This window comes from Lutra lutra, chromosome 10 (genome assembly GCF_902655055.1).
Source record: "Lutra lutra chromosome 10, mLutLut1.2, whole genome shotgun sequence".
NCBI lineage: Eukaryota > Metazoa > Chordata > Mammalia > Carnivora > Mustelidae > Lutra > Lutra lutra.
The window spans coordinates 77,130,555-77,274,733 of NC_062287.1; the positions used below are offsets into that span (position 1 = coordinate 77,130,555).

At 36.5% G+C, this 144,179-nt stretch overlaps 1 pseudogene; it reads left to right on the top strand.

The window, feature by feature from the left end:
• The first annotated feature begins 17,755 nt into the window (after positions 1–17,755).
• LOC125079793 (ribosome biogenesis protein NSA2 homolog) lies at positions 17,756–100,565 on the top strand (annotated as a pseudogene).
• The last annotated feature ends 43,614 nt before the right edge of the window (positions 100,566–144,179 follow it).

The following is a 144,179-nucleotide window of genomic DNA, read 5'->3' on the forward strand; positions in this document are numbered from 1 at the left end:
AACCTTAATATGTACAGTAAGCATACACGTCTTAGAGAGAGTCCCTCTCTACTTATCCTTTTTTCCATCAACCCTGAAGGAATCAGAACTGGTACATAAAACCTCATTAGCCTGGCCCCTCAACCTTGTGTAATGAAATGGCTCATTAATTCTAGGAGACAGTCCTATGGAGTGATTGGAGCCAAGGACCCTGGAACCTGGGTTCAGATTCTGACTGCCACTTGTGAGGTGGGTGGCCATGGACTTGTTACATTTCTGAACTTCAGATTCCTGATGTATAAAATGTGAATTAACAGCACGAGCTTCCTAATGATGCTGACTGGATAAATACATCTGGCTTTAAGAGCTTCACCCGGAAGAGCTCAATGCCTGTTGCTTCCACCTGTTTATGTTCACTGAGGTCCCAGTAACTATGCTGAGCACAAGCACAGTATATACTCCCCTGCCCAGGAAAATAAAGTGATTCTTTGATATTTGATTAACAACGAGATCATCTAATAGTTCTAGCAATTAAGAACATGGGTGACTAATTGGAAGCCATATATTGCTTTCTCACATCACCAGGCTTGGGGAGATATGCTGTTAACTTGTGTAGGTTTAGTTGCACAGTGGTGTTATTTGAGAACCTGGCTGTAGCCTAATGACTGCAATCATTCACACGTGTTCCTAATAACAGATGGATACACAGAGAAAGTCTTCAAGGGAGAAGGGGTATGGGAGTAGAGGCCATCGTTTCTGTTCCTTGCTCTTTTATCAGGAAATTAAGATTTTTACAACCTCCCATTAGAACTTTGCTGATGACTTACTGTTATTGTCTGTGTCATATGGTTTATTCCCTGTGGCAAGAAGTACTGAAATAGCAAGCTGGGACCTTGCAATCTCCAAGAAACTTAAGGTTTTATTAATAGGAATGAAGGTGAGAAATACATGTTGGGTAATATTTTAGTGTCTGCCATAATGTCCATCCAGGGAAACATCAGAATTGGGTTAGACTTGCATATACGTATTTTATGGTTTAGTATTTATTGCTTTAATATCCAGTTGCCTATGGGAAAGGATACTATGAACTTTTCATTGGTTAATTCCTCTGAAATTTTAACTTAGCACTCGTATGAGATTTTATTTTGTAACTGAAATGTTTTCATTGCTTTGTTTGTAGGTTGTTTTCTTGGAAAACAATCAGCCATTGGGCAAAGTGTACTAGAGTTCATTCCATTTACTTATCACACTTTGGCTACATTGGCTTTTTTTTTATTCCTTAAATATGCCAAGGTCAGCCCTACCTCATGGCTTTTGCACTCATTCTTTCTTCAGTTTTGTAATATTCCAGCCCACACCTGCACTTACCACTACCATCTTCCCCATGTGGTTCCTCCTGTAGGTTTGGTTCAAATTTCCCTCCCCAGAGACTCCTCCAATCAGATGTCCCTTCTAATCAGCCCTCTATCTCATTAATCCTATCTTATTTTATTCATTTTCCAGCTTTAATTTTCTTCCTTTAAAGCTGTCTTACTTTTAATGCACCTACATGTTAATCCGATGCTTCCAAATTACTGTAAGTTCCTCTAGCTGAGGAACATCATCACTGGCATTTTCTCAATCTAAAATAGCGCTAACACATAGTAGCCACTTAATAAATACTTGTAAAACAAATGAAAGCATTCTTAACGTAGGGTTCTTGATTAAAACAAGAGGAGTAATTTAAATATTAAACACTTAAATATTTGATAGCAACAGGAGGAAATGGATAAGCTCTCCAATCCAACAACTGGAATATACTTGAGAATAAGTCTTCTTACACATACTAAGAGAACCTGAATGGACATGGTAACAGCTCTCACTCATATTACACCATGGCTGAAAAACTTCCCTTTTTTGACACAGACTTTCATTATTCAGTCATCTACTCCTGGTCAAATCTTACTGACTTGATCATCATTGTCTTTGCCTGTGTCTATCCTGAGGCACTGAATATTAACTTAAAAATGCAATTCTCTCCAATTAAAAGATGGGCAAAATATCTGAACAGAAGTCTCAAGAGAAGATAAAACAGATGATAAATAGATGTATGAAAAGATGCTCAACTTTATATGTCACTAGGAAATTGCAAATCGAAACAACAGTAAGATACCACTGCTTACATGTTAGAATGGTGAAAATCTAAAACACTAACAACACCAAATGCTGGTAAGGATGTGGAACCACAGGAACCGTCATATGAGACTGATGGAAATGCAAAATGGTACGCCCACTTTGGAAGACGGGTTAGCAGTTTCTGACAAAACAAAATAATTTTACCATATGATCCAGCAATCAAGTTCCATGGTATTTAACCATATGAGTTGAGAACTTATGTCTCCTCAAAAATCTGTGTGTAAGTATTTATAGCAGCCTCATTCATAACTGCCCAAACATGGAGGCAACCAAGATGCTCTTCAGTAAATTAATGGAGAAAGAAACACCGGTACATCCATACAATGGAATATTATGCAGCAATAAAAAGGTGAGCTCGCAAGCCCTAAAAGACATAAAGAACCTTACATGCATATTGTTAAATGAAAGGAGCCGGCGTGATAAGGCTATGTATTGTGTGTGATTCCAACTATTTGACATTCTGGAAAAGGCAAAACTATGGAGACAGTAAAAAGATAAATAGATGCCCAGAATTTGAAGGGAAGAGAGTATAAAAACTATATAATGTTCAACATAAAGAGTAAACCTTATTTTACTTTATTTTTATACCTTATTTTATTTTATTTTATTTATTTTAAGCTATGGATTTTAGTTAATAACAATGTATCCATACTCATCAATATTAACAAATATACTACTCTAATGCAAGATATTAATAATAGCAGAAACTGGGTGGCTCAGTTTGTTAAGCATCTTCCTTTGGCTCATGTCATGTTCTCAGGGTCTTAGAATGGAGTCCTGCTTTGGGCTCCCTCCTCTGCAGGGAGTCTGCTTCTCCCTCTCCCCACTGCTTGAGCTCTTTCTCTCTCTCTGTCTCTCTCTCTTTCAGATAAATAAATAAAATCTGACTAAAAATATAATAGAAGAAACTTAAAGAAGGGTGTTGCAGTCCATGGGAACACTTCGTATATTCTAAATTTTTCTATATACCTGAAATTACTAAAATACAAAAAAAACCCCAAAAGTAAAGTTTATTTTTTAAGTAATTCTCACAGAGTAATATTAAATACAGAGTACTTGTCTGTAGTGTTTTTGTATTAACAACCTGTAATAAGGAAATTTGAAAGAGTAATTGTCTTGGTCATTATTATCCACAACAGAATTGATTTGTTCCCTTTTTCCCTTAAGTTTGTTAAATAACTAAAGGCCAAAAACATTACCAAATCCCATTTAATTCTGGGCTCTTAGATTCTGTGTTTTTCAAAGTTCTGTCTGGAATAGCTTTTATAAGTATTAACTAAACAAAATGTCAGCCTTTTCAGAGATCAGTATGTCTCAGGAAATGTAATAAAAAAATTATAATAATAATTGACTGCATTTTAACCAACAAGTAGATATTTGGTTTTCTTCCTCAAAAAAGAAAAATTTTGGCCTTAAGGAAAAATAAAACTCTCATGTACATTAAAAATGTGTACAAATTGAAGTATCCTTTTGTTAGCAAACAAACTTCAGGCTTACCAGAGCACTAAAATTAAGATACTTTATTATCTCTTAATGTTTCTGTATTATATTGAACAATATAGCTTATGCTATTCATATATACATGAGAATATTTCTTGTGGGCTTTTGTTTTTTGGCCACAATCAAGGCTGAATCAAGACTTGAAAATCCAAAAACATTAAAGAGGATCAGAAATTATTAGTAATCATCATATTACGTAGTTTATCACTGTTACCCAGTAGAGTAGTTTCACAATGGTTTTACTTTCTTTTATTTATTTTTCCTAACAAATATCTATAGTGCAGTAAAGGTTAGAGATCACGAAATTGTCCTGTCATTTACAAAGCCTGAGAGATTCATTGATTTCTGGTCTCTTGACTCACCCTTATAACTAGCTAAAAGGTTATCTTCTCGTTGATGAAAGTCTTTCAGCAGGCAAGACAATAGAATGTATTGATGAAATGTCTAATGGCAAAAAAAAATATGTAATTGCAATTCTAATTCAAAATCTGCTTTAAGACTTCATAGTTGAGAGATAGTTCCATTTGTTTTCTCCTACTCGTAAATCAGTGTTTTAAAGAGAGCTGATTGTTAAAGGAAGTTGTAATGACTTACCCTAAATTTCTTTTCTAGTGATCTAATGGCATGATCCAGAAACTAAAAGGTTCTTTCCTGATGATCGTAACTGAAATGTGACTTTTCCCAGGACCACTTGCCTTTCCAACTTTTTTTTTTTTTTTAAGATAATGAAAAGTGCTACATATATGAGGACTGCTACTGAGGCTTTAATATAATTTATCTCATGCAACAAGACAGTAACCCTTTGAAATAGACATTACTACCTTGTTAAAAAACCTGAGACCCAGGAATTTAAATATCTGTTCAAGGTTTTGGAGTGCCTGTGTGGCTTAGTTGTATAAGACACCACTCTCAATTTTGGCTCAGGTCAGGATCTCAGGGTCCTGGGACTGAGCCTGTGTGGGGCTCCATGCTCAGTGCAGTTTGCCTGATGATTTCTCTCTTTTTTCCCTCTACCCCTCTGTCTGTGCTCTCTAATTAAATAAATAAATCTTTTTTTAAAAATCTGTTAAAGTTTTTAAAACTAGACAACAGCAGCATTTGATTTCTACATCCCTGATTTTATTCTAATGATTTTCCCACTCCCTGTGTGCTGCTCCCTTCAGCAGAGGGGAACATCAAAATTCTCTAAGTCACTGTTGCCATTCCCGTTGTCTGTTGCCATATCCTGCTATTTTCATATAGATATGCAGTCTTCAAATTCCATACAATTTTGTTATTCTGCATATCTATTTTTCATTTTTTTAAAGATTTTAGTTATTGAGAGAGAGAGTGAGCTGGGGGAAGAGCAGAGGGGGAGGGACAGACAGACTCTGCACTGAGCCTGGAACCTGACCCAGGGCTCCATCTCACAACCCTGAGATCATGACCTGAGTTAAAACCAAGAGCTGGTCACTCAACTGACAGAGCCCCCGAGGGAACCCTGCATACCTCTTTATTGATATCATTTGCTTATCTACTGGCTACTTACACCTACTGTGACTTTGATCCTAGACTTGGATGTTTTCAGTATTCTTGTTGTCAACATGTTTTATATTGTGCTCTCAACATTTCTCAACGACTTGCCCAAGGTCCTTCACATACTCTCCAGCAAATCATACTTACGGAGGCATCTGGTTTTTGTTATTGCCCCCAAGTGCTTCATACATGGAACATTAAACTCTGATATCTCTCTTTCACTACTGGTACATGTTCTTACATCTCTCTAAGTCTTAACTATTCTTGCTCACTACCTCATCAATTCTCCCTTATGCCGACCTCTCAGTCTATTAGCTCCCTTGGGTTATCAATTACTTGTCACTGATGATCCAGTAATTGTAGGAGTAAAAGCAACACCATCGATACCGTTTATCACTGTTTAGCAATTATTTGCCACACATCGCAGATAGCACTTTATAGGTTTTGTAAATAGAGTCTCAGAGAAGTAAAGCAGACGACTCAATGAAATAAAGTTAGTAAGTGACATAACTAAGAAAACAGTCTTGCCAGTCTCATTCCAAAGCCCCTGTTCTTTTTATTAGATGGTGCTGCCTTATTAGCATAGACTCCCCTGACATGCGTCTGTGAGATCACTGTCAGCTCTCTTGTGTGCAAAGCTCTACCTCTGGGTCATCCCTGTGCAATCCTGGTGGGTCTCCAAAGCTGCATAACTATCTTCCTGATGGTAGTCAGCTTCCATTCCTAGCTGCCTCAACTGTGACTGACTGCAAACTTCACTTTGCCTTAACTCCTCAAATCCTCTGCTAAACATAAAAGGCTTTATAGAGAAAAAAATCAGGTTTTCAGGCAAAAGATTTCTCAGCATGTTGTCTCCCCCAAACACTGTTTTTGAACCTATCTTCTTCCTGACACCCATCCTTTCTGTCCTAGCAGAAAAGTCATCCTCAATCTTCTGTCCCAAAGCTAATCTCTACCTGGGCTCTAGGAGTCCAACCCCTCAGCTCCTTGTCTCATCAACATTTTTCTCTTTCATAACTTCATATACATGTATCTTTTCTAGCTTCTACTGAATTGTATGTGTAATTTTTAGGGATGATTTTGGCCTCCAAATAACAGAAACACTTCTACAGATGGCCTAAGAAAGTAGAGGTTACTTCTTTTTCACAGAGTAGAAAATCTGGAACTAGAATGTTGCTGTCACTGGTTTCATAGCTTAGCAACAGCAGGACAGTGTGTTCTTAATTCTCTCAGCTATATCCTTTCCTGTCAATATGCTGCTGTAGTTCCATGCATCCACCCTTTTAGAAAGCTCCCCAGAAGGCTCCCACTCTGATTGTATTGGCTGGAATTTATTGGTCAGGTTGATTTTACAAAGCTACCCCAAATGCTGTAGAGAATAGGAGGGTAGAGGTGTGTGTGTGTGTGTGTGTGTGTGTGTGTGTGTGTGTGTGTGTGTGTTTTAAGGCTAAATAGTGAAGGCAGGGATGCCTGGGCAGCTCAGTCAGTTGAGCATCTGCCTTCAACTCAGGTCATAATCCCAGAGTCCTGGAATGCAGTCCTACATTGGGCTCCCTGCTCAGCGGAAGGCCTATTTCTCCCTTTGCCTGCAGCTCCCTTGCTTGTGTGTTCACTCTCTCTCTCAAATAAATAAATAAAATCCTTAAAAATAAATAGTGAAGGTAGGAAAGGAAGAAAGGAGTTGGGGAAACGTACTATTTAGGGAACATACAGTGTCTGTCAAAGCCCGCGTGCATACTTCAATGTCTTCTGTCTTTGAAAGAGGAGGGTTACGCAAAAGATAACTGGACAGATCCGGATTTTTCATCTGCATCCCTGTGTTCACCTTGTCTTGACCCTCCTCTGCAGTTCCTGGACTGCTTCAGCCCTAAGCCTCTGCAGGAACTTGTTGACAACCAGTTCTCTAATTTCTAGATCCATCTTTATGAACACTTGGAGCTGGGACCACCTCTGCCCCATAGGAGAATCACATTCCTCATCCACTTCTAGTTGAAAACACACAGTGGAGCAATCTTTTATGCTCAGTCCTCTTTGAGTTTGCTCTGCAGTTACTAGTTTTTCCTATTTTATTTCTGTAGTATCATTTTAGGACTGCATTTGGAGAGAAATTGAAAAATGTGTTGAATCTGCCTCCTTTAACTGTGAGCTTTATTTTACTACGCTGAGTGATTATTTGTATGTCTATATTGCTACCAGGTTCTGAATTACAGAGGCAGAACCATTTGTTTACTGTGTTTCAGTTCCTAGTACCCTGCCTAGTTCTTAAGTACTCGATTATGGATGAATATGACTAGATAAATTAATTAATTAATCACTAGATGTTCACAAGGATTTGAAAGTCAAATACCAGACTTGGAGGACAGGATTGCCCCTTTACCACCTGCCTGAAGCAGCAAAATTTCGTTTATATCTCAGATCTTCAGTTTCTCAACATTCATATTAAAAGTTAGTCTCTACATTTTGTGTACTTCCTTCATATTCTACCCTCAAATAAAATCAAGTAGATATAAACATGCTTTGTGAATTATAAAATGTAAGAAGTTATTAGTTGACATGTTTCTTTGAGTTATATAGAATCTGACAAAAGGATTAATCCAAAATTATTAATTAATGTTCATCAATAATTTATTGAATATTTACTGTGTACCAGTCACTGCTCTTGATACAAGAAATATAGCGACCATAAGATCAATTCCTGCTCATGTGAAGCATGCTTCCTAGTGGGTGGTGCAAGGTAAGTAGATTAGTTTTCCACTTGCTGCTGTAATAACTCTCCACAGCCTTACTGTTGAAAGCAACAAAACTTGATTTTCTTACATGGCCAAAAGTCTGACAGGTTTCACAGGTTAAAATCCAGATTAGGGGCGCCTGGGTGGCTCAATTGATTAAGTTTTGGCTCAGGTCAGGATCCCGGAGTCCCAGAATCAAGCCCCACATCGGGCTCCCAGCTCCACAGGGAGTCTGCTTCTCCCTCTGATCTTCTCCTCTCTCATGCCCTCTCTCACTCTCTCTCTCTCCTCAAATAAATAAATAAAATCTTAAAAAAAAAATCCAGATGGAGGCAGGGCTGTTCTCCTTTCTGAAGGCTGGAGAAGAGAATTTGCTTCTTTGTTGCTAACAAACCCCCACTTTTTAACACATTGATAGTGAGAAGCCTGGGTATTCTTTCCCATAAACCATTATGATGGAATGGAAACTGATAAAGAAAAATATATTATATTCACATTGGAGTTTTTTTCAAAAAAACATTTATATTCTCCTTTTTTAAGTTTTTAAAATGAAATCTCTTTGTTTTAAAGGAATTTTATATAAAAATCAGGAGCATCTTGGCGGTTCAGTTGGTTAAGTATCTGCCTTCAGCTCAGGTCATGATCCCAGGATCCCAAGATCATGCCCTGTTTGGAGCTCCCCGATCAGTGAGGAGTCTACTTCTCCCTCTGCCCCACCCCCTGCTCATGTTCTCTCTCTCTCTCTCTCAAATAAATAAATAAAATATTTTTTTAAAAAAGAATTATATCTAAAAATTTGTTTACTAAAGTTCCTCTGAGACTAAGTCAAGTAAGGTACATTTATTTCTTCTACAAACCCAAGAAGGTAGGTATAATTATTGTTTCCTCTTAATATATGAGTAAATTAGTAAATGCTCAAAAAATTGTAACTTACCCAAGATACGCTACTGGTTAGGGGTTGGCCAGGATCTGGATGGAGGACTTTGGTACCAGCAGACTTTAGTACCAGTCCTTTGGTACATATTATGCAGGCACACCCACCTGCCCAAAGTGTGTGGGCCTTTTTCATGGCATGGAAGAAAATGACACATGTTTAGAAAGAGTAGAAGAAATACCAATTAACACAGAGAATTTACAAACCACACCAGATTCAAGTTCCTTTTTTCTAAATTTTCTTTTTCAGAATTTGATAAGATTAAGACCAGATATGGGGAAGCGCTGGGAAGGCAGATACCATACCATTCTCTTGTGCAAAACATCTGTGCAAACAATGGGAATTGCAAAATGTTTCAAAGAGTAAAACCTTAAAAAATGTCACAGACTCAAAAAAGAACAAAAGAAAGAGAATACTGGAGCTTAAAGCATTCAAGCGTAAGAGTCTTTTTTAACAAATGGCCTGGAGAATCCCAAACCTCAGTGGATTCTGAATTTGATTGCTGGATACAGAACAGAATCTGTGTTGCAAAGATTCGTATGAGATAAACTTCAGAAATGGTTTAAAAAATTCTATCTCAGTGGAGAAAACCAAGTCAGAGAATAATGGGGCCACTCAGTGAACCACAAATGCCCATGGGCTATGAGGCTCAGTGGGAATGGAAAGATTTATTCATCACTTCAAATGCAGTGTGAGGTCGTTGCAAGGATATATATTTTGGAATCAGACAAACTCCACTCAAATCCAGACAGGTGTTCTGTGTAAATGTTCGACAGATCAATGTCTTTCTCTCTCTGAATATCATTGTTCGTGTGCCCAAAATAGGAATTAACCAAGATCAAATGCATTTAACGTTCACACATGGTATCATAGATTAAATCTCAACACATTAAGCCTATTTATTCATTCATTTGTGGATCATCCATGATCACCGGAGAACTCTGCTAAGGAACGATCAGTCCTGGGGCTAAAAAACAAGTAATATGGCAATGTGTTATGGTACACAGTGATGAATGCCTGGGGTGTACATAGAGGCATCTAGGAAGGGCAACATCTCATCTTAGATCCCAAGGATGCATAATTGCAGTTCATTCAAGGAGCCTGGAATGTATTACAAGACTAGAGAGGAAATTAAGGTCCTGCAACAGCTCAGGAAGGACAGACATGACCAGGTCCAGAGATGGGAGCTGGAGAATAAGAAATGTAGAGACCAGAAAGAAAAGACCTGATTAAGTAGTTCATTTTTTTCCCCTCCTCTATAAAGATCAATCCAGATTAGGAACAATGAACATCTCATTTTTTTTTCCCTCTCTCTCTCTTTTTAAAGATTTTATTTATTTACTTAGAGAGAGGACATGAGAGTGGGAGATGGGGTAGAGGGAGAGTGAGAACCTTCAGCAGACCCCTTGCTGAGCATGGAGCCCAAAATGAGGCTCTGCCTCTCAACTCTGAGATCCTAACCTGAGCCGAAATCAAGACTCAGACTTAACTGACTGAGCCACCCAGGAGCCCTTCATTTTCTCTTTCACCCTTTTTCTACTTACACAGGAGAGATAAAAGTTAAAGATAAAGTTAAACTTAAAGACATCAGCCTGTTGGAGCAGCAGTTGTCTTGGCAATGGGGCAGGGTTCTCCAGGAAAAGAGTAAGAGGAAACAGTGACTATTTTTAACTCAAACAGAAGCATAATATCTAATAGCTGGCATGTCCATGCTATGTGTACCATCTGAACTTGAGCTGTGGATCAGGTTAAAAACTGATAAAATTATCATTTACAGGTTTGTTTGTTTGTTTGTTTTTTAATTAATTTTTTATTTTTTCAGCATAACAGTATTCATTATTTTTGCACCACACCCAGTGCTCCATGCAATCCGTGCCCTCTACCATACCCACCACCTGGTGCCCCCAACCTCCCACCCCCGACCCCTTCAAAATTCTCAGATCGTTTTTCAGAGTCCATAGTCTCTCATGGTTCACCTCTCCTTCCAATTTCCCTCAACTCCCTTCTCCTCTCCATCTCCCCTTGTCCTCCATGCTATTTGTTATGCTCCACAAATAAGTGAAACCATATGATAATTGAGGGTATCATGCTTAGCGAAATAAGTCAATCAGAGAAAGACAACTATCATATGATCTCCCTGATATGAGGGAGAGGAGATGCAACATGGGGGGTTGAGGGGGTAGGAGAAGAGTAAATGAAACAAGATGGGATTGGGAGGGAGACAAACCATAAGTGACTCTTAATCTCACAAAACAAACTGAGGGTTGATGGGGGGAGGGGGCTGGGAGAGGGGGGTGGGGTTATGGATATTGGGGAGGGTATGTGCTATGGTGAGTGCTGTGAAGTGTGTAAACCTGGCGATTCACAGACCTGTACCCCTGGGGATAAAAATATATGTTTATAAAGCTGTAAAAAAAAAAAAAGAAAAAGAAAAAAGAAAGGATGAATACCCAAGTTTTGTAGCAACATGGACGGGACTGGAAGAGATGATGCTGAGTGAAATAAGTCAAGCAGAGAGAGTCAATTATCATATGTTTGTTTGTTTTTTAATGTGAAACTTACTTTGTAATAGGTTAACATCCTCCTCTAACCCATGTGTGCCCATGCACACATGCAGACACTCTCCAGAACCCCCTCTATCCCAGCCGTGAACAGTTGGGTCAAATGTGGAAACAAAGCACATTATTTAATTTCATGGAATTAACTGATAAAAAGATCGGTGATTCTGGCACCATTAAGACGGTGTCATCAATCTAAAATAACCCACAATTCAGAGATGATAGCATTAGTATAAGACTTCTCCAGTTTCAAAGCACTTTGACAGTATCAAAGGTAATCCTCACAACAACACAGTGAGGTAGATGGAGCAGGAACTAAATCATCTGCAAATGTTCAAGTCAATTTCCACCAGCTGCAATATGGCCTGGAACCAAAGAAGCAGGTAGTATCATGATCCATACCTGGAAAATGAGGAAACTGAGACCTCGCGAGATAAAACGGATCGGCTTAAAATAATCTGAGCTACTCCTCAAATTAAAAAAGACAAATGTAGGCAAACATAGAATTTTATTTTTAAGGACATTTCACAAGTTTAATTAAAAAGGATTAAGAATGTTAGAATTCGAGGGGCACCTGGGTGGCTCAGTCGGTTGAGCCTCTGCCTTCGACTCAGGTCATGATCTCGGGGTCTTGGGATCGAGTCCCACATCGGGCTCTCTGCTCTGCAGGGAGCCTGCTTCCTCCTCTCTCTCTCTGCTTGCCTCTCTGCCCACTTGTGATCTCTGTCAAATAAATAAAATCTTAAAAAAAAAAAAAAAAGAATGTTAGAATTCGAATGATAGGACCAGTTTCTTTTCCTAAAAGCTTTTGTATGTAAGCTGTCTGCAATTGCTTAAGATTAAAACTTGGTTTTGGACTCGCTAATTGATGTGTGTCTAGTTAAATCTTTTTTTTCTTAAGATTTATTTAGTTAAATCTTTTTTTAAAAGATTTATTTAGTTAAATCTCTAAATAGAATTTATGAAGTATTTTGACTGGATAGGAGGCAATGACACATTTTTTCCAAATAAGAAAAAAATACTGGAAAATCTGTTGCTTTCTTACCCATAATTGCTTCAAAATATAGTCCAGTTTTTTTTTATAGTCCAGTTTTTGAAAGAGTTACCAGTGATGTAATAGGCTCATCTACACAATTGTGATGTTTTTATATAGTGTAGTCCACAGAATTCCAAGGTAAAGACAGCATTTCTGAGGGATCAAGGCAAATTTCCTTGGAGGAGCTGGTACCTTGAAGAATCGGCTAAATGAATCCAAGCTCGATTAGGGTAGAAAGCTCTGCTTCCATCTTCTAACACACCCCCTTCAGTTTCAGCAACCCATTTGCCACAATGAGCCTTAACTTTTCTTTTCTTTTTTTTTTTTTTAAAGATTTTATTTATTTATTTGACAGACAGAGATCACAAGTAGGCAGAGAGGCAGGCAGAGAGAGAGGAGGAAGCAGGCTCGCTGCAAGCAGAGAGCCAGATGCAGGGCTCGATCCCAGGACCCTGGGATCATGACCTGAGCCAAAGGCAGAGGCTTTAACCCACTGAGCCACCCAGGCACCCCATGAACCTCAACTTTTTTACAGGACATTTTCTCTCTTGCCTTTTGCCTAGACTACAGTGCAACCTTATGATTTTCAGCCAGAAAAATGAAGATGTTTGTGAACAAATCAAGTATAAAATTGTACTGATGAAGGGAGAATGAATGAAATCAGAATAAAGATATTGCTTTTGGTATCTATTTAAGTTATCTAATACACACTAAACACAATGCATTCTGGGAGGGGTATGTATAGAGGAGACAAAAACATAAATTACATCTAGACCTTAAGGAAATATAACAGAATTAGTCTATTATCTTGAATGATATATTATACAATGTATGTTTGTTATATTATACAGTATATTATAATGCCTGGTATGGTAGAGAATTGATGAAATGATTTAGGAAGGATCTAAATACATTGCTATAGGATTTCTGACCAGATTAGCCATTCATTTTGGCTTAAGTGCCAGAGGTGGGGTAAGTGGCACTAAAAATAGGCAGAGATGGGGAGAAGAAGGCAAAGGATTACAGGGACAATTCACAGTAAAAGCAATGGGGCAGATGTGGGGAAATGAGGGGCAAAGGTAGGCAATCATTTGGCAGGAAGGTTAGGTGGTTGACTTGACAGCAGTGAACTCTGTTGTATTGTGGAGACTGTGAAGTACTGTGAGGACTGGATCAAGGAAGGCCTCGAGCATCCTTATTTGGAAAATAACTGGGAGTCAGACAAGTTTTTGGAGGATAACCTTGAAGGATGGATGGGCTGCATGAGAGAAGCCAAAAGTCTCACTGGGAAAGCAACACCACTGCCACCCCCACCCCCCCAAAGGCTCATTGAGAGTGAGATACCTGTTAAAACTCTGAATATGTCAAACCTCATAAATGGAATTCTGCTTTTTATTATCACATTTCATTAATTTTCCTCAATAAGAAAACCAGACTCTAAAGTCAAAATGTAGGATTTGAAATAAGTGTCAGATCTGACTGGGGTTGGGGGGAGAATAAAGGCCAGCCGGGGCCAGAAGGCATTGAACAATGGCGGCGTTTGACTTGGATGGATTACTGATGCATGTTTTTAAAAGATGTTATTCTGAAAGGAACAAAGCATTCTGCTGAAAGACTGGCCTCTTTTCTCTCTAATTTTAGTCCCCCTTTTCTATTCTGTTATTGTATTGCTCCAATTTTTAAAAGGAATATTTTACTACCTCTCCTCACACCAGGTAATTCTTTTGCTGCCAGCATATTGAGAAGGTCATTTCTATTGTGCTCTTTTTCAGTCACAGAGTGACATCCAGACAAAAGTCTTCCCCCAGCACACTCCCATTGCTCAGTGGCATTGCCCAGGCTGTGCTCAGATGTGTCTCCTACAACAGTTTACCATTTACAAGAACCTGTCAGGGGTGCTAAGCGAGACCAGGAGCAAGGCTTCCTGATATATTCATGGTCATTTATAACATCGGCAGCCATGTCAAGCAATGAGAGCTGAGGTATTTCTAAAACTAAAGAAATCTAAAAACTGTTGCGCTTAATCAGCATGGCTCATGCTTTTGCATGCCTTGTTTTAAGCAAACAATTTCATTCAAGCACATTCTATTTCTGACGGTACTCCTCCGGGAGAGTGTTGAAAAATCTAAATCTCAAATCAAGTGTGAAATGTTGCACAATTTCTAATTACCGAGCCCCGTGAAAAGAATAGATCTGATTGAATGTAACACCGGGGGACTTATGGTACGGTATTTTAAGAATACCTGTTGTCAGGCAGAGTGACATCATAAGCTGCTGGCACCATCTCCCAATTAAGGTGGTTAATGCCTGCTTAAGGTAAAGCCAGTAAAACGCACAGTAAAACATGCTGTCAGCTGAAAGATAACTGCAGAGAATGGGCCTTGCGGGACGAGGGGAGGGTTTGCTGGTTTGTTTTGCTTTTTTTCATTTCCTGCCAGCACAGGACCACACAGTATATTTTCCCAGTGGCTCCTTGTTCATCAGGTATATTAAAATACGGGCCTATTAAAACACAGTCATTCTTTGCTGACCTGGTCTTGAATGAATGCCAGCAGGTGTTTGTTTTTCACTAAAGGACAGTCTGTCTTGAACAACAGGTTTCCGAATCTCTTTAGTGAATGTCTTGGAAATAAAGGTTTTAAAAGCTGGTATTGTCATTACTTTCTATGGCACTCAGCTCCCGTCTTCTCCAGAGCGCAGACCAATTGTAGATGCTATCGCCTTAGTCTTCACAGTATGGTGCGCAGTCATCAACGATTCTTCCGGCTTTACAGATGTCAAAACAGACCCGCTGGCAGGTGGTGACTTCGTCAACATCACAGCACAGAACTGAAGCTGCTCTTCTTCCGTGGACCAGCTGGTGCACCCATACATTTAAGGAGAAAGAGGACCGACTGGTGCACCCATACATTTAAGGAGAAAGAGGAGAGGGCGTGAGGCAGTTAGTGAAGAGTCAGAAAAAGAAGTTGGGTATAGCTTTTATGACCAACCATAATCTCTATTTTTACAGGCTCATTTAACCTCATTTGTCAGGTCTGCATATGAGAGGACCCAGGCCTTTGGGCTTCCATGCCTTCTGCATCATCACGAAGCAAATTAAGAGGCAGAGCCAGTGTTTGAACCATGCAGACAGACTCCTAAGATGATTCCTATTGTATTTTGAAGGTAAGTTTGTGATTCCTCACCATAGTTTATCTTTCTTTTTCTGTCAGAGGAGCTGCACAGAAACAACAGTGAGTGCTTAGATAGCTGGGCTTTCTATGTGTGTAGAGGTAGGGATGAATCCTGGAAAGGCGACAGTGAGCAGGTCTGGAAAAAGCATGAGGTTTGGGTTTGGACTAATGCGGGCGTCAAGTGTCCCTCTGCCCCTCACTCGGTGATAAAACCTTTATCAAGTACATGAAGTTTATCCTTCTGTTTTTCCACCTGAAAAGAGGTACAAGCCTTCCTATTTTGAAAAATTGATATAATAAAAGGTAATGTGCTTTTCTAGTACATTTACAAGTTCAAGGAATATCATGATCTCCTGTGTTTCAGATATGTTCATGGATCAAAGAGGGAATGTCACAATTGAGGCTTACAACTATAGTGCATGTGAGATCAGGTAATAGATACACTAACATAGTCTTGGGAAAATATGATTCATGTGATTTATTTTAGAAAACATCAATATTGTCATGCATTTCCTGTTCCTAATTTTCTCTTTGCAGTCTTACCTTAGTAAGTCCTACATTTTGAATTAAATGATATGTATAAGATTCAATTATGGAATTAAATATCCTTTAAGTAGTAATTTATTATGAGAACCAAAGCCAGTGAGAACCCTTGTAAATATGAAGCAGTCAGTGACCACTAAATTTTATCTATCATGAGGTAAAGGTGACAATGAAGCCATTAGAAATTAAAGTTACCTTAAAAAGTTCAATAACTACGAATTACCTCTTTCTCAATTGAAAGCGAGCCATGAAACAATAATATTTGGTGAAGAGATGTATACACATATAATATATGTATATGTACATATATATATAATTTTTTTTTAAGATTTTATTTATTTATTTGAGAAGGAGAGAGAGAGAACGCATATGCGCCATGAGCCGGGTAGAGAGAGAAGCAGATTTCCTCACTGAGCAGGGAGTCTCCACGTGGGGCTCAATCCAGGAAACTTGTGAAAATGACCTGAAGTGAATGCAGACTTTAACTGACTGAGCACCAGGCAACCCAAGATGTATATATTTTTATATATAACAGCTTTATTTGTAGGAAGATCATCACCTCCACAGCTAAGAAATGGTGAGGCAGAGTGTACAAAGTCCATGACTTCCAAGAATCTTACATGTTGCTAGCTTTTTACGCCTTATTTATTTGAAAGAAGTGGTAAAGTGATGCTACCATAAAAATTGTCCATAAAAATGTAATATTTGGTAATGGAATATGAATGTCAGAGACACGGAATTGAGGGTAATTTTTTTTTTTTTTTTTACTTGTAAATCAAAGAAAAAGACAGTACATTTTTGTTTGCACATAAACCAAATGATAATATCCTACAGATTGAAAGCATGGCCAAAACACCAAAATGTTGGAAGGTACCCAGTGTTATTTAAGCCTAATTAGTTCACCTTTGATCACTATAGCTGTCATTTAAAGCCCCAAATTTGTGTTTGAATTAAAAATGTTCAATTTGGGATCAGATGAACTAAAAAGGTCTTTTTTACAATATCCGTCATAAGCCAATTTGAAATTTTTTAAGGCAATGGGTACAGTTCAGACCAAGCAAGTAAGAGAAATTTTCTATCATTTAGTACTTCTTAGTGGCATAATATCCTTAAAAGTGAACTACAATTGTCTACTTAGACTGACTTAGGAAAATCAAACATTTTAGGAAAATCAAACATAAGGTAACCTAAGTAGGAGTTTAAGAAATTAACCTTCTGAGGGCTTTTAAATTCATTCTATCTACGCACTCATTAATGATGGAATGCTTACTAGAATCTGCCTCAGCATAAATTGAGGGTGTTTTGAGTCCAAATCAGGAATTGGATAGGAAGCTCCTAATTACAGATCATAGAATCATTGATCCACAGGAACTTTTAGAGATTATCTTGGTCTAATCCTCTTCAACTGAAAAAGGAGAACATTAAAGAGGTGAAAAACTTCCAAGAGCTCGTGCGTACATCACCTCATTTGGCCTCACAGCAGATTGCGACGGGGGGATAGCTAGTGCTCATGTCATTTACAATAAGGGAAACAACCCACAGAGACTATCTCCTGGTCGGATCCCTGAGGCCACAGTGACCCCAGGGACTAAGGATGCTGCGACTTTGAAGGCATGCCCGAACATTCAGGAGTGTCTGTAGACATGAATGGTGATCGGGAAATACCAAACCACCACGGGACCATTTCCAAGGTAGACTCAGGTGGGTTGTCCATTGCCTATAGCACTGTGAGCCCCAGGTTTTGGCAGGGACCGTTTAGGTGACCTCATAATGAAATGTGGGTGGAGGACCAAGTTGATCATGAGTGTCCAGGTAAATTTTAAGCACAGAGAGAGCTGAGCAATCCTCTTCGCCACTAGCCGAAAGGAAGAACCCAAATGATGGGACTTCTTGTTACTGTGGTCCAGCAGAAGCCCAGGGAGGGTGGAAAATGCTGTTATTACAAGGAGCTGGGAGCACTATAAACACAGAAGTGAAGTCAGGCTCTGCCTCTTCTTTTGACTTTGGACTTGGAGAAAACCACTTCTTCTTTGAGCGTGAGATTTCTGACAATTTATCTCCAGAGAGTTTGCAGTTTCAATGATATAATTCATGTTCAATGCCGTATTGCAGAGGTGCTTAGAACATAAAAGCGTGAAAATAACAAGCTGTTTATTATCATTATTGTTGTTGTTTAGATATACCCTCTAGTCAAGAAGGGTTTGTTTTGCTTTGGTTTTGCTTGAATCCCCAGGACTACAAGCAACATGATGGCATCTCACCGTGGAGTTAGTGGATGGCAAAGGGGTGGAAGAAATCCCTCAAAATGTAAGTGTCTACTCCAAATTATTGGAGAAAGAACAGAAAGCAAGTTTCCTTCCTTCTAAGTCATGCATTTCCCTTTAAACAAGCCATTACAGTTTCACAAACTCTTTTTTGCATTAAAAACGAAAATGGCAGTCCCCTTGTTACTCTCAAAGCTCTATTTAAAATAACCCACAGACATGTATTAGAACACTCCTCTCTGTTGTTTTTAATTTTATGGAAACCTTACCACTGCTTATGGTGAAGTTGCTAATTCCATTAAAAAAAAGTTGGGAGGCCCTCACATCCTATTTAATGCTCTGCCATGTGAGGTCTGTAAAACATTCATGCAGAAGAGCCACTCATACTCAGTGTTGTTACCTTATGAGAAAATGCCTGAGTCTTCAATTAGGGAAGGTCCCCCGCACCCCCATACCCCTGAGCAAGCAGTACATTTGACTAAAGCATGAAAGAAAAATCAAGGTTATAAACGATTTACCAAAGGAAATTTTAAAACAAAGAACCCTTTAACAACAAAAACAAAGGTTATATGGTAATTATTATGCATAAAGTATTATTCTAAGTGCAATACATTTTATATTATTTACAATGTGGGGTACCTATCACTATGCCTAGTTGAAGAGGGAGAAAACCATGGCATGAAATAGGTGAATTAACTTACTTGGTAATCATTTCACGAATATATACATATGTCAAATGATTATGTTGTACACCTTAAACGTACATGGTGTTATTTCTAATTATATTCAATAAAGATGAACAAAAATATAAAATTAAAAAGAATACACCTGTTTATAAACAGTATAAGAAGAACAAAGCCTATAGTAGAGTGAAGAATGAGAGGATAGATGAAAACCGCTCTTGCTTGTTGGCTAAAAAAAAAAAAGTCACATTTTCAGTTGATTATTTAACTGTGAAACACCTTAATACTAGACTTGTGCTGGTAGGTATAATCTAGGCACAGTTAGCAAATTCTTAATGATGCCAGTTTCAAAGTTTGTCTTTATTATGCAGATGAAAAGGAAGGCCAGTAATCAAGAAAGGAGAATAGCCAAGATTCAGCTGCATAAGATTCCAAAAAGCATAATTAGTGCTCTCCTTCATACTATTATTTTCTCTTTCCCCACTAGGTCAGACCTAGAGACTTGTCCACATATGGTTATCCTGCGCAGATGTTTGCTCCTTCTAACTCCTCCCCCCAAATAATTCTGTGAGTGAATCCAGCCCAGGTTTGTACATCCTATCATTCCTTTGGGGTTGAGAATGATTTGCCCAATTTGACCATTGTCTAAACAAACACATTCATAAGATATAAGGAAAATAGTAGAACTTTTTTATATCTGTAATGGAGTGGTCATGCTGGTATGCTTATTGTCAGAACTCAGCATTTTGCTAACAAGAACTTTTCAATAAAATATAGAACAAAATAATGTAATTTGGCATGAAAGTCAATTAGGGAAGCTTATTAAATTCTGTAGATTCGCCAGGAATGCCAAGTATTGAATAATTCATCAGCTGTTTATCACATTTAACCCTCCTCCAATTACTGGAATTTTTTCTTTTCTTTTCCATTTTAATTTTGTAGAAGGATTACATTTTTTTCAACTGGGAGATGCCAGAAGTTTAATTGCAATTTTATTAACATGAAGCTTTTGTTACCAGAAAGAGCTTTAACTAACATTATGCTCTGTGCCCAAATTAAGGGACCTCACTACAGCATTAAATAAAGAGTATTTACCAAAAACTCTCAGTCTATTTACTTATAGGACAAACAATAGAGAAGAAAATGACTCTTAGACAGCTATCTTGCTTCCAATTGTCTGATCGGCAAATTCTGAAACAAATAAAAAAGAGTTAAATAGTGTCCTTAAGCTGAACCAGAAAAATAAAATCTAAAGTAATTTCATTTTATGTAAGTGGACTGGTCTCCCAGAGATGTAAAAAAAAGGAGAAGGATTAGCAACATAAATACATAAACATATATAGATTATGTTAAAACATAATTAAACGTTAGGTGACTCAGGAGAGCTTATATTGTACTAAGTACAAATAGTGTTATATTAACTAGCTATCCTGTGCTTCTGTTAAATATTATATATTTTGACAATTTAAATCCTCTGTCCATCAATTGCTTTAAAATGCAAATAATTAACTTATTAATATTTTATATTAATCTAATGAATTCCTATTATATGGCAGCAAAAACACTAAATGTTGCACATAACTTGATAAAACATGGGCTGTCTCTGGCATCAAGTGTCTTGCAATCTATTTATAAGCAAAACAGAATTTCATATATGACTAAAGCAACAGCTTATAACTAGAACTTAGACTCTGTCTGTAAGGATGATACTCTTACCTGGACCAGAATACAAACTCTCTTGATATTTGTGGTGTAAATTAATAAGTGGAATGGACTATTCATTGTTTTTTAAAGATTTACTTATTTATTTAAAAGAGAGAGAGAGAATGAGGGCACGGGGTGGGAAGCTGTGGCAGAGGGAGAGGGAGAGGAAAACTGCAACAAACTCCACACTGAGCACAAAGCCTGACATGGGGCTTGATCCCATGACCCTGAGATCACAACCTGACCTGAAACCAAGAGTTGGACACTTAACCGACTGCACCACCTAGGTGTCCCAGACTATTATTTTTAACATGTGTTTGAGATTAATTAAAACAAAATAAAACAAAAACCTCAAAGCGAGGTTTTAAATTGGTCACATTCACCAAAATTTTTCTTTATTTATTTTGTAAGATGAATGTGTCTCAATAGATTTTCTACACTGTCAACTTCCTAAAGATACAACTGAGTTTTTTCTTCTTCAAAAAAGATTTATTTATCTATACTAGTGAGAAAGAGAGAACGCGCTCATGTGAGTACACCCATGGGAGGAGTAGCAGAGCAAGAGAATCTTAAGCTTGCTCCCCACTGAAGACCAAGCCCAGTGCAGGGCTTGTTCCCACAATCCTGAGATCATGACCTGAGCTGAAACCGAGAGTCAGACGTCCAACCAACTAAGCCATGCAGGTGCCCCTCAACTGATTTTCTTCTTAATATGTATGAGTTCATAGGTTAAAAAAAAAAAAAAAGATAAATTAGAATAAATTTAGCATTTGAAACTACCTTCCTCCTTGTAATTCTGCACAGAAAGACTTGCATCTCTACAAAAATGGGAGAATGAAGATCATAATAAATTAATTTATCTGTTGTGGTCTTGAACATCAATCGAGCACACAAAGGCAATTTTCTCTTAAACCTACAGACTATATTTCTCACATCCTTAAAGTTCCAACATGGTGTTTTCAGTAGGGCTATATGTGCTACATTATAAATGTTTTACAAGTTTACAATTATAATAAAGAAAAAAAGACACCTTTTAGATCCATTGTGTCCCACCATGTTTTTGTAACATTCACCTAATAGAACATTTAGTGTTTATTGAGGCCTACTACAAGCTATTCAAGTTTTTCCACTTGTCTGAATCTCAGGAAATCCAGATCATGCTCCATAATATAGCAATAAATCTCTCTAGATTAGGCTTAGACAAATTTGGCTCCAAGTAATTGTTCAGTCACTCAGTAACTGAGGACTCCAATTTCTGGCTTCCTAAGGGGAAAAAAACTCCCCTTTCTTCTTTACTTTATGTTCTCCCTTTAAATCTTCTATACTACACCTCCGTATTTTAATGATAGCAAAGGTCTTATATAAAAATCAGCATTTCCCAACTTTCTTTTCATGTAATGGTGAACATATGATGTAGTATTTTTGGCCAATGAGATGTGAGTGTTGTTTGATGAGTCTTCCAGAAGCTTCTCTTAAACTGGATAAAGGGACTCATCTACCTAGAATATTTCAACTTTTGTTCTTTCCATTTTCCTCTCTACAAAGAAAACTAAATTCTAGAATTGAACATCTGTCTTTCCATTATGAACCGAGCATACAGGCTAAAGATAACTGAACTCATAAAAGCATAAAAGTCCAGAACCTTGATAGTCTCATGGAATCACCACCTTAGTCTGAAATGCTAACTTCCAAACTTCTCTTTCTCTGTCTCTCTCTCTTTTTTTTTTTAAGATTTCTTTCTTTCTTTATTTGACAGAGGGAGAGAGAGGGGGAACACACAAGCAGGGTGAGCAGCAAGCAGAAGGAAAGGGAGAAGCAGGCTCTGATCCCAGGACACTGGGATCATGACCTGAGCCAAAGACAGACCCTTAAGGGACTGTGCCACCTAGGGACCCTTAATTCCAAACTTCTATGTAAGAAAAATAAAATTTCTGGGGTGCCTGGGAGGCTCAGTGGGTTAAGCCTCTGCCTTTGGTTCAGGTCATCGTCTCAGGGTCCTGGGATTGAGCCCCGAATCTAGCTCTCTCCTCGGCAGGGAACCTGCTTCCCCTTCTTTCTCTGCCTGCCTCTCTGATGACTTTTGATCTCTCTCTCTCTCTGTCAAATAAATAAATAAATAAAAATCTTTAATAAATAAATAGAAAGAAAAATAAAAGTTCTGTTTTGTTTAAGCCAGTGTTTTCCAGATTTGTTATCTGCAGTTAAACATAATTTTAGCAAATATGCAAATTATGTCATTATTGTTAGACACTAATTTCACTCTGAAGGTTCTTTTTATTCATTCATAAGGTAAGTGTAATAAATAATGAAAGAAATAATCTTATTGAGTGTGCTGGAAGAATTAAGTGAGAACACACATACAAAGTGATTAACCCAATTTTTGGCAGAAAATTTGCACTCAATAGATTGCAAATATTAAAGTTACCTACTGTTCGAGAGGCAATGCTTCCTTTCCTTGTCCTCATCTATTTTCAATATTATTTTTGAAAGTACATATCAGCAACCAAACACTTTAAGATAGAAGTAATCCTGTGTCTTCACATCTCTCCATATTTATAACTTTAACAGTACAAGCACTCAGGAATCAGAGAATTCATAAGAGCCCAGTTTTCCAAAATTGCTATGAATCTATGCCCTTGCAAAGTGTCCTGAGCAACATTGCTACTCATGTCAAAATACAGAGAGGAATGTATGCTTTAGAGCTGGATGTAGTAAAACTTTAATGAGAGCAAAATGTGAAAAAATAAAGTACAATCCAATATTCCATGCCTTATAAATGAATTAAAGTTAGATGATTTATTTTTACAAGACTAAAAAGGCAGAAGTAATGTTAATTTAGACAGCTGAATTGTTTCAGATAAACAATGACTTAAAGCAATTACCATAGCAAATGGTTTTGAAGACTACTTTAAGTAAAATCCATTTAACTGAGGAAATAAAAATACAAAGCACTAAATCTTGATATCAGTCCTCAATAAGTCTTAGATCCTCTTTAAAGTGATGCATTACTTATTTATTACTTTGAGGAGACTTTTCCTCAACAAAGCTATTAATTTATCCTAATTTAATATATAATTAATTTTTTGCATAATTATATTCCTTTCATTTACAATTTTAAGAAATTACAGAATTTCAAAATTAAAAGTTCATTACAATGCTAATATTTAACACTTCAAAAAAATCCCTCTGTGCAAATAACTAAATTAATTGCTTGGTTAACTTTATTTACCACATTCTTTTTCTATTTCAACCATGCCATTTTTTTTTTCCAGATTCACTCAACAAGTTAATTCTCTATGATTTATTGGAAAAGAAAACATTTTTCTTGGTTTATTTGGTTGACTTGTTCTCATGTGTGAACTTTGCATTTTTTATTTTCCTGCTGTCAATTGCTTCCAAAGAGCAATTTTTAAAGTTGTCCGTCAGGCATAAACTGTGCAAATGTATATTCTTCCCATCAAATCCTTCTGAAAATCCTGCATTTATCACCCATTATTTAAAGTTTAAAATGTATTCCTATAATCTTTATAATATAAAATAAAGGTATCAGATTATAGAATAAAGTTCCAAATGAGAACTGATTTGTTAGAATTCTAAAATATCTAAAATAAAAGATTAGAGAATATTTTTGTATTATATTTTTATAATTATATTTATAAGAGAACAATGGGATGGGGGAAACCGATCCTTTCTTTAGGTTAGGTGGGGGTTCTTATATTTTATTTGTTGCCTTATTAAAAACATTTAACAAATGTTAAATGCATACATAGTACTGTGATTAAATGAAGGAAGAGCTCATGAAGTAATCGAAAGCAAGTTCTCTGCCCAATTCCTTGTTGTCTCCCCCAATCTCCAACATAATAAAGAAAGAGAGAGGAAACACGCCAGGTAGTAAAAAATAGATGGGAATAAAGGAAAAAAGGAAGGAAAGAAGAAAGACAGCATCCTAAGTTGATTAGAACCATGGCCTGTGGTAGAAAATAAGTCTATCTCCGAGGCCGGCTCTTGTACTTTAGATAAGTGTGTTGCTGGGTCTCATTTTTCCAATCTGAATAATGGGAATAATAGTGTCCACTTCATAGTGTTCTGGAGAGAATTAAATGAGATCATCTCTACAAAGTATCTGTCACAGAGATCTGCCACCTAATATTTGCCCTATCTGCCAGAATGTTTCATAGAAGTCATTAATTTGAGTAGATTTTTTTCTCATATCCTTGTTAAAACTTGAATAAAGGAATGAAGATCAAGCTTATCTCACAATGGGATGCATTAGGTGAGCTCACCTTTTGGTGACTTAAAATCACCTCACCTTTTGGATTTAAAATCCAAAAGAATTCACTGATATTACAGAGCCAAACAATGAACTCCAATAGAGCAAGTAAAAATTCAAATATAGAATAAGGAAGAACTGACTACAGGAATTAAAAAACAAAAACCAAAAAACTAATGTATGAGGTAATGGAAGGAAAAAGTAAGTATAATTAGAAAGGAATACTAGATTTGAATACTTAATGATTCAGATGTCAGTCTTTCTGTTCTGTAGTGAGCAGTTCTTCCTTAGAACCCTGAGTCTTGCCTCAGCCACCTGGATTTAGAAAGGATACGTTAAAACTGGAGAATGTCTGAGGATGAATGATAGAGATGGAATCAAATCCTTAGGAGCGAAATGGAATGTAGAAGAGTGAGTTATCTGAACATAACATTGTATATAAAAATAACCATGAACCACTAAAGAATTGTGCCATTTATTCTGTGGGCCTTAGTTTTCTAATCATGGAACTTAAATGAATGTATTAGACCAGGTATAAGTGACTTATAAGTCTCCCTAAGATTAGGGGGAAAAAAGGTAAATGACCACAACCCCCTTTGAAAATCAGATGAAATGGCTCATGTAAGCATAGATAATAATTATAATATTTTTCAAAATCAGATATAATATTTTTTCAAAATCAGATTAATATCGAATAAGAGTGAGAAACAGATCCATTTAGCAGTCAATAAAAAACAGAAAATCTTGCAGACCTCATTATCTCCTGAACTATATACAGTTAAATTTGTTAATTTAAATTAGTCATTTAGTACCATTTTTACATAAAATTAATCCTTTTTGTCTGAATTCTATACCTAAAATTTATGTCTGGGTTCTACATCTAAACATTCATTCTGTACAAAATATTTTGTGTTAGACCCTGAAGTATTATAAAACATAATTTGGCAAATATTTATTAGGGTTCTATATATGCATAGTGATAGTATTGCTGCTTTAGATACAATGATGATGGGGACAGATAGTCCTGTTCTCAAATCAGGTAAAGACCAACATTAAATAAATTGATACACAGGAATGTCCCAAATACTAATAAATACTATAAATACTATAAAGAAGATGAGTCATGTGGAAAAGAGACTGGTAGGGCCTCTCTTGAGGCAAACTTTTTTTTTTTTTTCAGTAGTTTCAAGGTTTTGTTTAAATTCTACTTAGTTAACATGAAGTGTAATATTAGTTTCAGATGTACAATTTAGTGATTTGTCACTTACACACAACACCCAGAGCTCATCACAACCAGAGCCCTCCTTAACCCATCACCCACTTAACCTATACCCTACCCACCTCACTTCTGCAATCCTCAGTTTGTTTCCTAGAATTTAGTATTTCTTATGTTTGCCTCCCTCTCTGTTTTTATCTTATTTTATTTTTCCTTCCCTTCTGCTATGTTCATCTGTTTTGTTTCTTACCCTCCACATATGAGTGAAATCATATGGTATTTGTCTTCCTCTGCCTGACATATTTTGCTTAGCATATAAATCTCTATCTCCAACCATGTTGTTGTAAATGGCAAGATTTCATTCTTTTTAATGGCTGAGTAATATTCCATAATATATATATTATATATTATATGAGATAGATATATATACATATATGTGCATATATATATATATAAAACATCTTCTTTATCCATTCATCAGCTGATAGACACTTTGGCTCTTTTCATAATTTGGCTGTTGTTGATAAAGCTGCTATAAACATCGGGATGCATGCACCCCTTCAAGTTAGTAGTTTTGTATCCTTTGGATAAATACCTAGTAGGGGAATTGCTGGACTATAGGGTAGTGTTATTTTTTAGCTTTTTTTTTTTAATTAAAAAAAATTAGAGAGGGAGAAAGAGACCACCTCCTGCATGTGAATGGGGGAGAAGAGCAGGGGCATAGGGAGAGGGAATCTTAAGCAGACTCCATGCCCAATGGGGAGCCCCGTGGGGTCTGATCCCAGGACCATGAGATCACAACCTGAGCTGAAATCAAGACAAGTGTTCAAGCAACTGAGCCACCCATGTGTCTTCCAATTTTAACTTCTTGAGGAGCCTCCATACTGTTTTCCAGAGTGACTGCACTAGTCTGCATCCCCACCAACAGTGTGAGAGAGTTCCCCTTTCTCTGCATCTTTGCCTACATCAGCAATGTACAAAAGAGTGAAACTGGACCACCGTCTTATACCATACACAAAAAATAAATTCAAAATGGATGAAAGACCTAAATGTGAGACAGGAAACCATCAAATTCCTAGAGAAGAACACAGGTAACAACCTCTTTGACATCAACCATAGCAACTTCTTGTTAGATACATTTCTGGAGGCAAGGGAAACAAAAATGAACTCTTGGGACTTCAAGATAAAAAGCTGCTCCACAGTGAGGGGAACAATCAACAAAACTAAAAGGCAACCTTCAGAATGGAAGGAGATATTTGCAAATGACATATCACAAATGACATATCACAATAAATGACGTATCACAACAGAAGCAACACTGCCACAGGAAACAACAGATGTTGGAAGTAACTTTTGAGTTGAGAACTGATGAGAAGGAGACATCTCTCGGATGATCTGGGGGAAGCACTTTAGTGTGCAAGTTTTATCAAGTATAGGTATGCTGAAAAATTGGAAATATGTGTGGCTCATGGAAGTGAAAGGAAAAAAAGTCTAGGATGGCAGGGGGCAGTGAAAGAAATGAAAGAAAAGGGATAGGGAGAAGCAGTCAGAGAGAAAATCAGGGACCAAATAATGTAGGACCATGTAACTGAGAAAGGAAAAAAAAAAGAGAGAGAGAAGGAATTCTTAACAGGTGGAAGCTGGCTTGGCATTCACAGCTGTCAGTGAGTTTCCCCGCTGAACACAATGTCACAGAATATCGGTATCAAACAAGACAACTCTGTGATCACAGGGAATCAAGAAATAAATAGCCCCCTCTGAATGCAGACAAAAAGTGTGCAATATTGTGCAAACTCCAAAAATTGTCAAACCTTTTATCTGGGCTAACGTGAGTGACTTCTGCTTTTTTCCCAATGCCAGGTTCGGCCTCATTCTGTTCCTCTTGCAGTCTAGATAAGAATTTTCAAGATACATAAGAATGCCAAACAGCATTCAATCTACATCAATGCTCCACTTCCTTCAACCCTTCTCTAAAGCAATGAACACATGCTGAAATTCCTTGTAAGTCATTTCTAATACCCTCTTCTTGAGATGGCTCATCGTTCTCCGATGAGTTACTATCTCTGCCATTGAAGTGAGTCAATAAAGAAAATGTAGTTTAAGCAAGTAGATGCCTAGTGGTCTTTCACTGAAGGGAACTGACAAGACCATAATAAGGAGCATGGCATAGTATTTATCCTGCTTACAAGGAGAAATTTGCAGCACCAAACATTTATATTAGAAAAGTAGGAAAGGTTGCAAAACAGTGACATCGACATTTACTTTAAGAGCTGGAAAAAGAATAGCAAATTAAATCCAGAACAAGAAAAAAAATGCATATAAATGCAAAAAGGCACTTGACAAAATTTAATATCCGTTCTTGATTAAAAAAGCAACTCTCAGGTAACTAGAAAACATGTATTTATAAAAAAAGCCTACAGCTATTATCATGCGAATCGTAGAAGACTGAGTATTTCATCTGTGAGATCAGAAACAAGAGAGATATGCCCAAGTTGATTCAACATTATTGAATTGAAACCTTTTTCAATCTATTAAGATGAACATATAATTTTTAGTTTTTAACCTATGAAAATATGAAATGTATTTAATTGATTTTTATATGTTAAACCAAATTTGGATTCATAAGATACCAAAGTGAAGGTCCTAGACAGTACTGTAAAACAAGGAAATAAATAACAGTATGTAGGATAGGAAGAAATAAATCTGTCTTTATTTGTAAACAGCACATGGCCTAAACAGAAAACACTACCATCTACAAAAAGCTACTAGAACTAATACATATGTTTTCATGGTTTCAGGTCTTATTGTGAACAATCACAAATCAGTTATGTCTATACACTAACAACAAACTATATGGAACTGAATTTTTAAAGAATCAACAGAATTTAATAGCATCAGAAAATATGAAATACTTTGAGATAAATATGACCAAAAATGTACTAGGTCTGTAAATAGAAAAGTACAAAGCATTGTTTGAAGAATGAAAAAGAACTAAATATACAAGAGAGACACTATGTTCATTGACTGAAATACTCAATATTGTTTGCATGTCAGTTCTCTCCTAATTGATCTATGGATTCAATAAAACCCTCCATCAAATCCTTACCTGAGTATTTTAGTAGAAGTTGGTAAATTAATTATAAAATACATATGAGGGGCACCTGGGTGGCTCAGTGCATTAAAGCCTCTGCCATCGGCTCAGGTCATGACCCCAGGGTCCTGGGATGGAGCCCCGAGTTGGGCTCTCTGCCCCGCAGGGAGCCTGCTTCCCCCCTCCCCCTGCCGCCTGCCTCTCTGCCTACTTGTGATTTCTCTCTCTCTCTTTAAAATAAAATAAAATAAAATAATAAAATAAAATAAAATACATATGAAATTGCAGAGAATCCAGAATAGCTGAAATTACCTTGAACAAAAGCAAGAATTTTGAAGGATTTATACCACTTAAGTACAAGCCTTATTATAAAGCCCCAATAATTGTGACAGAGTGACAGCTGTATAAAGATAGACAAAAAGGTCAACAAAACAAAATGAGTTTAGCATAACCACAGGCATAAGTTAAGTTGATTTTCAACAAAAGTGCAAAGCCACCGAATGAATAAAAGATAATCTTCAACAATTGATGACTAAACAATTTGGCATCTGTATTCAAGAAATTGAAACTTTACATTTTGTACAGCATATAATAGTAACTCAAAGTGGATCATAAGTTAAAAATAAACTATGTGCTATGGTGAGTGCTGTGCAATGTGTAAGCCTGATGATTCACAGACCTGTACCCCTGGGGCAAATAATACATTACATGTTAATAAAAATAATTTTTTAAAAAATGAAAAAAAAATATAAAATTCCTAGAATAAAGCACAGGGGAAAATCTTCCTAATTTTTGGCTAGGGAAATATTTCGGAGATGTACCACCAAAAGTACTACTCATCAAGGAAATCTCATCAAAATAAATATCTGTTCATTAAAAATATCTGTTCTTCATAAGACACCACTAAGTAAATTCAAAGACAAGCCACAGACTGAGAGGAAATATTTGAATAGTATATATCTGAATAGAAATTATGCATAGAATATATAAAGAATGATTTAAAAATTTAATAAGAAGAAAATAAGCAAAATAGTTTTATCTACACTTTACCAATTACTGCTGGATTGGCAAATGGATGGAAAAAAGCTTGTACACTGATTTCAACATGAAAGGTTTGTACAAGAATATTCATAGCAACTTAATTTATTATAGCTATAAACTAGAAACAACACAGATGTCCGGCAACAGGTCAACAGATAATTAAATTATGATATACCACTAAAGGAATACTACTTAGCAGTAGAAAAAATGATGAATTGTTAGTACATACAATGGCTGAATATCAAAATAAGTTGGCTGAGTGAAAGAGACCAGATTAAAAAAATACATTGTGAGTCTAATACATACCTTATTATAAAATGTAAACTAACTATTTTGACAGAAAGCAGCCTGGGAAGGGGAGGGGATAGCTTAAGTTCCATTTATTAAGGCCTATAAGTAATTCTAGAATCTATTCCAGAAGGGAAAGAAAAAAAAAAAAAAACTCAGATGAATACAAAATTGCTGCAACAGAGACACTTGGAAATTTCAGACAAATTAATTAGAGGCTTCTTATTTCTAGTCTTTGGTCAGAAATCTTATTGCCAGAGAATTTATAATAGCTATAACTTCTCAGCAAAGACCTAAACAGTCCTAATAAGCAATACCATTACTCCCTCCTCTCTAAGACACCTGTCTCAAAGTCATTGTTGGATACTGCCTTCATAGTCTGCCCCAAAATTTAACCCTTTCCTCCTAATGTTTGGTTTTATGACTGGCTCTACTGGAGTAGGTCACTTAAGCAATACTGCTGGTACAATATCCAGCAGTTTGACTTTCTCTGATACTCATAGGTGAACATTCTTTCCAGGAATGCCCTGATGGGTTTTTTTCATGGAACATGGATGGATTTGCATAACCTCCACTCATAACCCTTGAGAAATTATGAAAATTAAGACTAAATATTTAACACAAAGCTATATTAATAAGTTTATGTAATATAAGACAGTTTGGTTCAGTTTGTATAATCTATCCTCATGGTTTCCAGTACTTTGCTTCTAAGAGCACTCTTGAAGAGATTAAAACATTTCCAAAGCAACAGCAAACAAGTCAGACATAATTGCAATTCAATCATTTCCTAATGGTAACGATGTCTCACAGCATCCATGAAAACAACTGTTTGTACACTATTTGTACACTGTTTGTACACTATTCATTTGATTGACTTTCAGCGCCTGTTTGACTAGGACTGTTTACTCTAAATTCCACAATCCACCTTATATTCATTTTAAAGTTCTTAATGTTTAAGTAAACATGCTCTTATTTCGATTCAGATTTGAGCCATTGCTATAGTCTTCCTTTTATTTAGCAGCAAAATACACCCCGTTCTCTGACCTAATACAACTAGCCTGTTCACTGACTTCCTTCCTTTGTTCTTTCCTTCCTCCCACCCTTCCTTCCTTCCTTCACATATTTTGCAAAAGTATACGGCAAAATTATTTTTTACATAAGTCAGAAATTCATAACACTGTTATAAAGAATTCATGACACAGAATTCAGAACCAATTCATGCTGGATATTGTGCATTGTACCCCAAACTAGTTTACTGTAAGAAGTACTATCCTTACACCCATGAATGCTTGCCCTGGTCCAAGCTTCAAGGAGGCCAGTGTTTTGAAATGACTTTTTCAAAATTGTCTATGCCATCCCCTGGTGCCTGGTACCAACAGGAAGGTCATTCCCCCACCAGGTGACACATCCCAGACCTAGATTAGGACCCATATGAGATTGAGTCACCATTTCCCCATTTTGAGGTACAGTTTGACGCAAATTTTTCAGGGCTTAGCTTAGAAACCTTCCTAATGAGAAAGGTCTTATCCTATTTTCAAATTTTCAACAATGCCTAGATCCAGCTCAGTTCCAAATCAGATTACTTTAGTGCCCTCTCCAGTGCCCTGATGGAATAAGGAACATGTCCTTTTAGGTTATCTAAAATTTTTTTACTTCAGAATCTCTTATTCTATTATACCAATGTTCTTCACAGACTCAAAAAATTACAAGACAAAGTAGTTGCATAATGTTGGAGAGATAAAATAGTCAATAAAAGCAAACTCAGACCCCAAAATTTAGGATAATAAGATATAGATAGTATAACATTTTTGAAGAATCCACTGGAAAATTATTTAACAAATATGAAGAGGTAGGATCAGCAGAGGGGTGGCAATAAAATAAAAAGTGACATGAAATGAAAAATAAAATGTATGACATTTGAATAAAAATAAAATTATTAGATCCACTTAGTAGCTAATTGGACACAATAAGGGAAAAAAAAGGAACTTAAAAACAAATAACGGGGACAGTAAAATATATACTAACTAAAACACATGGAGGTGGGAGGAATGATAATTTTGGAAAAAGCATTTGTGATCACTAAGTAAATAGCATGTAATTGGAGACCCAAATGGATGAGAGAGATAGCATGGGGTAGAAAAAGTTTGAAAAGCTACTTGCCAAAACTGATAAAAGACATTGACTTACAGATCTAAGAAGTTCAGCAAACTCCAAACCAAATAAATAAAATAATAATATACCTAGATGTAGAACTACTGAGGGAAGGGAATGAAGAGAGAAAGAGAGGGAAGGAAGGAAGGAAGGAAGGAAGGAAGGAAGGAAGGAAGGAGAAAGGGAAAGAAAACAGAAAAGAAAAGGAAGAAAGGAAAAGGAAGAAAATAAATGAAAGAAGGAGGGAGATGGGAGGAAGGAAGGAAAGAAAGAGGAAATTAAAAAAAAAAGAAAGACTAAGAAAGGAGAGAGGAAGGAAAGATTTAAAAGAAGAAAAAGAAAGAAGAAAGCAGCCTAAGAATATAGCACTTACAGAACAGACACAAATGATGTTTTGCAAGTAATGTCATTTTAAAATGCTGAAGGCAAAATAAGGAAGGAAGGTAAAAAAGGAAGAAAGGTAGGATGATGGAAAAGCAGGAAGAATCAAGGAAAGGAAGAAAGGAAGAGAAGGAGGGAGGAAGGAAGGAAGGAAAGAGAAGAATGACAGAAGTCAATGAGGAAGTACACTATGCAATTACTACTGACCCTAGGTCTCTGCACCAGCGTTCAGAGACTGTCTTCTGTTAATTGCCTTGTGTAGTTGTTTTTTTGTTGTTGTTTTGTTTTGTTTTAAAGATTTTATTTATTTATTTGATAGAGAGAAAGAGAGAGCTCACAACTAGGCAGAGAAGCAGACAGAGGGGGAGGGAGGGAAAGCTCAGCAGAAAGCCCCATGAGGGGCTCCATCACAGGATCTGGGATCATGACCTGAGCTGAAGGCAGAGGCTCAACCCACTGAGCCACCCATGCGCCCGCCTTTTGTGGTTGTTACATTAGCTCAGTTCTTAGGTCTCCCACATGAAAGTGTGGAGTATTCCCTCACCAATGAATGTAACCAAGATGTTAAAACACATCATTTGGGGGTTCAAGAACTTTTATTATTTGCTTCCACATTTCCAATGGCCAATCTGCTCTCTCTGGAACCTAATATCAGACACTTGTCAGAGGGCAAGGCACACTAAGAATGAGACTGCTCTAGTGTAAGAACATCACTTGATGACAATTTCTTGTTTATCTCTGGATTCTCTTTCATCATTTTTGGTATCTCTGCTCCCTGAATTTTACCTGTCCACTACCCTAGGGCTGGAGGGAAACATGTCCTTGGAAGGAAAGCCATGGTTCCCCAAGTTGGGAGCCCTCAGGTCACTTTCTCCAGATGGGACTACGCTTTTCGCAAAGTATTTTAAATTCTGAATAGTGGAGACATATTTTGAACTGAGGGGGGTACTAAAAAGTTGCAGTACCCAGGCCCCCCCTGGTGACGTAGAGCACCCCTTGGCTCCGGTCACTCGCACTCCGGGACTCACCTGGTGCTGTCACCTGCCGGGGTCCTCCTTCCCTCTCCTCCTTCTCTCTCCCTCCTCCTCCAGGTCCTGTCTTTCCACGGTGCCAGGCTCTATCACCTGCCACTGCCAGCCCTCTCCTGCGGTGGGCGGACAGATGGACAGAGGGACAGGCCCCGCTGGAGAGGCTGTCCCGGAAGGCAAGCCCTGCAGGATGCTGGGACTATCCCGGGCCACTGCCTGGAGAGTGATTTGTCACCAGCACAGGAGGGAGCACGGGGAGAGGGAGGGGCGTGTGGCGATGGCCCCGCGCGCGGGGGGTCTAAGAGCAGTGCACCCAGCCCCGGGGGCACCATTGATTCTGGCTTTTTCTGCCCAGAATGGGGAGGAGAAGGGAGGGGATGGGGTGGAAATCTAAGCAGGAAAGGGGGCCAAATTCACCCAAATTCATGGGGAAAGACTGTCAGATGTTTAGTCACAAGCAGGGGTCCCTCACCAGATTACACAGTTTAGGGCTGTAGAGAGGGCATTTACGCATATTTTTCTAATTAGAAATGCATAACTTTCCCCCTATTTCAGGTCAGTGGGTAGCAGGAGTGAGCAGTGTCCAGAAATGCACCCTGGCCCCATAATGCCACTGCAGGATTCTTAATGGGTAAACGCGGATTATAGAAAGAATACAGGACAATGAGGACAATTACGCTTGTTGCGTCTATGTTTTGAAGATTTCTAATCTTCCTCTGGCTTTAACTCCTCTATTCGCACCAGCGGCTGACAGTGGTCTGGAACTGGTGACCAGAGTCCACTCACCTCAGGCGATGTTCATGAGAGAGACATAATCTTTAGTGAAATCAAGCAAAATGTTAACAATAATTAACAAGGTTTGGTTGAGCTAAGAAACTGAAGCTTATCAATGTAGCTTATTTATTTTCCTCTGAAAATCGAGTTATTGGGTTTTCCTGCACCTAAACAAGACTTACTCTTGGGAAAAACACAGCTAACCTAGTTCTTGACTCAAAGTTGGGGTTCAGTAAAGATTGCTTTCAAGGGTACACAAGATAAATTCGTCAGTAAGAATTCTTGTCCAAAGGGTTCAGCCCAAGTTTTCCATCTTAGAGGTATATTATTGACATAAGAATTTAGATACCATGGTTCTTTTATCTCATCCTTCTGTTAGGTATATATGTAAACTCCTTCCTTCCTTTTCCAAGCCCTATTATGAAGAGAAAGCACATGAGCTAACCTCTTACTTCCTTCTTTTAATGGAATTGAAGTAATAAGCATCCTCTCGGAACAGAAATAATATACTTAAACCTCCACCTCACTAAGATAACTGAGAAGCAACATATGCAAACTGGAAACACGTCATTGGCTAATAGTAAGAGTGACATAAATTTAAGTAGGCAAAATCAACTCATATTTGAATTGTATATCATTTGGCAAGTGAAAATGACAGCCCCCTTTATTAATACAGGACTTTGACTTTAAGGTTACAAAATACAATTTTATTTTCCCCTAGCTAGAGTTTGCTAACAATAGCTTTTCTGTTCAGTTTGGAAATTAATCATCTGAAATGCATTCTTCTCCAATGACATGTGGCCACTTTCCATTAAAAACATGTTAAGATGGGGCGCCTGGGTGTCTCAGTGGGTTAAGCCTCTGCTTTCAGCTCAGGTCACGATCTCAGGGTCCTGGGATTGAGCCCCACATCGGGCTCTCTGCACAGCGGGGAGCCTGCTTCCTCCTCTCTCTCTGCCTGCCTCTCTGCCTACTTGTGATCTCTCTCTGTTGAATAAATAAATAATATCTTAAAAAAAAAAACATGTAAAGATATGAAAGACCATTCTTTCTTTCTTTTTTTTTTTTTTTAAGATTTTATTTATTTGTCAGAGAGAGAGGGAGAGAGAGCAAGCACAGGCAGACAGAATGGCAGGCAGAGGCAGAGGGAGAAGCAGGCTCCTGCTGAGCAAGGAGCCCGATGCGGGACTCGATCCCAGGACGCTGGAATCATGACCTGAGCCGAAGGCAGCTGCTTAACCAACTGAGCCACCCAGGCGTCCCTGAAAGACCATTCTTATTTGAAGCTATCATTATATTTGCATGGCAAGTTTCCATTTATTATCTCATGTGCTCACCACAGAAGTCAAGAGGATCCAGCATTTTTATAATTCCTCTCTTTTTTGAGGAGTAGGTGGTCACAGAGAGATCAGGTAATTTCACAGTCACTTAGTTAAAAAAAAAGAGACAGACTGTATTCCTACTCTGTATCATTTTACAACCTGTTGTGATAAAGATTCCTCTGAAACCACAGAAAGGGAAAAAACTCTTGCCTCTACTCAAATTTTATTACTTTCTTTTAGACATATTAGCATAAAGCAGCAATCCTCAACATCTTTATCAATTTAGGAAAAAAAGATCAAAATAAACTTTGTGTAGACATATTCACACAAAGTCAGTCCTGCATTGTCTTTGAAATTTATATCCAAAAGTAATCTCCAAGTTTAACTGACCTGCTGTTCATGTTCTGAAGGGGGGAAAAACTATCTAGCTTAGATGTGTGTCAGCAAGCTTTATCTTGGGAATGAACCTGTATAAGATTTTGGAAACCCTTACGGAGTTTAAGAATTATATCTTGAATTGTCATTGTTCGATCACACATAGGAAGTCTTTTCTTCTTGTGGAGATTACAGAACGTGGCCCTTCATTGCCCAAGACACTCTCTCTCCTCTGTCACAGAGTAACTACAAATTCAGAAATTGCTTTTATGGTTTCAGAGGGCTGATGCATGAATTTTAAAGATCTAGCAGTGCAGACATAAGAACTCTTAGCATAGAACAATCCACAGTGAATTGCAACAGTTAGTGTTGCTACTGATGAAGATATCTATGTATCTGTGCATCCACTTAGATGCATATCTAAGAGCAATCTTACATATGAATAAACAATCTAACATATGAATAAAAAATTTCACTACAATATCTCACAGTCCATCTTTGCTTTTCTCTCTGGATTTCTTTTTCTCTCTCTCTCTCTTTTTTTAATCTTATTTTTAAATCATATACTGTTGTATAGATAAAGAAATTGAGCCTCATGAATATAGTTTATTTTCCTTTGAAAACCAAATTTTGTTTTGTTTTGTTTTACATCTAAGCAAGCCTTACTCTCCAGGAAAACACAATCCTTGGCGTTCAGTTCTTGACGAATTTCCATGTTTTTAATCTAAGTGAGCTTATCATCTTTCTCATATTTGACTTCTGCCAATATTAGATAATTCCCCAATACATATAAATCTGAGCATCATCCATTATTCCTATTTCTTCTTTTCCTTCTAGATCATCAAGACCTGAAGGCTTTATCTCCTAAATATTTATTTCATTCAACCTACCACCCCATCTTCATCCTCAAACCAGAGCCCTCATTTTAGTATTCATGACTACCTGTCTCTAAACTGAACTCCTTCCTCCGGGGAGTGATTTATATAGACTGCAAATCTCCTCCTTGGTTTAAACATTCTTGGTAATAGCTTCTACTTTTCTTGAGATTATGTACCTTCCATGTTACATTGGAACATATTCATTCCTTTACTGAAAGTATATACTCTAAATAACATTAAAGCGATGTAAAGATGAAGAAATATAACTTGAGTGACCTTAATTCCGTCCTTCTATCTAACATATGGAGCTTTTACTACCCAGACATGTTATACCTCATATTTTTTCTTTGGGATCTATTTGAACAGATTTCAAATGTGTATTTTCTATCTGCCCTGCTAAGGGTAAGCAGAAGATGATATGGGAATACTCAGAGCCTTCAAACAGTCTTGAAGCCAAAGAATGCTTTTCAGAGAATGCAATACCCAATTATATTCTTTAATAAGATAAATGGATTTCCATATAATATTTTATCAGTTACATAATATTTTTCATATATGGGGTATATATTATTCAATCTTCACCAAAATATTATAGAGTAGGAACATTTATCCTAATTTTACTGATGGAAAAAATACAGGCTCAGGAATATTACATAAGTTGCCTGAAATCATACAGCCAGAAGGTAGTTGAATAGATCTTGATATCAGATCAACTTTAAAAAAGAAAAAAAAAATGAGAAAATAGCAAGTCAGTAATTAGCTCAAAGTCAATAATGTCTAGGGAAGATTCAATTTGATCTTCTGATTTCTTGTTCAATCCCTTCTAACTCTCCTTCTCCCACTCCCATATTTTTCATTTCCTCCAGCAACAAATGCCACCTTACATTTATTCTGTATACTTGATTTAAGATACAGCACTACCTAATCCATGTAAACATTTGGAGATCAAAACTAATCTTCTGAAACTTTTCAAATAGATTAATGTTTATCAAGCACTGTAAGTGCCAAGTGTTGGACCAGTAATATCTGCTCTAAACAACCAGGCTACACAATCGAGGCATTCTCTAACCTACTTAACTTTTCCAATCTAAATTTTTGCAATGAAATATGTTGAAACACAATTTTACCGGTTTCCTAGTGGTTAAACTGCCTATTTTCACTTCAATTTTAATGGACTATCCTTTTTTTTTCATTTTAATCCAGTTTATCATAGAAAAATCTACTGTATTGGATGAACATGATAGAGAATATTGATACATGCTATCATTTTTTTTTTCATTGCTGGGGACATTCATACACTTTTCTTGGGATTTCTGTTATTCTTCTGTAACCTCTTGAAATAAAACTATGCCTAAGGTTGTTGATTGTGAATTTTACCCCACAAGGTCAGATTTTTAAAAATGTAAAAAAAATCACAATCACAATGGCAGAGCTGTATGTCTCATCAAATTGGAACACTCACACTTGCCTTACAGGTACTGACTTCAAAGCTGAAACCTTAAGTAAAACCAAACCAATAATCATTCACCAAATATTTACTAAATGAGTATTTTTATGTGAGTGAGAAGTGTGAGTTAAAGCTACACCTACACACACGTACACACAAAATTTTGCAAATATATGTACATATAAAACACTATTACACATGAATAAGATATATATATATGATCAAAGTAATAGATATAAATGCATAATCAAGATACATATATACAATCAAGATATAGAAATAGATACATGATTCACTGGGTAGCTATGTGCTGCAAATTTGACCAGTTAGTGATTCCATCTCTTGACAAAAAGACTGGTGTGAATACTGAGAGAAATCATGCATGTGAACACATAGCACAGAAGATCACATCAAATATGCTATTTGGAGATTTTCTGATAACATTTGAAGCCCCAATTCACACCATTTCTGTGGCTTCTGTGGACTTTAAAAGTAATGGTAGCTGTCAGTCATTTCACTTCCCATGTAGTAGGGACCAGGTGGGATTTTGCACCAAGACAGACCTTAATTTCATTCACTTTAAACAGATCCCAAAGTTTAGTTCCCACTGTCTGTGCTGGCTTGAAGTTGAGCTGCTACTCTTTGGATCTGCTCTTTAGACTACAAATACTGAGATTTCTAGGAATTGAATGATATGTTTGAATGGTGATATAATCTTTTTTATATCTATTGATGCACAGGTTGAAAAGATTTTGTTCATATCACTAGGTAGATGGAGATAAAAAGATGAAAAGGATGTGTTAGCAATGGTATTTAATGGTTTAAACCCTTTTGAAGTTGTATGCTGAGAATCACAGAGTAATCTATCATCAGAATTTTTTAAGTTATTTATCAGTTGATGACTCAACTTGACATCCCTTCTAATTTTGCTAAAAGAACATTATATTTTCCTGGTCAAAGCCTTAAAGTGCTTCCCATGTTCTTACAGTATTTGAAATAACCACACAAGCCCAGGCTGTCCCTGGTCTCCTTCACCTCACCTCCTACTATCCCCCCTCACTCACTACACTTTAGTCATAATAAATTGCTTAAACACAGTAGGCACTGCTGCCACTTTAATTGATTTTATTTTTAAAAGATTTTATGTATTTATTTGTTTGTTTATTTTCTGAGAGAGAGAGAGAGAGCACAAGCAGGAGTGGGGGTGGGGAGGGGCAGAGGGAGAAGCAGACTCCCTCCTGACCAGAGAGCCCGATGTGAGGCTGGACTCCATCCCGGGACCCTGTGATCATGACCTGAGCTGAAGGCAGACTCGGAACTGACTGAGCCACCCAGGCATCCTTAATTGTTTTTATATTCCCTGTTTCTTGTCTCTGAAGTGCTAAAGTATAAATGTTACCTTTTCAGTAAGTACCCTTTCAATGGCTAACAATTGTCCTCTTACTGTTGAAAACCAGCCTCCCTACCTTGACACAATCCACCTTCTCAATGCTGTTCTTCACTTATTCTACTGTTCTGCTTTATTATTCTACTGGATATTTACCAAAAGAATGCAAAAACACTGATTTGAAAAGATATATGCACCCTACATTTATTGCAACATTATCTACAAGAGCCAGATTATGGAAGCAGTCCAAGTGTCCATCCACAGATGAATGGATAAAAACAATGTGGTACACATACAAGGGAATATCACTCAGCTATAAAAAAAGAATGAAATCTTGCCATTTACAACAACACTGATGGAGCTAGAGACTATAATGCTAAGTGAAGGAAATCAGTCAGAGAAAGACAAATACCATATGATTTCACTCATATATGGAATTTAAGAAACAGAACAAATGAATATCTGAAAAGAAACAAACAAAAAACCAGACTCTTAACTATGGAAAACAAGCTTTTGTTTGTTTTGATGGTTGCCAGAGAGGAGGTAAGTGAGGGAATGGGTAAAATAGGTGAATGAGGTTAAGAGTACAATTGTCATGGTGAGCACTGAGTATCGTACGGAATTGTCGAATCACTATATTGTACTCCTAAAACTAATATAATTCCAGGATATTAACTATACTGGAACTAAAATTTTAAAAATCCTTATTATTTATTTATTAATGCATTATATGCTTTGGTCTATTTCCTTACTAAAATATAAGTTCCATGAAAGCATGTAACTAACTGAAGGTCTTGCAGATGGCAGGAGAGAAGAGGATTTCAAATCAGGCCCCCCAGCCCCGTTCTGGGATCAGTACTCTTAAATACCATGTTCTAAGCCAAACTCAAAGGTGCCACTTCCCAACATGCCCATTCCCTTCCCAATAAAAACATTTATTTCTCTCATACCTCGTTAGCGTCCTTGCCTGTCAATTAAGATTGTTTTTTCCTCTCTCTCTTCCTCTACTAAAGGGAAGAGGTCCTTAAGTGCATCTTCCATCCTAATACCATGTCTGCCAGTTGACATTGCAATGCAGTGTCACTTTTTAGAATTTTTAATTTTTTTTTTTAAAACTCACCAAGAGTGAAAATGTATCATCTAAAGAGGATCATCCATACTGGTCAGAACAAGGGAGGAGGGTATTACAAAAGGAGACTTTTCATCTCTTTAAAAAAGAGCTGTGGTTTTGCAACACTCTGCATGACTTTGGGAAGCCACCTTATTTTCTCCAATCCAGTCCAGTTAGGAAAAGAAATTAATCTAGCACAGCTGGATGGGAATTTGTGTGTTGAGAAGATTGAACATTTATCCGAGGAAATAAGATTGGAGACAAGAAAGGACTGAGCAAGCTGCTCCAGTTCTGTATCTGGGGGAAATTTATCTAAAAGGGTACAATAATAGTTCTGGTTGTGTTTTGGAGTTCAAACTTTTATTTACTTTTTGGAAATGTTCTAGCTTCCTTTGTGGGAGGAGTAAATTTGGTAAATGCTGTTTCCTGGGGCTAACTTGTACTGGGGGAATTAAAGCAACTCAAGTTTTGATCACTTTCCAATGGCCCATGGGTGTACACACACACACACACTTTTCTCAAATATATAGGGAATGAACTGAAAACTAGGAGGAAAGCTTTATTCCAATTTCTGTTCTTCAGGGAGCTCCCATCTAACATACAGTTAACTTGCCTGGCAAATGGTGTTCTGGTTTTTTAAAGGTACAGGAACAAAGGTGGCATTTTGCCAGGCACTTCCTAGTCATAGAGGAAACAGAAACTTGTGAATAATACATCTGTAGGGTTTGTCAGTTTGTTTGTATTCTGACTTGAGGCCGGCGTGGTCTAGAGAAAGTGAATTTGCCTTTTACTAGCATAATCAGAGAAAGGCAGTTTTGATGTTGATCTGTGAGACTGTTTTGTTCTGAGGAGGAACACTATGGTCTAGCTTTAGTGTCAGTTCAACTCTGATAGAAAGCAGTCAGAGGATGCTTTTTTTTTTTTCTCCTTTCTCAGCCTCAAAATCCAGACATAGTTTCAGCAGTAACATACTCACAAATATATGATATGGATGTAAGCATATGATATGAATATATGGATATAAGCATAACTCATCTATTTTTAATAATGTAAGAGAATCAGCTTTTCTTATCTTTTGTCTCTATTTTTTTTAAAAAACACCCTTAAATGCTTGTGTATAGCATTGACAGAGAATACTTCATTTAGCCAACTGACTTCAAATAAAACATTAACATGCCTTAATTATATTAGATCAAAACTTCTTGTTGAAAACTGACCAGGAGCAAAGGTTATCTAATAATACCTTATTAGAGTGTGTAATTTCAAGAATTCAGAAATGAGGGGAAAGGAAATTGAGGCAGGAAATGAAGGAGAGAGAATGTGAGAAAGCCTAGATACCACTTGAATCAAGCATTAGTGGTGGTTCAATCTCATGGAATTGTCTTCAGATAAACCAGACTACGCACTCACTATTACATAATGGCTATTCAGTAAATGTTCAGTTACTGTTCCGCATAACAGATCTTGAAGAGTATACCACTATTTGGATGATTTTTTTTTCCAATTTAACAACTTCTTCACACACAACCTAGTAAACAAATGCTGTAAGAATTAAGAATTTGACATTATAGTTTCAGATGGTAAAATACACTCACAAATATAGTGGGTATAGCAGTTTCTAGTCTTGAATATCAACAGGTAATAAATTTTAATTATGTACCATATTTGAGTAAGATAAAAATATTTTATTTCACATGCATATGCCAACTGAGTAAGGAAAAGACGTTGCTTTTTCTAGATCTGTGCATTCCTTTATACATATGCCTTATTTCCACATGTTTTGAAATACCCTGTGTTTAGTCTTTCTTGTGCTCTAAAAACATTCCTTCATAGCTTTATTTTTTAGGTGCAGTTTGAGTGCAGAACATGAGTTCTAATGAAGTTGAAATTTGGTGAAGTTAGTAATGCAGAGGGGAAAATGTGTTATCCAAAGAATGACTCCCAAAAGTCCATCTTCCCCTAACAGTCAGCCACCATCAAGTCTTATTTTCTGCCTTGGCAATAAAGGAAACCTTTATTACATTGTACTATATGTAAACTCTATTCATTTTCCATTTGCTGCTATTGGTTATGCAAATTTTGTTCATTGTTTTTCAATTGTTGTATTCTTTTTTTTTTTTTTAATTTTATTTTTTATAAACATATATTTTTATCCCCAGGGGTACAGGTCTGCGAATCGCCAGGTTTACACACTTCACAGCACTCACCATAGCACATACCCTCCCCAATATCCATAACCCCCCCTCTCCCAACCCCCCTCCCCCCATCAACCCTCAGTTTGTTTTGTGAGATTAAGAGTCACTTATGGTTTGTCTCCCTCCCAATCCCATCTTGTTTCATTTATTCTTCTCCTACCCCCTCAACCCCCCAAGTTGCATCTCCTCTCCCTCATATCAGAGAGATCATATGATAGTTGTCTTTCTCCGATTGACTCATTTCGCTAAGCATGATACCCTCTAGTTCCATCCACGTCGTCGCAAATGGCAAGATTTCATTTCGTTTGATGGCTGCATAGTATTCCATTGTGTATATATACCACATCTTCTTTATCCATTCGTCTGTTGATGGACATCTAGGTTCTTTCCATAGTTTAGCTATTGTAGACATTGCTGCTATAAACATTCGGGTGCACGTACCCCTTCGGATCACTACGTTTGTATCTTCAGGGTAAATACCCAAAAGTGCAATTGCTGGGTCATAGGGTAGCTCTATTTTCAACATTTTGAGGAACCTCCATGCTGTTTTCCAGAGTGGTTGCACCAGCTTGCATTCCCACCAACAGTGTAGGAGGGTTCCCCTTTCTCTGCATCCTCGCCAGCATCTGTCATTTCCTGAGTTGTTAATTTTAGCCATTCTGACTGGTGTGAGGTGATATCTCATGGTGGTTTTGATTTGTATTTCCCTGATGCCGAGTGATATGGAGCACTTTTTCATGTGTCTGTTGGCCATCTGGATGTCTTCTTTGCAGAAATGTCTGTTCATGTCTTCTGCCCATTTCTTGATTGGATTATTTGTTCTTTGGGTGTTGAGTTTGCTAAGTTCTTTATAGATTTTGGACACTAGCCCTTTATCTGATATGTCATTTGCAAATATCTTCTCCCATTCTGTCATTTGTCTTTTGGTTTTGTTAACTGTTCCCTTTGCTGTGCAAAAGCTTTTGATCTTGATAAAATCCCAATAGTTCCTTTTTGCCCTTGCTTCCCTTGCCTTTGGTGATGTTCCTAGGAAGATGTTGCTGTGGCTGAGGTGGAAGAGGTTGCTGCCTGTGTTCTCCTCAAGGATTTTGATGGATTCCTTTCTCACATTGAGATCCTTCATCCATTTTGAGTCTATTTTCGTGTGTGGTGTAAGGAAATGATCCAATTTCATTTTTCTGCATGTGGCTGTCCAATTTTCCCAACACCATTTATTGAAGAGGCTGTCTTTTTTCCATTGGACATTCTTTCCTGCTTTGTCGAAGATGAGTTGACCATAGAGTTGAGGGTCTATTTCTGGGCTCTCTATTCTGTTCCATTGATCTATGTGTCTGTTTTTGTGCCAGTACCATGCTGTCTAGATGATGACAGCTTTGTAATAGAGCTTGAAGTCCGGAATTGTGATGCCACCAACTTTGGCTTTCTTTTTCAATATTCCTTTGGCTATTTGAGGTCTTTTCTGGTTCCATATAAATTTTAGGATTATTTGTTCCATTTCTTTGAAAAAAATGGATGGTACTTTGATAGGAATTGCATTAAATGTGTAGACTGCTTTAGGTAGCATAGACATTTTTACAATATTTATTCTTCCAATCCAGGAGCATGGAACATTTTTCCATTTCTTTCTGTCTTCCTCAATTTCTTTCATGAGTTCTTTATAGTTTTCTGTGTATAGATTCTTAGTCTCTTTGGTTAGGTTTATTCCCAGGTATCTTATAGTTTTGGGTGCAATTGTAAATGGGATGGATTCCTTAATTTCTCTTTCTTCTGTCTTGTTGTTGGTGTAGAGAAATGCAACTGATTTCTGTGCATTGATTTTATATCCTGACACTTTACTGAATTCCTGTACAAGTTCTAGCAGTTTTGGAGTGGAGTCTTTTGGGTTTTCCACATATAGTGTCATATCATCTGCAAAGAGTGATAGTTTGACTTCTTTGCCGATTTGGATGCCTTTAATTTCCTTTTGTTGTCTGATTGCTGAGGCTAGGACTTCTAGCACTATGTTGTATAGCAGTGGTGATAACGGACATCCCTGCCGTGTTCCTGACCTTAGCAGAAAAGCTTTCAGTTTTTCTCCATTGAGAATGATATTTGCGGTGGGTTTTTCATAGATGGCTTTGATAATATTAAGGTATGTGCCATCTATCCCTACACTTTGAAGAGTTTTGATCAGGAAGGGATGCTGTACTTTGTCAAATGCTTTTTCAGCATCTATGGAGAGTATCATATGGTTCTTGTTCTTTCTTTTATTAATGTGTTGTATCACATTGATTGATTTGCAGATGTTGAACCAACCTTGCAGCCCTGGAATAAATCCCACTTGGTCATGGTGAATAATCCTTTTAATGTACTGTTGAATCCTATTGGCTAGTATTTTGGCGAGAATTTTTGCATCTGTGTTCATCAAGGATATTGGTCTGTAGTTCTCTTTTTTGATGGGATCCTTGTCTGGTTTTGGGATCAAGGTGATGCTGGCCTCATAAAATGAGTTTGGAAGTTTTCCTTCTATTTCTATTTTTTGGAACAGTTTCAGGAGAATAGGAATTAGTTCTTCTTTAAATGTTTGGTAGAATTCCCCCGGGAAGCCGTCTGGCCCTGGGCTTTTGTTTGTTTGGAGATTTTTGATGACTGTTTCAATCTCCTTACTGGTTATGGGTCTGTTCAGGCTTTCCATTTCTTCCTGGTTCAGTTGTGGTAGTTTATATGTCTCTAGGAATGCATCCATTTCTTCCAGATTGTCAAATTTGTTGGCGTAGAGTTGCTCATAGTATGTTCTGATAATTGTCTGTATTTCTTTGGTGTTCATTGTGATCTCTCCTCTTTCATTCATGATTTTATTTATTTCGGTCCTTTCTCTTTTCTTTTTGATAAGTCTGGCCAGGGGTTTATCAATCTTATTAATTCTTTCAAAGAATCAGCTCCTAGTTTCATTGATTTGTTCTATTGTTTTTTTGGTTTCTATTTCATTGATTTCTGCTCTGATCTTTATGATTTCTCTTCTCCTGCTGGGTTTAGGGTTTCTTTCTTGTTCTTTCTCCAGCTCCTTTAGGTGTAGGGTTAGGTTGTGTACCTGAGACCTTTCTTGTTTCTTGAGAAAGGCTTGTACCGCTATATATTTTCCTCTCAGGACTGCCTTTGTTGTGTCCCACAGATTCTGAACCATTGTGTTTTCATTATCATTTGTTTCCATAAATTTTTTCAATTCTTCTTTAATTTCCTGGTTGACCCATTCATTCTTTAGAAGGATGCTGTTTAGTCTCCATGTATTTGGGTTCTTTCCAAATTTCCTCTTGTGATTGAGTTCTAGCTTCAGAGCATTGTGGTCTGAAAATATGCAGGGAATGATCCCAATCTTTTGATACCAGTTGAGACTTGATAGGACCAAGAATGTGATCTATTTTGGAGAATGTTCCATGTGCACTAGAGAAGAATGTGTATTCTGTTGCTTTGGGATGAAATGTTCTGAATATATCTGTAATGTCCAGCTGGTCCAGTGTGCCATTTAAGGTCTTTATTTCCTTGTTGATCTTTTGCTTGGATGATCTGTCCATTTCAGTGAGGGGAGTGTTAAAATCCCCTACTATTATTGTATTCTTGTCGATGTGTTTCTTTGATTTTGTTATTAATTGGTTTATCTAGTTGGCTGCTCCCATGCTAGGGGCATAGATATTTAAAATTGTTAGATCTTCTTGTTGGACAGTTCCTTTGAGTATGATATAGTGTCCTTCCTCATCTCTTATTATAGTCTTTGGCTTAAAATCTAATTGATCTGATATAAGGATTGCCACTCCTGCTTTCTTCTGATGTCCATTAGCATGGTAAATTCTTTTCCACCCCCTCACTTTAAACCTGGAGGTGTCTTCGGGTTTAAGATGAGTTTCTTGTAGGCAACATATAGATGGGTTTTGTTTTTTTATCCATTCTGATACCCTGTGTCTTCTGATTGGGGCATTTAGCCCATTAACATTCAGGGTAAGTATTGAGAGATATGAATTGAGTGCCATTGTATTGCCTGTAAGGTGACTGTTATTGTATATTGTCTCTGTTTCTTTCTGATCTACTAATTTTAGGGTCTCTCTTTGCTTAGAGGACCCCTTTCAATATTTCCTGTAGAGCTGGTTTGGTATTTGCAAATTCTTTCAGTTTTTGTTTGTCCTGGAAGCTTTTAATCTCTCCTTCTATTTTCAATGATAGCCTAGCTGGATATAGTATTCTTGGCTGCATGTTTTTCTCATTTAGTACTCTGAATATATCATGCCAGCTCTTTCTGGCCTGCCAGGTCTCTGTGGATAAGTCTGATGCCAATCTAATATTTTTACCATTGTACGTTACAGACTTCTTTTCCCGGGCTGCTTTCAGGATCTTTTCTTTGTCACTAAGACTTGTAAATTTTACTATTAGGTGACGGGGTGTGGACCTATTCTTATTGATTTTGAGGGGGGTTCTCTGAACCTCCTGGATTTTGATGCTTGTTCCCTTTGCCATATTGGGGAAATTCTCTCCAATAATTCTCTCCAAAATACCTTCTGCTCCCCTCTCCGTTTCCTCTTAGAATCCCAATTATTCTAATGTTGTTACGTCTTATGGTGTCACTTATCTCTCGAATTCTCCCCTCGTGGTCCAGTAGCTGTTTGTCCCTCTTTTGCTCAGCTTCTTCATTCTCTGTCATTTGGTCTTCTATATCGCTATTTCTTTCTTCTGCCTCATTTATCCTAGCAATGAGAGCCTCCATTTTTGATTGCACCTCATTCATAGCTTTTTTGATTTCAACTTGGTTCGATTTTAGTTCTTTTATTTCTCCAGAAAGGGCTCTTATATCTCCCGAGAGGGTTGCTTTAATATCTTCAATGCTTTTTTGAAGCCCGGCTAGAACTTGAGAATCGTCATTCTGAACTCTATATCTAACATATTACCAATGTCTGTATTGATTAGGTCCCTAGCCTTTGGTACTGCTTCTTGTTCTTTTTTTTTTGTTATGAATTTTTCCGCCTTGTCATTTTGTCCAGATAAGAGTATATGAAGGAGCAAGTAAAATACTAAAAGGGTGGCAACAACCCCAGGAAAATATGCTTTAGCCAAATCAGAAGAGATCCCAAATCGTGAGGGAGGAGAAAGGGGATAAAAAGCGGTTCAGAAAGAAAAAAAAAAAAAAGAAACTATTAAAAAAAGAAAGCCGATAAAAAATATAAAAAGGAAAAAATATATATATATATATTAGATAAACTATTTAAAAAACGTTATAAAAGAAAACGGTAAAAGTTTAAAAAATTTAGCAGAAGAAGAGAAAAAAAAATTGAAAAAAAAAATTAAATTAACTGCAAGGCTAAAGAATCATGGGGAGAAAGCCATGAGTTCCGTGCTTTGCTTTCTCCTCCTCTGGAATTCCGCCACTCTCCTTGGTATTGAAACTGCACTCCTTGGTAGGTGAACTTGGTCCTGGCTGGGTTTCTCGTTGATCTTCTGGGGGAGGGGCCTGTTGTAGTGATTCTTAAGCATCTTTGCCCCAGGTGGAGTTGCACCACCCTTACCCGGGGCCGGGCTGAGTAATCCGCTGGGTTTGCTGGGTTTGCTTTTGGGAGCTTTTGTTCCCTGAGCACTTTCCGTAGAGTTCTGGAAGACGGGAATGAAGATGGCAGCCTCCCGGTGTCCGGCCCGGAGGAGCTGAGAGCCCGGGGCCCCACTCCTCAGTGCGCCCTCAGAGAACAGCGCCCAATGACTCCCGTCACCCTGGCCTCCGGCCGCGCTCCGAGCTGACCGAGCCTGTGACCGGTTCAAGGTAACCCCGAGCTTAGAGCTCACTCCTCAGCTCTGTCTCTGTAGCCGGCTTCCCTGTTCTAATACCGGTAAGCTCTGCGACACTCAGACACCCCTGATCCTTCTGTGACCCTGTGGGACCCGAGGCCACGCTGACCCCGCCTGGGCTTCACCCCGGTTAAGCCTCTGGAGTGATGTCCCTCAGTGGAACAGACTTTTAAAAGTCCTGATTTTGTGCTCTGTTGCTCCGCCGCTCGCCGGGACCCTGCCCCTCCCCCCACGGTCTATCTTCCCGTCGCTTTGGATTCACTTCTCCGCCAGTCCTACCTTTCAGATAGTGGTTGATTTTGTGTTTCTAGAATTGCTGTTCTTCTTCTCTTCAATCTCCCGTTGGATTTGTAGGTGTTTGCAATCTTTAGATAAGCTATTTAGCTGGTCTCCTGCTACCTGAAGTAGTCTTAGCCTGCTACTTCTCCGCCATCTTGACTCTTCCTCAATTGTTGTATTCTTATCTTAAAAAATATGGTAGTTACTTCGATTGAACTGGAATGTGTCATAATTTTGTCCATTACAATTAATGAGAATATTTCTGTTTAAAAGATGTTTTACTACATTGGGGAGGGTATGTGCTTTGGTGAGTGCTGTGAAGTGTGTAAACCTGGCGATTCACAGGCCTGTACCCCTGGGGATAAAAATATATTATATGTATAAAAACTAAAATTTAAAAAAAAGAAACAAAAAAAAGATGTTTTACTTATTGCCATTGTTTTTGCATATAATTATGGCTTTAAACCAAGGATATGCATATTGCATCAGGACAGCCTATTGAAAGGAATAAAAGAATACATTCACTGAATTTTGTTTACCATTGGTAAATGATCACCCCCATGGGCATTGGCTGCCCTTTTTCCCAAGTTGTTCATCCACAGAGCTGGATCCACAGATTCTCATTTGTCAGCAACTGGGAGGAAATAAGCAAAATGTAAGATGAGAGGTGTGAGCTGTGGTGGGCTGGTAAACTGGCTTTCCAAGTGAGAGAACAAGAGAAGGAAGGAAGGAAAGAGAAAGAAAGAGGGAATGAGGAAAGAAGAAGGAAAGAAGGAAGGAAGGAAGGGAGGAAGATAGGAAGAAAGGAAGGGAAGGAAGGAAAGAAAGAAAAGGAGGGAAGGGGGAGGGAGGGAGGAAGGGAAAGAGAAAAATCAAAGAATGCCCTGAAATACAGCACTGATTTCATTTGTCTTAATTGTATTATAGAAATTTTTCCACCAAAGCCAATTTCAAGCTACCAGTGATTTAACAACTAGCTCTCAAAGTTCCTGAATATTTCACACCAGCTCCAGGAGCCCATAGGAGTTGCTTCAACAAACAAGTAAACGTGAAGAACAGTCATGAGGTGAAGCATTGTTAGTCTGTGTACAAGCAGTTGTCGCTGTGACTTGGTTAAAACAAGTGGCTAATGGCCTTAGGGAAAGATGTATGCTACAGGATCTAAATTGGTATCCAAGAAGGATGGGATACAGGCCTCAGGTATCTCATATTTAAAGCAGTTTTAGTTCTCTTTGGTCTTGAATTCCATTTTCCACTTTTAACTGTTATAGCTCATGAATATGTTCAATGAATATTTATAAAACATCATCTTCATCATGGTACCATCCTATTTATACATTATTTGGTGGTACTGTACTATGTTTTAATCCTACTTGGACGTGCTGAAATTAATTTTGGCACTGACCATCTAGAGTTAGCATAGTTCTCACAAGTTAAAGACTCAGTCCCCCAACAAAACTGCCTTCACTACATAATGCCAGCTAAATGTGGGGTACCAGGCCACCTGCACAACTGGTAGACTGGCTACAAATTCAAAGGTTTCTGCAAATGCCCTCAAGTTTGATAATTTGCTAGAATGACTTATAGAATTCAGAAAAGTCTTATACTTCTATAAAGGCTGCAAAATCGATAGGAGCAGACTAATGAAGAAAAATGAAGCGACGCATAGGACAAGGAATGGAGGGAACCCAGAATGCAAGTACTTCTTGCGTCCTTATCTAGACTCTTGTAATTATGTTATACCCTGTTGTATAATCCAGTACGATGTCCCTTTTTAAGAGTTATTCAAACTGCAACTTTGATTCCCCTTTGCTATGTAATGTAAGATATTTATAGGTTCTGGGAATTACGAGGTGTACTTCTTTGGGAGATCATTCATTATTCTATCTGCACACTACTCAATGTCTGTGGTAACACAATTGTAGTAATTGTTTTTCCTGAAAAACGAGATGATTTTTCGCCATCAGTGCAAACATAAGAAGAGCAAAGATTATCTCATCAATTCTCTGTCACTCCCCACCTCACCACCAACTTCCTACTTTTTTTTTTTTTGCCAACTTGTGAAGGCTAGCCATGGTAGGACTTCTACTTGCAGCCTTCTTCTGAAGGAACCCACCTAATCACATCCCCTGAAGATCTGAGGTAGGAAGTAGTGTCGGTGAATCTCTTGTTGGCAACATTCTCTTTTACTATAGCTGCCTGGTATGGTGCTGAACATCTAACAGAAAGATGATTAATTTAAATGATCATTGGTTCACAAACCTCTAATTGCTTCCAATTACCAGTGGCCCATATTCTGACTTAATCATCATTAAACCAAGATTTTTAGTTGTGAGAGTCAATACAAGTCCCAGACCTCTACATATAGGTATAGCTACTGACTAGGTTTTGGACAACGGAAATCAGCATTGTGTGGACTTTCTGTTGGTTTTGATTAAACTGAATTTCCTTCAACTGCCCTCTTTCTTTTCTACTGCTATGTGAAATAACAAAGTAAGGAGTAGAGTCCCATCAACTCTCTAGGACCATTATGTGACCTTGAGAAAGCAGTAAGAGAAAATAGTACTGCTCCTTGATACAATAGCAGAACTGGGTGCATAGCCATGCTGGTAAATGCTTAACTACCAGTTCCCAGAGTGAAAAATGCCTCGATTATTTTAGCATTTTGTGATTTCTGTGACATAAAGACTCAGAATGAAATGGCTGATCTCAAACTACCATTATGATGTACAGCATCACTGAATGTGGAATTGAGAAAAGATGCACACAATTGGCTATTACAAGTCAATTTCAATAAATGCTAATGTAGGGGAAATAAACTCCTATCTCATCTAAACCATTATTTCCAGGTTCTTTCCTAGTCGTGGCCAAAAGAGACCTCAGTGGTATTGCTGGCTATTGGCCTATGAGGCCACAGTGACAGCAGGGATGATGAAGACCAGACAGGGCCATTCAGATGACTTCTTTAGGGATTTCACACTGAAGGCATAGAACGAGGATCATTGTCTTGTATTTGGGTATTCACAAAATGATGCAGTAGGACGTGCAAGGACAAAGTTGTTGTGTCATGTTAATTTGGAGACCAATAAGGAATGGCAGCTCCTCCTGCCTGTAGACACCTGTAACACTACCAGGTCTCCAGCACAGCCTTGGATCACGAACGGTCCTTGCTGTCAGTTATGAATCCTTTTTACTCTTTTTTTTTTTTTTAAAGATTTTATTTATTTATTTGAGAGAGAGAGACAGTGAGAGAGAACATGAGCAAGGAGAAGGTCAGAGGGAGAAGCAGACTCCTCATGGAGCTGGGAGCCTGATGTGGGACTCGATCCCAGGACTCCGGGATCATGACCCAAGCCGAAGGCAGTCATCCAACCAACTGAGCCACCCAGGCATCCCGAATCCTTTTTACTCTTTTGGTTTCATTATTTTCCTTGCTTTTCTGTTTTCTATTTCATTGGTTCCCAATCTAGTCTTCATTATTTCCTTCCTTCTGCTTTAGGTTTAATTTGCTCTTCTTTTTCCAGATGCTTAAAGTGGAAACTTCAGTTATTCACTCAAGACTTTTCTCTTTTCTACCATTAGAATTTAAAGCTGTATCTTTTTCTCTAATCATTGTTTTAGCTGAATTCCATAAATATTGATATGTAGTCCTTTAGTTTTCATTCAATTCAGGCTATTTTTTTATTTCCTTTTTTTGTTTTTTTGTTTTTTATTTTTGACAAATGTGTTATTTGGAAGTAGATTCTTTGCCACATACTTGGATACTTCTCAAAATTCTATTTATGATTTCAAATTTTTCCTTTGTGGTTGAAGAACATGCTTTGAATGATTTTAATACTTTTGAATTTATGGAAATTTATTTTACTGCCTAGCATATGGTATCTCCTGGAAAAAATTCCTTGCGGGCTTGAAAATAATATGTATTCTGCCTTCATTGGCTGGAATATTTAATAGATATCAGTTAGCTGAAGTGAGTTGGGAGTTCATTCAAGTGTTCTATATCCTAGCTGAATTTCTCCCTAGTGATCCCATCAACTATTGATGATAGGAATCTGAAGTTCTCAATAATCAGTGTTACTCTATCTTGTTAACAAATGTTGTAGAATCTGTTTTGTCTAATATTTGTCTTGTTTCTGAGTTTGTTTTTTATTTTTGTTTTAGAAATTACCCCAGTGTTGGAATAACTTGGTATAAACCAATGACTGGTCAGATTGAGTTCAAAACACCTTGACTTAGAAAGGTTCCACTTTACCAATGCAACCGTACGTGGGTTGGGTGTACATTCAAAGTTCAGGCAGATTTTGAGTCTGCCACAATTTTTGCTTTCACTCAGGCCCTCTCGAGTCTCTCTTATGCGTGCCTGCAACCACCCACTCAGCCAGGGCTTGATGCAGGATGTGGTCTCCCTCAGACCTCCTCCACATGAGTCTGTAGGCTCCCAGTTCGTCAGGCACGTGTGGTTAATGTATCAAACCAGCCCCTTCCCCACCAAATTGTCTCATTGTGTCATATCCAACGTCTCCCTTTTAAATTTCTAAGTATAGGTCAATTTTCAGAAAAGAAAAGCTGAAGGGTTACATGTACCCAAATTAGCAAATACATAGAAGTATAGCTCATGCTATGTGAGGCTTGGATGGTGAATACGTGGCAAGAATACTTAACTGAAGAAAGTTTCATAAAATTAAATCATTCCAAAAAAAAGAAGACAGCTTTCTTATCTGCCATGATTCACCAAGTCTGGACAAAAAATTCCAGTGCTAAGTATCACTTTTCTTCTAGAGTCTCTTCTCTTGTGTAATAAATCATTTATTGCTTTCAACCATTGTTCTTTTTTATTCTCCTTGCAGAGAAATCTTCAAATGAGACAGAGATTTACTCAATAGCAGCTTATCATGGCATGTGGCTTTGAACATTTTACCTTAAACACATTCTTGTTTCTTCCTTACAGGCCTTAAAAATAAAGTGATCATAATGAAATTCTGCAGCTGCTAAAAGTCTTACATGCCCCCTTGGTCCTATTTAAATAACCACTTTCTAGAATCTTCTCTTTTATAGCAGGTAGGCTTTTTTTTTTTTAAGAGTTTTTTAGTTTTGGGGGTGCCTGGGTGGCTCAGTGGGTTAAAGCCTCTGCCTTCAGCTCAGGTCATGATCTCAGGATCCTGGGATCCAGCCCTGCATCGGGCTCTCTGCTCAGCAGTGAGCCTGCTTCCCGCCCCCCTCCACCCACCTGCCTTTCTGCCTACTTGTGATCTGTCAAATAAATAAATAAAATCTTAAAAAAAAAAGAGTTTTTTAGTTTTTGTCAGTGTTTTTTTAGCATTATTTTGAAGAATAGGTCTTCCTAGTATTACATATATATAGATCTGTATATATGATTAAATATATATATATGAAGAAAAGAAAGATATTAATAGTTTATCATGTGAATGGCACCATGAAATGAATGACGAGCTCAGCTACACCTGAAAGTCCTCCAGCACACTTCATTTTAGGAGAAAGATTTCTCAGAACCTAGCAGAAGTAGCATCTGCAGGCTTTAGCTATGATCACACTTATTTCTAGACATTTTTATTCTTTACCAAATAGGTTCAATCACATTAACCATCAACTTACATAACATTAATAATTTACATAATGACTTAGAATCTATTATTAATCTTCGGTAGCACCAGGATAATAGTATCATGTTATGAGAAACTGGAATGCATTTGTTAGTTTATGGTTTCCCATTGCTGACTGAGTTATTGTTAGCTTTTTAAAAGGTCCTTAGTGACAAAATGAAATGGGAACATTTTCCATCTACTATAATAAGCCCTTGCATCGAAAAAAGGGCTTTTAACTTCACCAAGTATTATTACTTGCACTGCTTCATTTCATCTAAAAAGCAGCCTTTTCAGGAAGAGACAGCAATTTCCTGATTGCTATTGGATTCAGATCTCAGAAACTGAGACAGAGAGTTTTAGTGACTTCTCAAGGTCACATTGTTCGCATCAGAACTGGGTTGACACCCCAAAATTCATAAGGGAGAAAGAGGACCAAACGGGTGTTTATTAATTAGAATGAGTGAGGCCCTACACTACATGTTTATCTCACTCAAGGGAATGTTTATCTCACTCAAGAGAAAACTCCAGTGAGTAGGATGTCTTTCAAAGTGATTTGACAAATGAGAATTGGAAGCTTTTAGGGACAAAACAATTTACCCAAATTATATTCCTAACATCAGAGTTGAAATTAAAAACTAAAATTTCTTATTGGCGGTTCAACGTGGTTATATACTTCCTACCCCTAACTGCAGACCAATATTAATAGTTCTTTTTTTTAAAAGACTTTTTTATTTATTTGACAGAGAGAGAGAAAGAGTGGGCATAAGCAGGGGGAATGGCAGGCAGAAGAAGGAGAGGGCGAAGCAGGCTCACTACAGAGCTGGGAGTCCAGATGTGGGGCTCAATCCCAGGACCCTGGGATCATGACCTAAACCAAAGGCAGATGCTTAACCCACTGAGCCACCTAAATGTTCCAATATTAATATTTCTTAATATGTGTTAAGTACTTGTGATACAACAGACATTGTATGAAGAACTTTTAAATGGACTATATGTCTAATTAGGGATGCCATAGGAAAATAGAAGAGGCCACATTTGCATTAAGATTTCCTTGCTCTATATATGCTAAATCAATTTACTTGCGATTTGCTAAAGATGGGGTGAATTAATCAATTTGTGTGTTAAGTCCCTCTGGTAACTGTCCCTTAAATTGGAGCTACAAACAGCTCTGTAACTGCTCATGGCAAAACAATTTCAGGCATATAAATATCCCTATAAAGTCTGTGTTTCGCTGCTCAATATTTCAACACCTAGCTCTTAAAATCAAACCGACTACGTGAATCTCCCTGGCATTAATGTCACTTTTGTATCCCCTTCAACTGGAAAGGCATTTGTTAATGTTCTCTGGCATCACTGCATTATTAATTCACTAACTACAGATTAAGTCTATTTAAATCCTAAGGGAATGGCATTGTTTACTTTTTCTATCTCACTGGAGTCACACACTGTTGGAAAAATAATTTCAGCATCAAAATAAAATAAAAACCATGTTACATTAAATATTAATCAACTTATTAAATTTCTGCAAACATAGTATCACCCCCTAGAAATATTCTTAAGAAGTGTGGGTATTCATATGTTAAGTTAAATCACATTTGATGCAACTTCTTTTGGCTGGTCTTGCTGTAGAGGATAATCCTTCCAAAGGAACTGACAGTAAAAGGAAGCTTTTTTATCTGTCTGATGTTGGCTTAGGAACGCCACTTGGCATTCTGACTTACTAAACTCGAGGAAATTCAAAATGGACCTTTAGAGCTGCTGTTGAGGGGTCAAAATAGCATGCATTCTTTTCCAAAATGGTGCCTCTGTTGATGACATTTTGAAGAGATGAAAAATCATAAGTCTCGCTTCTAAAAAGCAGGTTGCTTAGAACTTTGTGGGGGGAAAGAGCATTTTAGCTTCTAGAAACATCAAACATCAGGTTTTCATTCAATTGGGCTGAGTGCTTGACCTCAACATGGAATGTCTTCAAAATATAATTTAGTTTTAATAATTTGTTATATTAATGAGGCAGAGATTGAGTCATCAAAGACAGATCCACTGTGTGCGAGTCTATCATCTGTGTTTAGAAGAAAAGCTCTTAAATCATTTTCTTAGATGTGTTCGTAAAATAGCATTTCAAAGTTTCTTTATCTTCCTATTGATCATTTTTCAAGTGGACTGGGAATTTGGAATTAACTTTGTACTAAAAAGTGTAAAAATAAAAATAGTTCAAATAAAATGTTAAAACATTTTTTAATTTGTTTTTGTTTTCCCTTTTAAACAGCAAATGCAGTCAAATGAGCCAGAAATAAACTTCCTCAAAGACTAAGATGCACTGAAGCTTTTATAACTATCAAAAAGTCCTTCTTCGACTTCCTATATTAATTCTCTTACCAATAAAAAACAAAACAAACAAAAAACAACATAGTATTTATTGGAGGAGTGGTTTAATGACTGGAATCTATCAGTTAATGGCTTTGTGCTGCTTAAATTATTATAACAAATCATCCAAATTGATCTCTCTCATCCCCTTCCCTCTCTCTATTATGATATGGTATTTGAGTATTTGTATGTAAGTACCTTGCAGATCAGAGTCTGCGCTCCTTGCAACAATGGGGATTTTCTTAGCACTTTTAAAATCTTTATAGCTTCATGGGGCGTCTGGGTGGCTCAGTGGCTTAAGCCTCTGCCATCAGCTCAGGTCATGATCTCAGGGTCCTGCGATGGCCCACATTGAGCTCTGCATTGGGCTCTCTGCTCAGCAGGGAGCCTACTTCCCCCTCTGTCTCTGCCTGCCTCTCTGCCTACTTGTAATCTCTCTATCAAATAAATGAAAGCTTAAAAAAAAATCTTTATAGCTTCACTTGCGCCTAATTAGAACTCAATAATGTAAAAGTGTATTGATTTTTTCATATGTCAAGGAAATTAGTGTATTTGTGATTTGATTATCTTGAAAATCATTTGCCTTATTTCCTACATATTAGAGAGAACTTTTTTCCTAATAGCTATATTTTTTATCAGATAAAATAAACCTACAATTATTATCTATTTATTTTATTTGATGCATCTACTGTATACCAGAACTATTATCTATATCCCTCCCTATCTGTGCTTAAATGTGTATCTGTCTAGATATAATTCAACTGATCATAACCTGATGAGGTACATCCTACTATCTTCCTTTTATTATCCAATTTCTCATCGCTAGCAAGGGATAGTGTGCTAGGATCCAAATTGTGTCTTTGTGATTCGAAGACTGCACACTTAACCAGCATGCCTGAGAGAAGAAATCTAAGCCATGTAGTTAGGCTTACTTTATTTTAGCTCGCTGTTTTACGTGTTTCTAAAGTTGTAGATGAAAATCTTACATTTGTGACTTACAGAATTTGTAAATCAAAGTGTGCAGCACTCTTAATTTTGATGAGGGATGTATTAGCATCCCAAATTGTGAGTCATAGAGCATTTATCATCTTAGTGGAAGCATCTGTGCACGTATCAATCAACAACATTTTAGGCAATAGGTAAAAATCATTCTTTTCTTCTGGAGACTCTTTTCTTCCTAGAACTTCCCACGCCCACTAAGTTTATTCCCAAAGACATGCATAATGAGAGTTGCTTTAATACCGAAGTTAGTAGTGTAACTGTGAAAAATGAAAGTAAACATGCTTTTAATCATGCTTTACTCTGTGTAAAAATATAACTTACTGATCCAGGAAAGTTGATGTTTGTTATCAGATAACATGATTCATATGCCATAAATTTTTTTTAAGCAGATAATGAGAGCGCAGCATGATTACAAGGGTTTGCCAAGGGAGTAGTTATTTGCTAACATTAAATTACATATATATTTCAAAGTAATGTGCATTTATAACTGTTTAACAAATGACCAGTGCATTTGTAGAAGTCTATCTCTTCCCTGCTCCCCCACTTTTGATACAAACTCTGAGCTAAGAATTTATTTAAAACAGTAAAAATTGCTCAAATTGCCAAAATGATTGGGTTATCTTTCTTTCCTCCGAGACAACTGTTTTACTGTGGGATCTTTTTCTCTTCTCTTTGGGTTTTGTTTTGTTTTCTTTTCTTTTTAATCTAGAAATGGCAAATGGAGAAATTTTTAAAAATCAGCTAACCAAGCTAAGAGAGCTTGTAAGACACTTGAGAAGCATAGGATCCAAAATAATTGGGCCAATATTGAAGATTATTCTATATATTTTTTCTAAAGCAACTATCCATATGATCTTAACCTCTTCTCTAGAATTATCTATGTTTAATCAAATTAAGAAAGTGTAATTCTTGCCAGCAAGATATGTTTTCTTGAAATTAAGTGCAAGCAACACCAAGGAAGAAATTTTTCCTTTTGAAACAAATTATAGACATTATAGTCTATTTTATTGTTATTGTGTTCTATTTTATAGCTTTAGCTTCCAAGTGTTCAGGTTTTAAAAATCTACCATTAAAAATGAGATTATTTTTGTATAGGAGTGCTTTGATTTTACCAAATCTGAAGATGCAAATTTTTCATATGATTTTACAAAATGGTTTCGGGATACTTTTTAAAAAGATTTTATTTACTTATTCATTTTAGAGGGAAAGAGCATGAATGAAAGGAGGAACAGAGAGAGAGGGAGAGAGAGAAAATCTCAGGCCAACTCTGTGTTAAGCAGGGAGCCTGACATTAGGCTTACTCTCAGAACCCTGAGATTATGACCTGAGCTGAAACTTAGTTGGATGCTTAACCAACAGAGGCTCCAAATGCCCCTGAAAGTGTGTTTAAAAATAGTTCTTTTCAGGGGCACCTAGATGGCTTGGTGGGTTAAGCCTCTACCTTCAGCTCAGATCATGATCCCAAGGTCCTAGGATTGAGCCCCACATCGGGCTCTCTGCTCAGCTGGGAGCCTGCTTCCTCCTCCCTGCCTGCCTCTCTGCTTACTTGTGATCTCTGTCAAATAAATAAAATCTCTGTGATCTCTGTCAAATAAATGAATAAAATCTTTAAAAAAAAACCAGTTATTTTCAGTTGCTGAAGTATTTGGCTTTATCCTCTCCTTTAAATGTCACAGCAACTTCGAAAGGGATATTCCTATTTTTGCAAGGATGAAAAAGTTGAGGAATGAGTTATTACACCAATGATGTTAATGAGACCCTGCCCTGGAATTCAGCTTCATGTTTTCTATTTGTAATAGAAATATTTAAGAATGTCAAAGTTGTCCACTCATCTCTCACTAAGCAGAGAAAGAGAGTGAAATTCAGTTATGTTAATAGCCTTCGCTTTAATTCATTCGTTTCTCTCCACAAATGTTTTTAGTGGCATCAACTATGAGTGCCAATTATGAAGAGCTGACGGCCGATCTACCCTCTTCTGCTTGCATAGGGAATTAGTAAAATTGCGTAGGGGCCTGACCCCAGGCCCACCTACCAGCATTGGGCCTCCGTTGACTTAAACAATCAGCAAATATAACTTCGATCTATGTCAATCAGTGTACAGTATTCCATGACCATAAGGACTGGTTCATCTGCAGGCATCTGAATGGATGAAAATTGGAATTTCTGTTCCAGGGTTGGAGAAGAGAAGCTTGCTTCCTGCCCATTTGGCATCAAAGCTGAAGGTAGTCACTGTGGGACTAAATGGAAAGCAAGCCCTAGAATAAGATGACACACATAAGATGGAACAGAGAGAAAGAAAGAAATGATGCCTATAATGAATGACATGGACGGACCAAAATGTCAATGAGGTTCCCCCTCTGCCTCTAAAATTGCCAGTTACAGGAGCTAGCAAATTCCTTTCTTGTCTAAGACAACTCGCATTTTGTTTTCAGGTTACTCATAGCTGAAAACATTCCAACTGATATGCTGTACATATTACATAATCATATCATCAGTTCAAAAATGTTTTGCTGTTTACAAGGGCAAGTTAAATCACCATCTAATTTATAATCACAGAGTTTTCATGGAATAAACATGGGATGTTGCTGTGTAATTAGCTTTATTTAACTGTGTATCTTGTTATCGGTTTTTCTTTAACAGTGTGCACTTCAAGATTAGATAACCAGCTCCTTTCCTCGTATTATTTTGTGACAAATTCTCAAATGGACCTTCGGTTGTGATTAAAGAATAGATATATGCAAGAGCTCACCTTCTTGCCAATCACTCTCTCCAACCTCACTGACAACACTCTTGCCTCAAGATAGTTACCAGTCTGCAAACTACGGCTCAAAGCTCAAGATGGTCTTCAAAATGACAACAGAATGATGGATGGAGGCTGGTCAAATGCATACTTGCTCCTATTTAGGAGAAAAGCCATGAATGGACTTTGTTGCGCTGGACAAAATAATCAAGTAGAAGAGAGAGTTGAGGCCATAACCCACTTTACAAGCAGGTAAAGGCAAAGAAGGACCATGTGCTGTCTGTCAGAGCTGAAGCTGTTAACAGCTGCAGGAGACCTTCATCTCAGAATATCAGATTCCAAAGGAGGCGTTGAGTTTGTGAAAAGTGGACCCTAAACAGGCTTTCAAGAACCAGATCCATAGAGAAGATGCCCAATTTAAGCCATGATACACATGCAAACTGAGTTAAAGAATTGCAATCCAAATTTAGGTCAGGGAGGTAACCTGAATGAGTAAGGTTAAGAAAGTGGTATGGAAAACATGAAATGGATCCAGCTGATTTTGCTCACCAAGATCTTCCACAGAATGGAATCATTTTATAAGATCTCCACTCTAACCCCTGTCATGTTTCTGCTGGCTTATTTTATTACATAGGCATTCTGTATCTACTCCATTCTTCTAGCCCCTCCACTTCCTCTGCTTAAGGCCTGAAGGCTGAAGCAGCCAATTTATATCATGTATTTTGTTTAAGGCAGTGGTTGAGTTGGATGCTGCTGCTGTGGCAGATTACTGAGAGAAGAGAGAGAAAGGCTTCCCTGCTTCCTACTGTAGGTGTTCTGAGTATCCCTGGAGAACTGAATGTTTGCCTTCCTGAGAATCAGTGACTAAAAGATTTGCTTCATTTTGTAAAGCAAATGTCCCTGGGAAATGTAAATTTCAAACAGTTACATTTCATTCATACTTCAGAGAGCAGAGTTCTCAGAGAGAAATTTCTCATAGAGGTCAGGGAAGAAGCATATGGACACATTGCTTATACCTTAGCGATACCGTAAGTGAAACCCGTATTCTACTTTTATGGACATAGGAATTTCAAGAAGAATACAGGTCATATCACAAACAATGATTTCTAATGAATTGGATGAATAATTATATTTGTAACTTTTCTAGTGCCATAATATCACACTTGCCTAAAGGATGTGTGTTTGAAACATGTTCAAAAGTAACTAATTGAAAATCAAATGAAAGACATACATGATTTCAGTTAGTAATAATCTGTTTCTAGAGAGTTCACAAATTATCATCTGGATCCCACAAGAATTTGTATAAGACTTCTCATTTGTGCAGAAGCAGCCTGATGGTCATATATAACATGCACAAGTTGGAAATTGTCTAAAAATATTTGGTGACATCGAGAAGTAAATTGATTAAAAATATATTGTTATTAAGAAGATTATATAATCAGTTGAAGCTCATGAAATTCAAATATAATACCTATTCCTCTAATAAATAAGCCCAAACCTCTTCTTTTGTTTGTTTGAATTTTTGTACATTGTGATTTAAAAAGAATAATCAAGGGGTGCCTGGGGGGCTCAGTCGGTTAAGCATGTGCCTTCGGCTCAGGTTGTGATCCCAGGGTCCTGGGATCAAGCTCCACATTGGGCTCCCTGCTCAGCGCTGAGTCAGCTTCTTCCTCTCCCTCTCTGATCTCTCTCACTCTCTCTCTCCTTCAAATAAATAAATAAAAATCTTGAAAAATAAAAAAATGAAAAAAATAAAAATAAAAAGAATGATCAACTGGAGTTGTTTTCTGTTTCATGTATTTTACTTATTTATAGGCTAGCAGATATGTTTTTCAGTTGTTATCTATAAGTACACCTCCACATAGATTATAAGAAATATAAGTAAAATGTTAAACTTACATTAGATACAGTCTTCAATATATTTTAATTTTTTCATTGCTTCGTAATTTGTAAAAGGAAGTTGGTTTGATTACTTCAACTTACCAGATGTGGATATGTTGTCAAGGAATGATGTTGAAGAATTATTATCACGTTTAAATTTCTCTATTATTGGTTACGTATTAGTCTTCTTAGACTACCATGATAAAATACCATAGACTAGGGAACCTAAACAACAAAAATTAATTTTCTCACAGTTCTGGAAATTAGAAAGTTCAAGTTTCCAACATATTTAAGTTCCTGATGAGAGCTTTTTCTCTCTTTCTCTCTCTCTCTCTCTCTTTTTTTTTTTTTTTTTTTTGAGAGCTCTCTTTTCAGCTTGCATATAAACTTGCCTTCATGCCTTCTTGCTGTGTCTTCTTCACATGACAGAAACTCTGGTCTCTTTTCCTCTTCTTATAAGGACACCAGTCATCTCAGATTAGGGCTCTATTCTTATGACGTTTTAAAGTCATAATAGTCATAAGTCATATTCTTATGACTTTATTACTCCCTTAAAAGGTCTATTTCTAAATATAGTTGCATTGCGGTTTAGGATTTCAATATATGAATTTTAGGGGAACACAAGTTGGTCCATAGCAGAGACCTTTCAACATCTGTGTAGCTTTCATTTTTTCTGTTTAATCACTGCTTTGATTTGAATAAAAACTTCAAAATATTTGAATAAATCAATGAGACATAAGCATGCCCATCTAGTCTCCACCTGATTTGTTACTGGGAATTTCAAATCTGTTCCATTTTAAAGGAAAAATATTTAAATATGCAAATATTTAATGCATACAATAAATAAATAAATGTGTAAATATTTAAATATGTAATGGCATTTCGTTATTGAATAACTTGTACCCCAGACTATACTTTGTGATTTTTTTTGAGGGAGAAACAAAATGGTAGCAAATTGTTGATGTATTTTATAACTGCAGATGCCAGTTACCTTATAACAAGATTGGAGTTTAGGAATATAAATCTATATCATTCTGAACTTTTTTCTCCCTGGTATGTAAATAAGCATATATTAAATACTATGTCTTCCCCTGTATCCTTGTAAAAGACATCTTGTTATTATTTTTTGATGTTACAAATGTTTGCAAATTCTGAAGTAGGCTACTTTGTCTTTTCTCTCTTCTCAACCACTGCTGAGTCCTTAGAACTTTTTCTTATTTTCTCAGCCATATTTTTAACCATAAGAATATGTATATTCTTTATAAGTTGAAGAAGCAGATTTCTGATACATTGCACTCACTGTATGACAGTCACTCAAAATACATTTTAGTAAAATTGAGTTCTACAACTGAGTAGAAACCAAACTGGATAATTGCTGCTTGAAAGTAATCTATTTCTTAAGAAAAGCCAAATATGTCCCCTGACTCATTCCCAAGTTATTTTTGTTTATGTTACTTGTATTGAAGAATCAATGCTTAATAGGACTAGTGGCCTATTGAGATCCTTCTACAATTAGAATATCCATAAATAATAAAAATATGAACATAATGACTATTGAAGGATAGACTAGAAAAATGCCAGAAATTCCATGCCACTTTACTGACAATGCAGCAAATTATAGAAAGTGGAAACTGCTTTTCTATTTCTCAGCCACTTTTAATTTTTCTTTTCTTCATTATACTGTGTCTTTCCCTCTAGATAGTGACAAACTACCACCAAAATATAGTTTGTGATTTTTCAATTTAGAAGTCTTGTCTAATGTGACAATTATATTTCACATATATATAAATTAATAATCGATATTAGATTTTTTCATCAAAATTATTTTTAAATCATAAGATAGAATTGTTGCTACTTCACAGCATTTACTTTTCCAAGTCTAATTCCCCATTACTCTCTATTTGTAGACTGTACTATGCAATTTATATGTTTCACTAGCTTAGTGGGAAATTTTACGGTTGTTATCAGGACATAAAATAGTAGACTTTTAAAAACAGGTTAAAGAATGCTACCACCCTAATTTTATATGACTGTGATTTTATTGCTTAAAATGTATCTATAAAACAGCATTTTTTCTATCCTAACCTGTAATTTTTATTCCTATTAAATATATTAATCCTTTCAGAGATATTGTAAAAAAGGCCAAGGTCTCTGGTTGTTGGATAGCCATATAACCAACTGTAAAAAGTCTGTATCTCTGTAGGTACACAGACAACTCTGTAGTCCCAGAATGAGGGTTGGGACTAATCTGTATCTCAAATTCTTTACAGTAATAATAACCATGATTGGGCAATACAGAGACACTCTTAGTGAGGTTCCATTTTCTCATCTGAGTTATTGGCCTAATTACTGAGAAAATAAGTAAAGTAAGGAGTGAGTCTGGGTCAGAAGCAGCAAAGTAGAATCACAGCTCCCTGACACCAGAATATTACTCAGTCATCAGAAAGAATGATGCAAATGCACCATTTGCATCAACATGGATGGAACTGGAGGGGATTATGCCAAGTGAAATAAGTCAAGCAGAAAAGACGATTATCATATGGTTTCACTTATATGTGGAATGTAAAGAATATAATGGGGGACATTAGGAGAAGGAAGGGAAAAATGAAGGGGGGGAATTAGAGGGGCGATGAACCAAAATAGACTATGGACTTCAGGAAGCAAACAGGGTTTCAGAGTAGAGGGGGGTGGGAATGGGTGAGCCTGGTGATAGATATTAAGGAGGGCACGTATTGCAAGGAGCCCTGAGTGTTATACGCAAACAGCGAATCATGGAACACTACATCAAAAGCTAATGAAGTACTGTATGGTGACTAACATAACAAAAAAACAAAAAAATAAAGAAGCAGCAAAGTAATGTCAAAGGCAATGTGACTTTCAATGGAGTTGCACTGTTTGGCAACTCAATCAATTCTTTGTTTATAGGAGTAATGGGACATATATTTACTCTATTACAAAATATGAGCCAGTGAAGTTTGTGGAGGGTTTGATGACTTTTCAGAGCTTGGAGCCATATAGACAGCCTCAGCTTGGTGTTTCTAATTAAAGAAGTGTTCAGAGATACTTCAAACAAATATCTTTTGTTGCCTTGGACATTATAAAATCACATTACCAAAAGGACCATGAAGGTTATTTAATATTTTAAGCTCTTATTTTAAATAAATATCCCTGAGATATTAGGTAACTTTATCTTTGCTAATAGAGTAAAACAGTGCCATGATACATATGCAGATATATGAATTCAAGAGCAACTCAAAAGAAATTTTTCATTGTGTCTTAAAAATTTTTATTGATAAAACAAACTCCTTGCTGTATAACTACTTCCAGTAAGTTCTTGACGGCTACTTATTATGTAGAATGACATCTAAACCTAGACTTTGCCCAGTCTGTTCCCTATAGCCCTTAGCCTCCTCCTATATACAAGTGAATGTTCTGCAATTCAGTTATATTTACTTATTCAACAAAATAGACCACTAAGTTTTTTGAGGCTGCTTTGGTGTGACCCTTCAAAATCTAATCTCAATTTATCTTATGGATTTTTGTTTTCAACCTTTTCTTCAGTTAGGATGCCCTATCCTGTGAACTTAAAGAATTAGAAAAAAAAAAAAAATCCGTTCTATATACACCCATTCTCTTAAAAATGAGTGGTTTTGTCTTTTTGTAACTATTAGAAGGGATTTTCCTTTTTCATTTTTTAAATTGAAGCACAACTTAAATGCTATTCACTTATGGTTTCTTCATTTATCTCAACCATCTGAATCATTGTTCCTTCTTATGGCTTCCTTAGTAATTTGCTTAAATAGTATTATACACAAAAAAATATAGAAATAATAAATGACATTTTCAGATTATTTACCACATTCCAGGTACAGTTTAAGCAACTTTAAACTCTCAGCAGTTTCATGAAGTGAGTGGTGGTCAGACAAGAAGATGGCAGTCAGGGGTGCCTGGGTGGCTCAGTGGGTTAAAGCCTCTGCCTTCGGCTCAGATCATGATTCCAGGGTTCTGGGATCCATCCCCTCATCAGGGTCTCTGCACAGCACAGCACAGTCCCTGCCTGCCACGCTGCCTAGTTGTGATCTCTGTCTGTCAAATAAATAAATAAAATCTTAAAAAAAAAAAAAAAGATGGCAGGCAACTACCCAGTTGTCATTCAACTGATGAAGAGGCCTATTTGTTGAGGGACAACTGCATGAATGAGTCACCTTGCAAGCTGATCTTCCAGCACCAGGTAAGCCTTTTGATGGCGTGGCTCTGTTCAACATCTCAACTCCAACTTGATGAGAGACCCTGAAAGAGAATCAGGCAGAAAGGCTACTTCAGGATTTGTAAAGGATTTTCTTTTTCTTAAATACTTATATTACTCTTCTAACTGAACTCTCTGCCCTCACTCTATCTCCTTTTATTTTCACCCGCAAATACTGTGATTTGTTTTCTAAGAAGAAAGCCTGACTCCATTACTCTTTCATTAAAAATTCCTCCATGGTCTCTCATCAACTTTTGATCTAGCCCTCTATGTCTCCCACAAGCACCCCCTATAATTCTTTCCACCAAATTCTCCATCCAATAGGTAAATTAGACCTCCAAAATTGTCCATCCCTTTGTCCCTATGACCTGTAAATGTGTATGCTACCTGAAAAGGGAGACTTTAGAAATATATTTAAGTTTAAGGACCTTAAAATATGGAGAGCATTGTGGATTATCCAGATAGGCCTAATCTAATCACATGAGCCTTTAAAAACACAGAATTTTCTTTGCATGGAGTCAAAGAAATATGGAAAAAGGGAAAACTGAACAAATTCAAAGTAAGAAGAGACTTGAGCCACTATTACTATAGAATGAGGTAGGGAGGGAAAAGGAGGGCAAGTCGAAAGCATGAGAAAGAATATAAATCTTCTCTAGAAGCAATGGCTAGTCCCCAGACTGACGATCAACAGGGAAACAGGGGCCTTAGCCCTATAATAGGCAGAAACTGAATTCAATCAACAACCTGGCTGAGTTTGGATGCAGATTTATAGCCACAGTCTATGGCTTCATGAAGCCATGAAGCTGACACCTTGATTTCAGGATTCTGAGCTAGAATTCTAAGCAGCAAGTCCTGTTGAACCATGCTACATCCAGACTCTGATTTACAGAACTGTGAGATAGTAAATTGGTGTTGTTTTGAGACACTAAATTTGTTACAGCAGCAACAGCACACTTAATACTTTCTAGCATTAGAAACCTCATTGCAATTTCAAGAACATGCCTTCTTATTTCTAGCTTCCTTGCTTTTCTCAGTTCTCTTTCCCCTGCTTATAAATTTACCCTGTCCTTTATTTATATGAGAGATTCATTTTCTTCAGTATATATATTCTATAATCTTCCTAATAGAAAGGTTAAGTGAGTTTTACATTTCCTAATGTCCCAGCATTCTGGTGGCTTCTCTGTTTCTGCAGAGCAGTGCAGCAGTTAATACTGGAGCTCTAAAGTTAAGTGGAATAAAAGGCATTCCCCAAGCCTAACACCTGCTAGTTGTGTAGTGGACTGTTAATTACTACAGTGGCCCTTCCTCTATCAAATTGAAATGATCTATTACTGAATCCATGTCCAGACTGTAAGATTCTGAGTGCAGAGACCATGATTTACCCTTCTGTATATCTCCAGGTTGAGACATAGTGCCTGTTACATAGTATCCACTTAATATCTTTTTACCAGACCAAAGGTATCACTCATAAAGAATATTTATCAGCAGTATCTTAAGGATCACTATGAATTCCTCACTTTATATTAAGTATCTAAATATCTGTACTTTACCTATAAGGAAACCAAAGCGTAAAGGAGTATGACACTAAAGTGTCCAAATTGATAGAAGAGAGGTCTGTTCCCACACTGAAAGTTCTTACTCCAAAATCTATGTTATACCCAACCTATCACAGCATATTCTCAGCATGAAAACTCTCCCTTGTCTGACAGATTTCCTCATTAGCTATGAACACCAGACCTAGACCTGAGACTTGTCGTTGTTTGCATGATGAGAGTTAAGTTATACTTCAAATAGTTCTCTATGCATAATTTGATTGGAGACATAGGGGGCACAGTGAATAGCCTTACACTGATGCTTGAGCACACCTTACACCCTGAAAATTGTAGTGGACAACTTGATTGGGATTAATTACCATACTGTTATGAGTCCTCCTTTATAAAACGACTGTCCAGGGAATAAAAAGATTATTCATGAAGAACAAGAGCTCAGTGACTTTATACTGTCCTATCAAGTATCCAGAGAGCTGTTCACAAGTGAACCAGAATGAATAAAAGTAATTAAAGCAGCTACTGATAAGTATAAAGTCTTTTTATTTTATGGAATTTGAATATGTTAGATGAGAAATGAGGGTAGAATTTTTGCCTCTTTCTTGAGTAACAGGCAAGCTGCAATTGGAATATTCAATCCCAAATGTTCTTTTGTTTTGTTTTGTTTTGTTTTTGTGAACAGAGCATGTATTTTTGCCCCTCTAAAGGCTTTTCCTTCCTGCCTGCTGGGTATCTAGATCATGTCCATCCTCCAGAAGTCAGTATAAGTTCTTTCTCTCCCTTATAACTCTCCCAGACTACAATGTGATTTACTAGTTTGAATATATAAAATTGTAAAAACATATTTTTGTACTTAAAAATGACAATTTCATGCTTTAACCTCCTATACCTGCTCCGATGTCATCATCTATTATCTTCTTCACCCTTTTGCTATCAAAGCATTCTGAAAGTGCTTTGGAAAGCTACTAAGTAACCATATAAAAACTCTGAATTATAATATGTACAGAAAGTTACCTATGCATATGTATGTGTGCACATTTGTTTACCCATGTATTTATATGGACAAGCCACACAATCTAGTAAAAAAAGGTATTAAAAAAAAAGAGAGAGAGAGAAATGTCAGCATTCATTGAATACCTGTTGAGTGTCAAATCCAGTTAGGGAGTTTAAGCACATTCTGTAATTTCAGTTGTAAGCTTTGAGTTAGGTATTAGTGCACAAATTTTAAAGACAAAATAGATTCAGAAAACTTTAATCACCAAATCAAACCCATTCTTGTTTTGAGGAATAGAGCTAATTTTCACATCCAATCATCTATCTCCAAACCCTTCCCAAGGGTGATCTTCTAAGCACTTTTCCCTTCTCCCTTGTTAGAGAGCATGGCAACTTTGGAAGATGGACCTTCATGAGGGAAGAAACCTGGATTTCTAATATGCTGGGAGAGAAAGGCACAATTTGAACTTTATGTGAACAAAAAGTAAACTTCTGTTGGATTAAGCTGTGATGATTCAGAGTTTTATCTGTTCCAGAGTCTAGTATTATCCTAAATAAAACAAGTGCTTTGTATTGTGCTCGTGTTCAATTTGTCATCTGACCTAGTTTGTAACACTTTTGGGGATGAACCCTTATTTTAACATACTCTGTTTCTTTGTTTTTGTCTTGTATAGAGGTAGAAAACCTGTTCAATCTAGCCAAAGCTAATTGCTTGATATCTATTCCTCAGAGTACTAGGGTAAGAAGGGTTCAGGGGCTGCATCTGTACTATGAATTGACTCTTTCAGGCTTAGGGAATTTATTACTTAAATTGATTGGTCGACACACACTGACACAGAGATTAATGCCCTTGGCTTCCTGAGGAGACTGACAGGGTGGGGTCTTTAGTATCAGTTGTAGTGAATCCCTCAGATCTTTGGTACCACTCAAACTGATAGGCATTATGGCTGACCCCTCACATGAGTCCAGTGGGGGGAATGATATGCAGGGAATAGCAAGGCTATAAATAGTGGCACAGAGTCCCAAGAGATTAAAAACAAATGGGAGATTTTCAGTTGCCTCTGTGACATGTTAAGAAGCTCGGACATCATTGTTCCCATCCTCATAGCAAGAAAAACGCTGAACAAACTGGAAAACAACTCCTCTAGATACAATATCAAATTGAGGTCATAAGGTAACCTACTGCCTCTAAAACTAAACAGACAGGCAAATACAGAGAATCACAGCCTATTTGTTTAATTTTTCTGTAAAACTAAAAGTGTTCTAAAGATTGTCTATCACAAAATGGGAAAACAAAAAAAAAGAAGCTAAATACCTTTCCTAGCCTAATCTAGTAGTAAATGGAGCACGCATCATTCTTAAGCTGTAGTTTCTGATCCAGAGTTGTTCCTTAAAGAGCAATGTTATGCACGCAGGCTAAGATAAAACTCAGGTGCAATATGATCTCCGTGTTACTGGCATAGAAATGAAGAATGCAGGGTGCCTGGGTGGCTCAGTCGGTTAAGTGTCTGCCTTCTCTCAGGTCAGGATCCCAGGGTCCTGGGATCTAGCCCCGCATCATCGGGCTCCCTGCTCAGCGTGGGGCCTGCTTCTCCCTCTCCCTCTGCCTGCTGCTCTGCTTACTTCTGCTCTCTCTCTCTGTCAAAGAAATAAATAAAATCTCTCTAAAAAAGAAAGAAAGAAAGAAAGAAAGAAAAAGAAAGAAAGAAAGAAAGAAGGAAAGAAAAAAGATGGATGCAAAGGAGAAAAAAGAGCAGATACTTCTTTTTTTAAGATTTTATTTATTTATTTGACAGACAGAGATCACAAGTAGGTAGAGAAGCAGACAGAGAGGAGGAAACAGGCTCCCCGCTGAGCAGATGATGCTATGTGGGGCTTGATCCCAGGACCCTGAGATCATGACCTGAGCTGAAGGCAGAGGCTTTAACCCTCTGAGCCACCCAGGTGCCCCAAAAGAGCAGATACTTGTATCAGTTAATATTTTTGAGCATGATTCACCATACTAAACATGTCCAAGAGCTGTAAAGCCTCAACGTTTTCATCCTACATTTCCTTTCTCTTCCAGGCAGATCTTGGTTACATCTTGCGGCATATGTCACAAAGTTATTGCTATGCAATGTGGTGGTATTTAAAATGGTGCCATTGTAACGTGTCCTGTTATTCTAAGGAATTAAGAGCAGATAAAGGTAATCAATTATGACAGCTATTAATTAAATGAGTTATGCTGGTATTTATTTGATGAATTAAAGATGTACAATTTTAAAGCACTGTTTTCAACATTCTTAACTTTGCATTTTCCATTTGTGACAATTTTTCAGAAATACCCATTCTCTAGTTTGTGTTATTAGGACAACAACTATCATTCTGTTTCCTAGATACCCAGTTGTATTATATTAGCAGTGGATATCAAATTTGTGTTTCCCAGAGATAAAACGATAATCTAATATTAAATATCTCCACTCAAAACTAATACCACCTTACCTTCTCTTGCCTTCCCCTTGAGAGTCTCTGACGTCTCCATCCCATGTTATTCCTTTTATGAGCCCTTGGTTCCTCCACTGTCTCCCCAGGCAGTTTCTCTCCCTCCACTTGACTCCCCACAAGTTGAGTCTTTTTAGAATCCAACCAAATTTAAACCTTTTGTTAATATAAAAAAAAGAACGTATGCCACCACAATTTCATTTGGTCTTCTGATAGGCTGCCTTCAAAATTGTTATTTGATTTAGATGGTAAAGAAAGACAAACATACAAACAGAACAAGAGAGCATGGGAATTCAAATACCATTCTTTTTATTATTCTTTCTCTCAAAGAATTAGTAATGCTCTTGTTAAATCTAGTCATTCTAAACAGATACAAATGAACCTCAATATCCACTTGTTTTAAAGAGGCAGAGAAGAAAACAAACAAACAAACAAACAAACAAAAAAACACAGCAAAGGAAATGCAACATCCTTGTTTCCTTTGCTGGAAATACCTCAGTTCTGCATTCACTGTCCTATGTAAATAGGTACGGGGAATGCTGGCTCGTGAGAATCAAGAAGAATTTTTGTAAAACAAGCCAACAGTGACCTCTTCACCAGTTTCATGGTTGAGATCCAGAGTGGAGAAGAAATTACATACTCATGTTGGGAAGAAGTACAGTGTGGTAACAAGGTGGCTTGTGAAAGGTCAGTGGTACGGTGGGAAATTCTGCCGAGGAGGAAAGACACAAGCGAGCCAGTTGGAGAAAGGCCCTCAGCAAAAGTCTAAGCAGAGTGAGAGCCTACCTGTGGGGGCAAAATGACTGTTGAGGAAGTTGTGGAAGGAATGCTGCCAAAGGAAGGGAAAAAACCAACAAAGGCCCCTTTCCAGGAGAATGAAACTCTAAGAGAACTAACATGGCCATAGCTCATAGAAGAGTAATTGTAGAACTCGAGTGTCAGAACCTGAGAGAACAGGATAAACACACATCTTACCCATTCATCATATGGCACCTCACAGATTCCCACATGGTAAGACATTTACTAGGTGCACTAATAGGTATTTGTTTGTTTGCTTGTTTGTTTGTTTCTTTATTTAGCATAAGCACAGCTCTAAATACAACTAGGTTACTGACACTGAGGCAATCAAAAATCAGAATATTTTCATGACTATCTGCCTTTCTCGTGTTGATCTTTTACAGCTGCTCTGATTTCCCTCCTGTCTCCAGTTCCTTCTTGCCCCATGGTCACCATTAATCCATTCTTTATTTCTATAATTTGTCATTTTAACAATATTAGATAAATGGAATCATACAGCATGTAACCTTTTGGATTGGCTTTTTTTCCACTCAGCATAGTTCAGTGTAGATTTATCCTCATCGTCACTAGTGTCAATAGCTCATCCCTTTTTGTTGCTGAGTAATATGCCACGTCCCGCATTTTGTTCACTGTTCACTCATGGAAAGACGTTCAGATTGTTTACAGTTTTAGAGTATGACTAATAAAGTTACCATGCATATTCATTTAATAGATTTTTTAATAAACATAGGATTTTGTTTCTCCGTGATAAATGCCCAGCAGTGCAATTGCTGAGCTGAATGGTAGGTACATATTCAGTTTTTATTTTATTTTATTTTTTTATTAAAGATTTTTATTTATTTATTTGACAGAGAGAAATCACAAGTAGGCAGAGAGGCAGGCAGAGAGAGAGGAGGAAGCAGCCTCCCTGCTGAGCAGAAAGCCCGATGCGGGGCTCGAACCCAGGACCTGGGATCATGACCTGAGCCGAAGGCAGCGGCTTAACCCACTGAGCCACCCAGGCGCCCCCATATTCAGTTTTTAAAGAAACTGTCAAACTGTTCATAGAATGGCTGTACAATTTTCCCTTCCTTCTCACTGGTGGTGTTTGAGTGTCATGTGTAAGAACTTTCTTCTTAACCCTAAAGATTCTTTCTTAGTTTTTTTTGTTTTTGTTTTGTTTTGTACTTCATCAAAGTGATCCAAAATGGGTTAATTATTTTATAATTATTTTATAATAAATTTATAATTTTATAATTATAATTATAATTAATAAGACTTAGATGTTTTCTTTCTTTTTCTTTTGCCTATGAATGACTAAATGCTCTAGCAGCCTTCCATTTGATAAGTAGACTGTCCTCCTTCTATTGATTTCTTTTTGTAATTTTGTCAAAAATCACTTGAGCATATATACTTGTGTCTATTTCTTGGTTTTCTGTTTTATTCTAGTGATCTGCATGTCTGTCCTCTGCTAATACCACAGTCTTGATTGGGGTAGCTATATAATAAGACTTGAAATCAAATAGATGCTTGGTTTTCAAAATAGTTTTAACTATTCTAGGGACTGTGTATGTCAATATAAATTTTAAAATAAGCATGTCTATATCTATAAAAAAAGTTGCTGAGATTTTGGTAGTATTGGTATTAAACACATATACCAATTTTAGGGTAATTGACATCTTTACTATGTTAAGCCTTCCAATTCATGAACATGATATATCCTTCTATTGATTTAAATGTAATTTGATTGCTTTCATCAGCATTTTGTATTTGCAGCATATGCCTTACACAGGTTTTTTTTTCTGATTTATACTAATTTCATTTTCTGCCTGATTGTAAATGGTATCACATTTTTATTGTCTATGTCCACTTATTCATTTCTAGTATACTAAAAATTCTACTTGAGTTTTCTTTTATTTTAGGTTCCATGGCAATAATGTCATCTGAAAATGGGGATTTTTTTTTCTTTCTTTTTTTCTAATAGATAGGCCTCTTATATCCTTTTCTTACCTGTTTATATTGGCTAGAATTTCTAGCACTGTGTTGAATAAGAACAATGAGAACCAGCATCATGACCTGATTTCTGATCTTAGGGATAAAGCATCCAGTCTAATCCCTAAGTACAATATTAACTGTGGATTTTTAAAAAAATATATAGATTGTCTTTATCAAGTAGAAGAAGTTCCACTCTTTTCTTTCATTTTTTTTTAAAGATTTTTTAAATTATTATTTATTTATTTGACAGATAACAAGTAGGCAGAGAGGCAGGCAGAGAGAGAAAGAGAGAGAGAGAGAGAGAGGAGGAGGAGGAAACGGGCTTCCCACTGAGCAGAGAGCCCGATGTGGGGCTCGATCCCAGGACCCTGGGATCATGACCTGAGGCAAGGGCAGAGGCTTTAACCCACTGAGCCACCCAGGTGCCCCAGTTCCACTCTTTTCTTATAGTCCTGAGAATTTTATTGATGAAGGGATATTGGATTTTGTCAAATGGTTTCTCTGCACTGATTGATAATGACTCTGTGAATATCTTCTTTAGCTTATTTGTAGGATGGATTACACAGATTTACTTTTGAATATTGAAACACCCTTGAATCTCTGGAGTAAATCTCACTGGATCATCATGTATAACCTTAATATTCATTGAACTCTGCTTATTAGTGTTTTAAAGTAGTTCTGTGTCTATATTTATGGGTAATATCAGTGTGTAGTTTCTTTGTACTATTTTCATCTAGTTTTGCTATCAGGGTAATACCAGCTTCATTAAATGAACTCGTAACTATTGGCATCTTTTCCATTTTCTGGAAGCAATTGTATAGAATTTGTGCTAATTTTTCTCTAAGTGTTTGGAAGAATTCTCCAATGGAACCATCTGTGCTTAGAGAGTTCTTGTACTTACAATTTCCTTACTAGTTACAGGGCTATTAAATGATCTATTTCATACTGTGTGAGTGGTGGTGGTACTTTGTGTTTCTTAAGGAATGGTCCATTTTATCTATGGTTAAATGTAGGCAGGTAGAGTTATTTGTTTAAAAATTTATTATCTTTTGATGTTTGCAGGCTCTCCAGTGATATCCTCTTTTTCATTCCTTATTGGTTATTTGTGTATTTTTTCTCTTTCTCTCTGTCAGGATTTTTGGAGATTTGTCAGTTTTATTAATCATTTCAGTACCTCTTTTTTTCAGTGATTTTCTCAATTGATTTTCTGTTTTAAATTTGATTGATTTCTACTTCTTCCTTTTTTATTTCCTTCCCTGCTTGCTTTTGGTTTATCTTGCTCTTCTTAACTTGGGTTTCTGAGAAGAAATTATAGAATATTGATTAGAGACTTTTCCTCTTTTCTATACTATACATTTAGGGCTATGAATTTCCCTCTCAGAACAGTTTTAGCTATGTCCAAAAATTTTGATATGTTGCATTTTTAATTTTCTTTAGTTAACTGAATTTGTTGATTCCTCTTGAGAATACTTCCTTCTCCTATGGATTAGTTAGAAGTAATAGTAACACTAATTTCTAAGTGTTTGGAGATTTTCCAGTTATATTGATTTCCAGGTTGAGTTCATTCAGCTTAGAGGACACACTATGTATGATTTCAATTTTCAAAAGAAATTTTTTTTTTAAAGATTTTATTTATTATTTATTTGACAGAGAGAGATCACAAGTAGACAGAGAGGCAGGCAGAGAGAGAGAGAGAGAGGGAAGCAGGCTCCCTGTCGAGCAGAGAGCCCGATGCGGGACTCGATCCCAGGACCCTGAGATCATGACCTGAGCCGAAGGCAGCGGCTTAACCCACTGAGCCACCCAGGCGCCCCAATTTTCAAAAGAAATTTTAAAAGTTATTTGTTTTATGGTCCAGGATATAATCTATCTTGACATATGACCTATGTGCCCTAGAAAAGGATATACATTCTGCTATTGTTGGATGTAAGTTCTGTGTCAATTAGATCCTGTTTGTTGACAATGCTTTGTCCTTTGTATCTTTGATGGTTTTCTAATTGTTCTATCAATTGTTAAAAGAGAGATATTGAAGTGTCCAAATCTAAGTGTGTATTTATGTATTTCTCCCTTCACATCTATCAGTTATTGTTTCACATATTTTACAGCTCTATTGTTGATGCTTACACATTTAATATTGCTATGCCTTACTGGCAGATTAAATCTTTCATTATTACATAATGTCTCTCTTTTTCTTTAGTACTTTTCTCTAAATTCTAGTTTACTGAAATTGACATAGCCTTGTTGCCTTATTTTGATTAATGGCTGCATGATATTTTTTCACCTTATTATTTTCAACCTGCACATATCATTATATTTGAAATGAATTTCTTATAGAAATATATAATTGGTTTGTGTTTTCAATCAACTTGACCAACCTCTTTCTTTTTATTTGTGTATTTAGGCCATTTACATTTTATATGGTTATTGATATGAGAGGGCTTAGGTCTTGGGTTATATTTAATGTTTTGCTTTCTATTTATTATAATTTATTATTACTGCCATAATAAATTGTTACAAATTTAACAGCTTAAAACAACATATATATTTTAATTCTATTATAGTTCTGCAGCTCAGAATTCCATGGGTAGCTCAGTTGGTTACTTTTCTCTAGTTCTCACAAGGACAAATCTAGAAGGTGGTTGGCCTGGGCTATTAACTGGAGGCTTGTAGAGAGAAACCAGTTCCAAACTCATTCATGTTTTTAACAACACTCATTTCCTGAACTGTAGGCCTAAGTGAAGTGCCTGTTCTCTTGCTGGCTATCTGCCAAGAGACTTCCCTAGCTCTGCAAGCTGCTTGTATTCCTTGTCATGTTGCTCCTTTCATGTTGAGATTAATAAGGACATATCCAATGAGTCCTTCTCATACTTCTAATCTCTCTGATTTATGTCTTCTGCTGCATCTCTCCAATTCCAGTAGGAAAAAGTTCTGCTTTTAAAGTCTTAAAAGATCACATTAGCCTCATTGGGTTAGTCCAGGTAAATAATTTCTCTTGTTCGAGGTTCATAAACTTAAGTATATCAGCAAAGTTCCTTTCACCATATAATATTATGTGTTCACAAGTTCTAATGATTAAGGTATAGATGTCTTTCAGGAGCCATTCTGTTTACTGCAGGGATTTTAGCAATTTTTCTTGCTTGACATTTGAAGTGCCATTTACTATAGAAAGATCATGGACTAACAGCAGCTTGAAAAGAAGCTGGATGCTTGGCTTCTGTCCAGGCTCTGAACAATTTTATAACTTGAAAATAAATGTGGTATTTAGTTAAGTATGATATGGAGCTGCATCAGCCATGACCCATCAATTGTGTAGAGTAAAAAGCTGAAAACCACAATTGATTCCTACCATCTCACTAGTTTCAGAAAGAAATTTGCAGCCTCTGTTATTCTTCTTTGCTAAATGCAATCTTCTAAGTGTGCAACCTCCTCAAGAATTAGCATAAACAGCAAACTGAAGTCTTCTTATTCAAAGTCCAGGGATTAAGTTTAAATAGTTTGTTAGAGAAAGAGAGAGAGAGAGAAACTGCAAGTGTGTGTGTGCATCACAGTTTGTACTGTACAGTGTATTTCTTCCCCTTTCCAGAAGATTGTCATTGACATAACTGAGATTTCTCTGTATTTGTTCTATGCTTTTGAGAGAGGAAATCCCAGCATGTCATTCTTACCCACAATCTTCTTTGGGAAATATTAGAATATATTGAGGAGCCAATATAAGACGAGTATCTATTTCATTTTTTTTTTAAGATTTTATTTATTTATTTGACAGAGAGAGATCACAAGTAGACGGAGAGGCAGGCAGAGAGAGAGAGAGAGAGGGAAGCAGGCTCCCTGCTGAGCAGAGAGCCCGATGCGGGCCTCGATCCCAGGACCCTGAGATCATGACCTGAGCCGAAGGCAGCGGCTTAACCCACTGAGCCACCCAGGCGCCCTCTATTTCATTTTTTATCCTGTGGCTTTTTATCACAGGATCTCATGCTATTTTGTTTGTTTTGGGTTTTTGTTGTTGTTTTCTTCATCTGTGCTCAGCAATAGGCTTTTCATAAATTCTATATTTACTTCCCTTCTTTCACCTGTGGTTGCTAGTGGCAATTAAGTATATTTTTAATAAATGAGGGAAAATAATACTAAATTTATGTCTAGAGGTTCGCAGTTTTCACTTTTACAACTGAATCACAAACTTCCACTTTGTGCTGTATGGAGTTTCACAATTACTTGACTGAAAACAGGAGACTTTTCTAGTATCTATTTCATTCTACTGATGGCAGTTAGTCTCATATTTACAATCTCTAAACTTCAGAGAATTTTCATCCTTCTACTATTTTATAATGGAATTTTACACTCAATTATTAATTTATTTACTAAACAATAACAGGTATCTATTGTGTTTCAAAAACAGTTCTAAGATTTGAGGACTTACTAGAGAACCAAACAGGTACACATTCCTACTCTCATGGAGCTTAAAACTGAGTGGCAATGCAGAGCACCTCCTAAGAACCGTGAGAGTTGTGCCCTGTGTAATTCCAATGGTTTTCACGTGAACTACAACATGGGTGGGACCCACTGGAAGAAGGCAAGGTGGCAGCCCTCATTAAGTGCAGCTACCAATAAAGTAAATAAATGGCACCAGTTGATTCATTAATTCCATAAATGTCATTGAGTGTTTACTATGTCCCAGTCTATATTTCAGGTACTTGGCATACCCAATGAGTAAAATAAAGATACCAGCTGCATAAATTTTATAATCCAATACAGTGATAAAGATAATAGAAACGATAGAAAGCTTAAAATTAAATTATACTAGAAGGTGCCTTAGGAAAAATATAAAGCAGGAGGAGAGAGATTGAGATGCTAGGGGAGCACATTTTATAATCATATAAGTAGGGTGGCTCTAGATGCAATTTAAAGCTAAAGCTCACTCCTAAAAATGGAAGTGAGATCTATGGGTTTAATTAACTCCTTTCTGTAAAGGATACCTAGTAATAATTTCAACAGTCTTTCAATGTGATTTTTGAAACAAATATTCAGAGAGAATTTTTAATTGCCATGCATTTTCTTAGGAATTCTGGGACATGGCAAGAGGAATAAAGCACAGTCTTGAATGTAAGGAACCATGGTTGAACAAGGAAATAAGACTCTTCCATATGCAAAAAATTAACATGTGAATAGTGTGCTAAAATAAATAATCACAAAACATTAGAGGATTTTTGATAAAATGATATAATTTTAGACTGGAATAGTATAATTTTAGACTGGGGAACATTACATGGATAAGATTGCCTTTGGGATATATCTAAAAGCCGATTTTATCCGTCGTATGTACAGTTCTGCTCTTTTAAATATCTAAGCATAAGGCAAATAAGAATAATAAAAGCCAAAAGCCAAAAAATAACATTGGCTAAAAATATGCACAACTGTATTTGTCCCTACTTCACCTTTCCCCTGTTCTCTTTCTCATCCCCTAGTTTAAATAATGCCTCTACTATCTATCCTCACTAGATTCTTAAATGCCTCATTTTCCTTCACCATTACCCATACCTCTCATAGCCTTCATTATCTTGAATCCATACTCAGATCAGTTATTTAATAAATTTTGACTACTATCTAGGACCTGAGCTGGGAGCTAGGAATCCAAGAGACAAAAATACAACAGATTAGCCTCCATCCTCCAGTCCTAGGGACACTCCCTTAATTTGAGCCCTCATTATCTTCCCAAGTACTAACATGCTTAGCTGACGTTCCTAATTCCACTCTCTTTTATGGCAATCTTCCTTCTGGTGTCAGAGTGATAATGATTTATATAAAATATATGTGTAAAAATATGTACATATGTGATTTTTTATCAGGCCGTTTTTTAAATTTTTAGTTGCATGGAGAAGAAGTTCAACTCGAACTACAAATTTTAGGTTTATTTCTGGATTTAGGTATGACTGAATTCAGTCATTGCTTAGTCTTCTCTAACTTAAGACTCTGTCCCCTGATCTCTCTAGCAAATCCTCACTGAACAAACCTGAGTAACTTTTGCTCGTCCCTCAACCAATCACTGTTGCCATGAGGATGGAATATTCTGGCTGGCAGGCATAGTTCACATGCCCACCAGTGGAGCAAAAACCCAGAGACACCTTCTTCACCTGACTCAGGTTGACTTTAAATGGGGAAGGGTTGGATCTCCAAAGGATAACTGTAGTGCAGTTATTGGAAGAACAAAAAGGCAGAATAGGAGGAAGGGGGGAAATGCTGGGTAAGCAAAATCAATACATGTCTACCAAATCTGTTTAAATATTCATATGAGTCATTAGCCAAATCCTTGGGTTGGTATACAAGTCTTTTTAGAAGATGGCCCCAATTCACTTTATCAGTCTTTTACCTGCCCTGTCCCTTTTGAGCACCTTCTTACTCAATGATACCAAATTGCCGTCATTCCCTAAATATTCTTCCAACCCTCCCACCTCCACACCTCTGCTGTGGTTATTCTCTGACTGAAATGTCCCCTCACCTTTCCTTCCTGGAGCACTCCATGGGACAGTTTCCCTCACTCTACAAGAATTATAATTCTTATTTGAACACACTTCCTTGTTTCTCCCTCCCAAGCAGAATTAATTTGCTACTTTTTTTTCTGGTGGGTTTCACCTAGTACTGCATTCTGGCCTGAATTATTTCTGGCAAATTCCTGTTTACATTCCTTTATACCTCTTCAACTATCCATTTAAATGAAAGTCTGTCTTATTCATCCCTACATTTCTAATCCTTGCATGATGTCTGAACATGTTAGATCTTAGGAAATTTGTGTTGAATTATAAACAGAGTAAAATAAGATCTGTACATTTGACCTTAATTTAAAAAGCCAAAATAATAGGATTTATCTTTAGATATTTTCTGAATTTAAGACTGGACTGAGTGTTTGTGTGGGAACAAAAAGCCCTCGATATGTCTGGCTATAGACTCTTGCTAACAGTGAATTTCAGTTATGATTCCCCAGGCTTTTATCTATTATTTCCTAGTGATTAAATACAATATATTTTACTGTTGCTGTGACAAGGTTGTCAAGGGTGATGACAAGGGTCTTTATTTAAATAGCTTCACAACAAATGGAAATAGATTCCCCGAAAGGCCTTTAAGACTGGCGTGTAAACATAGAGAACTATTTGGCCAGGTAGGCAGCTATGATCTATCGGCTCACTGATCCAAAACAAACTATTAAAAAAGGACCAAAAGAAAACAAATACCCTAAGTTTCCCTCTATAAACTCTGTTATGTAGTAGGAAAATTGGTGTTAAATCTCTTTCTGCTAGAGATGAGGAGTGGAAGATTTATGACGTAATACAAGTTGGGAGGCTTAGCATGGACAGTGGACAGTGAGAAGAAGAACTTGCACATAACAACAAGCTTACAGAAGGTTGCCTCATATATTTTTATATCACTTATAATCTGCCAATCTTTGATGTTCAATGTTCTTTGTTCTGTGTTCTATTGCTACTCTTGATACTAGGAACTCAGGGTCATGAGGCAGTAACCCTGTTTGATACAGTGTTACAAAACACTGCAAGCGAGAGAGAAGCTGTCCTGTGGAGCGTCTGACTCTCAAGCAGGCATGTATATTAACCCATAATTTTTATCCTAAAAGCATTTGTAGCAGCTTTCAATAAAATGCACGTAAATGACATGGCACTAATATTGTGATGTAGGAGAATATTTTGCGAATCCACTCCTGCATGCTAGTCTGGTTGGCCTCGTTCATCCTCACATGCCCTTCCTTGGGGTCTTTCAGGCTGTTTCTGAAAGGTTACAGAATTCACCCTTCAATGAGTCCTATAGCTTGGAGAAAACAGAAGAAATGCAAGATGGTTAGAGTTTATGCAGTTTATACTCTGCTCTTGCCCTCATTGAATTTTGCCTGAAGAGTCCTAGTCACTACTGGGTAAGGTCAATTTTCAATCAATGAAATGCTTCTCTCTTAGCACCTAAAAATGGTGTGTGTGTGTGTGTGTGTGTTTACATGTTCTGTAATTCATTTATAATTAAATCAGACACAAGCTTAATTGAAACACAATTAAAAAGCCATATAATACAATGAAAAGAGAAGACCCTGGGCCCCCATTTCTTCATAACACTACAGGGAGTGATGAGGACATCCTGGCCCTTTCCTTCCAGGAGTGAAAGTCCCATGAGTGTGTATTCAGCAGGCATTGGATCTACCATCTGAGTGGCAGCTCTGCTCTGTCCTTGGTATTCTTTGGCTTTACCTGTCTCTGATCACTGATGCTAGCATGATCTTTATTTTATGTTCATCATTTATTTCCTCTTGGGGGATGTATACTTTCTTTTATCTCTTCCTCCTTTAGCTTTTATTCACAGTAGCCTAAGGAAAAAAATGAGAACCATTAGTAATTTTATGTCAGTATGTTACATTTGTTATTATTTTTAGGATAATCGCCTCCATGGATTTGTGATGACTACCAACATTCATTAGACTTCTTTTTGTCAGTGCCCTATGTTTTCCTCCTTGCTTGTACTAAGTCTCATATCTTCCCTCGTAAGTGACTTTCAGCCTTCCTTTCAACTCCCTACTCAAATTCTATCTTCGTTATTCACCTTCCACGTATTACCTGAAAGCGAAATGTTCTATTTTTTCTCAGCCTGTTACTTAAATGTCTGTAAGGTTTAAAGTAACATAGACATATCTTTCTATTGAATGCATCTTTTCCAATCTTAATATTTGGGGCCTTCCCAAGTAAGAAGATGTCTTAAAAAAATAGAGAGAGAGAGAGAGAGAGAGAGAGATCGTGGTTAGAAGGAGTGAATCTAGTTATAAGTCATTTTGTCAGTAGCCCAAGAGAAAATATATTTAGTATAGACTTGAGGATATAATGGATTTGCCTGTTATACTATCTGGAAATTTCATTTATGACAGGAAGCATAATCACAGGTTTAGGAACCAGAGTTCTCAATAAAATTCTCAGCTTCATTATTTACTCATGAGAACTTGAACAAATTCTTTAACATTTTTTAGCTTTATTATTTTTCAGTGTTAAAAGTAGATAAGAATCCACCTCCCAGATTTTTAAAGACATCAAGAAATGTAATTCCACATCTTCAAAGACCTAGAAGTGACCAAGAAAGGAAAAATGATGGGCTTTTAGGCACTTTTCCCTCTTTTTGATAACCCTCTTTTTTTTTGCATTATTCCTCGCAACAGAGTTCATAGACCCACTCTAGATACATATTTCCAGTGTTAAGATTCACCCTTGCTTGAAGCTAAGGTTTGCTTTGCAGATTCCCCATCATTGAGGTGAGAATGGAAAGGCCTCCTAAGAATGTATCTCTAGGAAATCCAGTATTTATTAGGTGAAGAATCATGGCATGATTTTAAAAGAGTTTAATACAGAGGCATAAGTAAATTTCAAATGTCCAGATACTTTGAAATAAAATTAGGATAGGTGCAGTTCATTCATTAGTTCATAAATCTCTGGTGTCCCAACTCTAACGCCAAATAGCTATGGGCATGGGGTACAGTTAGGGGCAGGACCATGATTGCTCTCATAGAGCTCATGCTAAAGCTCTGGTCTGGATTTAGAATGCAGGAGGTGGCCGGTATAGGTCTAGAATATGTCTGTCAAAGTCTCTATTGACTATAAAGTTTTAATGCCAGTTAAAATCTAAAAGGAACAGTGCTCACAGTAGAAAAGATGAAGCATCATCTTCAAAAGCACCAGTCCTGGGAAGTACACATCGTGTGTTCATAGGGCATTATATTTTTGAAAATTTGCAAAGAAAAATAAGAAAATCCATTTTTTCACTGTCTCTCTCTATATTCCGCTCATGCCAAGTGGTCTTGGAACAGCAATGGGCAATGTTGGAATCCAGCTGAGGGACAATTACATGAGAGATGTATTTAGTTTCCATTTAGTAAGATATAATTCTGGGCCTGTAGTCCTATCTCTTCATAGATGAGTTCTTATTCATCATCTTGGTGCAGAAATGGCTTCTGGGAGGTTTCCCAATCTTCACCTGGCACTTAGCTGTCAAACCTATGTGAAGGTATGGCATCAAAGGTTGTGAATATGTAGAGTGAACATATTCCACTGTGCTTAGTGCTGGAAATAAGGGAATACTGTGTCAAAGATAAGGTTTGAAATGCAGATACCCAGAACAGACTTTCTGGAGACTGTAGAGTTCATATGTGAAATAAGCTTGAGAGAAATATTTCCAAATTTGAAAAGGATCCTGGAGGTTTATTTGGTATTACCAAAATCAAATTGTGAAGCTTAAGAAACTTTTTATAAAGTCACTAATAGTCATATTTCAAGTAACCATGTGAGAGAAATGATGGCCACTTGTCAAGAGAGGTGAAGCTGGAAGCAGATAGGCAGGGGTTAAGGAGCTAAGGGCTGTGAGCAGGTGAAAGCAGACTTTAGAAAGTCATGCTCCCTAGTTTTGCAGCGGTGGTGCTGTAATTTGAAGTGAAAGGTTTCCATGACCACTGCTGTGTTAATTGGCATTAGCATTGTATATCGCTGGCATTTTAAGTTAAAATTACTGCCTTGGTTCTTACTCCTACAGTTGTTATTAAAAGGCTTGCCTACCTCATGATTTAGAGCTGTTAGTCCCAAGAAACCGGTTTAGATGTTTTGATAGAACAATTTTTACCTTTGTCTCTTCTTTTTCTTAAAATGTCTACAACTTCTGCCTTTTATATGAGTTTCTCAGACTCTTTTTGAGAAAGAAAACCGCAACGTTGGAGATAGTGTTAATTTTTAAAAGGGTTTATACAGTTCAATTACATATGTCACCTTGTCAAGTTAGAGCTGACTCTGGGAACTCCTATGTGGTTGGATAAATGTTATTATCTACCTATTACCTCCAGATTCATATAATTTCTTTAATAAAATGATGTTTCCATTTTTATGTATTAGTGCACGGCTGTTTGGATGTCTAACCAAATTATCAGGTATGTTTGGGATAGTATGACATAAAATATGTTATGTGGATATATATTATTTATAGAGTCCCAGTACTGCTATAAAATATATGCATGTGTGTATATGTGTGTGTTTAGAGAACAGCGTGGCACACCATTTCAGAAAAGTGAGTGAACTGAATTGGGAAATAGACACTCAACTTTTTTTTTTTTTTCCCCAAATAGAAGGATGAGAAGTAACTATTAATTTTCTAGTTGATTGCTTTTTCCCCCTGTGGATGTAATTTAGAGTATTCACCTGAACATTTCATCACAAACACAAAAACTCTTAGATACCTATCAGAAAAAAATATTTTTAAGAAGGTACATTAGAAAGAATCTGAAATTGGGATGGAAATATGCACTATCAAGGACAAAAGAGGTAGAATAAATCAGAGAAAGTGGGGGGGGTGCTGTCATTGTCCTTAGGAGATAAAACTGAGACCAAATAAGTCATTGTGGGATTGTGGCCTGAAGTGTGTTTCCCAGCTTGAGCAGATGAAACAGAGCCTAGGAAGAGCAATGTGTGGTTGGTACTAGGAAGAGACTTCTCAGTAGCAGTTTGCCAGACACAAGAACTAAAGATGATAGGATTTAAATCCCTGTTAGGCTAAGAAATCAGTTAATCAGATTTACTGTAGGAAATCTGCCACTAATTAAAAACTCTGACCTAGAATGAGGAACTGAAATTACAAGTTGAACCAATGGTAAGCTCATGTGTGAATCAATTACTGTGCTCCCAAGTGAAAAGGTTTCTCTGTATACTCTGTAAGTATACAAAATACAGAAATATAAATATAATCAATTAATAAATCTTAATATAATATATATCTTTGAAATATCACTAATTTCCTTGAACACCAATTCCCGCAAAGGAGGAATTTATTTCTGAATTTCTTTCTCCTTTCTCCCTCCCTTCCCCCTTTATCTCTCTCTCTCTCTGTTTACAAAAAATCACCACTAAAAGATGAACAACAATTGCCTTTTCTACCACCATCTGATGGGACAATGGACCATTTTTCTTCACCACTGCCCTTACTCCACCAGAAATTCTTTGGCGTCAAGAAAACTGTCCAGGAAAACCGACTCTCCATACTAAAGAAATGTCAGACTCTCTTTGTAATTATGTCACTCTACTCAACAAAAAATTATGTTTTTATCTTTGTGAAAAGTATAATGGCCTGTGTCTTTTTACTCCACTGGAAAGTGAAAAAAATATATTGAATCAATCTCTCGAATGTCTCACTTATTAATTCATATGTTTTTCTACATTTCAAATATTCAGAAAGACATTTTCCTGTTTTGCCCTGGAGTCTCTAGAAACCTGAAGGTGACAATCTTTTACATGTGAATCTCTATATCTCAAAGGTTTTCTTGGTGCCCTGTTGTCTGCTAGATTAAATGCAAAGCACTCATGAAAGTGGCCAGGTGTGAAAACTGCTCACAGATTCAGAATTCCAATAATTTAGATAAGTCAGATGACAGGGAGCAACTAATTTAAGGGGAAGATTCTATCCTGAGTCCAAAAGAATTATTTACTGGATGTCCCCATTTCCTCTACCTTAGAAAGATTTGGCTCACCTAATTTTTTTATTTTTTAATACAATTATCATCAAGGCTTTCCCCCTTACATAATAGGGAACTGAACAATATTCCCATATATTTGGAAATTTTGAAGGGATGTACATTTTCCTCCCATTTCTTACTTCTGATAGAGTTGTTTTGATACTTCTTTGTGTTGGGATTCTTAAACAACTGTCTCTTTTCCATTCCAAGTTTGTGAGCTAGGCAGAAGGTTCTATCAAAAGTTTTTGAGTCAGTAGAAGAGATGTATTATTATATATCACAGTCAAGACATATTTGGTTTTAGCAGTTCTCATTTCTTTAAGAATGACCCAGTGCATTTTGTTTTGTTTTGTTTTGTTTTTTGGTCCCTCTAGAGACAAGACATAGAGTCCTATAACCCTCTCTATGCTTTCTTTCCTTGACTGTTGATGCTTTTCTAACTTAAATCCATATCTATTTCTACCTAAGCATGTTAACTATTTCTCTTTCCTGCTTAAGCTTGTCTCAGCGTCATTGCTTTGAAATATCATCTGAGAAAACTCTTATTAGTTACCCACTTCTAACTGAATCCTTGAAAGTTATGATCATACCAGAAATCTTAAAATTCAGCTGAAGACATTATTCACTTATTTTAAAATACATTTTAATTGATCAGAAAGAAGCATAGCATTCTTACAAATGCTACTTATAGAAAGAGGTACTTGCCATTCCACATAAATTCTAAATGTATCTCCTGACATTCCTCTATCAATTTGTGATTGCACAGAAGACATTCAACCTAGTTTTAACATCTGGGAACTTGCCTTTAAGTGAGACCCATAGTTATCATAAAGGAGAAAAAAAAAGTATGAGAATCTTAGAGAGACAGAAGAAGGTAGTAGAAAATTAGAAGAGATATCTATTTTTACTTATCTTCATTAAAGGCAAATTAATTACAGTGGCAATTAAATGGATTGTAGTGATGGCAGGTGCTATGCAATTAAACCATAAGTCAAGTGATTTGGAAATAATGCATGGCATAGCTAGCAGAGAAGCAGAAAACCAAGCCTCCAAAAGTTCTGCTTTACTACAATCCCGAGTTAATAAGCTTTCTTATAAAGTAAATGAATCAAGGACACACCATAGGCAGTTTATCTGTATCATTTATCATATTCTGGCTGATCATAAAAATGTCAGTCTCCTTTTCAAGGTAACACCATTGAAACCTTTTTTTTTTTAAATTTTGTGTCTATTTTTAACAGTATTTCTAAATTTTAAGTTCTTTAGATCTTTCTCTAGATCTAAGGTTTCTTACCAACACCATTTGCAAGAGTAAAAACAAGCAAAAAGTACCAAACAATACTGTTTTAGAGATGCCAGGAAAGAAGGAACAATAATAAAAAGATTGTATTATTTCCTCGCAGTGTACCTTAAACAAGTCAACCTTTGAATTTGCTTTACTATCAAGAAAGTAGAGATTCTGCTATGCTGCCCACAATATACTTTATATAATACATGCTCATTGAGTATCAAATCTGTGTCAAGTATGAGTCTAGGTTCTGGAGAGATAATGGTAAAAATGACAGAGAAAAATACTCCCCTTCATGGAGAACCCATTTTTGGGTAAAAAAAACAAACAGGAAATAAAATAAATGAATACATAATAATGAGAAACACTATGAAGAAAAATAAAGCAGGGCAAATGGATGGAGAAGTGAATCCATGATGCCTGGGTGGCTCAGTTGGTTAGGCGTCTGCCTTCAGCTCAGGTCACGATCATAAGTCCTGGGGTCGAGTCCCACACTGGGCTCCTTTTTCAGCTGGGAACCTGCTTCTCCCTCTGTCTTCTGCTTCCCCAGCTTATGCTCTCTTTCTCTCTCTGACAAATAAATAAATAAAATCTTAAAAAAAAAAAAAGCAAAGAAAATAAAAGGAAAGAAAGAGAAGTGAATCCTCTCTGAGGAAGTACCATGTGACTGGAGTCCTCCATGAAGAGAGAGTGAATTTATACTTATAGGCAGAGAAGAGCTTTGAAAATTGTTAATACACAAATACACACATGTGCATATTTATGCATACATACATAATATATACAGACAATATACAGATGTGTGTGTACAAATAGTACCTTCCTACTACTTAACATTAAAAAAAAGTAATAGATGTCAGCTGTGTTACACTGGCAATTTCTGTTGTAATAGCCCAAAATATAGTCCCCAAAGTAAGATAAGATCAAGGGATTTGTTAGACTAGCTTCACTTTCTGGCTTCCAGAATATTTTAAAGACTATAAAAAATTAGAACTACTATCTCTGTAATATATAGAAATACTACCCTTTTTTTAGTTAGACCACAATAATCCAATGACTATGAAAGGACAAAAATTGTCTTTTTCTCTCCCATTGGTTTGGCTAGAGACTATTAAGTGACTGACAGGGTGGCCGTGCATTAGGGAAGGGGCGAGGGTTTGTTTATGTTAGAGATTTCTGCCCTAGGTGTAAGGATGAGGACTGGAGGCTTGCCAATCATGTATTCATCATCTATATTCTATCAGCTTAATATCTATGCTGCTTCTCAAAAAAAAAAACAAAACAAAACTATGGACTATTTTTCTGATCTCTTCCAAAATAGATGCTCAATAAATATTTGATGAGTAAGCAGCCAGAGACCAGTTTTCATAGTAGTTATCCTGTTGAATATATGGGGGAGTTTAAACATGATGAGAATCTTGGAGAGAGAGAAGGTAGTAAAAAATTAGAAGAGATATCTATTTTTACTTATCTTCATTAAAGGCAAATTAATTACAGCGGCAGTTAAATGGATTGTAGAGATGGCAGGTGCCATGCAATTAAACCATAAAGGTAGATGATTTGGAAGTAGTGTATGGCATGTGCTAAGCAGAGAAGCAGAAAGCAAAGGCTCTAAAGTTTCCACTTCAGTACAATCCTGAGTTAACAAGCTTTCTTACAAGATAAATGAACCAAGGGCACATCATAGGTAGTTTACCTTACATCATTCCTATTCTGGCTGACCATAAACACGTTAGTCTCCTTTCTAAGTTAACACCACTGAAATCTTTTTTCGATTTCTGTGTCTATTTTTCACAGTATTTCTAAATATTAAGTGCTATTGAACTTTCTCTGGTTGAGGTTTCTTACCAACACTATTTGCAAGAGTAAAAGGTACCCAGGAGGACAGACAAGTTATTTTCAAGTTATTCTCCAAAAGCTCGCTGCAGCTGCAGATAGAAAAATCCAAGCCTTTGATTTGTCAGAAAATTTCAAGCAAGGAAACCACTTGAGTGTAGCTGGTCAGAACACGTAGTCAGGATGTGACAGCTCATTGCTTTCACAGTTCTGTGCATCTCAGCGGTTTCTGACAAGCATCCAGTGGTTAGTAAACTCCCGGCTCCTTCTGGAACCACTGCAGGGCATTTTAGATTCTTGAGTCACAGACACATGGGAGTGGTAAAGCAAACCAGCCAGCTCAGATGCAAAGAGCAGTGTCATCCCCTATTCACTGAAAATCCTTTCAGATTCCATTGCATTTGAGACATGCTTTTTTGCCATTTTTCTTCACACAAAATAGGAAATTAATTTGGAAAGATATTTTCAACTCTCTTGTTTGTGCCTCAGTTGCTGAACTTCATGGTGTGTGTGTGTGTGTGTGTGTGTGTGTGTGTTTGGTTTATAATTGTAAAATCTACCATTGTAAGTTGAATCATCCCTTTAGTCATTTTAATATAAGGTGTGGTTTATATTAACGTAGAAAATAATAATATATTACATATAATATATATATTACATATAATATATATAATATATAATATAATATCAAGTATAATAATCAAATATAATAAAAATTCAAGTATAATAATTCAGGTTTTTATCCTGTTTTATTGTGGGGAGTCTTGCTTTCAATTTACTTATTTGTTCCTATAATACTTGTTAAGTATGCATTAGATTAATGGGAAAATTCTGTCATCTGTCTCAAACTGGTCTTGGATACGGGGTCTTCAGCTCCAAATGACCACACCCCAATCTCTCCACAGGCCCCTATATTTTTCAATGCAATTAGCTCCTGAAGTACCCAAACATTCTCCAATCTACTGCTTTGTCCCAAGTGTGGTCACTGACCTTTGCTTTAATTACCCCCAATAACAGCTGAGACCAGATGGCAAATTGTGATGAGACTGAACCACAGATTTAGAAATGATTCATGAGAGGTACAACCCAAATGTAATAGGAGTGACTTATAACTTCATAGAAACCCACAGGTCAGTCCCATCTTAATAGGGTTCCTATTGAATTCAGAACTCTTTCATCATGGAAGTCATCAGCTTATCCCTGCCCCTTCATGGCATTTTTTACTAGGTATTATCAGTCTCTCAATTGATGAAAATATTAAATATAAGAAAGAGTATGTTACTGTTTTAACTCAATGTTTTAAAACCTTTAGATTAAGGATTTCAATAAGCTCCAAATATGTTTATTTTATGTGACATATTTCTTCTTGATCATTGCTTGATTTATACTTTTGTCTCTTCTGTAAATTATTATTACATTTTATTTTTAGTTTATATTCTACAAAACTTCCCATGTTTTAATCTAATAACTGGATCATTATCAATAACTTGAATTTCCTGCATGTTTTTCTACCATACCAGCATTTGGACTCCTTCTAGTCAGTTACTCCATAATATTGTGGCACAAACTATTACTTGTCTGAATTCATTCTCCCTCTTTTTATAGTAATAAAGTTTAAATTAGACATTCAAATACCCAGCTAGTAAACATCATTCTCAACCTGGCTAGAGGGAAACATTGTCTCTTATTATCATGTATGATATTAAGTATTTTTGTTTTTAACATGCCATTTCCTGGAGGAAATCCCATCCTGACCCTATTATTGATAGTTTTGGAAACAATGTTGTAATTTGTCCCATGTTTTCTCTGAATCCATGTAATCACAGCAGTAAATGATAAAGCCAGATAAGAACTGAAGCATGCTGGAGGTAGGGCCCATAATTTTAATGACTGTGATATATTTAAATTAAAAAAAAAGTCATTGTGGATATATATATATATATATATATATATATATATATACATATACATATATGTATATGTATATATATATAATAGTTTCATGTTTCTCAGTTTGAAATAGCCAAAATAGGACACATGCAAGACCTTTGGCCCAGTACATGTAATCATTTTATTCAAACTAGGACATTCAAACAAAGAAGGAACTGTGAATTCGGGTGCACACCCACCCTCCAAAGTCACCCAAACAGAAGCTGAGAAAACAGAACAACAACAACAACAAATGCCAGAACTCCTCAAGGATATAGAAAAATGGAAGATATGATCATTTCTTCCCTTTTCTGAGTTTAAAATGGGTAAATATAGTAAACATATAAAAGTACCATCTATGCATGATTTACTAAAATAGAATCGCTAGTGTGATCTAGGTCTTCAGTCTGTCAATGCAGACAGCTATGAGTGATCCAAGAATTTCCCTGTGATTTTTTTCTTCAGCCTTTTTACATCATGTCAGTATACTCAGTCAATAAGTAGTAGAGACTGGCTTCAATGAGTCATATTCAAGTTGACAATGAGATGAACAGGACCAGTTAGCTAAGTTGCTGTTGAAATGAACAATGACATCTAAGCAAATATCCTGATGTCCTGCTGCTCATAAAAGGCAGAACAATTCTCTGTATTTCTTAAAAGAGATGACAGGAAATATACATCACCTATTTTATAGAAGTGAATATACATTATGAACTTCAGATAATTGTACCCATGGATTCCCTGAATATATAAGCTAAATATACTAGACATTTTCATATCTGTCCTAAGATGACAGTACCTCCATTCTAAATTGTGGGACAGCATTCAGTATAAGCAGCCTTCAAAGGTTAACATTCTCACCATCAGAAAATAGCCAAAGGTATACAGGATCTTGTCATTACATCTCCCTTGATATTTTATTCATTTATGAATGAAAAAAATAGGCAAGAGGCAGTTCATATTTTTGAAGAAAAATCAATTTTTGGCATATGAATTCTTTTCTTTCCTTTTTTTTTTCCAGACACATGAATTATTTTCTGATGGAGAAAACTCAGTTCATCACTGGTAATACTCTTATATATCCAGATTAAATAGAGTAAGCAAAGTACATTGGGTGATATGACTGACACAGAGAAAATATAATCACAACATTAAGTCTTTAAGAAAGAAATGCACTTTTAAGTCTAAAATTTCATGTTAAAATAATAGCTTTTATCGACTGATAAATCCATATTAGAATAAGTACTTATTAGGTTTTGACAAACAAAATCCTGGATCTCTTGCATTTAAGTACCATGTGATTAGCAGTATATGTTGATCAACAGCATACAGAAGAACAATAATCAATTTAGTAATAATTGAGATAATTTGAAAAGGCTATGTTACAGTTATTTTAATGTAAAATTAACCAAATATGAAATATGAATATTTGAATAATTTGTTCTCCTTAAAATAGTTATAAGTAATCATAAGAGTTGAACAGTTAGGAATTTAAGGCTTCAAAGAGAAAATATGGTTCTCCAAATAATCATGTATATGGCTTTTAAGACTTACCTTATAATAAGCAAAATTACTCTTTTTACATTTTTAACAAATGTTAACAGTATGCATTAAGAATTGAGATTTTTTTAATATCCTTATTTTTAAAAGACCAAGAAATATTTTGTCTGCAAAATAATTATGACCATATGATGTGAAATGATAGTTTTATAGAACATCATCTATAAAAAGTTTTTGATAACTCTAAATAAAATAAATTGTAGAAAGAATAAAATAAAATAAATAATTAACACCTGGAAATGTTTGACCAATCTCATCTCATCCCAACTGAATTTTACAGAAATAATAATTCGGTACTATCTTTAATGTATGAGTACCTATGCTCAGGTTCTAACATGAGCTTATGGTCATTGGAGCGTAATATCAAAAGTGTGTGCATTTTGACTGATGTAATGTTTCATGTATCATTATACTACAGTCCTAAATTATAAATGGCACCAAATAAAAACAGTTCAAAATATGAGAAAACCATTTTCTTCCTAATAATTTAATAACATTACGTACTCTTTTTGCCCACATTTGTAAACCACTCTCTTAAGAACCATCTCACTTCTAATCTAACACTCTGTCATTGATTTATCCAACCAATACCTTCTATTTTTACTGCTATCGATTCTTGGGAATTTTAAAATTTCAGAATGACCTAGTCAGCGCCTACCAATAAACTCATTGAGCAAGATAGCAGAGTTATTGCTCTGTAAGTCTTTCTTACATTTAGAATAAGAGTAGGGTAATTGAATATCTATCTATGTTTTTGAATGCAACATTTGGAGACTCCATAGGAGCAACATTGCTGTTTTGTATCAAATTACCGACTGACACATGCTCTGTGCCAGCATTGTGCTGTGCATGAGAAACAGGTCTCAAGGAATGTTTAGCCTCCTGGGGAAAATAAACATCATTAATCTTCATATAAAGCAATCCACTAAAAATTACAATACCAATGTTAAAAAAATTTACTCAAGTACCAAAAAGACATAAGGACCCCTGGGAAGATGTCATTTAAGCTGGCTTTTTTTTTTTTTTTTTTTTTTCTTTTTTTGATAACATAGTGTTTTGCTAGAGAAAGAAGAGCTTTGGATGTAACTTGATATCATTGAATAGAATATTTCCAAGAAAAAAGGTATAAGGTACAGAAGTGAGAATGCATTTTCCCATGGTTTGTTCATGTGCATACAGTACTAATTACCCAATAACAACCAGGATGCTGCAGTCAGCTGCCCCTTTTATCCATGGTGTAGATAGATAAAAGTCAATCAGATTTCCCATATTTGAAACTACACTATTTACTTAGCAGATGCTCTGCACAGTTGCCTTGACAACTACTCTTTCATAACCGTTGAGCCATGAAGACAAAATTTCCTAAGCAAAGTACAAAATAGCTCTTCTTTTCAAGTGGTTGCTCTGTTCAACTAATTAATATAGTAAACGTGATACTGCTGTGCAATTTTAGCCAGTTTCAGACCAATAATTAACAAGTGTTCTCTTTGTGTAATTGGTATCAATTAACAAAGATCCAGCTTCTAATATTAGAGATATGTGATCAACATTTCCAGTATTATGTCCGCGTTTTGCATTCCCTCACCTAAAAAAAAAAAAAAAAAAAAAAAAACCAGACACCGTCTTGACCTTTCCGAATATTGATCTGTATAGTAGACCATGAACAAAAGATAACACAGTTTAAAAAAACAATCATAAGGGGGCGCCTGGGTGGCTCAGTGGGTTAAAGCCTCTGCCTTCGGCTCGCGTCCTGGGGTCCTGGGATGGAGCCCCGCCTCCGGGCTCTCTACTCGGCGGGGAGCCTGCGGGGAGCCTGCTTCCTCCTCTCTCTCTACCTGCCTCTCTGACTACCTGCGATCTCTGGCTGTCAAATAAATAAGTAAGTAAGTAAATAAATAAATAAATCTTAAAAAAAAAAAATCATAGGAGTACTTTAACCACAATGGATAGGTGTTTCAATCAAGGAGTTCCAAATTTCTATTAAGTTAAAAGAACACGGGTAACATTGAACAAGCAAGACAAGACGAAACAAACAAAAAACCGAAACAATAACAAAACAACCAGAGCTAAACTTCATTAAGGCTGTAAAAATGTCCTTGTTGCTCAGACAGCGGAACAGGTGAATAGTTCATACTTTTCTATTTCATCTTCTTCATATTTCTTACTAATAGAAGAATCAAAAGTTCCCTTTCTTTCAGTCAGTCATTTACATGAATGAATTCAGTATGTAAACACACAGAACCTTGAGATTGCCACAGCAAGAGAGCTGTGTCATGGCAAGAGTGTCAGAAGTCTAGGTAGCCACTGTCTGTGGAATGGGCTACAGATGCACAGAATTCAGGTACTACTGCTATCATTGTCTTCAGTTCAAAGTACTAAATGCATTTTAATGGCTTGCAATTACCCCTTATTTCATAATTTTACTGGAAGATGTGTGTTCTAATCTTTGCTTTAAAATCTAACAAAGATACAAATTTTGTCCAAAAAGTCCAATGTCTCCTTTCCTCCTCTTAAAATTGAGTTAGTAATGACTTGCCTCCCTCCTGAAACTTGTTCATTATGGAAATCCAGAAATATTGTAGACCTTAAAATAGTTTCATTGTGGTTCACGTGGTAAACATATATGACAGTTTTTATTATATGTATGAAAGTGTTATTTTTTTCCTTAGAAAGAGTTTTTCTGGTGTTCTGAGGGATTCCAATTTAAAAACACCCAGGCAAGTAGAGAGAAATCAAAGTATTTGTTACTAAAATTGAGCTAGAGAACCCCAGCTTGGACTTAATTACAGAATGCACATTTTGCAGGATCTCTACCAAATTGCCCTCATCCTCCCACTGACAGAACACCCAAAGAATCTGCAGCCTCTCTGAAAGTAAAAGACGTCATAGAGTGGCCTCATCTCATGGACAAGTGGAGGATAGGCTCAGCAGGACAGATCCCAATCAGAGACTCAAAGAAAGGGTAGAACACATTTCTGAGGATAATTTTCTAAACATTGCCAATCAATTAAGAATAGTCAATAAGCAGAGAAAAGTTAAGTCTCTTCCCCAATATTTCCAAGACGGTGGAAATCCCTATTTTAGGAGTCAAGGGAGAAATGCAGGGAGAATTTTACCCCCCTTGATTCCTTATATTTTGTCATTTCTTATATTGGTTTTGAGCCCCATGCTATGGTTAACAAGGGCTATCGCTGGTCCCCAGAGGGGAAGATAGGCAGTGTCCTAAAGGAATCCTGCTCTGAGCTTGAAGAAGCCGACAGCTAATATTAACTGCTTGTATAGCTCCCTTTGAAAACTCCCAAGAAGTCCACATCCCAAAGGTTCTGAACTTAATTAAAATAGTGGAACAACCCCAAAGCCAGGGTGAATTTTTCATCCCCACATCCACTAAAATATATTTTAATCTTGCTTCAAGCCACATCCAGGACTAAGGAAGAAACCCTCAAGCTCACTTTTTAATTTGTTCATTTGCCCGATTACATATTGAATAATACATTGGTGAATAAATATCTATTCACCACAGATATAACAGAATGAACATTATCTATCAGGTACTCTTACTGTTGCGGTTTATATATCAGTAGTAAAAGAGACACACATTTTTTTTTTTTCTTAATGTCGTTGCATTTTAAATGAGACTAGACAGGCAATGATGTAATACATAAGGTAGTAAATTATATAATTATGACTACTGTGGCAAAAAGAGAAAAAAAGGTAAAAAGAAAAGGGTGGGGGTTCTAGGATATTAGGGGGGAGCTACCTCTTTAAGTCTGGTGATTACAATAGCATTGTTGAAAAGGAGACACTGAACAGAAACTTCCAGGAGATGAAGAAACAAGCCATCATTCCACATGAAAGAAAAAAGAAAAAGAGGTCTCAATATGACTTTATCTTCTGTTATTGAGAAATTCATTTTTTGTAAAAAATTAGATGGGAAGGTATGTATTCAAATGCAAACAGGTGACATGTCTAAAATCGGAGTATTTTTAAAAAATCAATGATCTGATGAATAATGTTATTTTAGTGACCTTAGGTTTATAAATTGCTTTTGGCAATAGAATACTTTCTTTATGTAAATTTCATATGGTGTGGCACCCTAGCATATAAAGCAGCTAAAAAAAGCAGGACTTCTCCATTAAAGTGGAGATGAGAAGCCTCATTATAGGTCATAGGTCACACAAAGAACACAATTTAATTTCTTAAATAATGAAGCACCAATTATCAAATGTAAGGTAGATTTATACCTGTAAATATGTAAATGTGTGGGTTTTTTTTTTTTTTAAGATTTTATTTATTTACTTGACAGACAGAGACCACAAGTAGGCAGAGAGGCAGAGAGAGGGGGAAGCAGGCTCCCTGCTGAGCAGAGCGCCCAATGCGGGGCTAGATCCCAGGACCCTGGGATCATGACCTGAGCCGAAGGCAGAGGCTTTAACCCACTGAGCCACCCAGGCGCACCGGAAATGTGTTTTATAACAAAATGAAAACGGAACAATTTGTAGTATGAGACATTCTTTAAAAAGTGTGTGGGAGGGGCGCCTGGGTGGCTCAGTGGGTTAAGCCGCTGCCTTCGGCTCAGGTCATGATCCCAGGTCCTGGGTTCGAGCCCCACATCGGGCTTTCTGCTCAGCGGGAAGCCTGCTTCCTCCTCTCTCTCTCTCTGCCTGCCTCTCTGCCTACTTGTGATTTCTCTCTGTCAAATAAATAAATAAAATCTTAAAAAAAAAAAAAAAAGTGTGTGGGAAACTGAGATCTTCTTTGAGCCCCGACAGCTGCACCCCACGGCTCTGCAGCCCTCACCGTGCCACAAAATGAATATATTGAGTTACACCGGAAGCGCTATGGCTATCGTTTGGATTACCATGAGAAAAAGAGAAAGAAAGAAGGTCGAGAGGCTCTTGAACGTTCAAAGAAAGCAAAAAAGATGATTGGTCTGAAAGCTAAGCTCTACCATAAACAGCACCATGCTGAGAAAATACAGATGAAAAAGACTATCAAGATGAATGAAAAGAGGGGCGCCTGGGTGGCTCAGTGGGTTAAAGCCTCTGCCTTCGGCTCGGGTCATGATCCCAGGGTCCTGGGATCGAGCCCCGCATCGGGCTCTCTGCTCAGCGGGGAGCCTGCTTCCTCCTCTCTCTCTGCCTGCCTCTCTGCCTCCTTGTGATTTCTGTCTGTCAAATAAATAAATAAATCTTAAAAAAAAAAAATGCATGAAAAGAGAAACACCAAACAAAAGAATGATGAAAAGACTCCACAAGGAGCAGTACCTGCGTATCTACTGGACAGGGAGGTACAGTCTCGAGCTTAAGTGCTTTCTAATATGATTAAACAAAAACGAAAAGAGAAAGCGGGAAAATGGGAAGTTCCTTTACCCAAAGTTCGTGCCCAGGGAGAAACAGACGTATTAAAAGTTATTCGAACAGGAAAAAGAAAGAAGAAAGCATGGAAGAGAATGGTCACTAAAGTCTGCTTTGTTGGAGATGGTTTTACTCGAAAACCACCTAAATATGAAAGATTCATTAGGCCAATGGGCTTACGTTTCAAAAAGGCCCATGTAACACATCCTGAATTGAAAGTCACCTTTTGCCTGCCAATACTTGATGTAAAAAAAAAATCCTTCATCCCCACTATATACAACTTTGGGTGTTATTACCAAAGGTACTATAATTGAGGTGAACGTGAGCGAGTTGGGCCTTGTGACACAACGAGGCAAAGTTATTTAGGGAAAATATGCCCAGGTCACCAACAATCCTGAAAATGATGGATGCATAAATGCAGTCCTGCTGGTTTGACAGCAGTTCCAGACAAGTAATTCCTTATAATTACTGAAGACTACACACCAATCAGGAAGACAACCATTCCTATGGTGGTTCTGAATACTACCAAACAGCCTTATGTATCTGCAGTCATCAAGAGAAGCATTTATTCTATTGTGAAAAACATTAAAATACACATTTATTAAAATAAAAAAAAAGTGTGTGGTATATTAGGTTTGTTTATATAGGAGGAAAAAATCAGGAAGAATAACCATTAACAGGGGTTACTTCATAGAAGTGAGCTACAGAACGCAAACAAAAAGATCTATATTGTTTCAGTGGCTGACAGTGACTCCATTGTTTTACATTAAATATATATTCTTTTAAAAAAGAAACCACTGATCAATATTGTCACATGTAAGTTAAAAAATATGTATTTAAACCAAATTCTTTTAAATTTAAGTGAGACTCAAAGAGTAAAACCAACATGATCATTAGGTACCACTGTGGAATTCTATGTAATGCAAGAGATGGTTTTTATCTGCCTAAGTACCCCTATCCACACAGTGTTATCCATCACTCAAACTCCGCAGCAACAGTGTTAGAGCAGATGGTGGTTTCTAAGATCCATCATAACCCATGGCTCATGGGGGGGAAGTAGCTCTCTAAGGATTATATGGACACTTTAGATTTGTATCACATATGCCATCCAACATCTGTCCGATAACAACAGTCTTCTTTGTTGATTTAGGACAAAGTTACTAACCATAACCTTGTCCCCTAATAAAATAGTTGTATTAAATAAATATAAAGCAGGAGTGACTTATTGAGAAGATATTCAACTGTATTTTTAATGACAATTTCACCTTAAAATTACCAATTCATATGCTTCTCATGAAAAAAGGGTTATAGACACAAAGTATTCTTCCTCTTAGAATGGGGAAAAAAAAGACTGTTGATTTCACATCTTTAAACCATAGATTATTAGGGGAAAAAATAGGAAAGGCATGAGAGTTAAAATATGAAACTTCCAATAATATAATATTTTAATAATGCCACAGAAACTGTGATAGTTAATTTTATGTGTCCACCTACCCGACCGAGTCAGAGGATGCTCCGATGTTTGGTTAAGCATTGTTCTAAGAGTGTCTTTGAGGGAATTTCTGGATGAGGTTGACATTTGACTTAGACTGACTCAAGCAGATTGCCCTCCTCAGTGTGGGTGCACATCATCCAATTAGATGAAGGGTTGAATAGAACAAAAGTCTGAACAAATAGGGAGAATTCTCTTTCTCTGACTATATTAGAGCTGGGGCATCCGTCATCTTCTGCCTTCAGACTCAGACTCAGATTGGAACCACATCATCTGCTTTCCTGTGTCTCCGGTATGTTGACTGCAGTTCCTGGGACTTAGCCTCCATAATTACATGAGTAAATTCCTCATTTTATCTATCTAGATAGATAGGTGATGTAGATGGAGAGGTACCCAATTGGTTCTGCTTCTCTGAAGAACCATGACCAATACAGACATTTTTTAAAATTATAAAATGTTTATAAATAAAGAATATTAAAAATTTTCTCCTCTTTCTCTACTTTGTAGGCCACTGATCTAGACCAGGAAAGAGACCAGCTGAACCCTCTCTCCTGCCTACTTACTGAGTGATTTATAGTTCTCTGCTCTGCCTAAGCACTACCTTAGCCTTTTGGTTAGGACAAGATATGATTCCTTCTTTACAACTTGCAATCCCTGTGTTGACTTCGCAGGAAAAGATAAATATCAGTCAGGATATCGCACAATAACCCCAACATCCATAGAAGAGGCACATTTATAAGAGCAAATTCTCTTACCATTGTTCTATTTCTTGTGGTTCTTGTTCACCATCTTCTCCTCTATCCCTCATGATAATCTGCTCTTGATTCAGTTTTGTTTTTAATCCCTTTAGAATGGCAACAACAACTCTCAGTTAAATTCATCAAATTCAGATGTAGACAGATTAAAAATATAAACTAAAGGGAAGTTATACTGAGTTTGGAACCTCTAAGTAAAAATTACTCAAGAGAGTCTCTAGAAGATAAATTATCATAAAAATAATTTTTCATCTCTTCCTATACATGAAGCTGGTCTTGAAAAAAATGAAACAAATGAATAAGACTTTTATGCAGCTATAAAAATTTTTAATGACTGTTCCAGAGACTCACAAACAAAATGAGCAAGAGATAGAAGAGCTATTACAGATCATCTTGGAACAGTGTTTCTCAATCTTTTATTACCTTCCTCCTAAGAAGGTATTTTAGACATATTGTTTTCTAACTGTCCACCAATGAAATTTTAACATCACATATATTATATCAGCTTATATACTAGATGTACATCTCTGTTTTATACATTAAAAAAAAAGCAAGGTTTTTGCTTGTTGGTTTGTTTGTTTGTTTGTTTGGCTCTCCAAAAACAATTTTTACTCTCATGGGGGCAATATAACCCCATTAAGAATACATAATCTAGAAAAAATTTGGAAACAGAGGCCCTAAATGGTAAAATAACTTCTCTCTTTGCTGGTACTCTGATAGTTAGTATTATGATAGCTTGATCCCAGGACCCTGGGATCATGACTTGAGCAGAAAGCAGATGCTTAACTGACTGAGCCATCCAGGTGCCCCTAAATATGCTCTTTTTTACAAAAGATTTTATATACTTACTTTAGAGAGAGAGAGAGAGACAAAGAAAGAGCATGCAAAGGGGGGAAGGGACAGGGAGAGGGATTAAGGACACAGAGTGCTCATTTTTCTGCTGACCCCTTCCTTGTGATGCCCCTGATATGCTCTTTTCTTTTTCTTTTTTTTTTTTTTAAGATTTTATTTATTTATTTGACAGAGAGAGATCACAAGTAGACAGAGAGGCAGGCAGAGAGACGGAGGGAAGCAGGCTCTCTGCTGAGCAGAGAGCCCGATGTGGGACTCGATCCCAGGACCCTGAGATCATGACCTGAGCCGAAGGCAGCGGCTTAAACCACTGAGCCACCCAGGCGCCCCGATATGCTCTTTTCTAATAGAAAACTCTTTGTACACAGTAACCTTATCACACCAAATCTGAAAACACATAATTTTGTGAACAACAGAACATAATTTTGGTTGGATAAACAGAGATATACAGAAGTGAAATAAAAATTAGTACTAATGTGAACTCATACTTTAAAATTGTATTTGAAAATATAACTGTGCTTCATTATAATTAATATGCTAATGTAGAAAGTATCATTTGCTATTTTTATTATTATCACTGTAATTATATGTGATTCATAAAAGTGGCATCATTTATGAAGAGTATGAATTAGAATAGACTTTATATTTAATAGACTTTTAGAATTGATTAAATTTAACTTTCATCAGAAACTCAAAATTGGATTTTAAAATGTTATGTCTCCATGTGTTATGGCAAAACTAATGGGTAGTTTAAAAATATTTTACTCAAAATGAAATGTCCTAACTATATTGTCAAGCAAATAGGTATGTTTTCAGTAGGAACCAAATATATACATATGTGGAGAGTAAGAGGAAATTTAAAGAAAAGAATATTTGTCTTTAATATTTCATTTTAGTCTTTAGTATTTACTAGTTAATAAGTATATACATTCTCTATAGAACCACTGGAAAAATATAAAAATACAAATTACAGAAGCTGATTCTTTCTCAGTATTTTCTCTCTCAATAGGTGGCAACAGCCAAAAACCTTAGAGTCATGTCTGAACCCCTCCCTCATCCTTATTCCCATTACACAAAGTTCTACTGAATGAACCTGGAGCCATTCACTGGTTTCAGTCTCTGCTTTACACCTTACACTAAGCCAGTGAAAGTTCTGCATCGAGCTGACCATACTGATCCCAGTCGTGCTCTTTTCCAGCCATTCACTTCACAGTAAATACTGAGCCTAATCAATATTTTTAAAGACAAAAGAGCAAGTTGAGTCACATCACTGTATATATAAAATCAGGTAGGTATATGTAAAATGACATATTGTTTTCATTCATATCACTTCTTAATGTTAAAAATAATGGTTATAAATGTGTGTGTTGGGAGGTTTCCCAAAGTTTCTGTTTCATATCCTTTCATATTTATATAGGTTGGTTTTAATGTATTTTAAATGATTTGCCTAAACTATTTGTAAATTTATAATTTTCTCTGTAATATTTAATTACTATAAGCATTTTCTAATATTATCTTGATCCAACTATATTTGACTTTTGGCTTGCATAAATTCTCCTTTTTAAAAATTTTATTTATTTATTTGAGAAAGAAAGAGATTACAAGTGGGGAGGAAAGTCAGAAGGAGGGGAGAAGCAGACTCCCCGCTGAACTGCAAGCCCGGTGTGGGACTCCATCCCAGAACCCTGAGATCAAAACCGGAGCCAAAGGCAAATGCTTGACCACTTAATCAACTGGGCCACCCAGGAGATTCCTTGCATAAATTCTTAATATTTATGTAGAAAACATACTTCTTTTTTATTTGCTTTTAGCAATACTTTTAAATATTTGTAAGTTTTTATTAAGGTTTATTTTTAAATTTTTTTTTCCAAAGTGTAGTTTGCTTTGTGTAGGTTATATTTATAAGTATTAGGTGTATTCAAAGATGGTTTCTTTAATTCTAATTTTAACTAATGTGTTCTTTTTTACATGAGATTATTTTATGATGGATGTGCATGAAAACTTATGAGATTATGATGTTGTTTAACTTACTAGTTACATTGTGTTATAATTTTATAAAGCTTACAATATACATTAAGAAATAATTTCCTTTATTAAGTAGACAGTCATAGATTATACATCATAGAATACTTAGTTACAAATGTATATAAACTTGAATAGCATGCACAGGGATATAGCTCTTCTTTTTCCTTTTTTTTAAAATTCTTTTCAGTGTAACAGAATTCATTGTTTATGCACCACACCCAGTGCTCCATGCAATACATGCCCTCTATAATACCCACCACCTGGATGCCCCAACCTCCCACCCCCTGCCCCCTCAAAACCCTCAGGTTGTTTTTCATAGTCCATAGTCTCTCATGGTTCATCTCCCTTCCAATTTCCCTCTCCATTCTCCTCTCCATTTCCCCATGTCCTCCATGTTAGTTGTTATGCTCCACAAATAAGTGAAACCATATGATAATTGAGTCTCTCTGCTTGACTTATTTCACTCAGCATAATCTCTTCCAGTCCCGTCCATGTTGCTACAAAAGTTGGGTATTCACCCTTTCTGATGGAGGCATAATACTCCATAGTGTATATGGACCACATCTTCCTTACCCATTCATCCGTTGAAGGGCATCTTGGTTCTTTGCACAGTTTGGCAACTGTGGCCATTGCTGCTATAAACATTGGGGTACAGATGGCCCTTCTTTTCACTACATCTGTATCGTTGGGGTAGTGCAATTGCAGGGTCATAGGGAAGCTTTATTTTTAATTTCTTGAGGAATCTCCACACTGTTCTCCAAAGTGGCTGCACCAACTTGCATTCCCACCAACAGTGTAAGAGGGTTCCCCTTTCTCTACATCCTCTCCAACACACGTTGTTTCCTGTCTTGCTAATTTTGGCCATTCTAATTGGTGTAAGGTGGTATCTCAATGTGATTTTAACTTGAATTTCCCTGATGGCTAGTGATGATGAACATTTTTTCATGTGTTTGATAGCCATTTGTATGTCTTCATTGGAGAAGTCTCTGTTCATGTCTTCTGCCCATTTTTGATATGATTATCTGTTTTGTGCATGTTGAGTTTGAGAAGTTCTTTGTAGATCCTCAACTCTATGGTCAAATAATCTTTGACAAAACAGGAAAAAATATCCAGTGGAAAAAAGACAGTCTCTTCAATAAATGGTGCTGGGAAAATTGGACAGCTATATGTAGAAGAATGAAACTCAACCATTCTCTTACACCGTACACAAAGATAAACTCAAAATGGATAAAAGACCTCAATGTGAGACAGGAATCCATTAGAATCCTAGAGGAGAATATAGGTAGTAACTTCTTCGATATCAACCACAGCAATTTCTTTCAAGATATGTCTCCAAAGGCAAAGGAAACAAAAGCAAAAATGAATTTTTGGGACTTCAACAAGATCAAAAGCTTCTGCACAGCAAAGGAAACAGTCAACAAAACAAAGAGGCAACCCACAGAATGGGAAAAGATATTCACAAATGACAGTACAGACAAAAGGTTGATATCCAGGGATATAGCTCTTCTGGTGCTCTGTTTCTTTGGCTTTATGTTCATTGATCATAACAAAGGCAACAAAGGTAGGAAGTTGGTAGAATGCTTAAGGTAGAAAGAAGGGCTATCTGGAGATAGAGAAGAATAGGAAGTCTTTAACATTGAGTGAAATGTTAAGCTAGTGAATGTATATTTGCTGAATGATACTTCAACTTACCATTACTCATTTAAAGTTTTTATTTAAAAATCCCAATTTACTACAAACATTTCTGTGGGAAATTTTTGGTATTCCTATTCAAATGTTTTGCCCAAATAGAAATAATTGTTTTTATAATCCAGTATTTCTTAAAGTGAGGCATCTTAAAATATAATTGTCTTATTATTATAGCTGCAGTCATGACACAGTCACACCTACATTGTCAATGTGCATTCAGACTTGGTTATTTAAGGCATGCTTGTTACATTACCTCCCAAGTCAGGATGTGGTCTCTTTTAAAACATGGACCTGTTGGCACACATCTCCTTTAGGTATAGGATGAAAGTTTTTTTTTTTTACTCATCAGATATTCCCTGGCCATGGGCTATGTATCTGCTGAGCCCAGGGTGCTTTTAAGAGCCAAAGGAAATCCTTCAGAGAAATGGGGTACTTGAGAATCTTGATTAGCCCAAACTTATGAAGCGGCTATAAAATGGTGTGCTGTGTCAGTAAAGAGGAACAGAGTCAAGCACTTTATCATGTATTATACACCCAGTAAGATATAAAATCAATGTTGATGACCAAACTCCTCAAACGTATAGTTAGTAGGACAGCTGCAGTTATATTTGTAAACACCAAACCAGAGAAACAATACAAAAAGTAAAATTATGTCTTTCAATCTCTTCTATTGCCTTTTTATCTATAATGGTGTGTGTGTGTGTGTGCGTGGATCTGCTTCTGAAATTATAGTATGTGTCCTAAACTTTCTAAAATCAACCTTGAATTATTATTATGCCAGTTCACATTAAAATATAAGGAACTGACAATAGGACAGTGTCCTATATAAGACAACAATAACGCAAACGGTTTTGCATTATTGTTATCATATATTTTAATTCTACACATATTAGAAAGTCCTATAATATATTATCACTTTTTAAACTATAGCTAATTTTCTTGCAAGGAATGTAAGAAAATAAAGAAAAGTGACCTTTTGTAATTACCAGTATATTTAACATTCCTATTGCTCTTTATTTCTTCCTGTAGATTTAAGATTGCCTCTGGTGCTATTTTCCTTTGGCCTAAAGAGCGTCCTTTATCGGTCTTTATAGTACATGTCTGCTGGTGACAAATTGTCAAAGTTCACTTAGCTGAAAATGTCTTTATTCCGCGAACATAGCATTATAGATAAAACAATAGAAGGGATGGGACCAAATTAAATCAAAAGAGGTCACGAAAAGAAGAAAAACTGATCAAAGGACACACTGAATACATAGAAAATAAGTAGCAGATGGACAATACACATGCAATTTTATCAGTAATTTTTTAAATATAAATTAAAATATATTGTATGCATTATTTAAAATATAAGGACCAAGTAGTAGTATCTGCATACAAAAATTGAAGAAACAGATAATTTAACCACTTCTGCTTGTTTTATTCAAGAGAAATGAATATGTGTGTGTGTGTGTGTGTGTGTGTGATGTTGATTGCATAACCATAAAGAGACTTATACTGGACTGCCTATAGCAGCTTTAGTTATAATAGCTCCAAGTTGGAAGGAACCCAAATATCCACCAATAGTTAAATGAATAATCAATTGGGATATATATATTTAGTGGAACAATATTCAATAATAAAAATGAATAAAGTACACAACAGCAGGTTGTATCTTAAAATTATTATGATGAGTCAATGAAGCCAGATATAGTTTCATTTATATGAATTTTCTAGAATAGGAAAAATTAATCTATGGTGATAGAAATCAAAAGAGTGCTTGTCTATTTTAACATGAGAATTAAATGGAAAGGAGTAAGAGAGAAATGTAAACATTTACATTTATTTGTAAATGTAACAAATTGTAACAAATATAACAAAATGTAAACATTTTGCTGTTGTTTTGATTTAGCAGTTGCTATACGGGTGTATCATACATTTGTCAAGCTCATAGACTGGCAAAGTTAAGATCCTTGCATTTTATTTTATTTTATTTTATTATTTATTTATTTATTTGACAGAGAGAAATCACATGTAGGCAGAGAGGCAGGCAGAGAGAGAGGGGGGAAGCAGGCTCCCCGCTGAGTGGAGAGCCGGATGTGGGGCTCAATCCCAGGACTCCGAGATCATGACCTGAGCTGAAGACAGAGGCTTAACCTACTGAGCCACCCAGGCACCCCAAGATCCCTGCATTTTAGGGTATGCCAACATACTGCAATAAAAATGGAAAGCAAATATCTATAGAAAGTACTGCAAATCTTTTCTGAAAAGGGATGGTAATAAATTGATAACAGATAAATATAAAATTTAAAAAATGTCAGTTTTACTTATAAAGCTCAAAAGGCATGTTTGGTACACATATGGTAAACCCTATTATTAGAACTGATCACAAAAATAAATAATCTCCAAAGGGAATTATCAATTTTGTCATGTTATAAATGGAACTCTCTTTTTCAAGCCTTTGGGAAAATTAAATATTTAGCTTCAACATTTTTAGAGGATAATTTATCAGGATGATACTACCGTGATTTTAGTCTCAGTCTAATTGAGGCCATTTCATGTGGTGGAAATAGGAAGGGTTTTAGAGTCAGAGACTTCACTTCAAAAACTAGTTATATCACTAAGTAATAGGTGGTCTTTGAAATTATATTACAGACACAGTACAGCAACACTGTAGAGGAAAGAAATCCAGTTATTATATGCCAAGCACCTGACACATGGAAGAATCATATTAACTCTTGATTTAATAATGGATAAGATGGGAGCACCTGGGTGGCTCACTCATTAAGTGTCTGCCTTTGGCTCTGGTCATGATCCCAGGATCCTGGGATCCAGTCCCATCATGGTATCCCACCTCTGCGGGAAGCCTGTTTCTCCCTCTCCCACTCCCCATGCCTGTGTTCCTTCTCTTGCTGTGTCTCTCTCTGTCAAATAAGTAAATTTAAAACATTTTACAAAAAAATAAAAGTAATAATAATGGACAAGATACTATGTTAATATAAGTATATCATTGAAAACATCAGTTTTCATTAATTAGGTATCCTTCCCACTCCATGGAAAAAAAAATAAATGTTGGTTAATGAAGAATGTTCTGGGTCATAAAACACTAGCTAATAGAATAATTTATTTTTAAACAGAAATTTGGCAAAGGATCGTGGGTATAACCTAATGTGAATTTTGTGAAGTTTTTCTTCTGTTCTCAGGTTAATATTATGCAGTATTGATTACTTTCACTAGACAGTGTGTTTCTATTGAATTAATACTATTAAAATGACATAAACCTTTCAGCAGTGAAAATGCCTGGAATTAATTTCTTTCTTTCTTTCTTCCTTTCAGATTTATTTATTTATTTGTCAGAGAAAGAGAGAGCTCATGAGCAATGGGAGCAGCAGATGGAGGCAGAGGGAGAAGCAGGCTCCCTGCTCAGCAGGGGGGCTCAATACCAGGACCCTGGGATCATGACCTGAGCAAAAAAGGCAGATGCTTAACCGACTGAGCTACTCAGATGTCCTCTGGAACTGCTTTCTGATAGTGATTACTGAAAACACTTGGCATATAAAATATAGAGAGAAATATAGGATTCAGGGATTATGGTGTCAGTGATTGTTTAAATAACTTGTTTCTTTGAATTCTTTAAAAAGAATTTTCCTATTCGTTTGGGGATTAAAAAGTTTTCATATTATTGCTGAAGTTGTTTTTTTTTTTTTTTGATTTGGGCAAGTCACTTAGTAGTTTCAGCCTTCTGAATAGTTAAATAAAAATTGCCTGAATTCAGATTAACTGGATTAAAATTCTGATTGAATTTAATTTTTTACTTAATCAATGTGTATCTCATTTTTATCATCTTCAAAATGGACATTATTATAGAACCTACCTCATAGTTATAAGAAGTGTAAAGGCAACACTATCGTCACTAGGCTTAGAACAATGCCTGTCACAGAATAATAACCAGTGATTGTTAGACACCAATCTTTCACCTCACTAAGTTTCTGAAGTAGATCACTAACGTCCTTCCAATCAAAATTCTTAAGTTTACAATTCTTTTTTTCTATCTGTAATACTTTTGTCTACTATATTTTAAGATCTTTTTTCAGTGAGCCAATATACTGTTTAAATCTTACATGTTTGCTTTTTATTGCATATTTTGGTGTGAAACTTGGGTTACTAAAATAGATTGCATTGACTTTAGTATTTTTCTTTGCATAACCTACACAACCACAATATATTTTTTTAAGATGGTAAACTATTCATTTGTTTTTGGAATATTGTGACTTTAAATGGGTTCTATTTTAATTTCTTTTTTTTTTATCTTTTTCTATTTTAATTTCAAACCTTGATTCAAGATTTCCTAGTTTGTCCTTTCATAGAGAAAACTTTGCTCCAATATCATTTAAGGGGGCAAAAAAGAGAAAAAAAGCTAAAGTTGTGTTTTCTTCTTTCTTTTCAAATTTGTATTATGTTTTCTCTCTTTCACCTTTATTTATGCTAAGAGATGAGCGCAGAAAAGTTAGAGAGCATAAGACCTCACGGAAGTCTGGCTGAGCAAAATGTAATTGCAGAGGTCCCTGATCATCCTTCCTGAACAAAAATGACCAGGCAAATTCAATGAGACTCAGCAGCTTGCTAGCAGAGAAGCAACTGGTAGAATCATCCTCACGTTACTGTTTGTTTTCTCATCTACTCTAATTATGTGTAAATGTAACATGATGAAACACTTGTCTATTTGATTCCAGCTCTTGGAAACTCTGCCCACAGTTGTTCTCTCCCTATCTTACTTATAATCTTCTGTCCCTGTGTACCCTTCATGATGAAAATGTTCTTCTTAAATACTATTAATATTGTTTTATGAAACTATGTTATTCCCTATATCAAGGATACCATTTTTATCCTGTGCACTTTATTGGGATTATCTTAAGCAGTTTAAGGAGAAGTTAGAGTGAGCATGGCTAAATTTGACTAGTAAAATAATTTTTTATATAATTTTGGATGTAGTGATTTTTATGCCTAAGTGATTTCCATGACTGCAGAAACAGATATGGAATCATTATCAAATGAGGTGAGCAGAAACACGGAGAAGGTTTCTGGTTTTTGTTTTTAGTAAGGTGAAGATTGTCAACCAACTTTTTTTGTTTGTTTGTTTGTTTTTTTAACCATATGTTGGTATGTATTGGAAGACTTTGTGCCCACCCTTTCATGATGCACAGAGCCTCAAGAAAGTAAGGTTCTAACATAAGCAGCCTCAATTTTAGAGGTCTTAATGTGTTTATTTCTTTTACACGTGTCCTCACTAACACCCTGGCATTTGGTAATAAATCAGTCTTGGTTTACAGAAAAAAGCAAACAAAAAAGTAATTATAAATCACACATTTGATAACCTTTCACCACAAGATATACTGCGCTGAAATGAAGGTTTCTTGTCAGAATTAAGCAAGGAAAATTTATTTAACATTTAACTTCTTTATTTTGGAAAGCAACCTTTACCAAAATGCTAAAATCATTTTTACCTGAATTCATTATATAACTGAACTTTTACAATTTCTTGATCCAAAATAAAACTATTCTCTTAGCTTCAATTTTTAAATATTTTTAAAAGATTTTAAAGTCATCTCTACACCCAACATGGGGCTCAAACTTACAACCCTGAGACCAGGAGTCACATACCAGACACATCAAATTTTTTTTATGTTGATTTTGGTTTTTGTTATTGTTGCTTTTTGGGGTGCATGTGTGTATATATCTGTGTGTGTGTGTGTGTGTGTGTGTGTGTGTGTGTGTGTTTTAGGCATTGCATTGAGAGTAGTAACAATCAGACTTAAGGTCTTATCATAGATTCCCCATTGTCTGGTATAGGAATAAAGTCAAAGTTGTTCCACAATTTGAAGAATTACATCGACTTTTTATCTGTTAAACACAATATTTCAAGTGATAACCAATGTTCTCTTTATCCTTTTTTTCCAGGAGACAAAATATTATTGTTCATTCTTAGTATGCGTCTTCTATGATACTAGATATGGAAGAAAAGTAATTTGTAAGATCTTAGAAGTTCAAAGTTGCTGAGGCAGCACAAGAAAATAAACTGGGCCCTTAAAGGATAAACATGCTCTTTGTAGATGACAGTGGCAGTGTGACTCCTCTGTAAGAGACTTTCTGGATGTAGGAGTCTTGGAGGAGGTTGCAAATAAAGGCCTCCCAGATTCCTTGGCTTGGGCCACATTTCTTCTCTTTAAAACTCTCAATGTTGCATCTCTCTGGCCATTATTCCACAGTCGCATCTTCCTCTGAATGACTGCAACAGAGAAATTTCTGCTTTCAGGAATTCAAAGGATTAGATTGATCCAATTTGGGTAATCCACAGTATCTCCGTTTTAAATGTGTCAGTAACCTTAATCACATCTCCAAACTGCCTTTTTCCATGTAATGTATCCACTGGTTCTAACCCTCTAATCTAAGGATTAGAACCTGTGGATTCTATTAGGGGAATTATTATTCAGAGGATAATTATTCTGGCTACCAGAATTTTAAGTACTTTCACTAATAAAATAATTTAAAAAATAGTACAAAAGTAAAGGAATACCAATCACCCATATCAATTTGCAGTGGACTGGATTGTGTCTCCCCCATACCCCTCACCACCAAATCCATATGTTGAATCCCTGATTCCCAATGTGACTGTATTTGGAGAGAAGGTCTATAGGCAGTACCTAAGGTTAAATGAGGTCACAAAGGGGTTGGGGCTCATCCAGTGGGGCTGATGTGTTGCTAGAATGGAAGAGACATCAGAGGTTTACAGACAGATGTCTTAAGAGACTTAAGAGGTTTCTCTCTTGCTGTGTGAGGACACAAATGGAAGGCAACCATTTACAAACGAGAGAGAGCTCTCACCAGAGAGGAAATTGTCTACTACCTTGAGCTTGGATTTCCCAGCCTCCAGAACTATAAGAAAGAAATTGTTCTTGTTTCAGCTAACCAGTCTGTGATATTTTTGTCATAGCAGCTCAAGCAGACTGATATAACGTTCTACTCATTTCAAATTAGTAACAATATCTATAAAGAATCCCCTTTATGCTGTAATAATTTCAGGAATGTGTTTATACACGTGTTGTATTTGGTTTTGAACACTGTAAACAACATGATGCTTGGTTTTTAACATTTACACTGGTTATATTTTATATCTAAACACGTGCTACTTAACACTTCTGGTAATGAGTTCAAGGTGAACTGATACCACTCCATATCTTCTCTTCCAAAAGAAACCTGTAGTTCACCATTCTTCCCCTCAAATTTTAAGAAAGGGAGATCAGATTTCCATCACTTTCTGTGCATTGCTAAGTCTTCACAATATATAGATTAAAAAATAAAGAAGGTATACAGGAGGAAAATATATTTGAACACAGACAAAAAATAGCAAGGGTACCATCTAAACTCAAAAATTCAGGGGCCATACAACTTTTAATTTGCAAAAGAATTCCCAACAGGAGGACTCTACCTGAACACTTGTTGAATGACTGAGTAGTAACAGAGGCTTTCCACAAAAACACATCACATAGCCAAGTTAAGAGCCTGCGGTATTGTTGAATCACCCTATGTACACAGGACACTAATTTAACACTGCATGTTAACCAACTGGTCTTAAAAAAAATAAAATAAAAAAGCTTACAGGAAATGACAATAGTTATCACTGTGAAAAACCACAGATGCACCAAGATGGAGCTAATCATTTTATGTGGATTTAGTAATTTAATTTCTGCCTTTAAAGTGGGGTATTATAATTGACTCCATTACATAGATAAGAAACCAAAGCTCAAAAAGATCAACTACTTTGCTCAGTGGCAAATACAGGAGGTAAGTTAAAGGTCCAGAACTTGAAACCACTATTAGCAGATGTCAAAACCCATATGTTTAGGTAGATTATACTACCCGGGCCCAATAATAAATAGCTTAACAGATCGTTTGAAAGCCTTTGAACATGGAGCATGTTTGTCCTGGAGAAGCAGCCTCAAAGAGTAGAATTTAATTTTGTTCCAGGTATGTTCCATGAATCGATTTTACGGGTTTCACTGGCTGGTAGTTTTGGTTAGATCTGTCTTCTTTCACTGGCCCCTGGGACTCCTGCTCTCAGATGCTGCTGGACATCAAGAGTCGTGTTAGAAACACACTGGTATTGCGCTTTCATCTCTGCTCTCGGTAGATTGTGCTCATGCTCGTAATTCTGTATTCGCCAAGGCCACGAGAAAATGAAGCACCAGATTTTAAAAAAAAATAAAAAAATAAAAAAATAAAAAGATCAGGCATGAACTTTTGAAGTTCAGATCATGAAAGTCTAAGAGGAAAGATTTCCATAGGCCTTGGCCTTCACCTCTGACATTTCCAGATTTCCTAAGGCTCTGACTTTACTAGCGTTCACCGAAATATTAGAGGGCAATGCACACATTGCAGCACAAAACAAGGGGTTTGGGACAACTAAATTTGAGAAATGTTACTTTAAAAGAAGTTTAATATTTATCTCAGGGCTCAGGAAAGCCTATAACATGGCAACGTTTAATCTACAATGTCAAAGGATATAGCCTGATGCCTTTTTCAAATCTATTTAATCCTTAATCCTTTAATAACTGATCAGTATTCTATGTAACACACTTTGGGAAACACTGGTTGACTAATTTCAGAATTCTTTAAATCACTTTCACAACGACCCTGAGGATTAGATGATGTATTATTAGCAGACCTAAAAGTAGAGTCGAAAATAGGCTAGCTTTACATAATCTCAAGGCAACTGAAGATCCCATGCCTTTGTAAAAAATGAATTACTTTTTAAAAATGCTGCAATTCCCGTGACCTCGATGGCAGAAAGGATGACATTGGGAGAATAGATAAGGACACCTGTGTCTATGAACACAAGGACAATTCAGAAAAATTAAGCTCTAAATGCCAAGAGGTTTTTAGAAATAATTAACTGATTTATATAGCTTATATTCTCCAAGTATTTTTGCTTTGTTTTGTTTTGTTTTGTTTTATAAATCTAAGAGCGAAATTGATAAGACTCCAGGCTAAAAGAATTTTTTTGTACCTGCATATAAAGCAACATAATTTGTGAAAAAATTAAGACATAATATAAACATGCTGTTTTCTACTTCTTAATTAAAAAAAAAAGTAATGGTATGTCTTAAATTCAGCCCTGTCCTAGACTGACAAACTATGGTAATTTTACTTTATAGATGAAGAATCTGAGGCTTAGTAGGGCTTACCTGCCTGTCTAGAAACTTAGGGTCTAAAAAGACCCAAAGCGATTAGATAATCTCAAAAAACCATAAAGGCATATATCTTGCCTCCTACTTTGTTATACTGAAACTACCTTGGGAGTAAGGGTTTAAACATCTATCAGAATAAATAATTTAAGAAGCCTGCGGTATGCTCCTGGGAATGTATGTGTCCTACCACCTGTTACCCTGCAGCAGGATGACCATGGGAGACAAAGGATCAGCAGCGGTCATCCTCTCTGACGTTTGGCATTCAACTCGGTTGAGGAAAAACTTGAAGAACCAGTTGCAAATCTCCTATTTGAATTCCTTAGATCCTCTTACAGGAAGTGAATGATCAATGGACATCTACGGACTGCGTTTCAAATAGAATTTTTGCTGTTTGAAAGTGTTTAAAACAAAGGAGTAAACGATTATGTTATGAGTATGTCATTGTCTGTGCCTTCACATATGTCGGATGGTTGGTCAGGAAACCCCCTTCCCTGCTTTCATTCCCATTGTTATCGAAGCTTCGGTTCCCATGAATATTTCCTCTTCTACAACATTTTCTTGTCTCATCGTAGTTTCTCCCTCCCCCTGAAATACTATATCTTACATTATAATGCCTTTCTAATGTCATTATATTCGTGTTTGCCTTTCACTAATTTGTAAGCTCTTTTATGAAATCCTGGGTTTAGGACTGTATTTAACACATAGCAGCTATACAGTAAATCATTATTACGTAGTTTATGAGCTGATTTAATCTGGAGTTTTACTCTGAATGTTTCAGCCTTGATCAGGAACCCCGAGGCACAAATTTTATAAAATTTTAAATGTATTTTTAAAAAGAAATTATTTTTGAAGTAATAAAGAAGAGAAATAAATGTTCTCATGCTTCACTTGAGTTAAAAATGCAGAGACAAAGCAGGAAGACAAGTACTTGGTTTATTTTCTCAAAAAACTGCCTTTGAAATTGAAGTGATTTTTATGTTTTTACAGATAGTCACACTGGTAATGCAATCCAGTCACTGTGCCTTACTTATTTTAGTAGAGGTTCCTGAGGGTCTGAGTTATTTTCATTCTCACTATAAATTTATTTTAAATGTATTAGAGAACACAAAATAATAAAAATGTACTCAACTTCCTTTGCTCTAATACAAGTATCTATTGGAGAGATTGATAGGAATTCCCTCAAGGCAAAAATAATGAAGCCATTATTTCATTTAATCTCATTTATACTAGGATGTCTGTGGAATTGGACTTGATGCTTTATTCTGTCCTTTGGAGGAAAAGAACACTCCTGGTGGAACAGAAATAAGATTCTGTATATAAGGGGAATAAAACTGATCTCTGAGAGTTTAGTATAATCAACATACAGTGAGGAAGGGAGAAAGTTTATTAAACTAGATAGAATAGCTATTTGAATTAATCTGCTTAAAGAAAGAAAGTATCAGTAGAAGAAAGTAGCCAATTCAGAAATCAGGGTTTATAGTATCTATACATTCCCGACCTTGCTCTAATTTTTTACTCGACAGGGAACCTTCTCATTACTATTTTGAATGTCTCCATGCCCAAGTACAAAGAAATTCATGTGCGTGCATGTGTGTGTGTGTGTGTGTGTGTGTGTGTGTGTGTGTTGTAAGGGACTAGGGGAACCCTAACCAGGAATATACCTTTAACAGTAATAAACTCACCAAGAAAATGTTACTTGTTACTTGGTCTTCTTTTGCTGAAAGCCCTCTCTCCATCTTAGGACCCCTATAACTGATCTTCCCATTTTGAACAGGCCTTTGGTTTTTGTTCTGTTTGCAACTACATTACTATGTATGTTTGCCTTCCTCTTTGAACAGCAAATCAGGATCTTAATAGCCACAGAGATGAGATTCATTTCACCTTTATAGAATCCAAGACTGGATTCAAGGCTGAAATTCAGCTAGTAACCATTTCCCCCAAATGTGAACACCATGACTTAGCTCTGAAATTAAAACTTTAGGTGAGTACCTCAAATGTTACCAAATGCCACTTCATAAAACAATTTGATTTTGAGAACATCATGCCAGCAAAGTTGGCAATGGGTCATAAAAATTCTCAGAACCAACTTTTGCCTGTAACTTTTACCAAACAAATGTGTGGCCTCAAAGGTTGTAAAGTGATGGCAAGACTAGCGGCAGAATCCAATCCCTCACTGCCCCTGAAACCCTTTCTCTGGGTGGGCAGAAGTTTTCAGAGTGAACTCTTTTATTTTTTAATGTGTCATTTATCAAACAGTTTTGACTCAGTTCCCAGACTAGCTTCACTCCTTTGAAGAAATTAAAATGTTCTGATTTGATCCTAAAAAAATTTTTTTTTATTGTTTTTATTCGTTTGTCGGAGAGAGAGGGAGAGACCAAGAGAGTGAGCACAAGCAGGGAAAACAGCAGACACTGCAGAAGCAGGCACCCTGCTGGGCAAGGAGCCCAACGTGGGACTCGATCCCAAGACCCTGGGATCGTGCCCTGAGCCGAAGGCAGACGCTTAACCAACTGAGCCACCCAGGTGTCCCAAAAATTGTGGTTTGATATGGATGTGATGTCCCAATGACAATCTGAGTTCTAATACAGTACGTAGTAGTCTTTAATCCTGTGCGCTAGTCATACATCTTGCAAGGGCATCTGTTCCTTCCTTCCTACCTTATTATATGATCAAATGATATGGGGGTCTTTTTTCTAGAATGTAAGTTTAAAGTCCTCATGAATGAAATATTTCTTCCATCAGGCTTGAGCTTTATATCACATTTCTATTTTTACTGTGTAATTTTTAACTTGAACATTTACTGCTTAATTTTTCCTGTTTGAAGAGATCCTGTGTATTAATTTCATACCAATATAACAGCTTACTATCAGAATTTTACATTGTGAGAAGTGGCTTGTTGAAAAATGTTACTGGCTGAGTGATCCAGTTAACCGAGCAGTTCATGATTGAAGAAGGAAAAAATATAAAGAAATGATATGAGTATATTTATAAAAACCTTAAAAAAGTAGGGCTCTCATGAGTTTCACATTTAAATGCAGCAAAAAGATTTTTAGGTTTTTCTGTTTATCTTTCAATGAGCAGACCTCAGAGATCAGCGGTTGTCAAAGTATGATTTCCATTGCCAGCTGCCTTGCAAAGACCTCAACCTGAAACTTATTAGAAAAGTGTGCTTTTTTTAGAGAAGCACCCCAGATCTACAGAATCAGAAATCAGGGATTTGGTCCAAGCAGTCTGTGTTCTTAACCAGCACTGTAGGTTATTCCATTATGCATTATAAATTGAGAACCACCATGTTGTTATGATTTCTCATTGTGAAGACCTTTTTTCACCTCTATCTGGTAAGCACAACATATGGCCTCCCTTGCATAAAATGTCACTGCTTTAAAAGCACTCTGCCAAGAAAGGTCTTTCTATCTCATAAATACAGTAGAATCATCTATATTGTCTTCCTTAGAGATACTCACTTATTTATAATTGTTTACTTAAAGCTCTGCAAGTTGTTTATTTATAGAGTTAGTTGAGCTATGTAAAAGAAAATGCTAATAAGACAGAGGAGAGATTATTAAGCCTTCCAAGTATTTTGAAAATTTGACTAATTGGCATTAGAATATTTACCAATTACTGTTTTATTCAGTTAGTGTCACAACAATGTTTGATAGAAACTGTCCCCAAAGTCAATTACTTAAAACAGTAACAATTTATTATTGTTATTATTATTTTTTTGGTGCATCTGTGGTCATCTGGAGGTTAACTTATCCGGGTTCTTTGGATCTTGTCTACAAGTTGCAAGTTGCACCTTGGTGTGCTTCACACATCTCTCATCCTTTCTGAACTAGCAAAATATCAAGAGTATATTTTTCTTACAGCAATAGTAAAAATTCATATTCAAGATGAAAGGGGAGAAACATGGGATGCCTTAATAAGATTTCAATTTGGCACACTGCCACTTCCAACTACATTTCACTGGCAAAAACCAGTCACGAACACACTCAACCTCAGTAGAGAAGGAAAGTTTATTCTACTTCTAGAGGGAGACACTGCAAAATCATATGGCAACACCTACACACAGAGTGGAGAACAATTATTGAGAACAGTAATGTAATTTGCTTAAGTACCCACTGCCTCCTTGTCACTTTTCTTAGCACTGAGGATGCAGATGGAAATAAAATAAATTCCTCTCTTTTTTTGAAGGTTATATTCTAATGGAGGATATAGGCATTAAATAAATAGATAATACAGCATGTAGTAAGAAAGAATTTCATTGTATAGTCCTTTAAATAGGATGATGAGGGCAGGTGTCTAAGGAATTGACTTTTGTGTGGAAATCTAAATAAAAAGGAGGGGATAAGAACATTAGAATGCCTGAGGATGGAGCTTTCCCAAAAGGAGTACAAAGTATGAGGACCCTGGAATGTAGGATGGTTGATGTGTGTGAGGAGCAGTAAGGAGGCCAGTGTGGTTTCAAAGCCTTTCTGGAGGACAAAAAATACAGTTGACTCTCAAAGTATATGTAAAACTACCTGTTTTTAAAAATCTGTCACAAAGCTCTCTACTCTTTCACTCAGCTGAAAAACTTGAGCAAAGCAGCCTTGTCATGGACAGATTAATTTGGAGAGCAGCTGGGCAGAACAGAACTCCTTCTGGGATGCACAAGGCTCCAGGCTGATTCTGAGGTAGGTGGTAATGTTGTAACTAGTGAAAGATATTACAGATCATGAAAATGTTACCAAACAATAAAGTCCCTATGCATGTCTGCGAGTAGAATGGGCAGTTGGTCCTATAGTATCCTGTTTTATTTTATCTGATCTGTGAAGTAACATTAACGAATGTTCTTAGCACTAAGATAAAAGGCTACAACCAAAATCAGGCATGACATGCAGTTCAAAATGATGTATAAGCATGGAGAAGGTACTAACATTGGTTTTAAGAAGTCAGAGTGGATTTGAACATATGGTAACAGTTGGATAATTAGTTAAATAATGAGAGAAAAATGACAAAATCTGGAGGAGATAGACTGATTATGGCTATATGTGGGGCTGAAGCCAAATGATGCAAACAAGGAACTAGCAAATGAGTACCAAAAGGTTAAATCAGCTGAGACACTCTATTTCTTACAGTCAGCTGTTTTGTATACTGACTTTTCTTTTGCATATAACTATGTTCCATTTTCATAAATACATCCTTGTCTATCTAGAAGGGAAGTTCTCTGAGCCCAGCATCTATAAAGTTTTTATCAAGCCTTTTGAAAAATGCTTTAATCATTTTGAATATCCTTCTACTATTAATCATTTTGCACATGATTTCAGATGGAAAATGCAAAATCTAATTTCAAGTTCTGAAGAAAAAAAAAAATCCAAGTCATTGGGAAGAAAATTGTATTGCCTTTCTTTCTTTCTTTCTTTCTGTCTAGTATAATAAAATGCCTTGATTTTATATGGATATTTTCCAACAACAGTGCTCTTTTATTTGTAAAACATGAAGTTCATGTCCCTGTGTAGGAAATAAGTATAATTTCATAAAGGGCTACAAAACTATGAGCTAAAAATGAATTGCCTATGCTTCAGACCACTGGAAAACCTTACTGATATGGCAAGTCATACCAATGTGACTATATAATCATTTCTTAAGGCCTCAGAAAGATCTAAAGTAGTGCTTTAGACAAAGTCTTCTAGAGAGAATAAGGGTGTGCTTCCTCGTTTCTGCCTAGCAAACAGAACTTCTCACAAAGTCACAGGACTTTGTCACTCAACCTTCTCAGCAGAAGCCAAAGGTGAAGAAGAGCTCATCTTGAAATGATGTATGGGTTTGGCTTTTTCCATATGGAGTGGACCTTGATACTATTTACAGACAACCCACAAAGCTTTTAAAAGAATAATATATTCAGAAACACTGCCAGCTTGGACTGGAAAGGAAAAGAAAGAGTAAAAAATAGAAAAGAGGCCTTTAGACTCCCAAAATACTTCTGGCAGAAATCAAACTGAGAAATCTACTCAGATGTAAGAACGTATTACCTTTCATAAAAACAGAAGGATGGCTTAGGGTGGAATTAAGAACCTAGAAGGTAGCACCAAGAGCCATCAAGAAAATTTCCTGGGACTTGAGACCTACTCAAGAAATGTCCAACATTTGCCAAAACTGATTTCAGAATTGCTATGGACCAATGAGTCCTTGGTATCTCCCATTTTCTCCCCCCTTCTAACAGCAATGTCCATAGTAATTATTTTATGCCTGTCCTATGATTACATTTTGAGTGTGTCTGTGGGAGATAACTTTTTTAGTTCCACAAGCTGAAGGGACATACACTCAAGTACTCATACTTGATGAGCTATATCCCAAGGCTTATATCTGCACCTTGTTTTAGGCATCACTTAATGACAAGTTTTGGGGCATGGGAAGGGAGTATGTATTGAATGTGAAAGAAACGTGTATCATCATGGACCAGAGGACAGTCTGTGCTAGCCAGACTCCAAAATGGTTCCAAATGATCCCTGTCTTTGGCACTCACATCCTTGTGAATTCACATCCCATACTATACTAAAGTTGTTCCGTGTAACCAGTAACATATGGCAGAAGTGACGGTATATAACTTCTGCTGTTAAGTTATAGAAGGGACTGAAGCTTCTCTCTTAGTCTCTTTCTCTCTCTCCCGGTCTCTTTCTCTCTGTCTCTGTTTCTCAATGCTTCCACTGAATAAAGGAATCTGGGATGTTTGGAATAGCTCTATGATGATGTTCACAAGGCAGGTTAGTGAAGCATCTCGCCAATGCTCAGTAAAGAACTGAGGTCTGCCAAGAACCATATAAGTAAACTTAGAAGAAACCCAGCCAAGTCGAGGTGATTGTAGTCCTGGCCTACAGACACTGAGCTAAAACTATACAACTAAGCTGTTCCTGGATTCCTGCCTTCAGAAACTGGCTTAGATAATGTTTATTGTCTTGAGCTGCTAATCTTTGAGATAATTTTTATGTAATGTTTATAAACTAATATCTTTATCTAAAATGAAAATTTCTTTTAGAAGGTAACTCTTCCAATGTAAGTATCACTTTAAATTATGATAATTTATTTAAAATTATTAGAATATGAGGGAAACTATATTTAAGTCTGTTTCTGTTTCTCTAGTGTCCAGATTAGCAACATATAAATACTAAATATTTACAGAAAGGAAGAAGGGAAATAAATAAGAGGGTTTTTTTTCTTACATTTTCATCAATTTTCTAGACACAAACTTCAGTTAAACAAACAAATAAAAAAACAAAGGAAAACTAATTAAGACCCAAGCACCCCAAATCAAAATACTTATTTTTTCCTGTGATATATATCTTTGAGAAATTGAAATCTAATGGAATCATGAGGAAGTGGTTAAGCAGATGTGTTGAAAAGTTAAAGACCATATGGGCTATAAACTATGTGCTAAGGAAAACAAACAGTATTCTCAAACCCAAATCACGTCCCCACCTTTTATGTTTTTTAGTTTCTTCACAACACACCATGAAAGATAAAGTATTAGCTCATGCAATTGCTAAACATCTTCAGTGGACATAGATTGTTGTTTACCTTTGGTATGATTTTTCTTCTCCCATATTAAAAAAAGTATTAAAAAGACAGCATAGGGGAATAAATAAATAACTGTGAACAATATGATATCACTGGTGAATAAATAACATGTCATCCTGTGGAATAGTTATATGATTTCAAAAAAAAAAAAAAAATGGAATCTGAGGTAGATGCAACACATAGGAACCTTCTCAATCCAACTAAACCCCTGACAGAGGAGCGAAGTTCAGCAAGCTGGGCTATCCAGAGTTAATGTCCTTTTTGGGTTAACATCCAGAAAATATAAAGAACTCTTACAATTGATATAAAAAAAACAAAAACAAAAACTAGCAATCTGATTTAAAAATGGACAGAGGGGTGCCTGAGTGGTTCAGTTAATTGGGCGTCTGACTCTTGGTTTTGGCTCCAGTCATGAGCTCAGGGCCATGGGATTAAATTCCAGGTCAGGGTCTGCACTCAGCATGGAGCCTGTTTGAGATTTTCTCTCTCTCCTTCCACCTATCCTCCCTCTCTCTCAAATAAATAAATCTTTAAAAAAAAATTAAAATGGACAGAAGGCTTGAATAAACATTTTTTTCAAAGAAGAAATACCGATGACCAACAGGCATGAGAAAAGATGCCCGACACCACTAATCATCAGGGAAATGCAACTTGAAACCACAATGGGATATCACCTTACACCTCTCAGAATGGCTGGTATCAAAAAGATAAGAAACAACAAGTATTGGCGAGGATACAGAGAAAGGGGACCGCTCTTGCACTGTTGGTGGGAATGGAAATTGGTACAGTCACTATGGAAAACAGTATTGAGGTTTCTCAAAAAAAAAATTTTAAATAAAACTTCCATATGATCCAGCACTTCCACTTCTAGGGCTCTCTGAAAAAAATGAAAACACTAATTTGAAGAGACATATGCACCCCTGTATTTATTGCAGCATTATCTACAGAAGTCAAGATATGAAAGCAGTTCATGTGTCCGTAGACAGATGAGTGGATAAAGAAGATATATATGCATACCTCTTTATATATACAAGAATATTACTCAGGCATGAAAAGGAACAAAAATCTTGCCATTAGCAACAGCATAGATGGACCTCGAGGGATCATGCTAAGTGAAATAAGTCAAAGAAAGACAAATACTGTATGAGTCCACTTATATGTGAAATTTAAAACAAAACAACAACAAAAATCCCAAACCAAACCAAACCAAACCAAACCAAAACACCCCCAAACAAGTGAACAAACAAAACAAACAGATACAGAGAGCAAACTGATGGTTGTCAAGGGGGATAAGAGACGTGCGAAATACCTGAAGAGGATTAAGAGATACAATCTTCCAAATTATGAAATAAATAAGGCGTAATAATAATAATACATACTAATGTACAACATAGGAAATGTAGTCAATAATACTATAATAAATTTGTATGAGGACAGAGGGTAACTGGACTTATGGTGGTGACCTTTTTGTAATATATATAAATATCAAAAATTTATGTCATATACATGAAATTAATATAATATTTATGTCAATTATTCTTCAATTAATAAAAATAGACAAAAAAACAAAAAAATAAATAAATCCAACCCCTTTTTCAATTAAGAGTGTGTTGACCACTTTCTATACACACCAGAAGGGAGCTCATCCTCAATTGTGAGGGAAGAATTATAGGGCTTAATGTTACCAGGTAATTAGTAATCTTTATATGATCTCCCCAACACGGGATGTCCCCAGCCAAACTAGACCATTCATATTCATCAAACAAGACCCATTCTTTACTAGTTCTCATATTTTTCTCTCTACTTGGAATCCTTTTCCTTGCTTATAAACTCACACATTTCTGACTTCTTCCGGAATTTAAATAATACATTAAAAATGTCATTAAAATTTGCTTTCAATGTCTTTGAGAACTTTGCAAACAACAGAAATTCATTAAACAGCAACGTAATTTGACATCACAAAGCCTAGACCAAGATACTGTATAATCATTTTTACTCAATCTTCAAAGACTGTCACTAATTTAGGAAGCTCTGGAATCCCTAAGGCAAGTTACAATCCAGAACTCAAGAAAACTCAAAGCTCTAAAACAGTCCACCTCTGTTTTTATAAAATGAACTGAGTGCGTCTTCTTTAATCAATATGCTACACATTCTGGGTGCAATTATCAATACGATAGGGTCTGTATTTTAGAGGGAATTATAGCTGAGGTGGTGATTAGAACAGAGAAATACACTTTCCACTATAAATTATAGACAGGATGATTGGTGATCTGACCTGTGTAGGAGCACAGTAAAGAGAACTTCCCAGAGACCAGGATCTGTGGAGTACACCATGCATTCCACACAGGACACATGGGAGCAGGTAAGGTAGGGTGGTGTTTTTTTTCTCTTTAAAGATTTTTATTTATTTATATGACAGAGAGAGAGAGACAGTGAGAGAGGGAACACAAGCAGAGGGAGTGGTACAGGGAGAAGCAGGCTTCCTGCTGAGCAGGGAGCCTGCTTTGGGGCTAGATCCATCCTAAGACCCTGGGATCATGACCTGAGCTGAAGGCAGACGCTTAATGACTGAGCCACCCAGGCACCCCTGTAGGGTGGGTTTTAAAAGACTGAGAACCAGCATGTAGAAATGGGTTACATGAAAATGTGAAGCACCACAGTCAGTTTGGTATTAACTATAGCATCACCTGAGGTACGTTGTGGGGCCTGGTGTGAAATGAAGATGTGAGACCCTTGTTCAGAAACGATCAATAATGTCAAGTTTGCTTCAACAGAATATTACACCAAGTGCTGGGCCCTTGGGAGCAGAGGGCCTGTGCCTTTGCTCTGGTCATATCCCTGTGACACTGGGCCTGCCTCAGGGCCGTAAACAGTGGTTAAAAAGCTGATCTCCAGAGTAAAGCAGACCTGCATTCACATCCCAGCTCTGCTCTTTGTACTAAAAACTAAAAAACACAACAGTGTTGTTTAAGAAGTGGCAGCTGGGAGCCTCACAGGTTCTGTTTTATGTGAGGTTCGAAGAATCAAAAACTTCAGTGGGGATACCTGAAGCAAGGCTCTTTCCTCAGCAGAAAGCTTGACAGGAACTTATGCCCTAAGTAGAAAGTCAGGTCTTAGCACAAACAAAAGAATGAGAGGAACGTTCGTCATTAGGAGACTCAAACAAAGGCGTTGTTTGACGGGTCAGTAGAAAATTCTGGAGGAACAGCATTTGAGGGAGGTGAAAGGGAGGAGAGGACAGATAGATAGATATCAAGAAAGGAAGTCGTAGAGGATAAAGGGACTTTATTAATAACATTAAAATACCAGATTATACCTCTCTACATTTACATTTACTTTGATTATACAATGATAAGTGTATTTGAAATATTCTGGAAGAGCACTTTGCCACTCTGTTTTGCTATAGATTTTTCTTACAGATTTGTTATAAGACAAACATCAAATCAGTCTTATTATATTATAAGATAATTTATTAATCTAGGTGTATGATATAGATTATTTGCCACCATAATTAAACCAGGTTAATGCCACCATGATTTTTTAATGTGGACATATACCTATGTCTTTTAAAAATATCTCATTCCCCTTTGAATCTATAATTGAGCAAAAGGATTGGAAGAGGAAAAAAAAAGGTGGAACAGTTAGATTGAAAGAAGAATATAGGTAAATATGGTGTCTTATGGGACAAATATAATTTTAAAGCATAGTTATTAAGTAATAAACACTGTTTGCTGATCATTCTCTCCTTAAAGCTATTCTGCTCAGAATAAGAAAGTAAAGTCTCATTACCATGTATAATCTTTCAAAACATGCTGGTAGCAAAATTCTTATTTATTTATTAATTTTTGGTTATTTCTGCTCATATAAATAAAATTGCTAGAACAGATTATTTTAAAGCCTGTTGATCAGTGGTATCCTGGAATATGTCTAGAAAAAAAAAAAAAGAAAGCAGGAAAGAAAGGAAGGGCAAGAAGGAAGGAAAGAGACAGAGAATCAGAGACAGGGATAGAGAGGTGCAACTAATTTACTGTATCAAGAGAGAATAAGATATTTCAGAGGAATTACTATATTTCAGTAGAAGAAACTGGGTTTTACTACTGTGAATTGGGGCTTAATAATTCTAAAGAGGGAGTAAGACAGCAGAGACCAGCTCTGTCTTGAATACTTTCAAGAAGCAGGGCTGACTCAGTAGTTGTTGCTCAGGAAAAAGAAAGAACATGAGGAAAGTGCAGTCACTCTGAAAGAGTTGTTTTGGTTGTATCCTCTTAGAGATACTGCTGTCTGCTGGCCTTGGACCTCTTCAGATGAAAATGTTGTTAATATCCTCTTAGAAACATTACAGTCTGCTTTCTAGCAGAGCTGATTCTCTTTCAATTATACCATTAGGAGGAGGAGGAGAAGAAGAAGAAGGACGAGGAGGAGGAGGAAGGGGAGGAGAAGGAGGGGAGGAGGGGGAGGTGGAGAAGAGGGAGGGGGAGGGGGAAAAGAAGATTGAGGCAAGAAAGGAAAAAGAACCAGAAATCAGGTTTCATAACTCCCAAGATATCAATCTAATAGCAACATATTTTGAAAAATCAGTCTTTTTTTTGTGTTGGTGTTGGTTATGATTACAAAATGGATCAATTTCCAGGAAGAAGTATTTGCTTTTATTTTGTGGGATTCTTTTGTATATCTTCCTTCCTGGTGAAATTCTAATGGAACATGTTCTTTGTAATTGCATTTGTGCTAATGTAAGCCGCAGTTCATCCTGCATCAAAATAACCAATTTTCAGGGTCCCCCCCCAACCTTAAGGACACTTAGAAAAATGATTACATTAATGACCTAGAGCGCGAGAGATCTCCTGTGCTCCACTACAGGGCTAATCCACTCAGCCGAGTGTTCCAGCCCCTTGCTCCCCACATTAATAGAGCTTCGGGAAAGCTCCAGCTCATTGGAGGGGTGCTCAACCTGAAACTCAAAGGACTTCATGGTAATACATTTATTTTTCATTGTTAACAGACATTTTCTCTGAAAAGCATGTACAGAGGCAGAGGGTATATGCATACAAATCTTCAGACTCAAATGAAGGTTAGGGTAGTGCACCAGCCAGGATCATTCATTTGGCTTAGAGATTAGATACCACCTTCTGAGGTTCAGTAAACTCTGGGTCATGATCCTGTTACGTGATGTTAATCAGTGCTGAATCTCAAATGATGCCTGGGTACAACTCCTGTATCTTGTCCACTGACATATATCCATTTTCTTTAGCCTTCTCTTCTTCTTGGTATGTTCATCCCCTCATTTTTCTCCTAGACCTATACATAGCTTCTTTTTTTTTTTAAGGTTTTTTTTTTCTTATACAGCTTTACTGAGATGTAACTGATGAAGAAAAACTATATATATTAAAGGTGAAAATCATGAAATTTTAATATACACATACCTTGTGAAATAATCAGCACAACCAAGCTAATTAGCTTACCTGTCATTTCACTTAGTTATCATAACTAGAATCTTTTTCAGTAGTCTCTTCTCTAGGATGCAGTAACTTTCTTAATCCTGCTACCAGAGTCCATCCCAAATAGTAGGCTATACAGTGTTTTGTTCTTATTAGATACAGTAAGGAAAGAGTAGAATTGTAAGAGCAAAATATCAGTTCTAGAATGTACCCTGGGCTATTTAATTGTATAAGCTTGTTTCCTTGTTGCGTTAATGTGCTTTGTGCAGTAATTGGCATCTTACAAGTTAATAATATTAACCATTATACCTATTAGTGTTAATGAACAAACATCTGAGCAATGGGGCAAATAGATGATTGTGGTTATTTTGAAGGTGAGGGACTCTCATGAAAAAAAAAAAAAAGAAAAAGAAAACAAAACTCCCTGGGAACTAACCTTTAGTACCAGAAAAGTGAATAAATTTACCATTTACCCCCTCAGAAGGCATTTTATAATGACTAACGGAAAAATATCTTGCTTAATTTTCAGCCACACCCTCTTACCTTCTGCTTAGATGCCTTCAATTCATCTCGTCTTTTCTGTTGCAAAAGCGACATCTCATTTGACAGTATTCCTTTTTCTAAATTCAAAATAAATGCCAAGTCTCTCATGAAGCTCATAGAGGTCTCTACTTAATTGCTCGAGGTAAACCCCAAGCACCATGTTTGAGCGTCCCTCCCTTTGACTCTTTCCACGTGTCCATCAGCAAGTCCTGTAGCTATTTTACCTCCAAAATATGTCATCAACCATCTCAGATCCACCAACCCTCTCCATCTCCAGCACTGTTGAGGTCCAAGTCCCCACCATGTTTCCCTTCTCCGACATGAACAGCGTTCACCTGGGGACTACATTCTGACACACACCCCCAGTCCATTCTTCATACAACAATCAGCCTGACTTTTTAAACATCAAACTACCTCGTGTTTTTCTCCACCTTAATATCCTTCCATTTCATAGATTCGTACCTCAACTTAGAATGGCTGAGAAGTTCTTGGGAAAATGGCTCAGCATGTAGTCTCTCTTCCTTCAGCTATGTTTGCTACAGTCAGATTATGCTCAGTCTCTTTCTATTTTGAAATAGATTTTCTTTTTTCATGAGGGTTTTTGAACTTCTTTTCCCTCTGCTTAGAATTCTCTTCCCCGAGCTGTATGCATTATTAAGTCTTTGCTATAATATACTTCCAGATAGATCTTCTCCAACCACCCTTTTTATTCTTTTTTAAGTTTCAAGTACAGTTAGTTAACATACAGTAACATACTAGTTTCAAGTGTACAATATAGTGATTCAACAGTTCTGTACATCACTGGTAGCTCATTGCCGTGTACTCCTTAATCCCCATCACCTGTTTCACCCATTTCCCCCCACCCCACCCAACTCCCCTCTGGTAACCCTCAGTTCGTTTTCTATAGTTAAGAGTCAGTTTCTTGGGGCGCCTGGGTGGCTCAGTGGGTTAAGCCACTGCCTTCGGCTCAGGTCATGATCCCAGGTCCTGGGTTCGAGCCCCGCATCGGGCTTTCTGCTCAGCGGGGAGCCTGCTTCCTCCTCTCTGTTTACTTGTGATTTCTCTCTGTCCAATAAATAAATAAAATCTTTAAAAAAAAAAAAAAAAAAAAAGAGTCAGTTTCTTGACCATCACACTTTATAAAGTAAGCTACTGACTCCTTGTCATTTTACACAGTCGCTTTCTATCATATCCCCTTGTTCTCTATAAGAATTATCATAACTTGAAATTATCTTTTTTATTAGTAAGCTTATGTATAGCAGAATTCAGGTTCATATGAGTATTTTGGCCTATTGATGTATTTCTAAAATCTGAAAGGGATCCCTGGTACATAAAAGGCAATTGAAAATAGTGTTTTAATAAATAACACCCTTCCAACCAAACATTATAATATTTTTGGCTATAATTCCTTATAACATTTTTCTTTTCATCTATTTTATGAAGCAGGTTACATTTGTTGTAAGTATAATATTTTGTGTATATGGTCTCTCGGCTTAACTAAAATCAAAGTCTCTTGAGGACACATTGAATATCTTCTAAATCTTTGTCTCCCCTATTGGGCAGCAGAAGGTAAACTGGAAAAGACCATTACTTCAAACTTAGTTTAGGCTTACATTATGCTTCCCATACTTAATAATTACAATCTGGAGAATTTTCTCTGAAACTTAATTTGGGCAGCTATGATAGTCCTTGAAATTATAAGAATTAAATGAACATTATATTAACTATCTGACAAATTGACACCCAAATGATACATGTATGCTTTATTGATTAATTTCCTATAATGTCTAATATCATTTCTTGGACATGAACATTACCCAAAAAACTAATTTATTAATAATAAAACAAAAACTTTATTTAGCATTTACTGTGTTCCAGGAATTGTACTAAGTATTTTACTCGAATAATAACAGTTCTGAAAGGAAAATATTATTCTCATTCTATAAATGAGAAAATTGGCAGGTTAAGTTATTAAAAAATTTCCCCTGGTGATTTAGCTACTATTTAGAAGATCAAAGGTTAAGGGGCACCTGGGCGGCTCAGGTGGTTAAGCATCTGCCTTGAGCAGGTCATGAGCCCCAAGTTGGACTCTGCTCAATGGGAGCCTCCTTCTCCCTCTCCCTGCTGCTCCCCCTGCTTGTACTCAGTGTCTCTCTCTCCCTTTCTCTCTCTCTCTCACTCTCTGTCAAATAAATAAATAAAATCTTTAAAAAAATAAAAAAGAAGATCGAAGATTAAAACCCAGATTTGTCTGTGCTTTTACACTAGAGAGTTCAGACTTTCATTTGTTTATCTATTCATTTATCTAGAAGAATTGTGAGCATTTTTTAGATTGTGATTACTATTAAGAAAGGTAATCACAAATTCTAAAAAATAAAGTTATATAATTTTCTTTCATCTATGTCTTTAGGCTAGGTATAAAGGGAATTGGCATAAGTATCAAATATAGATTTTAAAAATTATCTTAAGAGGTTTTTCCCTTTTATCACATTTTCTATTATGTTATTATTTTAATTACAAAGTAGGAAATCATAGTTAGTTTACCAGTGTTCAGTGTATTACCTCCTGATATCAATGTCTGGGGATAACATGATATGATCTTATTATTTTTGTGTTTTATAGTTTTGTTTTTGTGTTCTGTGTTGTTTAAAGGAAAGGGATTAGAGGTCATTACAATATGGGTTCCTAGAACAGGATACTTCTTTTGCTGGAATACAACCTGCATTGTCCATCTTCCAAGGGGAAAGACTAACTATTGGATCAACTTCCAAATGAAATAATTTCCAGTTTCTCAGTGACATAACTATGTAAATGTCTGTCTTTTTCTCTAAATCACCAATTAATCTTGTAGGACCATGGAATTGATGTCTAATCGAACAAACTGACTCCCTGGGTGATGTTTGTATTCAATGAATAAATTCCACTTCGCTGCATTCTTGATCTATTTATTAGGCCATAAATTCACGATTACCATGCCCAGGGACTGATTGTGTTTATTTAGCAGGAATATTCCTCTGTGCAGTCAATATTCTGTACATTCTACTTATCCAGATGACCTCAGCATCTGGGAACTCCTGCATAATTCAGTGTATACATAAGATGGGGAAAATCATAAATAATTTAACATTACGGACTGTGCTTATTTTCAATAGCACATTTGCTCAGCTTTTGATTTTGTGGATCTTAGTTGATTGTCAATGACTTTCTGCACAGGAAATTTTTAAAAATTTCCATTGATTTTTTTTTTTGGTTAACAGGGTTTGCTACAAAGTACAAAAATGAGGTAGGATGCTCTCTTGAGCTTGCTATTCATTTTGACACTTAATAACTATTTAGAATAGCTCTATACTCATTTAAGCTCTCTTTTTTTAACCCTGTGACTAATGACAGTGATAGTGTAACATGCCAGGTGACCATGTATTTTATCTTCCAAACCAGGCCAGTATTGATCAAAGGAAATGGTACTACAATTATACTAAAACAACAGGTGCATTCCTGGACCATTGTCCTCTGCAATCAGGGTTGTCTGACACTATAAGCATAAAAAAAGGGTATGGAATTTAGGTTCAGACATGCTTTGAATATTACTTCTGACCTTTGTAGGCTGTGTGAATTTATGCAAGTCACTTGAATTCTTGAGCCTTAGATCCCTTACCCCCCCCAAAAAAATCAAAACAATAATTCCATTGATTTTATAATTTGTGATAATTACATTCAAATTATATCAAATACAAAGGAGGGATTCAATAAATGCTAGTTAATTGTTGCTATGGGACTCTTTCAGGACTTACATGGCATCTGACATATGGATGATGATCAATCAAGATTTGTTGAATGAGTGAATGAGTAAATGAACAAATTAATCAAATTAATGAATGCAGTAACGAATAAATAAACAGTAAATGTATACTAAATGAAGTCTCAGGTGCTGCTTATGATGATCCTATAGATGATAGATGGGTCAGTAATGACAAACCATGTCTCCTTGGGAAATGTCTCTCAGGCACAGAAAAATAATGAAATAAGGAAAAAACCCCAAATGTAATACCATAAAGCAGAACAATAACTTAAATACTTTGTATACATTTAAATCCCCTAGATGATCACAGTCATAATTTCTATGTATTCACAGTAATCATATAAAAGAAAGTAAGGCATTTTCTACTTTCGTTATCAAATATTTTTGGTTTTTTCCTTGCTCTGTTTTAATCAGTGTTGCATTAATTACGATAGGCTGTTATGCCATATTAAATAAGCACAAAATATCAAAGGCAACAAGGACTTATTTTCTGTGTGTGTAAAGGTCTTTATGCTTCCAGGTGACTCTGTAGGGCAACCATCCCCATTAAAGCAGCTAAATGGCCAAAGGTCTTAGAACTTATGGCTCCATCATCATCTGCACACAAGAATTCCTCTCTGATCTCTATTCAATGAAACAGTGTTTTCTCTTGCCTGCTTTTCCCCCCTGGGATTTGGTCACCCTGGCTATTTTTCATAATATGCTATAGCAACTTTGGATGCAATACTCCCATCCTCTGGGCTTGTTTTTGTTTGCTTGTTGATTTGATTCATGGCTTTGCCAGATTCGTTTAGTAAAGTCTGTTCCTGGCATGCTGTGCAATCTCTGAGGTCCCTCCCCAGACGGTGCAGCCTTGTGTGGGCACACAGTCATCCTGGGACTATAGCCCTTTCAGCAGGGCTCCCTTTGATTCCATTTCCCTGATCTCCCCTTAAGATGTCTACCTCTGTTAGTATTATTCCCAGCTGTTAGCCTCCACTCACTGCATGCTGATTGCTCTACTGGTTTCTACAGTGCCCTGGAGACATAAATGGTTCCATATTCTGATCCCATTAAATCTGGGCTACTTTGCTAGGATGGTTTTTGAAATCTGTTTTTAGGTATTGTTTTTGTTTGTTTGTTTGTTTGTTTGTTTTTGTTTTTTCAAACTCTAAGTGGGTTCTTATTTGTTTCTTTCCTTGGTTCTACTGACCAGTTAGTTGGATTTAACTCCTTGTGAAGCTACCAGCTTCCTCTTAATGGCTTTCCTGCCAACATTACCCCTGTTTCTGAGAAAGATTTAGACTTCAATTTCCAATGCTTTGTTGCAAATAAAATCCATTCCCTGGGGAAAGCTTTGAATCTCTTCGTCTATAAGGTCAGCCTCTGTCTTCTGAGAAATCTCTACTAGTTGGGAGTAGAGACAGTGGCCTTTTCTTGCTGACTGATACTCTTGCTTTACAAAACAGGGACCTGGGCAGGAGCAGTAGTGTCTGGTTTTCTTGGCTTACTTTTCATGGTGGAGAAACTCCACCCTATAAGCAAGTTGGAGAAAGGGCACTTGGGGTCCAAGTATTTCCAGTGGACTAAACTAGAGCCTCCACTTTACCAGTCAGGCAGAATGGAGGTAGGGAGCCCCCAAACTCTTGCTCTTACTTGCCTAAAATTTAGCTTCTAAAACAAGAAGAGGAGGATGAGAAATGATGGCAGTTATGTCCTCCCTGGGGAGATACTATGGCTTCTGACTAGTAACAGGGAAGAGGGGATTGTCAACTTTTGCTCAGAGTGGAAATTACATTACAGTGAGCCACAGAAGAGGAAACATGTTGGGGCTCAAATATCATAACATCCTCTTGTTAATGAGATTTAATATTTTTCTTGAATAAATGTGTCTTTATTTGCTGTATGCCCTTAGGGTAATTTTCAGAGACTTTAAATGTTATATTTTTGTTGTCCTTGTATTAATTTTCATCATTTATGGTGGTTTTGCTGAGATGAGGGTTCACGGAGCTCCTACTTACATGTCTCCTCTAGTGTTTCTTAATTCTCACGACACATTTCAATGGGGAGCTTTATAAGACTATTGATGCCTAGCCCAAACCTGCAGAAATTCTGATTTAACTTACTGAATGACATTCAAGGAAACCAAGTTAATGGCATAACTACATTTATTTGTATCTTAATATCATGCTATCAGATAGTATTAGTGCTCATTAATATTTCCTTTGTCTACCAACTACAGGAAATACAGAATGCCATTTTTTCTTTTCTGTTAAAGGTAGATAGATTCATGTGACCAGATATTGTGAAAGACAAGTAGTGACATGTATCATTTTGGGGAACAAATGCTTAAGCAGTGGTGTTCAGTTTTCTGTTCTGATTTGATTCAGTTATTTTTTCCTATTCTGACAAGTACTGAAATCTCACCTTGAGGTTGAAATGACAGAAGATCAATGTAGCCTGGAATCCTGAATCCCTGGCAAAGGTCAGTAGCCCTGAAGACCTATCTGAGTCTATAGCAAAGAAATAAAACTGTGGTGTAGATATTCTTATTTCTTTGGCAAAACCTAGTTGAGTCTGAATGAATCAATCATTATTTTCAATTGTCCTCCAAATAATTTATAGACTGAACGTTATTTGAATAAAGATGTCAACAGCATTTGGGGGAAACTTGACAAATTGATATTAAAACTTAAATGAGTCAGAAAATAACTTCTTAAATAAGATGAAAAAGTGCTAACAAAAATTATTGATATGTTTGACTACATTAAAGTTAAGAACATTTTTTCCAAAAGATATCTTAAAGCGACTACAAAGCCAATCTATAAACAAGAAGTATTTGCTACATCTATCATTTACAAAGAATAAATGTCACAAATGTATGAGTTAAAACTTTATAAGTGCAAAAAAAGAGAAGATATAAAATTAACATTTCTTTAAAGAAAAAGAAAATGAGATATTTAATCTCACCCTAAGTTAGGGAAATGCAAATTGAGATCATAATGATTCAACTTTTAAATTGCTCAATGGGATTAATTAGGATGAATTAAATAAGATAAAAAATGAGTGTTGGATAGTCTGTACAACTCTGTTACACTTTTTTTAAAAAAAGATATATTTGTTTGAAAGAGAGAGTACAAGCAGAGGAAGAGGCATAGGTAGAGGAAGAAGGAGAAGCAGACTCCCTGCTGAGCTGGGAGACATAGGGCTCAATCCCCAGACCTAGAGATCATGACTTAGACCTAGAGATCATGATCTGAGCCAAAGGCAGATGCTTAAACATCTGAGCCACCCAGGCGCCCCAACTCTGTTATAATTTTTGTTTTTAGTATAAGTTTATCATCCACTGTGGAAAACAATTTGGTATTACCTTTTAAAGTTGAACATGCATATATTCTACGATATACCCATTCAGCTCCTAAGTAATGTGTACATTGATGTTTTCAAGAATACCCATAGCAGCACTAATTTAATAGCAAAAATTGTCTAGACACAATCCACATGCTAGCAAGGGAAGGAACAAACAAACCATATTATATTTACATAATAATTATTTACAGCCATACAAAGGAATAAGCTAGTGTCACACATGACAACATGGGTGAAATTTAAAGCCTAAAATTGAATAAAGAAATCCAAGAACCTGGAGGTATTTAATATGATTACCTATTTAAATATAAACTAGGAAAATTAAACAATTAAAGCTTAGGGGTGTGTGTATATTTGTGTGTGTGTGTGTGTGTGTGTGTGTGTGTGTGTGTGTGTGTGTAAAAAGAAAAAGTAGCAGAAAAGTGGTATGCACAAAATTCAAAATTGTGGTTCCCTTTGAGGACTGAAGGAATTTGGATACAGGAGGCATTACATATATAAGTATAGATAATAAATAGTGTTCCAGTCCTAAGTTGAGTGGTGAGTTCAGGAATAAAATAATAATAATGAGCCAAGATTGGATTGATGATATTATCATGCCTTGAACCAAGAGTTATTTTTAATTTATTTCTGTGCACCTAAGATCCAATTAAAAAATTCCCCTGGCAATCTGAGTGTATAGCCAAGGTTGAGAATCACTACACTAAATCAATCCTTGTTATTCATTATATGATATGACAATTAGTAGAATAAGAATCTCCTGGGAGCTGGTTAGACTCACTGAATCTCAAGCCCATGTCAGACCTACCGAATTAGAATTTACATTATCAATATCCTTAGGTGATCCTCATGCATGGTAAATTATAACAAGTACTGTACCTGATTATCGCTAATGTGACTGTTGGTATAATTTTTAAAAATATGCTTGAAAATAATTCTTAGTAAAAAGTGAAGAGGTAAAGACATTATAAAGGTTTGAGTTGTTTTTGGAAAGTGTGAATTTTTGAAACAAGTTAAACTTCATATTATTTTAATCTTCTTGATATACAATAACTACTTGCAATAAAAATTTCAAAAACTAAAAGATTACATTTGATTTTCTGAAACTAAAATAATAAAGTAACTACTGAATAGGAAAATAATGGTGCCTATGAATAAAAAGAATATGTACCCTGAAATACAGAAATTGTACCACGAAGTCATGTAATTTAACCAGTTCATTAATGTACTTAATGAAGAATATGTGAAAACTATCAGTAAAATTTCAAGGGTACGATAGGGGTTAACCTTGTAGTTTAGGATCTTTGCTTCAAATCCTATATCCCTTTTACTGTTTTTATGAACAAATTGCAAGAACCTGTTAGCTTTCTATCCCCATGAATATGTTATGTATTTTAACACAACGAAAAGCCATTGTATAGTAAGAAACCTAAGACATAAACAACTTCAATGAGATTCCTTAGTTTTAAGTTAAGATTACTTCTTTAGCTCTTACTCATTTATCAGACTTCCACTTCTCAACAATTTTAGGTTAAGGAAGTTAATTTAAAAATATAGTCAGGAATTTTCTATTTTCTCTCGAATTGGACTGGGGCAATTACTCCAGGGAGGATCTACCTAAGGATTCTCTCCTCCTAAACACTGTAATAAAAAATGATAATATTGAGAAAGATAACTTTTTTAGAAAAAGATTTTATTTATTTATTTGAGAGAGGGAGATGGGGAAGTAAGGTGGGAGAGGAGGAAGCAGGCTCCCCACTGAGCAGGGAGCATGACACAGGGCTCCATCCCAGGAGCCTGACACAGGGCTCCATCCCAGGAGCCTGACACAGGGCTCCATCCCAGGAGCCTGACACAGGGCTCCATCCCAGGAGCCTGACACAGGGCTCCATCCCAGGAGCCTGACACAGGGCTCCATCCCAAGAGCCTGGGATCATGACCTGAACTGAGGGCAGATGTTTAACTAACTGAGCAACCCAGGCTCCTCAAGAAAGATAACCTTTTAAAGGATAAATTGGGTGTGTACAATATTTTTATATGATAGAGAAAATCATAAATCACTTATAAAGAGTTTCTAGAAAATTCAGGGAAGATTGGGAAGATAGTGGTTTTGAAATGACATTTCCACTCCCCCTTCTCAGTCCCACTCTGAAAAGCTACCACCTAGAAGTGGCAAGCTCGTGAAAGCATCCTTGTACTTGAGGCTGAGGGTTCTCTTGGGTGACAGGAGGTGCAAGTCTAGGTCAAGCCAGGGGCCAGCAGCACAAGGGACTGATCTTGCTTCTGCTCTGTCTCAGATAAAAATTGCAAATCCCTGAAGAGGTCTCAGAAGGCAGACCCTTAGAGGGATTATACCTGCTAACCCCTAGAGTATGTCCAGGGTGACTGTCCTTAATTCTTCCGCTTTGCCACTACCTCTGGGTGATGAGTCAAAGGACTGGTGTCAGATGCTGCTGACCCTACACGGAAAAACAAACAGTTGTTTGCACTCCCAGAAACTTGAGAGTAAAGAAGCTCTTTTCCATTCCTAAGTGGAAGGATAATGGTGTAACTGTCTAAGCCCTTTCTGATAACTCATTCATGAGTCACAGAAATAGAGATGGCTATGTCATCCACTGCCTGCTGGTTTGCCATAGCACAGGAAACCTTCATGGCCTTATTTTGATCTGAGGTTGAGGGAATACGAAATCATTTAAAATCAGGGATAGTAAAAAGCCAAAGAAAACAATGAATAATAGCAACAAATTCCCATAAAAACTCCACCCCTGATGATGAATGACTCATAGGTACATAGAAACCATGAGGTCTCCTTGACAGAGGGCTGCTTAAAGAGTTGAAAGATCACTTTATCAAGAAATTAGAACTCTGAGATGGTTCTCGAACATACACTGTACACAGGCATACATGCCAAAAGTCTCTGGGACAGTAAAATGAATGCAATTTTTAAATGTAAAAGTTCACAAGTGAGATCCAGTTTCCAGCAACAATGTTAAGGTATATATGAGTTTTGCTTAGCACATTAAACTAGAAAAGCAACTATTCTCTATATTTCTTAAACCTTCTTTGATACTCTGTACTTCCTTTCCCCTTTAGTGCATTCTGGTATAAATCCTCAGCAAGCCCTAGATCTCTCATTTGCTCTTCATCTTGTCCACTCCAATCAGCTTATATATGCAGAGTATTTCCATTTTTTTTAATTTTAAAATTACAATTTTCCTGGAGCACCTGGGTGGCTCAGTGGGTTAAAGAGTCTGCCTTAGGCTCAAGCCATGATCCCAGGGTCCTAGGATCCAGCCCCACATTGGGCTCCCTGCTCAGTGGGGGCCTGTTTCTCCCTCTCCTACTTCCCCCCACTCATGGTCTCTCTTGCTATCTCTCTCTCTCTCTCTCTCAAATAAGTAAATAAAATCTTTAAAATAAATAGATAAATTAAAATTAAAATTTTCCTTTTGGGAATTTTTACTTTTTGTCTCATTGCTGATGATTTCATGGATGTGGTATGTTACTTACTTCTCGAAGATGATTAAATAAGCCTTGTAAAATTGAAACCTGTAAAGGGCTTTCAAAAGTCCAACACAGGTGAAAAAAAAAAAAAGTTAGCTACCACTACTATTAGCTACCACTACTACTAGTAGACTACTGTTACTATTACCATTATTGGGGTAAAATACAATACTGCTTGTGCCATTAAATTATTCTTTAGGTACCAGGTTTACCTTTTGCAGAGATTTTTTTTCTTTCTTTCTTTCCATATGTTGAGGTTCCTCAATTGTTGGATAATTCTTGGTTGTGCGCTCTATGGAGAGCAACGTTGTGAATTCCGGCTCATTTTCAGACTAAGAAAGGAGAAATGCACAATAGCTAGTGGTTTTGTTCAGTGCTATCTTTGAAGTGTGGAATCTTCTTGATGCTCACAAATGTTGCCAAATATGACACAGCCCTGTCTTTTTAGCCTGAGATCCCTTATTCTCTGCCCTTGCTTAGGAAGAGACTCCAGAAATTCACTTTCTTGCTTGATTCTCTCCTAGTTCTTCTGATTCTGTTCAGTGTTTCCATTTACAGTACATCCTTGGAACTCATATCATTTTTTCAACCATCTTCCTTTCCACTTTAATCATAATCACTAGTATTTGGAGATGGGGTCTTTGGGAAGTGTTACATAAGGTGATGAGGTAGGGACCTCATGATGACTGAGTGCCTTTATAAGAAGAGGAAGAGTTCTCTCTCTCTCTCCATTAAATGAGAACATAGTAGGGGCACCTGGGTGGCTCAGTGGGTTAAAGCCTCTGCCTGGGATCCTGGGTCCTGGGATCGAGCCCCACATCAAGCTCTCTGCTTGGCAGGGAGCCTGCTTCCTCCTCTCTTTCTCTCTGCCTGCCCCTCTGCCTACTTGTAATCTCTGTCTGTCAAATAAATGAATAAAATTTAAAAAAAAAAGTGAGAACATAGTAGAAGTCAACCATCTACAAACCTGGGGAGGAATTCTTACCTGAATTAAGCCATGCTGCCACCTTGATCTCAGATTTCCAGCCTCCGGAACTGTGAGAAAATAAAATTATGTTGTTCAAGCCACCACTTTACGATATTCTGTTTTGGCAACCTGAGCTAAGACACCTGTCATTGCTGTGTTCTATTTATTGTTTTCAAGATTTTTTTTTTCTTTTAGGAATTTGGAAGGAGATAAGAATCTAGCATCCTCTTCTCAGGGTTTGGTTCTGACAGATTTACACTGGAGTTTTCTATAAATTTTAAAGCGAAATACTTAATCAGGCCAAGGAAAAGTAGAGAAGCATTCTAACACATTTCATACCTGAAGGTTAATTTAACTTATTATCAACATAATAATTCAATCAATAAACTGAATGAAAATATATAATTAATGAACATACACAGAAAAACACTGATGAAATTTGCCAGTTATTCTTCATGAAAATTTAAATAAAATGGAAATAGTAGTTGTAGCAGTCAACTTTCACTAAGAAACATATTTTCTTAGAACTGGGAAATCTCAGTGGCAATGAAAGAATATTTCTCTCTCAAATTCCATTGTACTATGGATTCTCTTTCTTTTCTTTTCTCTCTTTGTTTCTTTTTTATTTTTGTCACTCTTCTGCTCAAAAGCCTTCAATGGCTTCTGATTCATTTATTTATTTTGCTTATACCTGATACACAATGTTACATTAGTTTCAAGTGTATAACATAGTGATTCAACTTCTAGAGTTCTCTTTTCAACTTTGCTTCATGTATCTTCTGCCTTTAACCATGCAGGACGAAGAAGCAGCCCTAATCATGAGTATACTGTTCCTCTGCCCGAGGGAAAAATGCATGTTGGCAAAAATCTTGCAGTGGCCTGAGGTTCTACTTGGACATACTAAGCTATGCTTTCTGCTTATGCTTTATTTACCAAAGCAAACCACATGATTAAGACGGCTGTCCCAGGAGCAGGGCTAAAGCTCCTTCCACAAGGAGGCACTGCAAGTCAAATTACAGTAGGCAAGAAAATACAGTCCTTTTATATGAAGGGCAGTGACTAACTGGGAACAATAATTAAGTCTATCTCAGAGGTAACCAGTGTAAACATGAATAAGTTTCATAAGCTAAGCTTCTCAGCTTATTTAATTCTCAGTCATATTTAATGGTACAATACTAATATTATCTTTAGTAACAGCATGCATAAAACAGGAATAGCTATAATTAGCATTATCAGCCATCTTTACATTGGTCAACTAATATTTTAAGAGGAGAATATAAAATAATCACTTTAAATTTTTTGAAAGATTTTATTTATGTATTTGACAGAAAGAGACACTATGAGAGAGGGAACAAAAGCAGGTTGAGTAGAGGAGGGAGAAGCAGACTGTCCGCTGAGCAGGGAGCCCCATGCAGGGCTAAATGTGGAGCTGGAAGCAGGGCTGGATGCAGGGCTCCACGTGGGGCTCCATGTGGGGCTCAGTGTGAGGCTTTATCCCAGGACCCTGGGATCATGACCTGAGCCGAAGGCAGTTGCTTATTGACTGAGCCATCCAGGCACCCCTAAAATAATCACCTTAAATAGCAAAAAAGAAGACAGTGCTTTGTTATTTGGTAATAATGTTTTTCAGTATTTTGAACTGAGATTCTCTATTATTAAAAAGATGAGAGAAAGAAAGAGATGTGGGAGCAAGGCAAATTTATCAAAAAAAAAATCTTAGTTTGCAGTGGAAAACAACAAAATTCTCCCTTACATGATGGTGGGAATATTTATACAATAACTAGGAATAAAAATAACAAGACCATTTAAAAATACTAAAGATTTCAAAAACTTAATGCAATACCTGAAGACAAGATGAAATGTAAAACTCCTAGATGACAAAATCTAACATCACAAAATATTAACACTTCTAAAACTAAAGTACAAATTTAATGTTACTCAAATAAGTATGTTTTTTTTTCTAGAGAAATATATTTTAAATTTCATATAGTTGCAATGGCACACACTACTAGTCCTTTTATCTCCTTTGTTACTCCTTTTCTTTTCATAAGTCTTTATTTTTCTGTTAATTATTTAAATCCTAATGTTTTTTGGAAATGTACTGGGGGACTTTTCTGCCACCCTTGTTATACTCTCCCTGAGTGACATCAGTCATTCTTAAAATTTTAACTGCCATTTAATGCCAATAATTGTCAAATATTTGTTTGCAATATTACCCTTGTCCTTTTGACAAGTACATCTGGTCAATTGATTGACACGTCCACTAGTATATTTCATAAAAGTTTTAAACTCCACCAACCTAAATCTAACACCTACTTGTTTTTCGTATCTTGCTCATTCCATTGCTTTCTCAGAGCAGCTTTACTTGTAATAGCCCCAAACTGGAACCAACCCTTTCCAGCAACAGCTAAATGAATAAACAATGTATACTCACAGATCGAAGGACTACTGCACAATAGAAAAGAACAAACTATTGATTCACATTGTAACATGAATGAATCTCAAAATAATTATGTTGAATAAAAGAAGCCAGATGCCCCCAAAAAGTATGTAGTATATGACTCCATTAATTTTTTTAAAATTTTCTCATTATTTAGGAATCACAACATAACTGCAAACTTTATAGTTATAGAAAAACAAAGAATACCATGGATAGCAATGCACATTTTATTTATTTTTTTAAAGATTTTATTTATTTATGTGACAGACAGAGATCACAAGTAGGCACAGAGAGGCAGGCAGAGAGAGAGGAGGAAGCAAGCTCCCCACTGAGCAGAGAGCCTGATGTGTGGCTCGATCTTAGGATCCTGGGATCATGACCTGAGCCAAAGGCAGAGGCTTTAACCTACTGAGCCACCCAGGTGCCCCAGCAATACACATTTTAAAACTACCACAAAAAGTATGATAACTTAAAACATATACTCTAGCACATATTCTTTTCCCCCTCCATTCTTCCACTACACCATACCTACCACATTTCTTTAATAAAATATCACTCTCTCAACACACCTCTTTATATTAAGTGATAGAAAAGATTACTTTTA